Below are 144179 nucleotides of genomic sequence, written 5' to 3' on the forward strand. Positions count from 1 at the left end.
AGATTCATCACAACTCTTTGTATTGCCTTGATTCTTAAAGGTGAACACTCATCTGTTAAACTTAGAAGCTAAAGATATTTGACTTGTGTGTTAGAATACATAAGGCTGCAAACAGAAGTATCATTTCCCTCCCCTAAAGGTACTGTAAATTGGTTAATGGTGAAAGGATTAAAACGCACCTTGGTTGTTGAGGAGCTTTATTTGGGGTCCAAACTGGAGGACCTCTGGGTGTAGCAAGATATTCCATTTGTGGATCAGTATGGATTTCAACTTCTGTGTTTTGGCCAGTCTTGGTGGAAATACATATTGTCTTTTCTGGTGGTCCAATTCAGAAGGGTTAAGGCCATTATTAAAATCAAATGACAATATCAACAACTGGGTCCAAAATTGTATTTCACCAAGAATGGAGTACAAACTATGCCACTGCTGACTGGCCTGGTAAATGCTGCTACTGTTCCATTAATACTGATATATGTAAAATAAACTATCAACTTGCCTCAGACTTACAAATATAACAAGAAATATCATTATAACACACTGTGGTCTCAATGAACGCAAGAAATGCTGGAAATACTCAGGAGGTCTGGCAGCATCTGTGGAGAGAGAAGCAGAGTTAACATTTCAGGTCAGTGACCCTTCTTCAGGTCACCTACCTGAAACGTTAACTTTGCTTCTCTCTCCACAGATTCTGCCAGACCTGCTGACTATTTCTGCGCATTTCTTGTTTTTATTTCAGATTTCCAGCATCTGCAGTGTTTTGCTTTTATTTTAGTGGTTTCAATGAAATTTTGTTCAGTGCAATAATGGAAAATACAGTTAGGGAAGCATCTCAAGAGTTTTGTAGTTACAGTTTTAACAATTGGCAAAGGTCAAGCTGTCTTAGTCAATGTTATAAGCTTCATCAGATATTGCATTGAGTTCCATTACACTTATAGCACAGAAACAGGCTATTCAACCCAACGGGTCCATGCTGGTGCTTATGCTCCACGCAAGCCTCCTCTCACACTGTTTCATCTAACCCAATCAGTCTAACCTTCTATTCCTTTCTCCAAGAGAAGGAATGAAAACTGATAAAGCTCTTTATTCTATCTCCCCAAGATCTCTCCCCTGCTGTCACTCATGTGATTGCTACAGGGTCAACATCCCATAACAAGTCATGCAATGCGAGCTGAATGAACACTACAGTAATAAAGTGAGGAAGATATGTGATAGAATACAGAGCTTTCCTCATTTTAAACCTTTTATTTTATTGCAAGACCTGTTCAGAATTTATAAAGGTCCTTTAACTCTTTTAAAAGTTGTTCATTGAGAATGTCGCTCTTACATTTTTACACTACAGCTTTAATGTGTGCCTGAACAACCAGAATCGGCCTCTCTAAAATGGTGCCTGTGGCAATTCAGTGCTTCTTGAGTACTGCACGGGTACATCAGCCTGTATTAGTGCACAGGTCCATGTGCAGGCATCATACCAGCACTGGTGAGAGTTCAGCTAACTGATCCAAGCAGACTGTTATGGATAACAATGCTGAGAAATTCTTCCCTACTATTTTGCATCCAAGAGCTCAAGCTCAATGACAAGATAAAGTAAATAAAGTTAGAACACCCCATACACTATTCCAACAACATGCTTTGACCCATCATCAGAAGTAGCTGATAGATGCTTGCTTGCCATCTAGTAATGCACTGGTAGGGGCTGGCAAGGCCTTTGCAAGAGATAACAGGAGCAGGACAACCCAAACCCCCATTTGCCTGAATTTGGCAAACGTTCAATGCCTGCAAAAGTTTTCATAATGGTTCAATTTGGGCGTAGCGGATTGGCTGACACTTCCATCAACTGCACTTATGTTTTCTCTGAATAAAGCTGAGAATGCAAACCAAATTACGGATATTGTTGACAGAATATCAATGAAGATGGCAAAAGAAAAGGATCTTATTTGGCAATGTGAGAATTGAGAACCCACTTGACCAGAAGAAAACTTGAGTTGGTCCACTGTAGTGTTAGAAATTATGTCACGTGCGATACTTGTTGGATTTAGTTATATTTGTATTAGTAGCGTTGTAGGGCGTTCTAGAGAAAGTCTTAGACTCTAGAAAATGTTAACTAACAACTTTATTATTTACAGTTACTATATATGCTTTCTGCAAGCCACCTAAGCTACCATCTTTCTTCTCAAGCCTATATCATGTGGCTGTTACCTCATCACTCATACAGTCGAAGGGTTCTCTCTCGAAGACTTGGGTATTAACCCTTTACATCCTTATACTACATCTCCCCCCAAGACTTTATCCAACATTTTTCCAAACATATATACATTTATGACCTTTCTTCTACCCTCTTCCCCCCAGGTCTCTGACTTTACAGATTCAGTCTCATCGGAGGTTTGACAAGTCTCCCCGATCTGGTTGTAATCTGTCTGGGACAATCAGCAGTCTTAGCAGGAAGTCTGGGTTGCTGACTTGGCTTTTTGTTTCTATGGGCTGCAGTATTCCATTCGGTTTGGGTTTGTTCCTCTTTATTGCTTGAGTAAAGATTGTATGGTCCTCACACCTCGTTCTGCCTCACCATTGGACTGTGGATCATAAGATGCTGAAAGCCCATCTTCACAGCAAACTGGGTAAAACATTCAATCGCAAACTGTGGTCTGTTGCCTGATAATATTTCATCCAGAATCCCATGTGTCGCGAAGATGTCCGTAAGGATTCTGATAAGTACCTTGGAGGTTGTAGATTGTAATCATCAGACTTCTAACCACCTGGAAAAGTAGTCAATTCTGATAATATATGGTTTCCCACAAAACATGAAGAAATCTATGCCTAGCCTTTGCCAAGGTCTAGTTGGAAATTGGGTAGTCAACAGCGGTTCGTGCTGTCCTGACCTCTGTATCGTGCATGTCTGTCAGTTGTTGATCATGTTCTCGATATCTTTAGATATCCCAGGCCACCGTACTGAAGATCGTGCCCTCACTCTGCACTTGGTTATATGCAAATTGCCCTGGTGTAATCAATCTAAGATATTGTATCTCATTGACGTACGAAAAACAATTCTGTCATTGTAAACTAATAAGTTGTCAATTATGGTAAAGTATTTCCTATACTCATGGAACATCTTCATTGCTCTCCCTCCTGGACTTTCTGGTGGCTGCTCATGTGTACAATATTGTCTAATGTGAATGCACACTTTGTCATTCTTCTGTGCTTATCGTATTTCTCGCAACTGCTTGTAGGCTAGGATTATGCTGTGTGTTGCAAGTATGACTCTATGTCGCATATGAAATTCTCGTCTTCCTGTGATGGATGATCTATGGTTGCCCTCAATAACATATCGGCTGATGATTGGAGGGAATTGTTTACCTTTTGTTTATTTGACTTTGGCTACCTTTTTTCAATCAACTGCAGTTCCAAGCACGCGTCCCTGCTCAGTAAAGAAAATTCTTGATTGTGTAAGACATATAAGGTCTCTTCTTTTGGGTTCTTTATAAGGTTGTCTTCTTATATGCTGAGGAGTTGCTTGGCGTTTACCTTTTACTCGCAGTTGTGTCCCACCTGGACCATGAAACTGTATATCTGTCGGTTGCAGGTAATGTCTCTTCACCCAAGACTTTTGTTCAGACAATACCGTGACGCTAGCCCCTGTGTCAAGCTTAAAATTTGTGAGGTGTCCATTCATGTAGATGTCTGCTGTACACCAATTCTGGTCTGGATTACTGATTTCTTCCAAGAACTCTCCTGGTTCTTTCTCTTGTGGGTATTGATGTACTTGGTTCATTGCTGTTTGCGTGAAGGTCTGCTTTGCATCTTTAAACAAAGACATTTTGCTGTGTCACATCTTCCCATAGTGTCCACTTTTTCCACAATTAAGGCACTTAGCTTTACTTGCTGGGCACTGCTCTCGTCTATGGGTCTTCCTGGCTCCACAACGTTGGCAAGGTTTTCCTATGTCATGCGCCTTCTCACCTGTATGTTTTTTCTGTTCCTCAAAGTGTTTCCCTGGCTTTGGCTTAACCAGTTGGATGGGCATTAGACTCCTTCTCATCTACGGCTTGTCTTCAGCTCGTAGGACGTCCCTATTCTGTTTGCGATCTTTAGCCTGTCTTACAATTTGAATGGCCTTTTCCAGTGTAAGGTCTTCCTTGGATTGCAACAGGTCTGACAAGGATTCATCCACCATGCTGATGACTATCTTGTCTCTGATTATTTCTGTCTTTAATTTGCCATATTTGCAACCTTCTGCCAATCTATACAGGTCATTAATATAGGAGTCTACAAATTCACCAATCATCTGTGCCCATTTATTAAATTTGGCACTTACAAAGTTTTATTGGTACAGTGGTTCAAATATTTATCAAAGACTTATCAAAGGCTTGGAGTACCTCTTCAAATTTATCGGTAGCCTCGTTGATCCCTTGTTGGACAATTACATCATCTGCAACCGCACTTATTGAATATAGGAGGGTGTTCACTTGTTCCACTTTAGATTTTATATGGAGTTGAGAAGTGATTCTGAACCTTAGGAACCTTTTTCTCCATAATAACCAGTTTTGAATGTGACAGTTTCCAGAATAATGAGACACCCAATCAGGCTTTCCCAATTTTAGGTCATATTGCCTTCGAAATAGACTTTTTAGGGTGTTCCCTTTCGTAAAGAAATTCTGCTTGTTTGTGTCTTTTTTTCAGGCTTTGTTGCTTTAATGGAGGTGTCTCAGCTGTTTTTGAGAGTTCCCCACTGCTTTAATAGGCTTTTGTTACGGTTTTCCCCTTTCTTTAATAAATTCACTTTGGTTTTTTTCGGGCTTGCTTGCCTTAATGGAGGTGTCCCTGCTGCTTTCAGGGGTTTCCTGCACTTTTTGGGGGTTTCCATCCTTCACTCTTGCGTTCAGACTAGTGAAGTTTTGGGTTTTTCCTGTTTTTTGTTCCCGAGCACGATGCCCAAAGAAAATTACTGCAAGCTTTTCAACAGCCTTTAACACTATCTTTGACTGTTGGTATCATAACTCACCTGATTGCTGGACTCTACTTACAGGCCACCACGTTTCTGTTCTGTTGTGTAGCCTGTATTTCTGTGCTCTGGCTCACCGCAGCCTCTTTTGTAGGTAAGTAGTTTTCTTGCTGTACCAGGCCAGTATTTATCTTTAAACTTCTCTGTTGTTCACCAGTGTTTCTTCCAAAGGTAGGGAAATCTTCAAATTCTCCTGGTCACTTTCCCCACAATTTTACCATTGTTTTACTGGTTGCTACCTTATTGGATTTAGTTGTATTTGTATTAGTAGCATTTTAGGGCATTCTAGAGAATGTCTTAGAGTCCGGTAAAGGTTAGCTAACAACTCTATTATTTACAATTACTATATACACTCTCCGCAAGCCACATAAGCTAGCATCCTTCGTGCTGCTATACCTTCGTCTTCTCAAGCCTATCTCACGTGACTGTTATAGCTTCGCTCGTACAGTGGGAGGGGTCTCTTTCGCTGTCTTTGGTATTAACCCTTTACATCCTTATGCTACAATATTAGATTGTTCATAGGCTCAACATCAGTTATACTCTGAGTTGCCCAGTGGAGCTGACTGAATTTGTTAATGCTCTGTGGGAACTCTGCTGGGACTTTTAAAAGCTTTTTCAGTCCAAAGCGTTTCATTACCTTCAGCATTACTACTTAACTCAGATCCACAATGCGACAGCAAAGGCAATTAGACTAGAAGTACTTTTCATTGCCATGATCTTAAAAAGCAAGCGCTATAATATAGGTGATCAATTAAGGACTCTGGATCCATATTGGCAGCTTAATAGATGTGTTTTTTTGTTGACAGACATTTGGGCCTGCATGGGTACACATCACTGCATGCTTTAAGCACACCAGTATGAGTCCTTTGCAATGCATGTCCATTGGAGCCACTGAACTAAATTGATAGCCTTTTGGTCTGGGGACCCTTAGACTCCCCCTTCCAAAATGAATGGGTGCTTGGGATACCCCTCCCCCAATTTTCATTAACCTCTTCACTCCCAGGGGCACAGTCTGACCATATGAAGTCTATACATGCTGAGTTTCAGAAATGGTGCAGATAAAAAGACATGCAGCTTTCATACAGACAAGTTAGAAAGAGACTCTTGTAATTGGAAATGAAAATGGAAATTGCTGGAAATAGTTAGCAAGTCTGCAAGCCTCTGTGGAGAGAGATTAAAAATAAAAGGTCTCCCATTTAAGATGGAGATGAGAATTTTTTTCTCTAAGGGTCATTAGTCAGTGGAATTCTCTTCCCCAGAGAGCGGTGGAAACAGGGTCTTTGTATATCTTTAAGGCTGAGGTAGATAGATCCTTGATTGACAAGGGAGTCAAAGAGTATGGGGGTAGAAAGGAAAGTAGAGTTGAGGCCACAATCAGATCAGCCATGATCTTATCAAACGGTGGAGCAGGTTTAAGGGGCCAAATGGCCTACTCCTGCTTCTAATTCATATGTGTATGTATGTATGGGAGACACAGAGTTAACGTTCAGGTCGATGACCTTTCATCAGAACTTAATTAACGAAAGATCTGATGAGAGGTCATTAACCTGAAACATTAACTCTGGTTCTCTCTCCACTGATGCTGCCGGACCAGCTGAGTGTTTCCAGCATTTTCTGTTTTTATTTCAAATTTCCAGCAAGTGCAGTATTTTCCTTTTATTCTACTGTTGCAATGGGGTTTGGTATCCATAGAAAACCAGGGAAAATACAATTGCTACAGTAATTAAGTTATCATTCGGAAATGAATGAGGATGATATTTGATTATCAGCATTATAGGATGCTATCAGTTTAAATTAAATCTTATTTCTGGATGGGAGTAATTAATGGACTCTTTGAGACATCTCTGCAAAAGATGGGAAAGGGGATTGTGTATTAGATCATTTGATTAGACTGTGCAGGACCCTCGAGCTCCAACACCCTGGGCTGAATTTTATTAGCATGCCGCACATGCGCGGATATGCCGTCGCTGAGCCCCCACGAGATTTCGTGTGGGGGCTCATTTTAATGGCGGGCGTCCGGCACCACCGTGCAGGCACTGGCGCCATTTTTAAAGGGCTTCAAGCTCTTCAGTGCAATTTAAATGTTTAAAGAGACAGGGTTGTGAAAAAGTGAAATAAAATTTTATTAATATTTTCAATCGCCACTCCCACCTCTCCAATGAATAATCAGTTGATTTTTTTTGTCCTGTCCCCCTCCCCCAAAAGAATTGAGTTTTCATTTACGACCTCTCCCCCCCCACCCCAGAATTTTATTCTCTTTGACCCTAAATCCCTTCCCACCATCCCTCCAACCAATTGGAGCAGTTTTCACCGCTCCCCCTCCCCACCCACCACCCTAAAATGCAGCCGGACCTTTTCAGCTTCGGGGTGGGGCGTGGCGGGCCTCTCCCAGAAGAATGTTCTGGGCCCCCCTGCCACGACCCCCGATGCCAGAGGCCTTGTAAAATTCAGCCCCCTGTGCCGTTGAGCAGCAGAAAGTAAGTTTGTGCCAATGGTCTGAGCCATGCTCCATAAGGAATCCCCAAGCAGAAACCAGCTATTTCTCCACACAATGTCGGAAGGTTTGGAGGAGGGAGTAATACCCCCTCCTGTCTTTCGAGCATCTCTCATCCACCATTAATAAAGGTTAGTCTTTCAGTCTTGAGTGATGTCTGGCATTAGGGAGAGAAATAATAATCTAGTGGCTCAAATGGGCAAGTGCGAATTACTTGAAGAGTACCAGAATTTTTATAGATTAATTCTGGTTTTGATTAACCCTTTTGTGCATATCTGTAACCATTTTGGTAACCTGCTATAATGGTATTTGACAAGCATTGCAGTCGACAGTTGAGAATAGTGTGAGGAGGGAAGACTGTAAATTATCCATTATGTGATAGCTGATAGCCCAGGGGGTAGTGCCTAGTCTCTGCCAGGGTTGGACCCCGTTGTCAATGTTATGAGCCACCACTCATTGGGCAGTTCTGTTAGATGCCTCAGTATATTTGACACGATGCCACATAAAAGGGTCTTGCGTAAAGTAGGAGCTCGTGGGGTAGGCGGTAACATATTAGCACGGATAGAAGATTGGCTGGCTGGCAGAAAACAGAGAGTATGCATAAATGGGTCTTTTTCTGATTGGCAGGATGTGACGAATGGAGTCCCGCAGGGGTCTGTGCTGGATCCTCAACATTTTACACTTCATATCAATGACTTAGATGAGGGGAGCGATGGCGTGGTAGCTAAATTTGCAGATAACACAAAGATAGGTAGGAAAGTATGTTGTGAAGAGGACGTAAGGAGGTTGCTAATCGATATATGTAGGTTGAGTGAGTGGGCAAAAATTTGGCAGATGGATTATAATGTGGGAAACTGTGAAGCTGTTCACTTTGGCAGAAAGAGAAAAAAGGAGAGCATTACTTAAACGAAGAACAACAGCAGAATTCCGAGGTGCAGAGGGACCTAGGTGTTCTAGTGCATAAGTCTGAAAAAGTTAGTACGTAGGTACAGCAAGCTGTAAAGAAGGCTAATGGAATGCTATCCTTTATTATGAGCGGAATTGAAGATAAAAGTAAGGATGTTATGCTTCAGTTATACCGGGCATTGGTGAGACCACATCTTGAATACTGCGCGCAGTTTTGGGCTCCTTATTTAAGAAAGGATGTTAATGCATTGGGGGCTATTCAGAGGAGGTTTACTAGATTGATACCTGGAATGAGTGGGTTGTCTTATGAGGAAAGGTTGGCCAGTCTGGGCCTGTTTTCACTGGAGTTTAGAAAAGTGAGGGGAGACTTGATTGAAGTATATAAGATCCTGAATGGTCTTGACGAGGTGGATCTGGAAAAGATGTTTCCTCTTATGGGTAGGTCCAGAACTAGGGGGCACTGTTTTAAAGTTAGGGGTTGCCCTTTTAGGACAGAGATGAGGAGAATTTTTTTTCTCTCAGAGGGTTGTGCGACTTTGGAACTCTCTGTCTCAGAAGGTGTTGGAGGCAGAGACATTAAATATTTTTAAGGCAGAGGTAGATAGATTCTTGTTAGGCAAGGGAATCAAAGGTTATTGGGGGTAGATGGGAGTGTGGAATTCGAGACACAAACAGATCAGCCATGATCTTATTGAATGGCGGAGCAGGCTCCGAGGCCGAATGGCCTACTTCTGCTCCTAATTTACCTGTTCGCATATAGTCAGTGTATGGTGGATACATTGAGGGGAGACAAAAAGGAAAAGAGAGAAACATAGTGTAATATAAACAATCAATAAGTTAGAGCTACACAGCAACACCATAATGTTTTCCCATCTTCCCGCCATTTTCCACTTCAGATGAATGGATGGGAAATTGCTGGTTGAGTACAGAACCAAAATCACAAGCCAGCCAGCATGTCCATGTAGAACAATTTCCTGTCTAGTGCATGCCTTTCAAGTTGGTAAAAGCGTAGAAAAAAGGGAAAGGCTATCAGTCATTTTGCATTAGTTTCTTCTGGCCTGCAGCCAGAAATTTACAAGCACCCGTCAATCTGCAGATTTTCCTCACCAATTGTAATTAGCCTCTAATTGACCCCAGGATCAATAGCACTTAATGGACTCCTGTGGGTGTAAAGGATGGACCATATTAAATATCGTTGCAACTTAGCAGCAGAGTAATAACTGATGGGAGAAGTGCTAATGTGGCCTCACAATAACAAGGCATCTACCCATCTCTAAGTAGCCTAAAGCAGAGAGTGGTACCTGCTTCCACCCAACTAGGCCATTGCAACAAAAACAAGAAATGCTGGAATCACTCAGCAGGTCTGGCAGCATCTGTGGAAAGAGAAGCAGAGTTAACGTTTCGGGTCAGTGACCCTTCTTCGGAACTGACAAATATTAGAAAAGTCACAGATTATAAACAAGTGAGGTGGGGGTTGGGCAAGAGATAACAAAGGAGAAGGTGCAGATTGGACCAGGCCACATAGCTGACCAAAAGGTCACGGAGCAAAGGCAAACAATATGTTAATGGTGTTTTGAAAGACAAAGCATTAGTACAGATTAGGTGTGAATATACTGAATATAGAACATCAGCAAGTGCAAACCTGAAGAAAAACAACCTGAAAAAAACAGTGGGTAAGCAAACTGAACAAACTAAGATGAAATGAAATAAATGCAAAAAATTTAAAAAGGAATGCAAAAAAAAAGGAAGAAAAAATAACTAAAAATGACTAAAAATGAAAGTAAAGTGGGGGGCTGTCATGCTCTGAAATTATTGAACTCAATGTTCAGTCCGGCAGGCTGTCGTGTGCCTAATCGGTAGATGAGATGCTGTTCCTCGAGCTTGCGTTGATGTTCACTGGAACACTGCAGCAATCCCAGGACAGAGATGTGAGCATGAGAGCAGGGGGGAGTGTTGAAATGGCAAGCAACCGGAAGCTCAGGGTCCTGCTTGCGGACTGAGCGGAGATGTTCCGCAAAGCGGTCACCCAGTCTGCGCTTGGTCTCCCCAATGTAGAGGAGACCACACTGTGAGCAGCGAATACAGTATACTACATTGAAAGAAGTACAAGTAAATCGCTGCTTCACCTGAAAGGAGTGTTTGGGGCCTGGGATAGTGAGGAGAGAGGAGGTAAATGGGCAGGTATTACACCTCCTGCGATTGCAAGGGAAGGTGCCCTGGGATGGGGACGAGGTGGTGGGGGTAATGGAGGAGTGGACCAGGGTGTTGCAGAGGGAACGATCCCTTCGGAATGCTGACAGGGGAAGGGAGGGGAAGATGCGACTGGTAGTGGCATCACGCTGGAGGTGGCGAAAATGGCGGAGGATGATCCTTTGGATATGGAGGCTGGTGGGATGAAAAGTGAGGACAAGGGGAACCCTGTCACGGTTCTGGGAGGGAGGGGAAGGGGTGAGGGTAGAGGTGCGGGGAATGGGTCGGACACGGTTGAGGGCCCTGTCAACCACAGTGGGGGGAAATCCTCGGTTGAGGAAAAAGGTCATATCAGAAGCACCGTCATGGAAGGTAGCATCATCAGAGCAGATGCGTCGGAGACGGAGAAACTGGGAGAATGGAATGGAGTCCTTACAGGAGGTAGGGTGTGAAGAAGTGTAGTCGAGGTAGCTGTGGGAGTCAGTGGGCTTATAATGGATATTGGTAGACAACCTATCCCCAGAGATGGAGACAGAGAAGTCGAGGAAGGGAAGGGAAGTGTCAGAGATGGACCATGTAAAGGTGAGAGAAGGGTGGAAATTGGAAGCAAAGTTGATAAAGTTTTCGAGTTCGGGGTGGGAGCAGGAAACGGCACCGATACAGTCATCAATGTACCGGAAAAAGAGTTGGGGGAGGGGGCCTGAGTAGGACTGGAACAAAGAATGCTCGACATATCCCACAAAAAGACAGGCATAACTAGGACCCATGCGGGTACCCATAGCGACACCTTTTACTTGAAGGAAGTGCGTGGAGTTGAAGGAGAAGTTGTTCAATGTGAGAACAAGTTCAGCCAGGCGGAGGAGGGTGGTGGTGGATGGGGACTGGTTGGGCCTCTGTTCCAGGAAGAAGCGGAGAGCCCTCAAACCATCCTGGTGGGGGATGGAGGTGTAGAGCGATTGGACGTCCATAGTGAAGAGGAGGCGGTTGGGACCAGGAAACTGGAAATTGTCAAAATGACGTAGGGCGTCAGAAGAGTCACGGATGTAGGTGGGAAGAGACTGGACCAGCGGAGAAAAAATAGAGTCTAGATAGGAAGAAATAAGTTCAGTTGGGCAGGAGCAGGCTGACACAATGGGTCTGCCGGGACAGTCCCGTTTGTGGATTTTGGGAAGGAGATAGAAGCGGGCTGTCCGGGGTTGCGGGACTATGAGGTTGGAAGCTGTAGAGGGAAGATCTCCAGAGGAGATGAGGTCAGTGACAGTCCTTTGGACGGTGGCTTGATGTTCGGTGGTGGGGTCATGGTCCAGAGGGAGGTAGGAAGAGGTGTCTGTGAGTTGGCGTTGAGCTTCTGCAAGGTAGAGGTCGGTACGCCATACAACAACAGCACCACCCTTGTCTGCAGGTTTGATGACCATGTCGGGGTTAGACCTGATAGAACGGAGTGCCTCAAGTTCAGAGGGGGACAGGTTAGAGTGAGTGAGGGGGGCAGAGAAATTGAGACGACCAATGTCTCGCCGACAGTTTTCAATGAAGAGATCAAGAGCGGGTAAGAGGCCAGGGTGAGGGGTCCAGGTAGAGGGAGAATGCTGGAGGCGGGTGAATGGGTCTGCTGGTCGGGGGGAGGACTCCTGGTCAAAGAAGTGAGCCCGGAGGCGGAGGCGACGGAAGAAGAGCTCAACGTCATGCCGAGCGCGAAATTCATTGAGGTGGGGGCGTAAGGGGATAAAACTGAGTCCTTTGCTGAGTACAGAACGCTCAGCATCAGAGAGGGGGAGGTCAGAGGGTATAGTGAATACACGGCAAGGGGTCAGATCAGAAGGGGTGGGGTCAGAGGGAAGTGAAGCGGAAGGAGGATCTGGAGGGGCATTAGTCCCCATCAGCTGCTGGAGCTTGCGTTCCTTAACACCTGAAAGGAAGAAAAAAAGTTTTTTGTTAATGCGTCGGATGAGACGTAAGATGAGATGAAACTGCGGAGTAGAACAGATTTGAGATAAGGTGAGACGGTGCTGCTGGAGAGAGAGGTCCAGTGTGTGCATATGGCGGCGCATAGCACTGAGTGTAGATCTCAGGATGCGGCGAGAGTAGCAGTCCGAGGAACGTTGTATTTCTCGGAGATACCTGTGATCCTGGGTGGTTTCAAAGCATGATGGGTGAAACTGCAGTTGGAATCCACGTGGAATCAGTCGGAGCCGGAGACAGTCACTGAGGAAGGAGATGTGGCTGTGAAAACGAGTTTTGGTAGATACCTTATCAAACACCAGGAGGGAAATAGAAAGCAATGAAGGTGAACAAGGTAAAAGAGACAAACGAAAATCCCGTCGGAGAGAAGAGCAGAACTTCTTCAAGGTAGGCATTCCTGGAAGAGAAGTGGCAGTGAATTAGGCCATTGCAAAACTCATGTTCAGCAACATTGCTGCAAGTTCCTAAATGGCAAACCACAGACAGAAGTAGCATCCAACCAGAGAATGGAGAAAATCCTACTCTGCAAATGTATGGTGCTTTATTAAAAAATAAAAACTGAATAATTCAAAGCCATAACTGTGCCAAATTTAGATTTTGACACACTTCAACTTTGACCCAGTTTGGAGGTTGAATTTGCAATGCTGCTCATTCCCGTGCTGTGCTTGCCACTGAATGGTATTCGATCCTCCATTTAAAGGAAGTGACGCTTGGAAGCTTCCAGAAATGTCCGCCGTTGTGTCTTTATAGATGTCTAGGGAATGGTTTATGTCGGTGCACCTCACTGCATGTGGTGTGGACAATAACCAAAACATTAAGTTCCCCCACAATGATTTCCACTTACCATCTTCTGAAGTGCTTTGAAGTTTACAAAATCTTCTTCTTTCTTCATGCACACGTGAACTTAGCTTTTGTGAAAACTGCACACAAGATAGATCCACACGTTTAGCAACAGCAGCATGTTTTAGTGGCAGCAAGCAGAATATGTCCACTGCACTATCACAAGAAACCTAATTTTGGATGAGCTCAGCAGTGGAATCATACTGTTACAAGGTAGTGCTAATCAACCAAAGTGATAGGAAGTAGATCTACTGCCTTGAGATTCCCCATGTCCTAAGTTCCAGATCTCACTTGCACATCTGTGGGGGTACCGTATGGAGATTAGGGGTGCATATTTGAAGGGCAAATCAGTACATCAATGTTATGAGCCACCACTCATTGGGCAGTTCTGATAGATTCCTCAGTATATAGTCAGTGTACGATGGATACATTCAGGGGAGACAGAAAGGAAAAGAAACACAATGTAATATAAATAATCAATAAGTTGGAGCTACATAGCAACACCATAATGTTCCTCACCTTCTCAGGATTTTCCACTTTGGGTGAATGGATGGGAAATTGCTGGTTGAGTACAGAACCAAAATCATAAGCCAGCCAGTGACTACATGTCGATCAGTTTCCTGTCCAGTGCATGCCCTTCAAGTTGGAAAAAGCGTAGGAAAAAAAAGAGAAAGACGATCAGACATTTAGCACTAGTCACTTCTGACCTGCAGCCAGAAATTTACAAGCACCTGTCAACTTACAGATTTCCCTCACCTCTAATTAACCTCTAACTGATCCCAGAATCTACAGCATTTCATGGACTCTGTGGGTGTAAAGGGTTGGACCATATTAAATATCGCTGCAACTTAGCAGCAGAATAATACTGTGTTACATGCTATGACTCTCCTGTTATAAGATAGCATATTGTCTGACTTATCATGAGTAATGCCATGGGAGATTTACTAGGTTCATTTCCCACTTCCCACATAGGATAATAGAGAGTAAGGAGCTCATTTAATAATAGAGTAGATGTGTATATTCATCAGGAGAGATAAAATGTCAGAATCTCTTTGGGATAATGTTATTGTCTGTTAATGAGAAGAAATACATTGCCCATTCTCCCTTGTAAATCCCCCCCTTCCCCCCCACAATACACATTGATGATTTGTTACAAAAGTGCTGGACCGATATTGCTCAAAAATAATATAATGCTTCATTTCCAATAGATACATGAGATGGCCCAGTCAGAAATATCAACCCAACAGGTAGGACATCCTTTGAACAGATCACAGTAAAGCTTTCTGATAGTGAGAACATTCAAAATTTTGTTTGTTGTAAAACTGCTGTTGACTGACTTTGTTACGTTCGAATCCTATTAAAATTCAGTGTTCATTTACCAGGGAACAGTTGAGCTGAACCTAAGACTTGCTCTTAAATATACTGTGGTTAATGTTTGGCAAAAGGAAGCAATTGCAATAACAAACTGCAGTAAGATGTGGTGACTGAGCGTGCAGAAGTGACTTGGTCCAGAACTGAACCTCTTTAGGATTTTCCAGCCCCTTCAATGGATTGCAATAGGATTTGATGTATGAACTTGTAATATTGTTTAATTAAAATTTAAATTTAGCTCCATATTCTGTTTAATTCACACAGCCTGGGAAATGTTATGGGTTGTTCCTGATGATGTATTTTTCACCGCGGGACTGAATACAGAATTGGGTTTAAATAATGTGTAAAAAGATATTTTTGAATACTGTTGCAATGAAGAATATTTCTGAATCTCAGGCAGAGTCTCTGTTTTAATTTAACTTGAATTGTCACAGAGATCCCCAATGGACTGTTAATCTTATTGTGTTTAATTGACTTTGCTACAGTATGAAGAATTTACAATATACCAAAATGTGTAGTTGGAGCAAAAACATGTCATGTAAACTTTATCTGAGTCACTTAAGAAGGAGGTGTTGAACAGATTACTGCAGAAGCAGCAGCAAATTTATTTTAAAGGAGCGACAAGATGCAAGAGTGACTCAAGTACAAACTTTTAAACAGCAATTTGATAAATTGATTATACCTCTATTAAAAACCTTACATGCACATATACACCCCAGCTACAAAACCTTGTGTCCTGTTATGGTCTTATCATATTTTCCTTGTCAACTTTTTCCACTGTAAATTCCTATGTCCACATTTATAATGGAAACTGCCTATGTAAACACATCTCCCTGTAATACAAACTGCAATACTGTGGCACTGTAGCACCTCAGTTTAGTCCTCAAACTATACAGAAAATCATAGCCTTCAACCAACTCTACTACTCCTCTTCCAGAATGGCTGTAAGTTTTACTTTATAGCAATAAATAACACAAAACAAAAATATTATAGAAAAGTAAAGACAGAGTGCATAATGTTACAAAATTATGTCTGTTTGGCCTGGTCCAATTATCCCCTGCCTTCTCATCCCACTTCCCTGGAAGGCTACACTTGCTCTTAACTTCCTGTGTGCAATTCCACAGATGATTGACTATTAATAGAGTAAAACTATTAAGTTTAGCCTGCACTTCCAGCAAATTATACAATTAATTTCTGTAATACTTTTACCACCATGATCAATCCATTATATTCTTCTGACTCTCCACGGAAAATGCCACAGGAGATTTGCTCATATTTTACTAAAATTATATACATTATTGAGGTGTTTTACCAAATGCATGACAGGATAGTCTGGTTGCTCAGAGGCTAAAATGACAGTGCTGTCAGGTTAAAAAATAATATTTATCTTAAAAAATAGTGAGCAGAATTTATTTTTAACATATCGTTCAGGCAAGAGCTTGATACTGTTATGGCCAGGTGAGAAAGAGGTCTAGGGTTCCCTTTAGCCTTCATCTGGTCTTACTGTAACAGGGTTTAATTTTAAACACACTGTTTTTAGCTCCCCTTTGGTGAATCCTCGTTCCCCACTTTCCAATTATAAGGCAAAGAAACCAGCACAACAGGTTTTCTCAGGTTTAAAGAAGAAAAGTTGAACTTTATTAAACTTAAACTCTAATTCAGTTAACACCTACGGATACACAATGCGCCCACTGTAGCATGCATATGTGATACACACATGCAGATAGAGACAGAAAGAGCAGAAGAAAAATAAAGTGGAAAGGTTTGAGGCAATCTCTGAAGAAGGCTTTTTGTTACTGTGCTTCGAGCTCACTGTAGAGTCCTTGATTGTAGGTAGATCTTGTTTTTCGTTGGGGCCCAGTATTCTTCTTAAACCTTTTTCACTGTAGGAGTCTTTTGTCTCTTGGGGTTCATGTGTCTTCAGTGGGTTTTGGAGTTCCGTGAGAAAGAGATGGGAGCAGACAGGAAAGGCTGTGGTGAGCCAGCCTGGAGAGGTCTTATCAGTCCAGGAGCAAACAGCTTTCTGTAGGTTCTCAGTTCAAACTGTACAATTCAGAAACCCCAGGTTGCCAAACAGGTTAGTCATATGACTAACTGGTCTGACCATGTTTTGGCTCTGTGTATTGTATGTCAGGGAATGGTCCTTTGTCCTTTCCAAGTACTTTCTGTGAATATGCAAATGTCTTTTTTCCAGCCAAGGTCTGGCAGTCCTTCTAACAGGCCCACTGCTCTTCCCAGCAACAATTTGAAATTTAATGTCCATGTAGCAAAATTAATATTGCATGCCAATACCAAATCACTTAAAGAAAGACTTACATTTATATAGAGCTTTTCAGGGTCACAAAATATCTTAAAGCGCTTTACAGCCAATGAAGTACTTTTTGAAGTGTAGTCACTGTTGTAATGGTGGAAATGCGGCAGCCAATTTGCGCACAGCAAGCTCCCACAAATAGAAATTCGATAATACCAGATAATCAGTTTTTGTGATGTTGGTTGAGGGATAAATATTGGCCAGGGCACCAGGGAGAACTCCCTGCTCTTCTTCAAAATAGCACCATGAGATCTTTTACGTCTGCCTGAGAGGACAGATGGGGCCTCGGTTTAACATCTCATCCAAAAGATGGCACCTCTACTGATACAGCACTCCCTCAGTACTGCACTGGGAATGTCAGCCTTGATTTTTGTGCTCAAATCCTGGAGTGGGACTTGAACCCAGAACCTTGCGACTCAGAGATGAGCGTGCTACCAACTGAGTCATGGCTGACAGAGAAAGAAATGAACAAAACAACTTAAATTTTTAAAAAAATTGCACCCCATGATGCATTTTCACAAAATATTGTTTATTGCTGAAACAAATAATACCATTTGTATTTCAACTAGTGTTTTTTAAAAAAAAAAAATCAAGACCAAAGCCAGCAACTCTCCATAGATCTGTCCATGGGGGTGAGTAAATGTCCCATGGAATAAACTGACAGAGAATTAACTGCAGCATTTAATGCCCTGGAGATCTTTTTACTTTAAAAAAAAACAGTTTTCTGTTTTTCTATTTTCTTTTCACTGTATGTGCTAACCCAGCCTTAATCTTTTGTTTAAAAAATCAGTTCCTGGCCTTTCATTTTTTTTTCTCCCTCTCTGTATAACACATTAATTAAAAAAGTATTTTACAATAATTCAAGGCAACCCTGTGATTATGTCATCTATTAAACATGTCATAAAACCCATGGGGAGGTGAGGAGAAGTCACTTTTCGGGTCAACGTCATTTCTCACCTTTTAAAACAAAATGTTCCAATCTCTGGTGCATGAGACCTTTGCTCGCTCCTGCTCGCAGGGGCCCCCCCTCTGCCAGAACCAGAAGGATTGTGCTCCATCGCTGGACGACTGGCTGGGGCTCCCTCCAACCTTCTGCCAACGTTGCCTATTGCTGGTTGGCAGCAGGTGCTCAGGAACAGCGGGGGCCTCCTCTCCTCCTGAGCCCCTCTCTCACTCCGACATCCCAGCAGGGACAATTAGGTGAAGGTAGGTGGGGGGAGCTGGGGGAGGGGGTTGGTTGGCGGGGGGAAATAGGGAGATTAAAAACAAAATTTTAAATGCAGTGAAGGCTCCCCCAGGTCCTCCCACTGCTCCCCTTCCCCCAACAATCCCAACGTGCAAGTTTGCCCTTCCCAGTAAACAGTGATATGATTGGGCTCTACTGCTCATGCACAGGAAACTCCTCTTCTCGTGCCTACAACTGGGAAGGTATCAGTTTCCACATGACGTAACACCCGGGGAGTAAGGTCAGTTAAGATGCACATTGCTACGGAATTGGAAGTGCGGGCTGCTTAAAAGAGTTTCAAATAAACAAAAATAGATTAAGCATGTCGGAGTACTAAGGATACTGATTAAAAACTGGGAGAGTTGACATCTTTGTGCAAGTGACTGGCTGAGGTAAAACAGTGGTAGCTACAGCAACAACCATTCTTTCTCAAAAATGGAGATCAGGCCCAGCCTATACACCCTTTAGAGATATGGAGGGAGGAATTTTATGCTCTCCTCTGTGCTGGGTTTGGAGGCGGGGGGAGCATATAACCGGGCGGGATGGAGGCAGGGGGGATCATGTCAGCTTCTCGCTTCCACCCAAATGAAGTCCGGCGCGGGAAGGCCTGTGAACAGCCAATTGAGACCCTTAAGTGGGCAATTAATGCCCAATTAAGAGCCTCATCACGCTGCCGCTGGAATTAGGCAGCAGCGGGCAGGCCTGTCGCCACATGGGAAGCACGGCAAGCAAACCCGTGTGGGTTGCTTACAGGCTTTGGGGGTGGTCCCTTGTTAAAAGGCACTTAGTGCCTGTTTGAAGGACCTGGCCCGCTGAGAGCCAGCCCCCCTGTCCTTTCTGCTGACTCTTCCCTCCCAGCACCACCCCCACCAACCACCACCCTGACCCCCACCCCTTGAAACCCATCAACCCATCACACGCTGACGTACCTGTGGTCTGGTTCCAGGGCCTCGGGTGTCATAAAGTCATAGAGACATAGAATCATACAGCACAGAGACAGGCCCTTCGGCCCATTGTGTCTGTGCCGGCCATCAAGCACCTACCTATTGTAATCCCATTTTCCAGCACTTGGCCCGTAGCCTTGTACGCTATGGCGTTTTAAGTGCTCATCTAAATACTTCTTAAATGTTGTGAGGGTTCCTGCCTCTACCACCTCTTCAGGCAGTGCGTTCCAGATTCCAACCACCCTCTGGGTGAAAATTTTTTTCCTCAAATCCCCTCTAAACCTCCTACCCCTTACCTTAAATCTATGCTCCCTGGTTATTGACACCTCCGCTAAGGGAAAAAGTTTCTTCCTATCTACCCCCCTCATAATTTGTATACCTCAATCAGGTCCCCCCTCAGCTTTCTCTGCTCTAAGGAAAACAACCCTAGCCTTTTCAGTCTCTCTTCATAGCTGAAATGCTCCAGCCCAGGAAACATCCTGGTGAATCTCCTCTGCACCCTCTCCAGTGCAATCACATCCTTCCTATAGTGTGATGCCCAGAACTGTACACAGTACTCCACAGCTGGCGTTTTGTACAGCTCCATCTTAACCTCCCTGCTTTTATATGCTATGCCTTGACTAATAAAGGCAAGTATCCCATATGCCTTCCTAACCACCTTATCTACCTGTGCTGCTACCTTCAGTGATCTATGGACAAGTACACCAAGGTCCCTCTGACCCTCTGTACTTCCTAGGGTCCTACCATCCATTGTATATTCCCTTGCCTTGTTAGTCCTCCCAAAATGCATCACCTCTCACTTCTCAGGATTAAATTCCATTTGCCACAGCTCCGCCCATTTTACCAGCCCATCTATATCGTCCTGTAATCTAAGGCTTTCCTCCTCACTATTTACGACACCACCATTTTTCGTGTCATCTGCAAACTTACTGATCATACCTACATTCACGTCTAAATCATTAATGTGAGTGCTCTACTGACAGCAGCCACTGCCTCTGATTGGCCGGCAGCCCCCAGCAGGTGGGACTTCCTCTGACGGGGTCCTTGATCCCGGGGAAGACCTGCTGGTGTCCACTTTGGTGCCTAATTGGCACTCGATCTGGCAGGCCTTCCCCAGAGGAGGCAATGTGGGGCTCTCGCTGGTGCTTTTGCCGGTGGTCAAGACCCTCATTGCTCGGATAAAATCCTAGCCATAGTGTGTGGATTATCTTTTACGTCTAGCAGCTTTATGGCCTCTTGAAGTGCCATTCATTTCTAACCAATGTCCTTCATTTAAACGATAAGCCAAAAAACACAATTCTATGATGTCAACTAGAGTCTCCTGGGATGTCAAAGGTCAACTACAGCATTGCTAAGTCTCAAGCTGTGGTCGGGACCTCGGGCATACCCTTTTCTCAAAAAATACTACTGTACACAAAAAAAGAACCTTTTGTGCAGAAGGCAAATACAAATCCAGCTTGTTCTATTTACATATTTTACATGGGAACATACGAATTAGGAACAGAAGTAGGCCATTCGGCCCCTCAAGCCTGCTCCGCCATTCAATAAGATCATGGCTGATCTGATTGTGTCTCACATTCCACACTCCCATCTACCCCCAATAACCTTTGATTCCCTTGCCTAACCAGAATCTATCTACCTCCGCCTTAAAAATATTCAATGACCCCGCCTCCACCACCTTCTGAGACAGAGAGTTCCAAAGTTGCACAACCCTCTGAGAGAAAAGATTTCTCCTCATCTCTGTCCTAAAAGGGCGACTCCTAATTTTAAAACTGTGCCCCCTAGTTCTGGACTCACCCACAAGAGGAAACATCCTTTCCACAGTCACCTTGTCAAGATCATTCAGGATCTTATATACTTCAATCAAGTCTCCCTTCACTCTTCTATACTCCAGTGAAAGCATCCAATCTGTCGAACCTTTCCTCATAAAACAACCCGCTCATACCAGGTATCAATCTCATAAACCTCCTCTGAACTGCCTCCAATGTATTTACATACTTCCTTAAATAAGGAGACCAAAACTGCACACAGTATTTGAGATGTGGGCCGGAATTTTTCGCTTACCGGTGGCCCCGGGGCCGATGCGCCCGAAGCGGATCAGGGCCCCGATCCCGCTCCGCGTCACCTGACCACCAGCATCACGCACTGATCACCTAATCAGCGGGCCCACTGATGGCGGACATGGGCGGGAACTTCAGCATCATTGGGCGCGGGACCACATACGCAGAAGGCTGATTGTAAGCCCTACATAAAGGATTACTGATTTTGAACAGAGCACTGAGTTCCCCATTTGATATAAAGGAAGATACAACTGTCATAAAGTCTGAAGATTTCAAAGGCTCCATACCTTGAAACACAGAAAGACTGGGAGACAACAATATTGCTGTTAGAGGTGATGGAGGGCAGAAGCAATCGCGGTGGCCCCCGATTCTCTGATGATTCACTGCAGGTCCTCCTCCAGGCCGTTGAGGAGAGGAGAGGAGAGGAGAGACATTCTATTCAGCTCAGATGGGAGAAGGAGACCCTCTGAAGTGACCAAGGGGGCCTGGCTGGAGGTTGCAGAGGAGGTCAGCAGCCGAGGCGTTGTGAGGCGTACATGGACGCAGTGCCGCAAGCGCCTCAATGACCTGCTTCGCTCTGCCCGGGTAAGGAGCATTCTTCATTCATCTAATCGGTTATGTGCCAAGGGAGGTTTTTGTGTACCCATGATGCAATGTGGAAGCCCTGTATGATCAATGCCTGGCTGCTGCCTTGAAATGGGACACATGATGGGCAAGTCTGAGATGAACGCTGATGCTGTGGTGTTGAAGTTGTGCCCAACACTGTCACAGCAGTGAAATGCAACACCAACCCTTTGGGTGACAGCCTCATATGCCATTGACTATGTATAAAATAAGTATCTTTGTTTATTCAGGAAAAGAGGGCACACAATGCCTGGGAGAGGTCACGTACTGGTGGTCGCGTAGCCACCCAGGCATTCCTCACCAGAATGGAGGAGGAGGCCTTAATTATAGCAGGGGAGGAAGGAGGACGCGCCATAGCAGATGGTGAGGCCGGTGTACCTGGCCATGAGAATGAGTGTTCCAGAATGTGGTGTAACACTTCATTATGGTGGGAGGTGGTGAGGCTGCGCTACTGTGCCAATGATTTGGTGAATGTCAACTGCACTGAATGTTGCCCTCAATTGTAACATCACCCAGATGTAACCATGCTGGAGGCACAAACATGTGCTTAACTCTGTATTGATGATGAAACTGATCACAATGCTTTTCCCAACAGGTGAAACCCAGCATGTGCCAGGAAGCGTTACCGTTGCCCGACCATCCACCTCTGAGGTGGAGGACGGCGCCTCAGAGGGTGCACCGTCACATCATCGCAACGCACCAAGTACCAGAGCAGATACTGACACTTCGGTTGGGATGACTGTGTCCGGGGAATCAATGTCACATACTGGTGTGAGCACAGCACAGTTGCCGAGCCAGCCACCAGAGGCAGAATCGGCCGATGGGGGCATCACACACTCGGAGGAGAGTGGGATGCCAGGCCAGTGCAGAGCCGCAAGCTGATGATGTGCCTCTGAGATCATCCTTTCGTCGGGCAATGTTGCAGGTGCAGAATATGGTCCATGGAAATCTGGTGGAGTTGCCTGAAATGTTGCGCGCATCCATCCAGAGTATGAGTTCAGCAAACTCACAGGCATTTGAACATCTGGCTTCCTCCGTTGATAGACTGGCGGCTGCAGTGGAGGGACCAGTTCTTCATACAACTCGGGACCTCAGAGCGACTGTGGCCTCCCTGGACCAGAGCATCAGAGAGCATAATCTGATGAGACTGCGCCAGATTGAGGACACTCAGCGCTCTGATGCCACCATTGAGGACCACCAGAGCCTCATGGGGGCACAGGGGCAGCAGATCGCATATGGGAGCTCCTCTCACGGTGCCTCTGATGCATCCTGCAGCTCCTTGCTCCCTCCGCCAGGAACATGTGAACCGCTAAATCCTGGGGTGATAGAGGGTGCTCATGATATTTGTCATGAGAACCCTGGGATGCCAGGGCCCTCACGGCCGCGAGCATGCAGAGGACGTCCGCCCATGTCATCAAAAGCAGGGCGGCAACAAGATCGCAAGGGATCATGCACACGAATGAGCACGCGTAACCGGATTAAGAAAACACTTTAATTTCACTACTGGTGCACTGGGTGACTTGAAGTACATTTATTTGATTTGTAAAACAATAATGTTTGATTAAATTGGAGATTTTACCATTGGACATGTCATTCCTGAAGTCAGATATTACATAGTTCGTCAACTCAAGTTGTCTCATTAGTGAGGCCACACACTTGGGTCGCGTCCCTCATGATGTGATGGATTGGTTATTTGCTTTGTCTCACCCCCTAAAGGTTAGAGATTTTGCACTGTCAGATCCTCACAATGATTAATGTCATAAAGCAGATTGAAATGTGTGAAGATTTATATCATTTCAACTGAAAAGCATCCCTATTAGAGATTCCCTTGTTTCTCTAGCAGTTAGAGCCAAGTTACATTCAGCTTCCTCTCCATCTTCCTCATCAGAAACATTGTCATCATCTGATGACACATCGCGCTGACATTGATCATCCTCTAGGGCATCTCCATGTTCAATCGCCAGGTTATGCAAGGCACAGCAGACGACAATGATTCTGGAAACCCTCGACGGTACATACTGCAGTGATCCACCAGAACGGTCAAGACACCTAAATCTCATCTTTTGGAAGCCTATAGTTTGCTCGATTGTCACTCTGGTGGCCGCATGGCTCCCGTTGTATCGTTCCTCCGCCTCACCCCTTGGGTTCCTCACTGGTGTCATGAGCCATGTCTTCAGAGAATAACCCCTGTCGCCAAGTATCCATCCCTCCATTCTGTGTGGAGGACTGAAAATTGCAGGCACCTGTGAGTTGTGAAGAATGAAAGAATCATGACAACTACAAGGGTAACATGCACACACCTGCATGATTCGCTTCCGATGATCACAGACGAGCTGAACGTTCGTTGAATGGAATCCCTTGCGGTTCATGAATGCCCCCGACTGTCCAGCTGGTTCTCTAAGGGCCACATGAGTACTGTCACTCCCTGTACCACTGGGAAGCCAGATATAGTGCTGAAGCCTCTGGCTCTCTCAGCCTGACTGGTGTTGTCCGTCTTGAACGTGATGAAATGGTCAGCACATTGAAACAACGCATCAGTCACAACCTTTATACAATGGTGCGCTACTGATTGCGAGACACCGCACAAGTCTGCAGCTGAGGCTTGGAAGGGGCCAGACGCATAGAAGTTAAGAGCTACTGTGACCCTTAGAGCGACTGGCATTGGATGGCCACCGAGACAGTTTGATGCAACGTCCACTACCAACATCTCACAAAGAGATGTGGCAGTCGCCGGTGACAGCCGCAGTCTTCTTCTGCACTGGCGTTCTGACAGCTGCAGGTAGTTCAGACGCGTTCGGTATGCCCTTACTACTGGGTAGGCACGTCTCCTGACATTTGGTCACTCCCGGGCAACTCTGCAAACTACTGTCCCTCCAACAGCACGAGGATGCACTGGTGCAGCTTGCTGTACGTTCCCCTGACTATTTGTACTTCTGTCACTCATTGAATCATTGTTCTCTTCATCTGATGATCCACCTCCAGAGTGAACAATTCCCATTGTTGAACAGCAGAACAAATGCTTTGACCACAGGTAATAGCTTCCAGCTTTTTTGACTGGCTCACTTCAGGTACTTCCTGCAGGCAATAACTAATATTACATGGGTCCCTATCAGCAGTGCATAACATTCAGATTAAACCTTCTGCACAACCTGCAAATTACACCCCATGTTAGGACACAGAAATAACATCAGCATTAATAAAGTTCAATAAATTCATCTTTACCTCCATCTCCCTCATGAATCAATGCCTGCCGCCCTTTTGAACCTGCCGGGTTTCCGACACGCCCCACGACCCGATTAACTGCCATAAAATCAGATACATAGCGTAAATTCTCTGTCAATTGGATTCTGAATTACCTTAAGTACTTCTTAATTGATGTTAGTCGGGCGGCGAGCGCAAACTCGATTGCGTCCGACTTCCCACGCTGGTTAAATTGCATCAGCGCGTAATGACGCCAGGGACCCGGCCCGACGTCTTCGTGCGCCATTTTTCCCTCCGCATGACCCCGATGGGACCCGATTCTTAACGGTAAAATTCCGGCCGTGGTCTCACCAGTGCCCTGTATCACTGAAGCATAACATCCTTACTTTTATTTTCAATTCCTCTTGTAATAATGGATAGCATTCCATGAGCCATCTTTATAACTTGCTGTACCTGCATACTAACATTTTGTGACTCATGTACTGGAACACCTAGATCCCGCTGCACCTCAGAATTCTGCAGTCGTTCTCTGTTTAAGTAATACTCTGCTTTTTTATTCTTCCTGCCAAAGTGAACAACTTCACATTTTATCCAATTTCAGAAAAGAAAACTTTTATGATTCATAGCGTTTTTTAAAACCAAAATATACTGTTTTGTCTTTTCTTTGTTCCATGATAACTAACCTCTTAATAATATGAATCCTGAAATCTGCTCTTTTAAATGATTCAGATTGCATTCCGTCATTCACTTGTGTTACAATTCCATTCAGCTTGGAGACAATGATATTTCTGCTTTTGCCATCATGTCTCTGGTCTTGTTGGGGTTTGTATCAATGGCAGCCACTCCTTAAGTGATCTGCTCCCAGGCCTCCTCTGATAGTGATGAGTGGCAAACATCCGAGCGTGTAAGAGACACTTATCTTGTTGTCCCTGAAGCTAAAACTTGCTGCTAACATCAGGAACATAATGGTGGAGCATCAAGCCTGCTTCCCACCTATAGTGGAAATGCTCTTAAGAAACCAAACCACAGCAACACCCTCCAAATGCACGGCTTTTGAATTTACAGCCCTCTCTCCTGCTGACTCTTGCTAGGAGATGATTCCTTTGGAGCTATTCGTCTTTCAGTATTTAATTTGAGTGGCAGCTCTTCGCATTTGAGATGTAGCAACTTATTAGTCATGGGTCCCCTCACAGCTATCTCCTAACCTTGCCCAATATCCTCATACATGCACTTTCTACTAGGGGCTCAATGAATAATGATCTGGAATACAAATTTACTGATTTATTTTATTTTCCCAATGCAGTTGCAAGGAGCATCAGCTGTCCAGCATATATCAGGGCTGGAGCCTGAGGCCTTCCTGCTCTGTTTGGCTCAGTAGCACAGCAGCCAGTGTTCATTTACCCTCAGAACCATCAAATGAACATAGCAATAGGCCATTCAGCCCCTCGAGCCTGTTCTGTCATTCAATTAGAGCAAGAATTGAATCTTAATTCAATCTACCTTCCTTGGTTGCAATAGCCTTAATACCCTTACCGAACAAAAATCTATCAGTCTCAGTTTTCCATTGAGATGCAGCCTCAACAGATTTTTGGGGGGAAGAGTTCCAGATTTCCGCTGTGTGAAGAAATGCTTTCTTACATCAACCCTGAAAGTCGCAGCTACAATTTTAATGATTTGCTCCCTTGTTCTGGATTTTCCCACCAGAGATAATAGATTCTCTCTCTCTCTCCCCTGTAAAATCCTTTAATCATCTTAAACACCTCAGTTAGATCACCCCTTAATCTTTTATATTCAGGGGAATACAAGACTAGTCAATGCAATGTGTCCTTGTAATTTAACCCTTTTAGCCTCAGTAACCTTCTGGAGAATGATGGTGTATTGATGATTTTAAAGTAGTACTGGCAAGGCAACATGCGAGAAATTGTAGCAGATTTGCAAAGAGAGTAGGATTCAACTGCATTGTTGGTGACAGCATGGCAGCAGATATCCCCAGAAAAGAGAAGGCTGAGAGATGGTCTAATGGAGGCCTTTAAAATTGTGAAGTGGTTTAATAGGGTAAGTTTAGAGACGATTCTTTCATTTGTGGGGGACTCCAAAACTAGGAGGTCATAAATATAAGATAGTGACTAATAAATCCAATAAGGAATTCAGGAGAAACTTCTTTACCCAGAGAATACCACATGGAGTAGTTGAGGCAAATAGCATGAACGCATTTAAGGGAAAGCTAGATAAGTACATGAGGGAGAAAGGAACGAAAGTGTGTGATGAATTGGAATGGGAGGTGGCTCTTGTGGAGCATAGGGGAGTGTAGTGGCAATGTCACTGGACTACTAGGCTAGTGCTCTGGGTACATGGTTTTGAATTGCACAATGGTGAAATTTGAATTCCATGAATAAATCTGGAATTAAAAAGCTAGTCTAATGGTGACCATGAAGCCATTGTCAATTGTTGTAAAAACCCATCTGGTTCACTGATGTCCTCTAGGGAAGGAAATCTGCTGTCCTTACCTGGTCTGGCCTACATGTGACTCCAGGCCCACAGCAATGTGGCCTAACAAGCCACTCAGTTGTCAGCAATTGGGGATGGGTGGTAAATGCTGGCCTAGCCAGAGACACCCACATCCCATGAACGAATAAAAAAAAACCCGAGCGTAGACCATTTGGACCGAATAGCCTCTTTCAATGCTGTAAATTCTATGTAGATCTAAGTAACATGTAAAGGCAAAACCATGCATTTGAAAACTTTGTGACTCTCCAGGCAGTTATTGTATATGTTGTGTTGTGAAATTATTCCAGTTTCTCAAGTTAAACTAACTTTTTCAAAGAGCCACCTGGGGAGGTTCACATTGCAGCAGATTCAGCTTCTGATGCAACTTAATCTGTCCTGTACAGTGATTCATGGTGCTTCTGTAGAAGAAGCTGTTGCATGATACTGCTCCACCCACAAAACCTCCCAGCACGACGAGATGGGCCCTGTAAAAATTCACGAGAATGGACTTTCCCCTTTAAAGCTGAATCCAAACATCACTCATTGAAGCACATACAGGAGAAGAAGTGAGCGGGACAGACGAAAAGAGCAAGAGACAGACAGACAGACAGAGAGAGAGAGAGAGAGACAGACAGACAAAAAGAGCGAGAATGAGACTGAGAGAAAGAAAGAGACTGAGCTAGCCTGAATCCGAGGAAGGCCAAAACATCAGCAGTGCCTGTAGTGACAGCTCTTTCTCAGGCAAGCCCGGCAATATATTATAGTGTGTGTCTGTTTTTATAGGGTAGCTGTGCAGCTGATCTATACCGACACCCACAGCTCGATGCAGACATTGAAGCGGTGAAGGAAATTTATGGAGAAAATTCTGTCTCTGTCAGGTAAGTATTTAACATTACGATTTTCAAGTGTTGCAGAACTGATGGTAATTTTTATTCTACTCTTTTTCAGTGTGGCATTTTGGTTATAATTTTCAGAGATTCTTCAGGGAATAAGAGCTAACGATTCTTTAAAAAATATTCCTACTTAGATCTTATTAGTTCCATTTTTCCTCACTCTTTGCTTCTAAGCTTCATTCCATCTGCTGGAAGGATAGAATAGTCCTAGATGTAGATTCTGTCACTGCTCTATCATTGTTGCTTTCTGATTAGCACTGCAGCATGGGACTGGGCCTATTAGCTTTACCATCCCCTCTGTCCAAAGATGGAGTACTCCAAACCTACAAAGGGTTTAGCCTGACAGATAACAGAGTCTGAATGGCTATCAAGACTTGGATTCAAACTTCGACCCCGAGTCGAATCTCAAATCCACACCTTCCAGATATGTAAGATCACTCAATTCAAAGTTGTTTATTCCTTGCAAGTTACTAACGTTCTATGTAATTTGCTTTTCGACTCGCATCCTCTTTTGTGATATGGAAAGCATGCAATTTATCATTGTGATCTGCGAACATATTTTTAAAACGTATCATACAAATCCATCAAATGCATTTTGCGCTTGACTAGTTGGGGCCCTTTTTAAAGACGATGTTGAGCAGGTACAATGGGGTAGGCTGTAAGCTACTGGTATTCATTCATCGCCAAAGAAAAACTGTGCATTTAGAACCTTGTGGTTCACCATTTCTGTCCTTGAGTTGCTCCTCCTTTTTACAGCTTCCTTAAAACCCACTTCCCCTACCTCATCTCATATATCCTGCTCACAGTCTGAGGACCTTTGTCAAGCAACTGTGGACGACTTGCTGTGCTAAAGGTGTCATGCAGTGTAAGCTGGTGTTCCTTCGCGGTCCTCTAAATACTATGGAAAATTATTTTGCAGATTTCTTCAAACCTCAATAGTCTTGTTTATAAGCATATTTGTCTATAAGTAGTCTGGCCCATAAGTAGCCTTCTTTGTAAGTATCTTTGTCTGTAGTGACTGTCTAGGTGTAGCATTGTCTATATGTAATGAAAACAGAAAATGCTGGAAATACTCAGCAGGTCAGGCAGCATCTCCAGTTAATGTTTCAGGTCAGTGCCCTTTCATCAGTGGGTGGGCCAGCCTTATGACAATTAAAACTAGCTCAAGTAGTTTGTGCCAGTAGGCAGCGATTCTTAACAGGAAAAATATTGTACAGTCCATAAAAATATACAAGAATAAATGCTCGCGTTTTGTCCCATGGCCACAATTTTACCCTAAGGCCCTCAATCCAGTTAGTTTCACCCCCTGAGCTATCAACACTCACTGTTGCCAGATTTACTATTTAATTTTTTCTCAGAATTTGAGGCTGCTGACAAGGCTGGCGCTCATTGCCTGTTGCTAGTTGCAATAGGTGGTGGTAGACTTCCTTCTTGAACCACTGCAGCAGTTTGATACAACTAAATGAGTCACTAGGCCACTTCAGAGAGCAGAGAGGAGTCAAACATGTTGGTGTGAGACTAGAATTACATATAGGCTAGACCAGGGTTGCCCGACATACGGCCCGTGGGGGTGGGGGAGGGGAACAGGGAGAAAGGGGGACAGAGTGAGAGAGAGAGTGATCAAGATTACTCCTGACAAAGTGACATCTATCCAGAATACTCTGCATTGCTACAAGAAGTGTGCTGGCAAACATCGACAACTTGTGCAAACAAAGAAATGCCAGGTATCTCACTAAATCAGTGTCCAACATAGTGACCAGAAAGTAAGTCAATAAATTAGTCTTCACATTTAAAGCTTCCTCACAAAAATGCACCTTTGTTGTTGTTTTGATTAATAGTAAGATAAATTTTAATGCCATTATCTTTCCAAAATTGTCTCACCAGCACCCCACGTACGATATAAATTGTAACTTGGCCCCCCTCACATGAAAAGGTTGGACAACCCTAGGCTAGACTGAGTCAGGACAGCAGGTTTTCTTCCCTAAAGGGCATTAATGAACTACCTGGGGTTTTATGATACTCTGTTGGCTTCATGGTCACTTTTACTGAAATCACCTTTTTATATTCTGACTTTTAACAACATTTTTAAACATACTCTAAACTCAAATTTCTCAATCTGCTATCATGGGATTTGAACTCATTTTCTCTAAACCATTCATCCAAATCCTCTGCGATACTAGCCCAGTAACACATACCCCTTTTGGCATCTGTAATAAATGACTCGCATTGAATCATCCATCCAAATTTTAAATGACAATTTTCAAGAGTTCCAAATTGGAAGTCTTCAATTAAACAACAATTCCCTCCAGAATTCCAGCCATTTCTCCAGAGTTTCGATCAATCTTCTGCTGAAGTTATAACAGGAGATTGGGAGAATCCTCCCAGTGGTGGAGCCTCTGACAGGCGGGGCATAACCTTACAATCAGAGACATCCCATTGAGAGAGAAGTTAAGAAACATCTTTAGCAAAGGGTGATCAAAATGTGGAATTCTCTCCTACAAAAAGCAATAGTTGCTAGCTCAATTAATAATTTTAAATCTGAGATTTTTGCTGAATGGGGTCTCAAAGGATACGGAGCCAAGGTAGGCGGATGGCAGTAAGACACAGATCACAGATACAGACTGAACAGCGGAACAGGCTTGAGGGGCTGAATGGCATACTCCTGTCCCTGTGTTTCAAGTGCATATTTTGAACAAGAGGCCTAAAGCCTTGAACAGGCTGTGATTTACTGATATTAAAAATATTTCTTTCTGCAGAGAATATGGGACGATTGATGATGTGGATGTGGATCTGCACATTAATATGAGCTTTCTTGATGTAAGTACTGACTCCAGCGACAATTAATACAAGTTCCTCCTTTTGCTTTCAATTGTCCTGATTTACAGTTGTCAAGATTAATATGTAAAAGCCCAACACACCTCAGGAGAAATATCAGTGAAAATGAATATATTCCCACTGCCCTATAATGTCATAACGGTTTAACATATCACAATGTAGGTTAAATAAGATTTTCTTTTCTGTAAGTGCAGATGAAAATAAATGAGAAGAATTTTATATCTAAATCTGTAATATATTGAAACTCTTGCATTTAGGGGTCACTTCTTGCAGGTGTTACAATTACTTTCTGTAACACTTGCCTGTCACACTTTGTTGCCAACACACCTACTGTAATAAAACAGTGCATCCATTGATTTGCCACGAGCGGTGCCATGGGGGAGTTGCAGTTTAAATAATATAAGTTCTGCATTTAACCTGTTTCTGCCGCATAAATGAGATGAAAGAACTGAAATCCAATCCTTAATTGCCATAATCTTAATAACCTAGCCTCTTCTAAATGACAGGAGCCATGAATTTAAAAGCAGCTGCCAACCCACAGAAACCCGATATCAATCAATTCCCAAATGATGGTACATGGAACAGTGAGGTTAAAGGGAATGTCTAGCTTGGGCACAGCTAAACTGTAGCTGTTAAACATTAGAATTATGATCTAGATTCCAGGCTGTATGAGAGTAAGGCCATTGGACGTAAGATAATAAATGATGGGCCTTTATTACAAGAGGATTTGAGGACAGGAGTAAAGATGTCTTACCACAATTATATAAAGGCTTGGTGAGACTGCACCTGGAGTATTGTGTGCAGTTTTGGTCTCCTTACCTAAGGAAAGATATACTTGTCAAAGAGGGAGTGCAATGAAAGTTCACCAAACGAATTCCTGGGATGGAGGGTTAGTCCGAGGAGAAAAGAGTAAATAGGCTTGGCCTTTATTCTCTGGAGTTTAGAAGAATCTCATTCAAACATACACAATTCTTACAGGGCTGGACAGAGTAGATGCAGGAAGGATGTTTCCCCTGGCTGGGGAGTCTAGAACCAGGGGGACACAGTCTCAGAATAAGGGGCAGGCCATTTAGGACTGAGATGAGGAGGAATTTCTTCACTCAGAGGGTGGTGAATCTTTGAAATTCTCTGCCTCAGAGGGCTGTGGAGGCTCAGTCGTTGAGTATGTTCAAGACTGAGATCGGTAGATTTCTACATGTTAAAAACATCAAGGGATACGGGGATAGTGCAGGAAAATGGCATTGAAGTAGAAGATCGGCCATGATCGCATTGAATGGCGGAATGGGCTCAAAGGGCTGATTGGGCTATTCCAGTTCCTAGTTCTTATGGGCAGCAAGCGGAGAGATATAGTAAATTTCTCCCATTTGTGAGTGATTTTTTTTAAAGAAAAAAGATACATTGAATTCATTAGATGTTACAGGCTTTCTTGGGTTGTGACACATTACATGTTATGTTGCATGGTACATGCACATTGTTATGACCAGGTGAGAAAGAGGTCTAGGGGTTCCCGTTTAGCCCTCACCTGGTCTTAACGTAACAGGGTTTAATTTTTAAACACACTGTGTTTCTAGCTCCCCCTTGGTGAATCCTTGTTCACCACTTTCCAGTAATAAGGCAAAGAAACCAACACAAACAGTCTTTTTTAGGTTTAAAGAAGAAGTTGAAATTTGTTAAACTTAAACTCTAATTCAGTTAATGCTTACGGATTCACGACGCACCCACGCTAGCATGCATACGCGATACACACATGCAAAAAGAGACGGAAAAGAGCAGAAGAAAAATAAAGTAGAAAGGCTTGAGGCAATATCTGAAGAGTTGTTGTTACAATTCTTCGAACTCACGGTAGAGTCCTTGATTGTAGGTAGATCTTGATTGTCATTGGGGCCCAGTATTCTTCTTAAACATTATTCGCTGTAAGTGACATTTCTGTCTTGGGGCTCATGTGTCTTCAGTGGATTCAGAGGCTTGTAAAAAAAGAGATGGGAGCAGACAGGAGAGAGATCTTCTCAGTCCAGGAGCAAAGCTTTCTGCCCCATACTGTTTGCACAAATTCAAAAAACTCAGATTGCCCAGCAGGTTAGTCATGTGACTAGCTGGTTTGACCATGTCCATTGGTGTATTCGGCCATCTTAGCAGTCGACCTGGAATGCGAGCTCCCCCACCTTCAACATCTGGTGATCAAAAGTCCATTGTGGGTTGAATGTGTCAGGGAATGGCTGCTTTGTCCTTCCAAACACAGGCTGAAAATATGCAAATGTCTTTTCTGTGCACTGTGCACACGTTCACCTTTGTGGAGGCCAACTGGAGTGAAGAGGGCTAGGTGATCATCACTGAAATGAATTAATTGGAATGAATACACTCACAGCAGCGAAATAAACAATTAGTCCAACTCCATATGATCTTCAGATTGCTTAGGGGTGGCTGAGATTTTTTTCCCCTTTTGTTGCAAGATTTCACCCTGAATTGGTTTGAGGTGCTCAGGTAGAGAGGTGTTCAAATGACACGTCATTCCCTGGTACAGGGTTTGCATAGATTTTAATGATTCAGGTAGAAGTTAGCACTGCATGGCAGTTTTTCCACGTGTCAGTTGCTAACTAGTCCTGGTGAAGCAGTGGAAGGAGGTACAGAGAGAAAAGATTGTGAGTGCTGGCTGGAACATGAATTGTACCATATGCTGTATTTATTTAAACTGCTCCAGGTCTTACAACAGATGCCATAGCTCCAACCATGTCATACACTCAACCAGGACCAACTAGCCCCAGCCCAGGGGAAGGAAATATATTCTTGTAATAAAATTGTTGAACTAAAATGAATTAAAGAAATGCATTTTTGAATGAAACTCAGAGGCAGATTCCCAAGGGTATTTTTTCACATCTAATAATTGGACATGTCTCACCTAACTAGTGGTCATACTGGTTTGTGGGGGATCACTGTCCATGTCTTCATTCAGGCAGATCACTGTTTCGATTAAAGTAATTCTGCCTTGGGGGCTTTTCTTGGCTCATCTTCAATTCACCTGTGGTCCTGTGATGACTTTTGATCCAAGTACTGTTGGAACTCTGCCCAGCCATTGGTTATGTCTAGGTTGGATTTAGTGGAGTTTCCTCTCATTCTTGTGCTGTCTAGCAAAAGAACCCAACTAAATTAAGGAAGGATGGTGTGTCATTTCTTCAGTAGAGTAAGTGAAGAAGCTACAATGAGACAGAACAATTTCGTAGAACTCATATATGCTAAACGCCCAGTAGTACACTGACTGCCACCTCTCACACCTGCAGTCCACACACCTCAGATTGCGGGTAAACGTCAGTGGGGATTTAAACTTCCTATGCAGCACTAAAGTTGCCCGATGAGTCACTGCGACTCAGTTGTAATCATCTCGCTCTGCTCCCAGTGTCTTAACTTTTCCTTTTGATGCCGGAGGTCATCTCCTTGTGGAAGGAAACTAAGATGGACACCGGAAGTGGTGTCAATGGAAAGTGACCCTTCTGCCAACATTTACTTTGTGATTCCCAGAGACCAGACTGAAATAAATCACTTCAACGCATCAAATGTCCATTGATCCAAGCAACGACACAGCTAGGCTTACAGATTGTATATAAATGTAGTCCCTCCCATCAGTAATTAATATGTACAGTGGATCGTAAAACATGTAATGGTGCATATTCTTGAAAATACAACTTTTTTAAAAAACTGAATAATCATATTAGATAAGACTCCTTTATATTGTAGCCCCAACTGAAGACAGAATTTCAAGTTCTCAAATCAGAGTTAATTGTAGTTGTATAAAAGCCCCCCATTAGTATAATTTTAAAAAACTGCACATTAGCGGCAACAGTGACCCGTTGCTATGAAGGAGGCACAGGATGAAGGTAAAGGTAGAGCTGGAGTGAGTTTAACAATGCCATTCATTGCAGCAGGTCTCAGGCAGTGCAAGTTGCATATTCGGCATTCAATGCGAAAACAACCTTTTCTCCAAGCTCAAATGGAGCTTACAGCGCAACTAATAGAGCCCAAAAAAAGCTTATTAAAAACAGGCACCTGACCCACCAGGTCATCTGCTCTTACTTAATCCAAATTCTTCATCATAATGGTAGGCCCAAGGCTTCTCTATATATATTGAACAATATGGGAGCTGCTTCTAAGGAACAGAGTAGAAAGACCAAACAGTTTGATACCTTTCCCACAATAAACATTGGCACCAGCAAGATTTTCTTCCAACTGCTCCAGGTCACTTATAAATTAAATACATTGAGCAGAGCCCGTGATAGTATTCATTCTCTGCATCCTGATGGATGGAGCTGGTTTCTTAGGCCTAATGACCTTTATGTGCTCAGTGCTTCATGCTTTTCGGCTGAAGCAACAGCATTCATTAAAGCCCATATACGCGCAGGCATTTTCTAAGTTTCAGTCATAAAATGTAAGCTGACGCGTTATAGTTCTTGGCAGTTTCAGGATCAGACGTTACACTGGAACCAACTGACTACAATTAAGTCCACTGACCGGGGCTTGCTGTATGTAACCAATATAATTTGTTAACAGGAGGAGATTGCGACAGCCTGGAAAGTGGCGAGGATAGAGCCCATTGTACTCAGACTGAGGTTTTCTCTGTCTCAGTACCTGGATGGACCTGGTAAGTGAGAAGCATGAATTTCATTGATGTCCTTTGTCAAGAATTGCCTGAGCTGATTGTATAGCAGACTCATCAATTTCTGTCCAAGCAAAACTCAGTAACGGGGTACATGCATGGGACAGAGCGTATTTACTTAATAACTTGCAATGATACAAATAAGCAACAATGCCAGCCTCTGCCCTACTTCTGTCCACGGAACGACTGGATTTTGCTGTATATGCCTAGCGTCCCCCACCACACAAGTGGATGAAACCACACCTCCACCTCCTGACAGGTCAACCTCTCAGGATCATTACACTACCCTGGACAAAGCTGTAAAAATGACAATCAAAGCAGATGAGACATAAATGTCCGAATGTGACGCTGAGGAGACATTCGGCTGTTTACAGTGAGGAAGAACACTTGCATCCCCAGGAGGTGAGTATCTGCGTCCTACCCATCTGATTAATTATAGGTCTCTCCGTCTGATAGCAGGGGAGATTCTAAGTGAAATAAATCTGGGGAAGCCCAACTCACCTGCTGGCAAGTGAGACCCCACAGCAACAATTGTTTCTTATTTGAATTTATTTAGCAATAATGTGGGCGGTTACAGTGGCTCTTCTAAAGTTAAGGATAAGCTTTTCAGGGCTGTTCCTCTGTTGCCTTCAGTTTGCTGCCATATTACCCCCTTTTGGTCAACATAATGTGATATTCAATTTAACGAAAAGGTTGATCATTGTGATATAATAAGTGATTAAAGAAACCCAACTGAATATTATAAGTAACTTGATGCATGCAAAACTATCCTTTGTTGAAAAATAAGACATTAATTAAGTCAGACAGCTAACTTACAAGAACTGGTTTATGGGTTATCTACTATTTTGCCAAGTGTTTATCCATTTTTAGGTAAAAGATCATTTTCTATAGCTGCATAAATGCATTACAGCAGCTTAGATTTATACAGCACATTTAACACAAAAAGTCCCAAAATGGTTCACAGGTGTGCCATTCATTGTGGAGTTATTCAACATTTTGCACATAGGTCAGGTTATGTGGGGGAAATGCAGTTATGCCCATCGCTCTCCAGCCCTAATTTCCATCTGTGTAATTGGATGGAGCCAAACAGTTGATCATGTGATAGAAGCATTCCTGGTCTCTGTGATGGTCTCAGGACTGGAGTGAGGTTTAGCCAAGCTTCATAAGAAATATGAGGTCGAGACTGAGACAGCATGATGTTGAACATAATGGAGTCTTCTTTATTCTGTTTTACTTTCATTTTCTCTTTCAGCTCCCTCTACTGGCTCATGTGTGCATGGTAGCCTCAAGTGAACAATATATACAGCGCAATTCTCAAAACACTAGAGGTTACTGCAAAAATAGTTAATATGCAGCTTCTTGTACTACCAACTGTAGTAATAATACAGTGGGAGATCTTCTAAGCATGATTATTTTACAAACTTTAACTCAGATTAATTTTATCTGATTTAAATATTCAACTCAACAGAGCAGGACACTATCTCAAATGGTCACCGACTTAAAACATCAACTTTATTTCTGTCCTGCCGATGCTGCCTGACCTGCTGAATAATTCCAGCATTTTCTGTTTTTCTTTCTAAACTGGGAGCATTTGTCTATGCTTTTACTACCAGATTGACTGAGCCAAAAATCTATGGGTTCCAGTCCCACTTGAGAACCCATTATCTATGTTGATTCTCCAGTGCAGTACTAATGGAGGCTTCATCTCTTGGATGGGTTTTTACCTTGAGAGCTTCTCACCAGTCTAATGATTCTGAACATTATTAAAATTCTTAAGGCTTTATTAGAAGAGGTGAAGAGAGTTCTCCTGGTACCTTGGCCAATATTTCTTCCTCAAGCATCACCAAAGGTCATAACTGGTTATGGGATCTTGACATGCACAAAAAGGCTGTCACATTCCCTGCATTTCAAAATAATTCACTTCTGTGGCGTTCTTTGAAGTGATTCAGCAAGGTGATAATGCTCTACCTAAAAGACAATCTTGCTTATTTACGTCTTTGAGTTGTTCAAAATCAAATTAGGGTGGATTTAAAGACAGCTGGCGCACAGTAGACATCGCCTGTTCACCTATTTGACCCAGTAGACTATTTGTTTTGAAAGTACCATGAGCCCTCACAAATGCCGCTATTTTAATCACCCAACAGAGCCATCAGTAGATGTTTTCCAGCCATCCAACAAAGAGGGATTTGGACTGGGACTTCAACTGAAGAAGTAAGTACAATAGTCCCCATCAAACAAGGTCACTAAAAGAGTGTCACATTGCTGTTGTGGGAGCTTGCTGTGTGCAAATATTGGCTGCTGCATTCTCTATATTACAGCAGTGATTACACTTCAAAAAGTACATCATTGGTTGTAAAGTGCTTTGGGATGTCTTGAGGTTGTGAAAGACATCATTTAAATGTAAGTCTTTTTTATATAAGAGAATGTTATACTTTAAAACAGATCATATTTACATGTAATTATGTGTATAGTGTAGAATAAAATAATAATAATAAAAGTCTTGCATATCACATGCCTTTTCTCTGAGTGGCTAGTCGACTTCCTGCAAAAGCTTTCAGGTGAAGCAGCGATTTACTTGTACTTCTTTCAATGTGGGACACTGTAGTCGCTGCTCACAATGTGGTCTCCTCTACATTGGGAAGACCAAATGCAGACTGGGTGACCGCTTTGCGGAACACCTCCGCTCAGTCCGCAAGCGGGACCCTGAGCTTCCGGTTGCTTGCCATTTCAACACTCCCCCCTGCTCTCATGCTCACATCTCTATCCTGGGCTTGCTGCAGTGTTCCAGTGAACATCAACGCAAGCTCGAGGAACAGCATCTCATTTTCCGATTAGGCACGCTACAGCCTGCTGGACTGAACATTGAGTTCAATAATTTCAGAGCATGACGGGCCCCCCATTTTACTTTTATTTTTAGTTATTTTTTCTTTTTTCTTTTTTACATTTTTTACAATTTTTTTTCTTTTGTTTATTTCATTTCATTGTAGTTTGTTCAGTTTGCTTACCCACTGTTTTTTTTTTCATGTTTGTACTTGCTGCTGTTCAATCTTCAGTTCGTTAGCACCCTATCTGTACTAATGCTTTGTCTTTCAACACACCATTAACATATTGTTTGCCTTTGTTCCATGACCTCTTGGTCAGCTATGTGGCCTTGTCCAATCTACACCTTCTCCTTTGTTATCTCTTGCCCCACCCCCGGCTCACTTGCTTATAACCTTTGACATTTCTAAAGAAGGGTCACTGACCCGAAATGTTAACTCTGCTTCTCTTTCCACAGATGCTGCCAGACCTGCTGAGTGGTTCCAGCATTTCTTGTTTTTATTCCTGTAAAAGCTTTCCCATCACACTGTCGTTGATAACAGACCTATCTTTATAAAACAGCATACCTTTCATCTCACCAGGCAATGCAATGGGATGTTTGGTAGTATATGGAAATGATACACATACAGTACAAGGAGTACAACATTGTGTGCCTTGGTAGAAATCTGGATCTCTGGATTTTTTTGGATCTCAAAGCTTTTGAGGTCTCAGCTGTGGCTCAACTGGTAACTCATCTCTGAGTAAGAAGGTTGTGGGTTCGAGTCCACTCTGCAGACTTGGGTACAAAATCTAGGCTGACACTCTATTGAGGGAGTGCTGCACTGTCGGCGATACCAGCTTTTTGGATGTAACATTAAACCGAGGACTTGTCTGCTCTCTGACGTGGATGTAAAAGATCCCATGACACTAATTCAAAGAAAAAGTAGGGTTAGTATAAATGGGTGGTTCTTGGTTGGCACAGACTCGGTGGGCTGAAGGGCCTGTTTCAGTGCTGTATCTCTAAATAAAAAATAAAAAGCAGGGGAGCTCTCCTGTCCAATATTTAACCCTTAAACACTATTCACTAGAACAGATTATCTGGTCATCATCACATTGGGTGTCGCATGTGATGGTGATACTGAGTACCATGTTTCAATCCCCATCATGAACAGCCCTCACCTTCTTCAAAACAAAATGCACGAAAGGAACTGTGAATAATTTCAAATTTAGTCATAAATACTCAAATATGTAGCAAATAAACCTTTATTAAAAAATAATGGTCCCGAATTTCCTCGGACTTTCGAGTGGTGTGCTGCCAAACTTCACCTGGGGCAAGGCGGAAAGCCCATTTAGTAGTGTAAACAGTGTTCCCATCACACCTCCAATCAAGTTATGGTAGTGGAGTGGGTCCAGCTTCAAGGAAATTCCAGGCCAATGTTCCTATGATTCCGGAGACAGAGATGACTCGAGATGTTTAGGGTGTGCAAGGGGGAATGCAATGGTAAATGCCTTGTGTTTCTTGGTTTGCAGAATTCTGGGAATGTTTACTTCTCAGCAGTGGAAGCACCTAAGCAATGATTTCCTGAAACGTCAGCAGGAGAAGAGGCAGAGCTGGTTCAAATCAAGCGGTACAGTGAAGAAATTCCGGTCGGGGCTCAGCATCTTCTCGCCAATCCCAAAGTAAAGAATGTCTTGGGTTTTATTCAGTGTTTGTTTCAGAAATGGTAGCACTAAGGGGGGGAAAAAAAAACACATTTGGTCTTAATAGAGTTGCCAACTCAAACGTGCTCCTGGAGGTTTCATCACATGACTGCCTGCCTCCAATGGCCCCAGACGGTCAAACAGCTTTTCTTCCAACCAATCTCCAAATATTTTTACAACTAAGGAAGGAAAGTGTTTGAAGAAAATGAAAAAAACAAAAGTGACATTATGATTTTTCTCACAACAGTGTCCAGGAGATTAATCTTTTAATTCCTAGAGACTCTGGGACAATCTTAGAGGGTTGGCCACCCTGCAACAGAGTCTTCTCCAATCTGGCCAATATTAGGAACATAGGAACATAGCAGCAGGAGTGGGCCATTCAGCCCTTCAAGCCTGCTCTGCCATTCTAGATCATGGCTGATCGTCTCCCTCAACGCCACATTCCCGCGCTATTCCCACATCCCTTGATGTCATTAGCAACTAGAAATCTATCGATCTCTGTCCTGAACTTACTCAGTGACTGAGCTTCCACCACCCTCAGAGCAGAGAATTCCAAAGATTCACCACCCTCTGAATGAGGAGGAACTTCTTCATCTCAGTCTTAAATGGCCTGCCCTTTATTCTGTGATTGTGTCCCTTAGTTCTCGACCCCACAGCCAGAGGAAACATCCTTTCTGTATCTATCCTGTCTATTCCATTAAGAATTTTTAAAGTTTCTATGAGATCGCCTGTCATTCTTCTGAACTTCAGAGAATACAGGCCCAGTCTCCTCAATCTCTCCTCATTGGACAATCCCACCATCCCAGGCATCAGTCTGGTGAACCTCCGCTGCACTCCCACTATGGCAAGTATATCCGTCCTCAGGCAAGGGGACCAGAACTGCACACAATATTCCAGGTGTGGCCTCACCTATGCTCTATACAATTGAAGCATGACTTCTTTGATCCTGTACTCAAATCCTCTTGCGATAAAGACTAACATGCAGTTTGCCTTCCTAATTGCTTGCTGCACCTGCATACTAGCTTTCAGTGACTGATGAACAAAGACACCTAAATCCGTTTGGACATCAATACTTTCCAATCTCTCACCATTTAAGAAATACTCTGCACCTCCGTTCCTCCTACCAAAGTGAATAACCTCACACTTATCCACATTATATTCCATCTGCCATGTTCTTTCTCACTCACTCAGCCTGTCCAAATCCCCTCGAAGCCTCTTTGCAACCTCCTCGCAACTTACATTCCCACCAAGTTTTGTATTATCCGTAAACTTGGAAATAATACAATTAGTCCCCACATGCAAATCATTGATATAAATTGTGAACAGCTGGGGCCCAAGCATTGATCCTTATGGTACCCCACTGGTCACAGCCTGCCAACCTGAGAATGACCCATTTATTCCTACTCTCTGTTTTCTTCCTGTTTCCCAATCTTCAATCCCATGTGCTTTAATTTTGCTTTGTAACCTCTTATGTGGGACTTTATCAAAAGCCTTCTGAAAGTCAAAATACACCACATCCACTGGTTGCCCCTTATCCGCTCTGCTAGTAACATCCTCAAAAGAACTCTAACAAATTTGATGAATATGATTTCACCTTTATAAATCCACTTTGACTCTGCCCAATCAGACCATTATTTTCTAAATGGCCAGTAATCATATCCTTTATAACAGATTCTAGTATTTTCCTTACTACCAATGTCAGGCTATCAGGTTGATTAATAAATGAGAGTGGCATTCCTCAGAAGCAATTTGGACCAACTTGCTCCTCATAAATGGTCAGATGCACATCTGTGCCTGCCATCTTCTTTATCTCGCCAGGCCCATTGCTGTAGGGTGGAAGGCAAGCAGTAGGGTTGCAAGGACATCCTTCAAAAGGGTGAGGGAAAGAAAGGGTACGTCACTCTCCAAACCAAACGCCTTTATGCACCTCTAGTTGTGGAATAACATTGGCCTCTGTTTGGAATGATGTTACCTTGCTGCTTTCTCAGACTGGTGGATGAGAAACCTAAGGAAGAAAGGGAGGAAAAGGCAATACTTCAAGCAATGATTCAAATTTCAAGCCCATGTTTAGGTTTATGGACGCAGCCATTTTTGCACCCCTCATACATTGGCTGGAATTTTACACCCCCCCCCCCCCCACAAAGAGCGGGCTGGTGATGGGGGAGGGGGGGTTGTGTGGGGGGTGGGGGAGGTGGCGTAAAATGGAGTGGGAGGCTCGGGGGGATGGGGAAGGGCCCTTCCTGACCCACTCCCACCTCCGCCACCATTTTACGTGGGGCAGCGGGAAACGACCTGCCCCATCCCAGGCCAGTCAAGGCCCTTAAGTGGCTAATTAACTGCCACTTAAGGGTCTCCGCCTGCCGCCACACGGACTTTACCACAAAAGTAGGTGGCCTTCTGACGGCCTGGGGGGCCCTCCTCATTGGGCACCTTGTGCCTGATGGAGGGCCGTCCCCAATGCCCCAACCACCCCCAATGCCCAACACGCCTGCCCCCCCGCTACCCCAATCGAACCCCCCCTCCTTGCCTCGCCGGAGCCCAACCAATCACCCCCAATGAGGCCCCAAAAATCTACCTCTTTTCTGGGCCATCATTCCTCTTCATCTTGAGGCTGGGTCTGGTCCCAGCAGTGGCCACAGCCCCTGGTGGCGCTGCTGGGACTAAGAACTGCCGGCCCGCTGATTGGCCGGCATCTCCATTAGGCGGGACTTCCTGCCTCAATGAGGTGAAAGTGCGCCTAAGACCAATTAAGGGCCTGGAGGCTGTAAAATCTGATCTGGATCCCCAGGTCCAGCAGAGGGGGGAATCCAGACCAGATTTTCCAGTCAGCGGACACTCCTGTGCCACAAGCGAAAAATTCTGGCCGTTGTAGTGACAGAAAAAGTAATAGATGCAAAGGACAGCCAGACTGACAGAGTGCAGGTTTAACCTTCTATACTCAAATACCATGGCTGGGCTTCTATTCTATTTAGGCCAAGGCTTCAGTGTGAAAAAAAGAAACATTAGTTAGCAAGGAAGTTAGCAGTGTAGTTGCGATGGATAGAGTCATTTCCATGCTGAGTATCAGTGAGGTGAGAATTCTACTGACGCTTTACTGATGACCATAAGCCACCTGTAGCATTAGTAAGTTATTACCAACATTGGTAAGATGGGTGATTAAAATCATTGAATAATTAAGCAGTCGGTGTCCACCAAATGTAAAATATAGGCCTTTACCTTCTGGTAAATTGTGAACAATTGTAACAGTTCTGCCAGCCGCTGAAATGATCTCTCCACCTCTCATTGTAGATCGCCAAGTTTTCCCCTCATTCAGGATTCCATGCTGAAAAGCAAACTCGGGGTGCCAGATCTCCGGGTCAATCGGATCATTAATCGTTCCATCTCCTGCACTATGAAAACCCCCAAACCAGAGCTCTTTGGATATCCCTCCGCTAATCAGGCAAGCTTCACCCTGTGCAATGTCAATGATCTGCAATTGCTGGAGTATGAAAAGGAATATGTAAGACCTATTTGCGTAGCATGAATCTTTAAACCAACGATTTACACAGTTACTGAAGAATGACGTTCATCTGCGTTGCTTTAACTTCAAGCGGAAGTGCACTTTCCACTCACGATGATGCTTCCGCACAAATTACCATTGTCCAGATTGACCATGATCAACAATACCAAATCATTATACAATAAATTCTTCACAATGACATACTGTTGTTCGTGATATCCTCCCTCCTTCTTCCTGATATCTTGGGCTAGATTTTCAAAATGGGGTCAGGAACCTGACGCCCGGATAATTTCTGGGTCCCGACCCCGTGCCTCAGCTGTGTCGAGGTGAGCTCAGGGTCCAGTTACTGGCACCGAGCATCTCCAGGTGGTGGGAACTGCCTGCGGAGCATGAGCGGCAAAGGCAGACTGCAGCCATGATGGGGCCTGCTGCTGCCTTGCCCAAGAGAGAGCAGGCAGTTCCTTCAAGGGCCAGCAGCATAAAAGAATAAGACAGTGTTCAAACATCCAAAACTGAGGAATGCAGGTGATCCGGCCCAAGACCCCAAGGGCCCTATAATTACCAACCTCAAAAAAAAACAAGTTTCCCTTTGCCTCGCTGTGAACCAACAAAGAAGAGCACCAGACTGTTCGGGTTTGCTGGAATCCCATTTGAAAATTGTAGAGCAAACCTCCCCAGCCCCTGAACGAGCTCCCCTAGGAGCCATTAATTGGAGGTGATCGGGTTCCCCACTCCCTGCCCACCGCCCTCACTTTAAAAATTGTAGTCTGTCCCGGAGGCGTCAGGATGATGAAACGCCCTCTGGCACTGCGATTTTTAAATCGTGCCCACACCCGGTCCTGACCCCGCCAGCCATTGAAAATCCAGCCCCTGCTTGCTCTCTGCTCCATACAATGGTTGGCATTGAGAATATGTCAGTGGAGAGCTGCTGATGGAAGACTTGTACGCAAACTGCACCAACACATTCCTGTATGTCTGAACTTTTAAGTTATTTTACAGTTTAGGAAGAACATGATTTAGATGATCACATTGGGCGAGAATTTGCTGGAGTGGGGCATCTTATACACAAATCAGAGCCGTATTGCTTATCTAATTGAGACCAGTATTAATTTATCATGAAGTAATTCTCCATTTGCTCAATGTCTTACCAGTATTATCTATTTATCCACAGGCTGGGAGTCACTGTAAGAACATTCCAACATTAGAATATGGCTTTCTTGTACAGGTAAACTCTGAGAAAGTTGTGTTAATTGTTAGCTGGATACAAAGGGTCCTCCTGTTCCTTTCAGCACTGTCTTCCAAATTCTGCTGCCTCTACAGCCATCTTCCTATGTCCTTCTCCTTTGTGTATTTTTAATATACTTTCTCGACGTCTTTTTAAGCCATCTGTGAATGAATGCTAAGAAGCTATAATTCTGGAGATACTGGAGATTCAAATAATAGTTCTAATTGCAAAGTCAGCGTCGACACCACTTTGTCAGCCAATAAGATCGAGGCGGGGAAGCACTTAGGGCAGGACTTACAACAAACAGTCTATTTTCTCAGCAAACAGCATCTATTTAAACAGAGTCTCTAGAAAGCACAGCAAACAGAGCTCATGACCAAAACTACAGCAAAGTCTACTGATAAAAGCAGGATTATTTTTCCAGCAAAATGCAGTGAGTGGAGGATAGTTACCTCATACAAATTATGCAAGGAGGTTTCAAGGGGACCCGGACAGGCTAAGTGAATGGGCAAGGGCATAGCAGATGGAATATAATGTGAATAAGTGTGAAGTTATCCACTTTGGTAGAAAAAACAGAAAGGCAGAGTATTTCTTAAATGGTGAGAGGTTGGGAGGTGTTGATGTCCGAAGGGGACCTGGGTGTCCTTGTTCATGAGTCACTAAAAACTAGCATGCAGGTGCAGCAAGCGATTAGGAAGGCAAATGGTAGGCCTTCATCGTAAGAGGATTTGAGTACAGGAGTAAAGAAGTCTTGCTGCAATTGTATAGAACCTTGGTGAGACTGCACCTGGAGTATTGTTCTCCTCATCTAAGGAAGGATATACTTGCCATAGAGGGAGTGCCAAGGAGGTTCACCAGACCAATTCCTGGGATGGTGGGATTGTCTTATGAGGAAAGATTAAGGAAGCTGGGCCTGTATTCTCGAGAGTTTCAACAAATGACAAGTAAGCTTATTGAAATTTTACAAAATTCTTAAAGGGCGTGACAGGGTAGATGTAGCTAGGATGTTTCCTCTGGGTGTGGGGTCTAGAACCAGGGGACATAGTCTCAGAATAAAGGCTAAGCTATTTAAGACTGAGATGAGGAGGAATTTCTTCACTTAGAAGGTGGTGAATCTTTAGAATTCTCTACCCCAGAGGGCTGTGGAAGCTCAATCATTGAGCATGTTGAAGACAGAAATCGATAGAGATCTGGATACTAATGACATCATGGAATATGGGGATAGTGACGTTGAGGTAAATGATCAGCCATATTCTAATTGAATGGTGGAGCAGGCTCGATGGGCTGAATGGCCTACTCCTGCTCTATGTTCCTATGTGAGTAATATAAATCCCAGTTCTTTACAGCAGTGTGAGCTCCAGGTGTGATTGACAGGGGAATTACCCAATCATCTCCATTCTGTCTGGGTCTTGTGGTGTCACTAGACACAACCTTCTAGTTGGGACATCTGACCTTTGGCATCTCCTGTAGAGCAGTGTCCTCATTTTGAGACTGTTATGGGGAAAGAAAAGAATCCTTAATGCACGGAAAACAATTACTAAAATAAAGTTTTAAAAATCTAAAAGAATACGGAAAGTTCAAGTTGGGGGCTGCAATGTGGCAATTGTGGGATTTACCGATTTATTGTTGGGTAAATAAACATGTTGCATCGAGCGTGAGTTTTTCCTGTCACACTCCACATGACACACTTTGTTTTATATGCAAATGGTTGGCATCCTTCCATTTATGAAAGATGATGGACACGCAGCAAACAATCCATTTCGGTGGGGTGTCTTCACTTGGTTCACCTTTGCTGATGGCTGTGATGGCCAATCCTTAAGACGCAGGTTCTGCCACAAGTGCTGCACGTGAAGCTGCCAAGTGACACTGTGAGTTGTTTTTGACATTGGCATCAGTTGCCAAGCTGCTGTAACAACTGGTCATCGTGGTAGTTCACCCCAGTCCACACATGTGTAGCCATTTCCCTCTTTCGCCAGCTAGTGACTCTCAGGTGCGATAGACGACTTTTAGGTCCTTCATGTCACTTTTGCAAGCATCCTTGAAGAGGAGCTTTGGGCGACCCACTGGTCGTTCTGTCCCGGCTACCTCGCCATACAGAAGGTCCCCGTGTATACAACTGTCTTCCATCCTGTGGACGTGTCCGATCCACCGAAGCCACCTCTGTTTGATTACTGCCAACACACTTGGGAGCTCTGCCTTTGAGAGGACTGTCGTATTTGTGATTTTGTCCTGCCAGGATATACCCATAATGTGCCGCAGACAGCAAAGATGGAAATTATTGAGCTTCTTTTCCTGGTAGCTGTAAGTCACCCATGTTTCACAGCCATACAGCAAGGTGCTGAGAACACAGGCCTTATAAACTATCAGCTTGGTTCTAAGGGTCAGCTTGGTGTTATCCCATGCACATTTTGCGAGTTGGCCAAAGGTTTCCCTACCCATGTATCGAGCTCTGCATCAAGGGACAGATTGTCTGTCATTGTGGATCCAAGAATGTGCTAACCACTTCCAGTGGGCTGTTACTTAGTGTGATCAGGGGCGGAGATGGAAAACAATCTCAAAAACAAGATAAAAACTTTCATTTGACCTGGAGCTTGAAATTAACAACTGCTCTCAGACTTCAATAGGTCTGTAGGTACTTACATGTTAACTACAGTTATCTGGATCCACCTAGTGAAAGTACAAGCCAGTTACCAAACTAAACATCACAATCATTCTTCAGCTAAGCTATATCCTCTGGCTTTTTTTCCCATTTGGAAGTTGGGAACTCCCCCCCAGCTCTATCGAGTGCGTATCTGGAGATACTGTACTACAGATAATGCTTATATCGTAGTCTATTAGGGAAAAGAATCATTCTCATTCCTGTGTGTAGTGACTACTTTAGTGTATTTAAAGAGAAAATGTCTTTAATATGTTGCAACATGTAGAGATCAAAGCAGTCCTTCCATTTTAAAAATTATCTCTGTTAAACTGCAACTGCTAGATATTTCTGTCGTTTTTGCCCCAAGTTCTTCTCCTCTCATGGGTTGCCTCGTCAGCTCCCATCTCCTCCCTGCAAATGAAGTGAGTAACAAGGTCAGACAATGGCTCCCCCTGTGTAACTGTTGCCCATGAAACTCTGTGATCTTCCAAAAGCAAGTCTGATTTAATTGGGACTAATTTGACATCTCTATTGTACTTGGTGCAGCCAACTGGTCAAACCCTGAGAGTGATAGATGGCCCAAGACCATGTCCGAACTCAGCTTTCAAATCGCTTGAGCTATGAAGTCCGTTGTTTAGTTTTCTAGCTCCATCGAAGCTGGAATGTAATTGTTTTTTGGCAGCGAGCACCATTATTTCAGCACTGTATGAAATATCAGATTGTGTAGAACGTTTACAAAAGGGAATTGGTAAATACTTGAGAAGGCAAAATTTGCAGGGCGATAGGGAAAGAGTGTGGGAGTGGGATTAATTGGCTATCTCTTTCAAAGAGTCAGCAAAGGCACGATGGATTGCATGGTATCCTTTTGTGCCATCAGAGTCTATTATTCTATTCATCCTATTCAACTTCTTCCTCACTTGCATGTCTCCAAACGCACAAAAGAGCCTGCAGCCATGAAACGCTGACATGGAGCCGGGACAGATTTCCCTTTTGATAGCATGGAAAACTCACACATCCCAAAACGCACTCAGCTACAGGCATATTGCCATTAATTTCTATCTCCCTGTTTGTGTTCAGACCATGAAATACGCAGAGCAAAGGATTCCCACTCTGAATGAATACTGTGTTGTGTGTGATGAGCAGCACGTCTTTCAGAATGGATCAATGTTGAAGGTAAGCACAATTTAATTGATTTTGTTGTATGGTAGACATAGAGTGGAAAATAACATGGTTTGATGGACACGGACCAGGATTGTGGAGCAGTCGGACAGTAATTAACATTACTGGGTTCCCACACAGCACATTTGCTATCTTGGCTGGATTACCAAGTCAAGGAATGGTGTTGGAAGGTTGGTCATTGTCTTGTAGCAGGGGAGGGAGTATTGGAGGGCAAGACATCTCTTAACAGATAGTTCCACAAAAACATTGGCTAAAACTCAGGAGTCTGATGCAGGAAATGTTGATAGCTTCAGGCTTATATTTACCTCCTTCAAATATAGAGAAATGATTTGGAAACAGAGGAAATTTGTAAGGGTTTTATTGAGAGTATAACTCATATGGGCACAACTTAGATACTATGGCAATTTTGTGGTATATTTTCCATCCAGAAGTAAATGACAAACAAGGGAGAGAACAAGAAAAAGCAAGGAAATCTCTTGCATGTCTATACAAATACACACACATACCTACAGACACACCCTCTCCTAAAGTGCCCCATTAAAGGAACAGTTAATTTTCAGGTGTTGTAACTCATTCCATACCCGGTTCTTAGCATTAGTCGTATAAAGCACCTTAATTTTCTCATATTTACTACTTCCTTTTAGTAGACATATTGGTCCCTGATTGCTTCCTAACTGCAATATAATTCCATGTTCATAAGCCCCTTTGAAATCTGTAACAATTTATTCTGCGCTGAAGCATCTCACAGTCAACACTTAATATCATTTTGGTAGTTTTAAAAAAAAATGCCCTCCTTAGTTCTATAAATGCTCAGTCCCAAGCCGAAGGGGTTAGCTTCTTGATTATGGTTCCCTAATAGATGGGTAACTTCTAGTATCTTGCCCATTTAGCCATTTGAGGCTGTTAGGGTCGGTAGATTATTTGACTGGCACAGATGGGCTTAATCATATCCTCACTGTAGATCTGGACACTTACTGCCAACAGGGGTTACTCAACAGCTCTTTCCAATCCCAGGGCCAGTTGAAGGCCCTTCCCTGCTACCCTGGCTGAGGTAAGGGAGGTAAGAACAGAAGGAGGCCATTCAGCCCCTCAAGCCAGATCTCCCATTCAATTAGATCGTGGCTAATCTGTATCTTAACTGATTTACCTGTCTTCGTTCCATATCCTTAACTATCCTTACCGAACAAAAATCTATCCATCTTAGTTTTGAAATTTTCAATTGAACCCCAGCCTCAACAGCTTGAGGATCAACGAACTCAGCACATGCCCTTCTCGGTCAGTGCGTCTCAGCACTCACTGCAGTAACCAGCTAAGCCACTAGGGGAGCTGATGCTACAACTTTTATGTTTCTCATTTCATTGAAATTATTACAACAACATAGAAAAGTGTTTATTCCAGCCATCCATACCTTCATATGTTCGAGCAGATAAGTTTGGGATACACAAACATTATGAGGTTTAGTGATGGTTGATCCAGAATTATTGTTTAAAAAGGAAGACTTGCATTTATATAGCGCCTTTCACCACCTCCGTTGTAGTGTAGGGAACATTGCAGTCAATTTGCACACAGCAAGCTCCAACAAACATCACTGAAATAATGACCAAATAATCCATTTTAGTGATGCTGGCTCAGGGATAATATTGGCTGCGACACTTGGCTAACATCCTTGCTGTTCTTGGAAATAGTCTTTTAAGTCCATCTGAGAGTACAGGTGGGGCAGTACTCCCTCAGTATTACATTGGAGTGTCAGCCTAGATTGTGCTCAAGTTTCTGGAGTATGAGTTGAACCCATGACCTTCTGACTCAGAGTGCTAACATTGAGTCATGGCTGACATACTTACATGAGAAGGCCTGCTGCTTGTATTACTGGTGTTTGGTGCTTGAACGTCAGTAGACTGATAGTTTTCTTTCTTTACTCAACGACACAGCCCGCTGTATGCACACGGGAGCTCTGCGTTTTCTCATTCTACACACTGGGGGTGATGTCAGGAGCAGCAGAAGAGGTAGCCACTGGAGCAGAGGTAGGTAAACTTGCTTTATCTGTTCTAGAAATGGAAGCTGTTAGACTCCTCCAATGGCTCAATGAAAAAAAAATCACTATTCCGACCCATACAACTCAGGTTTGTATTCCCCAGTCTGTGGTGAATTTATCCAGACATCCGCATCTTGGGAAGGCAACTGACTATGTCTGACTGCTATCCAGTGAGCCCTGCTGGAAATCCATGTGGGCTTTGGTGTAGGATCCTTTACACAGCCACATAGCCTGCCAACAGAGACTAGTCATTGAGCAAGACAATTGGCCCCTGTGCTACCAGATCCCAGTAAGAGACTCAACATATTCAAGAGAAAGGGTGAAAAGTTGGCGAGAAAGTACAAGTGTTGCAGATATAACCAATTGTTCTGTGAAAATTAAAACAGCCCGCATTTTCCAATTGCTCTTAATCCATTTGGATTACCTGGCAGTGACAAAACAACACCAAGCAGAAAATCTAAACAAAAGTAGCTTCCTTTCAACTTGACTTTGACGGAGTTGGGGTTGGGGTCAGCGGAGGTGGGGGGGGGTGGGGGATGGTGGTGGAGGGGGATTTTTTATGCGGCACAACAACAGAGTTCTGAAGGTGCTGTGAGGTATGAGTGCAGCAATGCTGAGAGATTTCACTTACAAAGGAAATAGAAGCAGAGTTGACCAGTCAGCCCCTCGAGCCTGCTCCGCCATTCAACTGGATCATGGCTGGTCTTCTACCTCAGCACCATTGGATGAATGGGATTTAGTGTGGGATAGGAGTTTTGGGTGAAGTTTGGAAGGCTAGCAAGGACTATATTGGAGAAATTGAGGTAACAAAAACATGCATTCACTGTATTTTACAATTATGCATTCAGCTATGAGGACAGATAGGATAGTTTGGTGTTGTTTTCTTTGGAACAGAGGAGGCTGAGAGGAGATATTTAATTGAGGTGTGTAAAATTATAAGGGGCTTGGATAGAGTGGATAGGAAGGACCTATTTCCTTTAACAAAGAGGTCTATAACCAGGGCGCTTGGATTTAAGATAATTGGTAGAAGGATTAGAAGGGAGTTGAGATATAGCTCCACAGCCACAGGTTGCTCTCTAGTACTTTACTGAAATGACCATTGAGAAAGTGATAGGGTTCTGGAACTCACTGCCTGAAAGGGCAGTAGACGTAGAAATCTTCATCACATTTAAAAAGTACGTGGAATTGCCCGTGAAGTGTTGTAACCTACAGAGTTACAGTCCAAGAGCTAGAATGTGGTATTAGACAAGATAGCTCTTGTTCAGCCAGCACAGACACGATGGGCCGAATGACTTCCTTCCATGCCATATATTTTCTACGTTTCTATGATGCTTGGACAATGGATCGACTGGTTAAGACATGAGCAGTTGAATCATTACAGCCAGACGGTTCCCAGGCTTGATCGCCAGACGGTTATAAGCTAGCTGCTCTGAGCCAGGGCAATGGCAGAAGTGGTACAATTGGTCTCTACGTCAATGGACAGGGGGGCAATGCTTATCTAGACATTCTGCTCCTGATCACTACCCTACTGATACTTACAATCTAATGGTCATTTCGGTCAAGTACTAGAGGGCAACCTGTGGGTGTGGAGCTATATCTCAACTAGGTGGGGAAGGATGATTAGGGATAGAAGAAAATGGGCATAAAATGAAAGAGGAAAAAAGATATTTCTGAATGCAATTTAGGAACACATAAGTGACAGGGAACAGAAATGTCTGGAATAAAAACAAGAAATGCTGGAAACACTCAGCAGGTCTGGCAGCATCTGTGGAGGGAGAAGCAGAGTTAACGTTTCAGGTCAGTGACCCTTCTTCAGAACTAGCAAATATTAGAAATGTGAAAGGTTATAAGCAAATAAAGCGGGGGTGGGGCAAGAGATATCAAAGGAGAAGGTGTAAATAGGACAAGGTCACAGAATAGCTGACCAGAAGGTCGCGGAGCAAAGGCAAAGAATATGTTAATGGTGTGCTGAAAGACAAAGCGTTAGTACAGATAGGGTGTTAATGGACAGAAAACTAAACAGCTGCAAGTACTGGGTAAGCAAACTGAACAAACTAAGATGAAATAAAATAAAATAAACACAATAAAATATATTAAAAAAAGGAAAAAGAAAAAAAATAACGAAAAATAAAAGTAAAATGGGGGGCCCATCATGCTCTGAAATTATTGAACTCAATGTTCAGTCCGGCAGGCTGTAGTGTGCCTAATCGGTAAATGAGATGCTGTTCCTCGAGCTTGCGTTGATGTTCACTGGAACACTGCAGCAATCCCAGGACAGAGATGTGAGCATGAGAGCAGGGGGGGAGTGTTGAAATGGTAAGCAACCGGAAGCTCGGGGTCCTGCTTGCATACTGAGAGATGTTTGGGATGTTTTTATGATATGAAGTATTCTGTCATAGCCTGTTAGCCTATTGAATACTGTTTTGGGCTGCATAATGCCACAAATTCTAAAGTACTCCAAAGCCAACAATGTTTGGTCATTTATGGTCCCTGTACAATCCCATTGCTGCTCACCTCTCAACCCTTTCCTGTTTGTCCAGTGTGATAGATAGAATGTCCCTTCTACAACACTCCTAACTGTTCCGCCATTGTTGCCGCCATTTTCTCTCTGCCTTTCTGTAATGGCCACAAAAGAATGACAAGGAGGAAGGGCTATCATCCCATTCAGAGAACCACACAAAAGCGATGAACCTTCGTACTGTCACATATACTGAAAAGAATGCAGTCCATCACTGCAAATAACAGAAACTCTGACTTCCTAATCCTTAGCATGTGTGAAACGGAATGCCCTGAGCAGAAGAATGAGACACAATCGTATGACGAATTACATAGAATTAACAGCATAGAAACAGGTCATTTGGCACAACAGGATCTCCTCCCACTTTACTTCATCTCATCCTATCGTTTTGTTCCTTTCTACCTAATGTTCTAATCTAACCTCCCCTTAAATGCCTCTATTCTATTCACCTCAACTACTCCATGTGGAAGCAAATTTTACATTCTAACCAGAACATGCTGGAAATACTCAGCAGGTCAGGCAGCATCTGTGGAGAAAGAAGCAGAGTTAACGTTTCGGGTCATTGACCTATTGCCAAAACTCTTGACAAAAGGCCATTGACCTGAAACTTTAACTCTGCTCCGAAACGTTAACTCTGGTTCTCTCTCCACTGATGCTGCCTGACCTACTGAGCATTTCCAGCACTTTCTGTTGTTAATTTCAGAATTCCAGCATCTGCAGTACTTGGCTTTTCTCTAATCTTAACTCCCCTCTGGGTAAAGAAGATTCTCTTGAATTCCTTTTTGGATTTATTAGTGACTATCTTATATTTAAGACCCGTAAATTTAGACTCCCCACAGTGGAAACATCTTCTCTACGTCTACCCTATTAACCCCTTCATTATTTTAAAGGCTTCAGTTAAGTCAATGATGATGTTAACAATCAATAGATTCTAAAATAACTTAAGCTTTTCTTCTTTTGACTAATCCTGAGTTTGAACTAAATGTAGGGAATGCTGGTTGCCTCAAAGAGTGATGATGAGGAATTTTTTCTTCAGGTGGTGGACCTGTTGGTGGCAATGTGCCGAGCTGCTCTGGAGTCTCCAAGGAAAAGCATTATATTTGAGCCTTACCCTTCTGTTGTGGACCCGAATGATCCCAAAACTCTTGCCTTCAACCCTAAGGTGAGCCGTTATTAAAAAAAAACTTCACATCAAACTCCAAAGGTCAAACAGTTATAGCTAATCTTATATGATTGAAATGAAGTCACCTCATCGAATTCACTTCTGTTTATCCTTGTGTTGCTACAGATTGGAGATTTTGGATTAGCTCCCAATTCCTGATGAATCTCTTTTATCCCTCACTGCATTCCATTTGTCTTGTTGTGTTCGCCCCCTATTCTGCCATCCCATATTATGTAAATGCAAAAAGACCAATGCTAAAGTGTTCCTCTTTCATGAAACACAAAATGTTAGTATATAGGTACAGCAAGTAATTAGGAAGGCAAATGGAACGTTGCAAGGGGGTGGAGTATAAAACTAGTGTTATCTTGCCACAACTGTATAGAGCATTGGTGAGACCACACCTAGAGTACTGTGTATAGCTTTGGTCTCCTTATTTAAGGAGGGATATACTTGCATTGGAGGCAGTTCAGAGAAGGTTGGTTCCTGGGATGAGGGTGTTGTCTTATAAGGATATGTTAAGCAGGTGGAGCCCATACTCATTGGAGTTTAAAAGAATGAAGGATGATATTATTGAAACATGTAAAATTCTGAGCGGGCTGGACAGGGTAGATGCTGAGAAGATGTTTCCCCTATGAGAGAATCTAGAACTAGGGAGCATGGGACTGGATTTTAACAGCCCTCTGGAGACGGGCTGGGAGGCAGGAGGCCTCGTACAATGGCGGCAGAAAGCATCAGGAGGAGAGCCTAACCTTTTCCCACTGCCATGGCATATTCCCAGTAGTGGGAACCTCAGCATTACAGCTGCTCAATGACCAGACAACTATACCAATTAAGGGCCCAATTAAGGGCCAATTCCCGCCCCCACCCAACATTTCAACAGTGTCAGGAGGTAAACTCCAGCAGCCTGTCAGTGGGTTGCTGGGGGTGATGGGGGGGTGGGGGGGTGGCGGTTGGTGTGTGAAGGGTGCCCTCCTTTACGGCTGCTCCATGGCCCAAGAAGGAGCCCCCACAGTGGCAATGCCCCCCACCATGGCTATGGCGCTGCTGCTGGACGGTAACCCCCCACGTGATCATCCGGGCCTACCTGCCCGGCCCAGGTAATGTACATAAACAAACCTACTTTGCTTTGAAGGCACCTCAGCATGGAGGTGCCCTCTCCTGCCACCTCTGTGGGTGGCACAGTCGAGCCTGCCAAGCTGTCGGCCCTCTGCTTAGGCTGGTCTCTGTGGGAGGCAGGCTGCCATCCTCAATTGAATGGTGGTTCCAGCAGCGGCCTCTTAATTGGCTGCCAGCAGTACAATGTGTTTGAGGGTCCTGCCGCTGGCCCATGTGGTGTCGGGTCCCAGTGACGGGACTTCTTGACTCCTGAGAAAATCCAGCCCATAGTTTCATAAAGGGTTGCCCATATAAGACAAAGATGAGGAGGAATTTCTTCTCTCAGATGATTGTGAATTTTTGGAATTCTCAACCCCTGAGAGCTGTGGAGGCGGGTCATTGAATATATTTAGGACTGAGATAGACAGGTTTGTGATCTGTAGAGGAGCCAAGGGTTATGGGGAACAGGCAGGAAGCTGGAGTTGATCAGATCATTCATGATCTTATTGAATGGAGGAGCAGGGTTTTCAATATATGGGCAAAGCTCCAGTGCATTCATGACTTTGTGAGATAAGTTGGAAGAATTTCTATCTCAGACTGACTGGAATTTTTGGAAAGATCACTGAGGAGTTCCACTGGATATTGTGTCCATCGAAACTTTAATGTCTACCCTTTATTTCCTATTATCTCACCAATTCATTGTTCAATTTAGAACTCCCATCAGCTAGGACTTTCACTGCAAGTCTCTGATGAGGGGATTTCTGCCTCATCTTTGACAATATTGGCAGCTTAGGCTGTTGTGAACTGCAATCACAATTGTGCTGTCGCTCACAGGATGACCTGCGTCTTACCGTTTTCCTGTTGCTCATTTGCAGAAAAAGAACTACGAGCGGTTACAGAAAGCCCTGGATAGTGTAATGTCCATCAGAGAAATGACACAGGTATGTCAACAGTGCTCACTCTACATGAATACCCTTTGTATCATCTCAGTTTCTTCACTAGAAATATTACTGACAGAAATTGACCGGGATTAAAGACAATGAACAAGGACATTTTAACATTAATGGGGTAGTCATTCAACTTGGCATCTACGTCTGAAACTAATGTAGCAGATCAGCTGTCTATTTAGAAACCACCTGATTCCCATTACCATTGGTTTCAATCAAAATTTAAATTGAGCGGTTTCTATGACGAGGGAAAATTCTGAAACATCTATCAAAATAACCAATATTATTTATTCTCTTCTTAGTAAAATCTCAACTTGTCTTCAAAACATTTTAACTCCCTTCGTCTTCTCCACCTACTACAATCTATATCTCATGCCGAGGCTTCCCAATTGGTTTAGTGTTCCTGCCACGAAAGAAACAATTTGGGGGGAAAGAAATTGCACCTTTTCTTTGTGATTGGTTGTTTTCTTACAATAGAACCAATCAGATACACTAGCAAATAAAATAAGCTGCCATTACGGTTTGCTGCTTAACTTTGCATCACTGCCCCATTCGAATTATGGAAAAGCAAAGAATTAAGTTGTAATTTATCTTGGTCATACTTGCTGATATGTTTCTGGCCCTGCGACGGCCATCATCATGTGCCATTCATTTCCTGGACCTCCCACTGGCAAACATCACATTCCCAACTGCTTACGAGCCAGACCACCCAATGGACATAACTAAGGCCCATGCCCAATTCCTCTTGCCTGGACTGAAACTTTCTTTCCAACTTGCTTGGCTCCTTCTGGTAGCTTAGCTCAGTGGCAGCACTGTTGTTTGAGCCACAAGGTCATGGGTCAATTTGTCCTGGGGTTTGACTACATTAATTAAGCCTACTCTTTAAACTAGTTCTGAGAGAGTTCTGCATTGTTGGAGGTCTTGCTTTTCGGTTCAGATGTTGAACTGAGGCCCTCGCTACTAGATCAGGGAGATGCAAAAAACAAATCCTATGGGTCAATCAAAGAAGAGCAGGAGAATCATCCTGGTGACCTGATCTTTCAACCCACACCATCATAATAGTTTAAATAATCATTTATTCCATTGCTGTTTATGGGACATTGCCGTACATAAATTCCTACCAAGTTTTCCAATATAGCAACAATAAGCATACTTCAAAATAATTCATTGGTTGTGAAATACTTTAGGACATCCTGAGAATGTGAAAGGCACTTTATAAATGCAAATCTTTTCTTTTTTTACTCATGAGGGACATTGAAGGAAATGAGCTGGTCTATTGCGAAGATTGGTGCAAGTGACCTTCATGATACACTTTTGAGTTTCAGATTCATATTTGTAGAGCATTTGATTCTATGGGTGGGTGAGGGGATGAAATTGGACTTGGCCAGGGACACAAAACCAGTGGAATTGCTTCTTCTGCCCATGTACCACAAGCCCGATATTCAGCTCTGCTGAAGTTAACTGAACCAAGCAGAGTGCAGACTACAAGCTGAGTGTGGAGATTCGAGTTCGGTGAAGGGGGGAGGAAGTGCTCCATTTTTCTACTTTTTTCATACCTTTTTAACCCTCCAGTATTTGGTTCCTGCTTCAGTGCAGTGGAAGGAGCTGTTTGGTTAGTACTTGGTAAGCTATTCTACATATAATAAATAGTCTGTAAAGTTAAGGTATGGCAGGGCAGCTCTGCTGAGTGGAATGTACATCCTGCGGTATGTGGGAAGTCATGGACGCACCACGTGTCCTGGGCGAACACATCTGCAGGAAGTGTCATTGGCTGTAGAAGCTTGAGCTCCAGGTTTCGGAACACGAGCAGCAGCTGGAGTCGCTGCGAGGCAGAGGACTATGTGGACAGCACATTTAGGGAGGTGGTCACACCGCAGGTTAGAAGTGTGCAGGCATTTAGGGAATGGGTGACCGCCAGGCAGTCTAAGAGAACCAGGCAGGTAGTGCTGGAGTGTCCTGATATGATCTCACTCGCTAATCAGTTTTCCATTTTGGATACTGGTGAGGGTGATGGTTCCTCAGAGGAGTGCAGTCAGAGCCAGGTTTGTGGCACCACAGGTGGCTCAGCTGCACAGGAAGGGAGGAAGAGGAGTGGAAGAGCAGTAGTGATAGGGGATTTTTTAGTTTGGGGAACAGACGGGCATTTCTGCGGCCATAAACATGACTCCAGGATGGTGTGTTGCCTCCCTGGTGCCAGGGTCAAGGATGTCACAGAGAGGCTGCAGGACATTCTTCTGGGGGAGGGTGAACAGCCAGAGGTCATGGTCCACATTGGTACCAATGACAAAGGTAAGAAGGGGGATGAGGTCCTGAAAGCAGATTTTAGGGAGCTAGGAAAGAGATTTAAAAAGTAGGACCTCAAAAGCAATAATCTCAGGATTACTCCCGGTCCCACGTACAAGTGAGCATAAGAATAGGAGAAATGAGCGATTGAACATGTGGCTGGAGAACTGGTGTAGGGGGGGGGGGGCATCAGATTTCTGAGGAATTGGGATCAGTTCTGGGGCAGGTGGGACCTGTGCAAGATGGACGGGTTGCATCTTAGCAGGACTGGAACAGCTAGTGCTGTTGGGGAGGGTTTAAACTAAACTATAGGGGATGGGAACCTGAAAGGGAGCTCAGATTGGAGGGAAGCAAAACTGGTAACTTGTCTGGGCTGTGGGAAACAGGAGCAAGTATTAGAGAGGAATACCAAGATGCACAGAATACTGGGGGAGATAGATAGCACAAGAGTAGGGAGTAGTACATTATTAGGTGGGGTCAGAGTAAGGGAGAAAGTAGTAAAGTCTGAATCAGGGTTAATGCGCATGTATGTGAATGCACAGAGTGTGGTTAATAAGACTGGTGAGGCACAGGCACAGATTGCCATGTGGAAATATGATGTTTTGGCTATAACAGAAACCTGGCTCAAAGAAGGGCAGGGCTGGGTGTTAAATATTCCTGGATACAAGGTGTTCAGGAAAGATAGGAAAAGGAAAAAATGGGGAGGGGTGACAGTATTGATTAAGGAGAGCATTGCAGTACTGGAGAAAAAGGATGTCCCGGAGAGGTTGAGGATAGAATCAATTTGGCTAGAGTTAAGGAACAAAAAAGGTGCTCAGTGATGTCTATAGGCCACTAGCTAGTGGGAAGGATGTGGAGGAACAAATTTGCAAGGAAATTACAGAAGGGTTCAAAAATTATAGGGTAGTTATAACTGGGGACTTTAATTATCCAAACATAGACTGGGATAATAGTTGATAATAGATAAAGGGCAGTGAGGGGCAAGAGTGTGCTCAGGAAAATTTTCGACAGCAGGCAATGAGAAAGGAGGCACTGCTAGACCTGGTTCTTGGGAATGAGGTGGGCCAAGTGGATCAAGTATCAATAGGAGAGCATTTAGGGGACAGTGATCATTGTATCATAAGGTTTAGGCTGACTTTGGAAAAGGAAAAAGAGCAATCCAGCGTAAGAATAATTAACTGGGGGAAGGCCAACTTCAATGGGGTAAGAATGGAGCTGGGCAAATAAATTGGAGTCAAAAGCTGGCAGGTAAACTGGTAGATGAACAATGGGCTATCTTCGAAGAAGAGATAGTTCGGGCAAAGTCAAGGTATGTTCCCTCGAAAGGGAAAAGTAAGGCAAACAAATTCAGAGCTCCCTGGATGACAAAAGAGGTAGAGATTAAGATAAAGAAGAAAAAGTGTGCTTATGACAGATGCCAGGTAGAAAATACGATTGAGAACCAGTCTGAATACAGAAGGTCCAGAGAGGAAGTGAAAAAGCAAATAAGAGAAGCAAAGAGAGAGCATGAAAAGAGACTGGCAGCTAGCGTTAAAGGAAATCCCAAAGTTTTCTATAGGTATATAAATATTAAAAGGGTGGTAAAAGTAGGAGTTGGGCCAATTAGGGACCAGAAAGGGGATTTACCCATGGAGGCAGAGGGCATAGCTGAGGTATTAAATGAATACTTTGCATCTGTCTTTACCAAGGAAGAAGATGCAACCCAGGCAATGTTGAAAGAGGAGGTAAGTCAGACACTAGAGGGGTTTAAAATTGATAAAGAGGAAGTATTAGATAGGTTGTCTGTACGTAAAGTGGATAAAGCACCAGGGCCTGATGAGATGCATCCAATAATACTGAGGGAAGTGAGGGTAAAAATCGCTGAGGCACTGACCATAATTTTTCAGTCTTCCTTAGACTCAGGGGTGGTGCCAGGGGACTGGAGAATTGCAGATATTACACCCTTGTTCAAAAAAGGGTGTAAAGATAAGCCCAGCAACTACAGGCCAGTCAGTTTAACTTCGGTGGTGGGAAAACTTCTAGAAAAAATAATTAGGGACAAAATCAATAGTCACATGAACAAATGTAAGTTAATTAAGGAAAGCCAGTATGGATTTCTTAAGGGAAAATCATGTTTAACTAACTTGCTGGAGTTTTTTAAGGAGGTAACAGCGAGGGTTGATGAAGGCAATGCTGTTGATGTGTTGTAAATGGACATTCAAAAGGCGTTTGATACAGTGCCACACAACAGACTTGTGAGCAAACTTATAGCTCTGGGATAAAAGGGATGGTATCAACATGGATACGAAATTGGCTGAGTGACAGGAAACAAAGTGTAATGGTTAATGGATGTTTTTCGGGCTGGAGGAAGATTTGTAGTGGAGTTCCCCAGGGATCAGTATTGGGACCCTTGCTTTTCCCGATCTATATTAATGACCTAGACCTTGGTTTACAGGGCACAATTTCAAAGTTTTCAGATGATATGAAACTTGGAAGCATTGTGAACTGTGAGGAGGATAAAGCAGAACTTCAAAAGGACATAGACAAGTTGGTGGAATGGGCAGACAGGTGGCAGATGAAGTTCAATGCTGAGAAATGTGAAGTGATTCATTTTGGTAAGAAGAACATGGAGAGGCAATATAGAATAAAGGGTACAATTCTAAAGGGAGTGCAGGAGCAGAGGGTCCTGGGAGTATATGTGCATAAGTCATTGAAGGTGGCAGGACAGGTTGGGAGAGTGGTTAATAAAGCATACAGTATCCTACAGTTCTGATGAAGGGTCACTGACCTGAAACGTTAACTCTGCTTCTCGCTCCACAGATGCTGCCAGACCTGCTGAGTATTTCCAGCATTTCTTGCTTTAATACAGTATCTTGGGATTTATTAATACGGGCATAGACTATAAGAGCAAGGAAGTTATGTTGAACTTGTATAACACACTAGTTCGGCCTCAGCTGGAGCATTGCGTCCAATTCTGGGTGCCGCACTTTAGGAAAGACATGAGGGCATTGGAGAGTGCACAGAAAAGATTCACAAGAGTGGTTCCAGGGATGAGGAATTTCAGTTATGAAGATAGATTGGAGAAGTTAGGACTGTTTTCCTTGGAGAAGAGAAGGTTGAGAGGTGATTTGATAGAGGTATTCAAAATCCTGAGGAGTCTGGAGTAGATAGAGAGAAACTCTTCCCACTCGTGAAAGGATCGAGAATGAGAGGGCACAGATTTTTGAGTTTTGGTCCTCTTACTTGAGAAAGGATGTAGTTGCATTGGAGGCAGTTCAGAGGAGGTTCACTAGATTGATTCCAGAGATGGGGGGCTTGTCTTATGAAGAGAGATTGAGCAGTTTAGGCCTTTACTCTCTAGAGTTTAGAAGAATGAGAGGAGATCTAATTGAGGTATATAAGATGATTAAGGGGATTGACAAAGTAGACGTAGAGAGGATGTCTCCTCTTGTGGGGCAATCTAGAACGAGAGGTCATAGTTTTAGGATAAGGAGTAGCAGATTTAAAACAGAGATGAGGAGAAATTACTTCTCTCAAAGGGTCGTGAATCTGTGGAATTCACTACCCCAGAGTGCGGTGGATGCCGGGACATTGGGGAAATTTAAGGAGGAGATAGACAGATTTTTAATTAGAAATGGGTTGAAGGGTTATGGGGAGAATGGGTAGGAAAGTGGAGTTGAGGCCAAGATGAGATCAGCCATGATCGTATTGAAAGGCAGAGTAGACTCGAGGGGCTGAATTGCCTACTCCTGCTCCTAGTTCTTATGTTCTTATTTAAAGTATTTGGTAAGGGAAGCAAAAGTGACATGAGGAAAAACTTTTTCACGCAGCGAGCGGTTAAGGTCTGGAATGCGCTGCCTGAGAGTGTGGTGGAGGCAGGTTCAATTGAAGCATTCAAAAGGGAATTAGACTGTTACATGAAAAGGAAGAATGTGTAGGGTTATGGTGAGAAGGCAGGGGAATGGAACTGAGGGAGTTGCTCTTTCAGAGAACCAGTGTGGTCATGATGGGCCGAATGGCCTCCTTCTGCACTGTAACGATTCTGTGAACTGAAAATGGGGTGAGCTTATAACAGGCGATGAATGAAATATTGTCTGTTATGCATTCCTGCCCAGGTCCTGTTTTACCTCCTATGTGTTTATGATGCTGTTGGAACTCCAGGAGAATGTTGCAATCTTGTAAGTAATGTGCAGGCATTTCTTTTTGGTGGAAAAAAACTACCTTCTTGAGAAGGTTTCCAGAATCATCAGAACTCCTGGCCCCAGCAGCAAGTTCTCAGAACTAAAGAGACCTTTATCTGGTTGCTGACAAATACAATCAAAATTCCCTGGGCCTATTGCCCTTATGCCTTAAAGATTTATATTATGGAGTACCCAATTGCTTGTCCTTTTAGTAATTTAAAACAGTAACCAGATTTTACCTCCTTCCCCAACCCCCACTTCATGAAGAATTTCCACTTATTGATCATCAGATTCATAGAAAAGTGCAGCACAGAAACAGGCCATTTAGCCCATCGAGCCTGGGCCAGCTCATTCAAAGAGCACAGCTAATGTTTCAAGTCGATGACTTGTGAAAGGTTAACTGTTTTTCTCTCCACAGATGCTGAGTATTTCCAGCATTTTCTATTTTTGTTTTCAGATGTCCAGCATCTGCAGTATTTTTCTTTTGTGTTCTTTCAGTTCGTCTCACACCTCTTCACTGTCTCCACATCCTTGCAATTTTTCTCCTTCAATTACTTACCCAGTTCCCTGTTGAATGCTGCTATTAAATCTGTGTCCAACACCCTATCAGGCAGTGCATTCCAAATCCTAACCACTCCTTGCGTAAAAATATTTCTCTTCGTGTCGCCTCTGGTTCTTTTGCCAACAACCACTGAATCTGTGCCCTCTGGTTATCAGCCCTTTGACCATTGGAAATGGTTTCTGTTTATTTACATTATTTAAGCTCTTCATGATTTTTTAAAACATCTCTACCAAAACTCCACTTAGTCTTCTCTGTTCAAAAGAGAACTACAGCTTCCCTAGTTTATCCATATAACGGTAATCCCTCATCTCCAGACCATTCTAGAAAACCTGTACTCCAATGCCTTCATGTCCTTCCTAAATGGTGGTGCCCAGAATTAGACACAATCTTTTTTTTTTATTCATTCATGGGATGTGGGCGTCGCTGGCATTTATTGCCCATCCCTAATTGCCCTTGAGAAGGTGGTGGTGAGCTGCCTTCTTGAACCGCTGTAGTCCATTTGGGGTAGGTACACCAACAGTGCTGTTAGGAAGGGAGTTCCAGGATTTTGACCCAGCAACAGTGAAGGAACGGCGATATAGTTCCAAGTCAGGATGGTGTGTGACTTGGAGGGGAACTTGCAGGTGGTGGTGTTCCCATGTATTTACTGCCCTTGTCCTTCTAGTTGGTAGAGGTCGCGGGTTTGGAAGGTGCTGTCTAAGGAGCCTTGGTGCATTGCTGCAGTGCATCTTGTAGATGGTACACACTGCTGCCACTGTGCGTCGGTGGTGGAGGGAGTGAATGTTTGTAGATGGGGTGCCAATCAAGCGGGCGGCTTTGTCCTGGATGGTGTCGAGCTTCTTGAGTGTTATTGGAGCTGCACCCATCCAGGCAAGTGGACAGTATTCCATCACACTCCTGACTTGTGCCTTGTAGATGGTGGACAGGCTTTGGGGAGTCAGGAGGTGAGTTACTCGCCTCAGGATTCCTAGCCTCCAACCTGCTCTTGTAGCCACGGTATTTATATGGCTACTCCAGTTCAGTTTCTGGTCAATGGTAGCCCCTAAGATGTTGATAGTGGGGGATTCAGCGATGGTAATGTCATTGAATGTCAAGGGGAGATGGTTAGATTCTCTCGTGTTGGAGATGGTCATTGCCTGGCACTTGTGTGACGCGAATGTTACTTGCCACTTATCAGCCCAAGCCTGGATATTGTCCAGGTTTTGCTGCATTTCTACACGGACTGCTTCAGTATCTGAGGAGTCACGAATGGTGCTGAACATTGTGCAATCATCAGCGAATATCCCCACTTCTAACCCTATGATTGAAGGAAGGAATCTTCAATGCATTGGTTTGTGAATGTGATCACCAAAAATACTGGTTAAAATTCTTTAATTCCCATGTAATAAAAGCACAATTTTAATTCTGTAGCCACCCTAAACCATTGGCTCAGCCTATGGTCTCCCAAACAAATAAAAGAACATCTTATTGTCTGTTTGCTAAGTGACCTCCAATTGCCAAATTCTGGGTTCTTTTTGGAAACAAAACTTGGAAGCAAAGGAATAGTTAATTCTGCGCCTGTGAATGGGCTGTCATTAAAGAATGATTTATCAACTCAGTAACTGAAAACATTTGATTCGCATTTTGTTGGATTTGACCAAGCGACTTGCCGTTCAATCTTGATGCAGCAAAAAAATAAGCACGCTTCAAAACTGCATTGACATACATCACTCATCACTGACAATATCTGAAAATGCTTGATTAGATTTTGAATGAGCTTTGTAAATGGATTCCTTTTGAAACTGAACATATAGGAAGCTTTCCCCTTGTCTAAAAGACACAGTAGGAACTGTTACTGACATGAGCGCCTATGCATCTGAGTTCTAAATATATCTTGAAATCCGTGATTTTGGTTAAAGGTCCACAAGAGCAATTGTGATTGACAGCAATTTAACGCAGATGTCTGCAGCTTCTAATGGCTCAGCAGAAGAGGCAGACAGTCTGTCAAATTAAGTAAGTGAAGGAGGAAGAAAAACTGTGAAGGAAATAGTAGACAATAAAGATTAAATTATTGCCGTGAGCCATGAAATGTGCAGAAGCCAACTTACATGCTTTTCTGTCCATCTTTGTTGGTCAAAACGCTGATGAGAGAGTCACAGGGAAACCTCCAATTCGGGTACCCTGACCTTCTGACTGAAAAAGATAGGGAAAATATGCGACATTGGAGAAATAACTTATTCCTTATCTGTAAAACACTGAAGAATCCCAAAGCCAAATTATGTTATACATGGGGAATTGGATTCCCACCTGATTCCTGTCTTCGCTAATGCCTGGATGTTCTTCCAGAGTGGTTTACTTTTTCAAAAAAAAAGTCTTTCTCCCCTCTTAAAACCTTGAAGTCACTTTGGGACATTTTTCCTCTTGTGCCACGAGCTATCTGCTACAACATCCAATTAACAATCAATTGTGCCCAGACTTGACAGTGAGCATCGTAGGTTTCTCACAACCAAGACTGGTAATGTTACCTTAGGTCTTCACATAAATATATCAGGGATCGTTGGATAGTGATCAGGGATCACTATTGTAGCATCCCATACCAACATCCCAACTGAGATGAGCTAATCGCATAAAACTGAGGATCAAACCTCTCTGCTTACTGAGCTAAGTATTTTTATTTACAAGTGGGGCCATCAGAGGAGCTTTCAATTCTTCTTTGAATAATGTGTTTCAAACAGGTGAGAAAGGTGTCTAGGGACCTGGTCTTTTTGTAACAGAGTTTTATTTTTAAATACACTGTGTTTTGAACTCCCCCTTTGTGAATCCTTGTTCACAGTTTTCCAATTATAAGGCAAAGAAATGAGCATAAACAGGCTCTCTGAGGTTTAAAGAAAAAAGATTAAATTTATTCAAGCTTAGACTTTAACTCTAACGCGGTTCACGTCTACGGATATACAATGCGCCCACGCTAGCATGCACAAGTGATATACACATGAAAATAGGGACAGAAAAGAGGAGAGGAAAATATAGTAGAGAGGGGTTTGAGGCAATATCAGAAGAATTTCTTGTTTGCTGCGCTTCGAGCTCACTTGATTGTAGGTTGTCTTGCTTTTTGTTGGGGCCCAGTGTTCTTCTTAAACCTTGTTCATGTAGGAGACTTTTCTCTCTTTGAGGTTCATGGGTTTTCACAAGATTCAATTTCGTGGGAAAGAGATGGAGGCAAGCAGCACTGGAGATGTTCTCAGTCCAGGAGAAGAGTGCATTCAGATTTCAAATTCCTTGTTGGAAGTTCAAATCTCAACAGCCCGCTAGTCATGTGACTAAAACTGGTTTGACCACTTCTGTGTTTGTGGATTCTACTATCTTAGCAGTCAACCTGGAATGCTAGCTCCCCCGCACCCCCCGCTTCAACGTCTGGTAATCAAAAGTCCATTGTTGGTTGAATGAGTCAGAGCATGGCCCTTTGTCTCTTGTTCCAACACTGTCTGTTACCACGCAAATGTCTTTCCAGTCAGGGGCTTGCAAATTTACGTTTTAGTATTCATGTGGCGAAATAATGTGTCTCTCAGTCTTGGTAGGTGGGGGGGTTTGCCTGACAAATGTTTGCCTCAGCAATTCCAGTGAGAGCATTTGAAGACTTATTAGGCACAATATGATTAGTCAGGTTTTATGAAAGGGAAATTGTGTTTGACAAATCTATTAGAGCATTTTTTTTTAGAGTTTGAGGGTGTAACTAGCAGGTAGGAGGTGTTTGAAATTATACCTAGCACAAAGGAAATTACTGGTCATTGTTGGAGGCCAATCATCTCAGCCTCAGGACATTGCTGCAGGAGCTCCTCTGGGTAGTGTCCTAGGCCCAACCATCTTCAGCTGCTTCATCAATGTCCTTCCCTCCAACATAAGAAGTGGGGATAGTTGCTGATGATTGTACAGTGCTCAGTACCAATCATAACTCCTCAGATACTGAAGCAGTCACTGCCTGCATGCAGCAAGACCTGGACAACATTCAGGCTTGTGTTGATAATTGGTAAGTAACATTCGTGCCACACAAGTGCCAGGCAATGACCATCTAAAACAAGAGAGAATATAAACATTTCCCTTTGACTTTCAACAGCATTATCATTGCTGAATCCCCCATGATCAGCATCCTAGGGGTTATCATTGAAGAGAAACTTAACTGGACCAGCCACATAAATGCGGTGGCTACAAGAGCAGGTCAGAGGTTGGGAATTCTGTGGCAAGTAACTCACCTCCTGACTCCCCAAAGCCTGTCCACCATCTACAAGGCACAAGCCAGGACTGTGATGGAATACTCTCGACTTGCCTAGATGAGTGTAGCTCCAACAGCACGCAAGAAGCTCAACACCATCCAAGACAATGCAGCTACTTGATTGTCACCTTAAGCATTCATTCCCTTCACCATTGGTGCATTGTAGCAGCAGTGTGTACCATGCATTGCAGCAACTCACCAAGCCTCTTTTGAATGCATCTCCCAAACTTGTGACTTCTGCCACCAAGAAGAACAGGACAGTAGATGCATGGAACACCACCACCTGCAAATTTGCTTCCAAGTCACACACCATCCTGACTTGGAACTGTATCGCCGTTCCTTCACTGCCGCTGGGTCAAAATCCTGGAACTCCCTCCCTAACAGCACTGTGGGTGTACCTACACCACAAGCACTGCAGTGGTTCTCAAGGGCAATTAGGGATGGGCAATAAATGTTGACCTTGCCAGCGATACTCACATCCCAAGAAGGATTAGAAAATAGCAAGGAGTGCCAATAGACAGTGGACCCCACCTTCAGATCAGAGGGTTTGCAAAAGGAGCCTTTCCAAATCTCCAATAAGATAAAATTTACTTGGGCCAGCATAAAAGTAACTGACGTGGCTGTAATTAGAACACGCATATATGCAGAGGAGATAAGAAAGAAGTTGTATTTATGTAGCATGTCACACATCCTCAGAACATCCCAAAATACTTCACAGCCAATGACTTACCATTGAAGTGCAGTCATTTCTGTTATATGAGCAAACATTAACTTGAGCTCACAGCCAGGTCCTACAGACAGTAATGAGATGAATTTTTTTGGCGATGTTGGTTGAGGAGTCAAAGGACCTCCCCCTGTTCCCCTCTCACATCTAACTGAGCAGGTAATCAGTATCTCCAACCATGCAGCACTCTCTCAGTACTGCACTGAAATCCAGATTATGCGTTCACTTCCCTGGAGTGGGACTTGTAGCCATTTACTTCTGACTCAGAGGTGAGAGTGGTACCAATCAAGTCAAGCTGAAATATGCAGAAAACATGTTTATATTGAAAGCATGTATGATATGAATGGGTATTGTAACCATGTAAAAATGTGCATTAAAAAATGCCTACTCACAATTGCCAGGTCCCTTGTTTAGTGGGGATGCAAAAACTGCACCCGTAGAAATTGAGACTTGCACAAATCACACATAACCAGCTGTGTCTGGCTTTCTATCTTTTACCCAGAGCTGTTTTATTAATCTGTACAGATGCAAATGCATTATTTTGAATTTGTATCTAACTAGCCACACTGTGTAGGTCCTAAAATCAAATAGTGTCCACACTCTGGCCAGACTACACCTTGATCGTTGTGACCAGTTTAGGTTATTGAAGCACAAAGGGAATATTCACACACTGGAGATTGTGTGAAAGGAGAGACAAGACCAATCCCTAGCATTAGAGCACTAAATTATGAGAAACCACTGGAGAAACTCAGGCTTTCCAACATTGAAAGGTTACAACTAATGGGCAGCCTCAGAGATTCCTAAGATGATAACTGTTACAGAGAGGTAAAGCTGGACCATAACTTCAAGGTAAACCATGGACAGAGGACAATGGGACAGATTCAAACTGTTGAAAGGCAAATTTAAGTCTAATTATGAGGTAGTTCTTCATTTAAGGAGAGTGGAGGCAAAAGCGTATGGAGTCATTTAAGAAACTAGGTGCTATGATGTAGGTTAGAGTTGGACGGATGTGGTAGGGTGGGTTGAGTGGGATCATTCTCATTTGATCTCTTGAATTGATATAGTTTTTAAACCAAGGCTAAAGTGCAAAGTTTTCTAAAGAGGTTAATTACTTGTTATGTCTCTTATAGGGATCATACCTGGAAATCAAGAAACAAATGGACAAGTTAGACCCTCTGGCTCACCCTTTGCTGCAATGGTATCTCAGCTTAGTGTGTGTGTTTGCATAGTGCCTTTTAATACTGCTCACACAGTACCATTATACTTCACATTTTTTCCACCCATACAATACATACTATCTATTAGTGTATTGAGGGATATTTTGAAGACAGGATTGAATCGATGCCAGCTACTCGCAATACCTGTAATATAATGGAAAAAGAAATGTACTTAGTTGTATTGCCAATTCAAGTATAGATTAGTTGGAGTTGAATATCTTGGTGAGACTTAAAGGATGATTCACCAGAACATGTTTGCAGGCTGCTTTTAACTAACTGTTTGAAAGCTTAAAACATGGCAATAGGGAAGACTGATAAAGACCAGCAAGAATAAAGATATCACATCGTTAACAACATTTATTTATCTAGTACTTTAATGCTACCATAGCATACAAGGCTATGGGCCAAGTGCTGGAAAATGGGATTAGAATAGATAGGTCCTTGATGGCCGGCACGGACACAATGGGCCAAAGGGCCTGTTTCTGTGCTATATGACTATGACTCCAGCAAAATGTCCCAAGGTGCTCCATGGGGTGTGATAAAACAAAATTTGACACTGAGCCACATAAGGAGATTTTGGGGCAAATGACCAAAAGCTCAGTAAAAAGAGTTAGGTTTTAATGAGTATCTTAAAGAAGGAAAGAGAGGGAGAGAGGCATAGAGGTTTAGGGAGGGAATTCCAGAGCTTGGGGCTTAGGCAGCTGAAGCTATAGTGTTTAGTGGTGGAGCCATTAAAATTGGGGATACTCAAGTGGCCAGAATTAGGGGAGCACAGATATCTCAGAGGGCTGTACCACTGGAGGAGATTACAGAGGTAGGGGTAAGGCGGTGGATGGATTTGAACATGAGAATGGTAATTTTAAAATTGAAGCATTGCTTAATTGGGCGCCAGTGTAGGTCAGCGAGCACAAGGGTGATGGGTGAGCAGAGCTTGGTGCGAGTTAGGACACAGGCAGCAGAGGTTTGGATAACCTCAAGTTTACAGAGGGTAGAACATGGGAGACTAGCCAGGAGTGCAGTGGAATAGTCACGTCTGGAGGTAACAAAGGCATGGATGAGGGTTTCAGCAGGGGTGGAGTCTGACAATGTTAAGGAGGTGGAAGCAGGCAATCTTACTGATGGCACAGATATATGGTCAGAAGCTTGAAGTCAGTTTAGAACTAAAAAAAAATGGAAAATATTGTCATTAATTTTTCCTTCCTGTGTCTCAGTTAAATTAGCTTCATAGCATCACCATTGATCTGGAAGTAATTAAAAACCAATATATTGGCTGGAGAGATGAAAGTCTACTCTCTGAAGGGACAAATTATCCTTAAATTACAAATGCCTTGCTTATTTAATGTATCACCTGTTTGTTTTTATCTGGTTATATGTGAGGAATGGGGATGGAATATCGTAGTAGGCCATACGCACATAAATCTTTGTATTCCATTGGTTCAAAGAGTCAGAGCGTTCCTTGTGTTTTATCCCAAATTCTGTAAGGGCATTTTCAAAGGATCTCTTTGGATTGGTTTGTCCATTTGCCCCTTTGTGAATTGGTTCCAGAATACTGAATCTGATTTACTCACCACTTTCCTTATATTACTCTGCCATAAATAAATCTGAACAAACCTGTTTAGTAATTTAGTTTGGCACAAACGTCTCTGCCGAGGCTGATATCCATTTTCTGAAGTGATGTGAATTGTTGTGGAATTTCTGCATGCCATCCAGTAACTGCAGTAGGGCTCATGGTTCATCCAGGGCATGCTATCTCAGATTCTTTTATTCACAATGTCCTATTTCAGTTTGTTGGGAGGGTGAGCTTGTCTATGGAAGTGGATTTTATCAATTGCTTCAAGCCCTTCAGCACTTGAGAAACCAACCTTCCAACTGTGACTACACTTACCAGTGTTTCATAGGGACATAGGAGCAGGTGTAGGCCATTCGGCCCTTCGAGCCTGCTCCACCATTCGATAAGATCATGGCAGATCTGGTTGTGGTCTCAATTCTACTTTCCTGTCTGCCCCCATAACCCTTGACTCTCTTATCTATCATTTCATTTGTTGTTGAAGCACCTTGGGACATCCCGAGGTAGTAAAAGGCGCTATTTAAATGCAAGTCTTTTATGTCTATAAAAGATTGAGGTCAGTTGCAGAGAAAAACTATCAATGGGCATTTGGAAACCTGGGGCTGGATTTGATGGTGGGCAGACAGGAGCTGGCCACCGACGTAAAAGCCAGTGGCGAACCCGCTTCCACCTAGCCTGGGGATCCGTCCTACATTTTACGAGTCCCCAAGTTTTAATTGTTCTGAGTCGGGACTTCCACCTGCTTGAGGGAGGAAGACCCGCCTCATTGAGCTGCCGGCCAATCAGCGGGCCCGCAGCTCTTCGTCCCATCAGCGCCACAGGGAGTGGTGGCCACTGCTGGGACGGCAGCCCAGCCGAGGACGTGGAGCCAGGAGTTCAGGTAAGTTTGGGTTGCCTCGCCGGGGGTCATCGGTCAGGCCCTGGCGAGGCAAGGGTGGTTGTTTGGGAGGAAGGGGGGGCTCCTGGTAGTGATTGGGGAAGCAGAGGCAGCCCTCAATCGGGTACCCTGTGCCTGATAGTCAGGGCCCACCCCCGGGGCACGTATAGCCTGACAGCTTTTCACGGGCAGCCTTTCTCGGCTACAGGACGCCCACTCGCCATGCGTAAAATCAGCGTGGAGGTGGGCGAAGGCTCTTAAGTGGCCGTTAATTGGCAACTTAAGGGCCTTGATTGGTCTGGGGCGGGCGGACCATTTTTTGCCCCCTCACCCTACGTAAAGTGGGGCAGAGGCGGCGGCGGATCAGGAAGGCCTCCCAAGGCCTCCCGCTCTATTTTATGCCGCACCCCCCGCCACCATCCGGCTTGTTGGGGTAGTGTAAAATTTCGGCCCTACTCTTCCCAATTTTAGTGCGGTTTTCAGCAAAACGGTTCCAATAACAGATCATTAATCTTAATACTTTATCAGGTGGGTGGGAGGGATAGGGAAGGGGTTGGGGGAGAAAATCAGTTGGGGAAGAAATATGAAAATTTAGTAACGCATTGTTCTGTGTTTGTTTTCTAGGATTATCTCAAGCAACAGGTCACATATCGTGAAACTACCACTCAGCAGAGTAAGTGGTTTCATTCCGCTAAGTAATGGCTGCCAAGTTTGACTAATGTGCTGCTCCGCATTCAGCAATCTTTAAAGGGGAAGTAGTATTTTGGGCTGAAGCAAGATGTTGCAAATGTGGGAAATTTGAAATAGAGACAATGCTGGAAACACTCAGCAGGTCAGGCAGCATCTGTGGAGAGAGAAACAGCGTTAATGTTTCATGCCATTGACCTTTCGTCAGAACTACTATTCTGCACATGTGGCTGCATGACCATTGGCGAGAGTATGGGCATTTGGAGAAGTTAAGTGGAACCCCTTCATTCAAACAGCCGGCTATCTAACTGCTGTTGAATAGGGCACTGCTCTCATGAGAGGTGACTGGCAAAGCTTTTATTGCAATGAGCACTCGCCTGATGACCTAGGTGGCAATTAGAAGGTGTGAAACTCAGTTAAACAAACCATGAAGGTCCCTGGTTGGATGCCTGGCCCACAGTGAATATCTTTCAGATACTCAGGTCTAGATTTTCCTCTGTGGTGAGGTTTCTGCTGGAAGGACTTCAAGACAGGACTCCTGTTCATCAGTGCAACCCCAGCAAAATTTTAGGGTTGCAGCTGTCCGAATGATTCAAATATTCCCAGTGGGCTGATTTGGGATCTCAACGCCAGGTGTTGGAGTATGGTACCAATATAGCTTTGACACCTCCTGAGCCAGTGATTGCTGAACCAAAAAAAAATGACATCTCCTCTGTTTCTACATGCAGTCAACTGCTTTGTGATCCATTGTACCAGGCCAGGTGTCCCTTTTTTAAACTCCATCCACCACCTCGTTAAAAGAGCTGGAGGTTGGAAACACAATGGGGTCACTAATGGCCAGCATTGTGAAGGAGCGAACGGCCCAGCATATACAACATCTCTTGTCAATTCTGGCAGGAAAAACACTGGAAGTGGTGGCAGATACAAGAGCCATTCCCACTTCTAACCACTCCCAAAACAGGCAGAAATTCAGACGAACATCTGAGCCTCACTCACTGTCTTACTTATGCATGGAGAATGTCCACTTAGGTGGTTGGCAGCACTGGGATTGTAGTGAGTGTCAGCAATGAAGCAAATCATCTCAAAACAAGTCAATGAGCCATTAATGCCTGAAGTTTTTGAGATGAGAAGGTCTGGTCCTTTCATTTGGCTCCTCTGCCAATCTGAGCAGAACTACAGGGAGATAATATCCCAGTAAGATGAAAGGCAGCTTGAAGCAGCCTTCACATTGGCATGCGTTCCCATTACGATTTAGTGTAGAACTTAGCAGTTCATTTGGCAGCCTTACCGAATGAAGCTCAAGTTAAACTGTGTGGTTAAAGCACATCATCACAGTAGCATCTGGGACCTTCATATTGTTCCTGCTTCAGAGTCACTGGCACAGTGGCACAGTGGTTAGCACCGCAGCCTCACAGCTCCAGCGACCTGGTTTCAGCGCAGGGTACTGCCTGTGCGGAGTTTGCAAGTTCTCCCTGTGACCGCGTGGGTTTCTGCCGGGTGCTCTGGTTTCTACCCACAGCCAAAGACTTGCAGGTTGATAGGTAAATTGCCCCTAGTGCAAGTAGGTGGTAGGAGAATGGTAGGGAATATGGGATTAATGTAGGAATAGTATAAGTGGGTGGTTGTTGGTCGGCATAGACTTGCTGGGCTGAAGGGCCTGTTTCAGTGCTGTATCTCTAAAATAAAATTTTAAAAAATGCAGAATAAATTGGGCAGATATTGCTGCCAATGTTAAACATCGCTTGCAGCATCAAGTTCATTAAAAATTCATTATATTTTGTGGCAAGACATGCATGTGCCATTGATTCAATATGTACTGCCCCTGCTGTTGGTGAATCAGTCATAAGGAAAGTTGACAGTCCCAAAATGGTAGATAGTGCCAGAAGAAGTCCCAAAGGCTTGCACTTTGTGAGCCACAAGCTGGTGCTGTTTCCTCATTTATCTAAGATTGATGGCATTATGCTATCCTTATGCCACCATCCCACTGGACCACAGTGCAGGTTCGCAGAAAGATTTCAAGGCTCCTGGTTTGTGTTTGTGACATTGTGTTGTGAAGTTCCCTAGGCACATCTTCATCCCACTCCCAGTACCCCAAGGCAGAAGCCTGCATCTTTGCCAATGGTGTAAATGTTGTTAAATTTTGGCCATCTTGTAATATTTGTAGTGCCAGGAGTGTGGTGGGGGAAATTTAGCTCCTAGTGAAACTTTAAACTGGACTGAAAAATATCTGTTTTAAATTTTGGGGTATCAAATCCAGAAAAAATGGAAGGAAGGAAAACCACTGACTTCCCCAGTGAAGAAATCAATGTTAAAGAGCTCAATATCACCATCTTTACTACATTAATTGCAAGGGGATTTGGTCTGTGAGTGAAAGACTGAAACATACTTTACTTTTCATCTTAAAAACTGTACATTTGGCCTGGCCAGTCGAGGTATTGCCTGCCATAGTACAAAGCAATACAGACCCGAAGGTCCCAGGTTTGATCCTCAGTCTGCGGTGAGCTAGCTGACCCCAGTAGAGCAGTAGTTGGGTTGCACTGCCCCTGGGCCGGGGGGGAGAAAAATCAGCAAGGGTCCCTGCTCTCGGTTGCCACCCAGCGATCTCTTCTGGAAGGTGCCCATGACTGAACATTGTCTAGCCCGTCTTGGGATGTTGCCACTTAGGATGGTCTCTAAGGTGACGTGCCAGAGAGTTGCTGTAGACCCATACTCCAGCATGGAGACAGCACCTTCAGGAGAATGGAGGGGTTGCAATTATGTAGCTCCTTTTGCAGTGGAAGAGGTCAATGTGTAATGACTTTGCACTAGTCGACGTCATTGAGGGAGGGGAGGGGGGGGGGGGGGAGAGAGTTCAGGTAACTGTCCGCAATACCGTGACTTCGTGAATCTGCCATGTCTTTTTCTTCACAGCAGTTGAAATTCATGCACACGTCGCATCAGTTCCTCCTGCTGAGCAGCCCGCCAGCCAAGGAAGCGCGTTTCCGCACTGCCAAAAAGCTGTATGGCAGCACTTTCGCTTTCCAGTGAGTTTCAGAACTTTGCCTTACTGAGTGTTAGCAAACAAGAACAAAAAAAAAATTCGCAAAGAGCTGGCCTTCGCCAGCCATTCCAAGATGTCTTGTCGACTTTTTATTTTCACATTCCCCTGAGTGCAGTACTTTTTTCAATAATGTAAATGTTGTGATCTGGAGTGCACTGCCTGAAAGGGTGGTAGAGGCAGTTTAATAAATAGTAACTTCCAAAAGGCAATTGGTAAATACTTGGAAAAGAAACCAGTTGCAGGGCTATGGGGCAAGAGCAGAGGAATGGCACTAATTGGATAGTTTTTACAAAGAGCTAGCACAGACATGATGGGCCAAATGGCCTCCTTTGGTGCTGAATGATTTTAGGAAAGTGTACTGCACAATGGGAAAATCATGAAAAAAGGCTCAAAATAAATAATTACAGCATTTTATGAGAAAATAACACTCAGAAATACTTCCATGCACTTCAATTGAGTATCCATAAGTGGCGATCTGATTTACTGGCAGTAACCAGAGAGGTTAATGTTTGCTGGATGAGGTGACCAGAGTTGCCTGTGTGAGTTTTACAAGTTCCGTTATCACTCTTAGAAAAATCAGAGAAAGCGACTGCCAGACAGTTACAAGCCCCAGAGACTTTTAAGAAGTATTTAGATGAGCACTTGAAAAGCCATAGCATACAAGGCTACTGGCCAAGTGCTGGAAAATGGGATTAGAATAGTTAGGTGTTTGATGGCCGGCACACACACGATGGGCCGAAGGGCCTGTTTCTGTGCTGTATAACTCTATGACTGTATGACTAATTCCGGCTATACCCTCATGATGACAGCTATGTGTTATGTTGTACAATGACTTGCAGCACCTCAGCAAAATCCTGCAATTACATAGCGCCAGATCATAATCACAGCATATCCAGATTGTTTTATGTAACGCTCAACACTGGCACAGCCACTGGTGTTATGTGAGTAAAGGCACATTTGTGCACTGATTCCAACAACAACAATGAGATAAATTATCATCTAATTTACCTAGAATGTGGAACTCACTACTACATTGAGCAGTTGAGGTAAATAACGCAGATGCATTTAAGGGGAAGCTAGATAAACACATGAGAGAGATAGGACTAGGATATGTTGATAAAATTAGACAAATAAGGTGGGAGGAGGCTCGTGTGGCATGTACAAGTTGGGTCAATGGCCTGTTTCTGTACGCTCGATGTAATTCGTTTTTGCTGGTGGTATTTGAGGGAAGAATGTTGGCCAGGACTCCCACCGAGCTTCCTGCTCTTCTTCAGGTAGTACCATGGGATCTTTTACATCCAGGTGGATAGGGAGATAAGGCCTTGCTTTATCATTATGCCAGCCAATTTATGACAACTCTGCCAATACAGCAACTATTTAAGAACTGCACTGATTGGGACTTGAACCTATAATCTGCTGACACAGAGAGAAGACTGCTACCTAAGGGGTCTCAAAAAGCCTTTTGACATTTTGCCTCTCAGTATTACTGCCCCAGAGCAAGTCCTGCATTTGCATACTTGAAGATCGAGAAAAGTACACATTAATGCTATTAATTTCTAGTCATGTTGGGGATTGAAGTATTTTACTATCCAATGAATTTGTGATAAAGGTTCTCTCTCTCTTCCTTTCTTTAACAGTGGCTCACACATTGAGAACTGGCATTCTATTCTGAGAAATGGCCTGGTCAATGCTTCTTATACAAAATTACAAGTAAGTATTCCCTTACGAATGGGATTACAGAATATCAATTGCATTCCTAGTGTCTTGAGAATATACGGAGCATTTTCTCAGTTAGAATATTGCTATCAGTTTTTGCCACCTTACTCAGGAAGGATGTTAAAACCATGGAGAGGTTGCAGAAGAGATCCATTAAGGTAATACCAGGGATGAAAGAATTTAGTTATAAATGAGAAATTGGGGTACCTTTCATTGGAGAAAAAAGGTCGAGGAGATCTGATCAAGATGTTCAAAATTATCAAGGATATTGACAAGGTAATTTTATTTCCACTGGTTAATAAATTAACAAGACAGATAAAATTTGGGATTAGCAGGAGAGGCCAGGAGAATTTTATTTTTAATGTAGAGAGCAATTAGGATATGGGATGTCCTTCCAGCTGAAGCAGAATCCATAGTGGATTTTAAAAAGGGTATTGATAAATATTTGAAAAACAAAAAATTAAAATGATAAGAACAGGTAAATGACTAGGACTAAGCGGATAGCTCTTTCAGAGAGCTAGCACAGGTTCAATGGATTGAACGACCTCCTTTGTCTATGATTCTAACATGACTATCTTAAAATGACAGGCTGTCAGAATGGCTAATCTTAGGGTGCAAATAGACAGTGAACTGGTCTAACACCAAGTGCTGAAGTATAGTTCCAGCCGACCCTGTTGATCCCATCTTGCTCCGCTTGGCCAAGTGGGGGTTCTATACGGGTGGTTCTTGAATGTTAAATCTCTTGAGAGAGAATTGGATTATTCGCACTCTCAGTACATTTCAATAACTCCTGGGTATTTTTTAATGCCAGATTTCTTACCACTTTGGAGTTATACTCTATATGTTTTCAATTCAAGCAATGTAATATTGTCTGCTCCATGTTTGCAGGTATAAACACTATTTAGAAAAGAGCTTTACAGTGTAACATAATTGTGAGAAGGCTCTGAGGAGCATCGTGGTGGCCAGTCGTCAAGTTGAAGTTTACCCTGAGGCCAGATTACCTTTCCGTTTGATAAATTTGATTTTGAATAAATGCCACTTTCCTTTTGATTCTTTTCCCTATTTTTGGCTTTACCGAAGCCTCCTCTTTCTCCCCCTTTTATTTCTCACAACCACATGGGTGGGAGAGGGGTGAAGCAGACTGGACTATAGGCTGGACAACAGCTGTTGTAATCTTGCATCGAAGCCAGTTGACAGGAAGTGCACTTGTATCAGGGTGGGATGACTGTATCCCTTGCTAAATGACTCTTCATTTGTCCCAACACCCCCGCTCCACTCAAAGAAAGCTGATAATAGATACTGGATGTGGAGCAGGAGTTGAGAACAGTTTTGTTGGCAGTGACTAAATGAAGGGACTTGAAGTGAGGTTTTAAGGATTCTATTGAAGATGGGAAGAACCATGGTAAGTCAGAGGGGTGTAGGAATAGAACTCCAGTATACACAGTGAGATGTACAAGTAATGGCACACCAGAGGGCGGGAAGGGTGAAGGGAGAAAATGGAGCCCAGGGACTCCAAATTATAACACCTGGTTGGGTGATCTGCACCCTGATATACCAGCTGGTGGTGAGATCAAATACATTCAATACATTTTCCAAATAATGATAAAGGAGAGATCATGAAAGCAAAGGAGAAGCCATGGCAGAGAACAGTGGACAATGCCCCTTCGTAAATAATAGGAAATAATTAATGTGAACAATTCTCCCCTCGAGAATTTCTTTTTTGGTCACAGCTCCATATGGGTTTTTCTAGTTTTACAGAGTACCAGGTGTAATGTTCGTACTCCATGCAGCTTGCTGTCCATGCAAATATCGTGATATACTTAAGCCTTTGATTACAGTCCAAGTATTTGCTCATATATAGTCATAACGATCACACTGCTGTCTCTTACAAGCTGCACGGTGCAGCCTATGGCAAAGGAATCTATCTCAGCCCAATCTCCAGCATTTCTTTTGGATACTCAGGTAAGTGACTTTTCTGTGCACCTCACTTCAGCTGCTTCAAAGGAAGTTTAAAAATCTGTCATCAGCTCTTATATAACCCTTTCTATTTTTCAAATAGTCAAACATTTCAATTCACTCTGTTGCAGAAACAATTGCAGGGCTGATTACAATAACTCCTAGCTGCACAGTTCTGGAATCAGGCACATACACTATTAAGGATTTGAGTGGTGAATTCCATTTCAGATCACGGTACCACAGTGAGAACATTCACTCGTCTGTTATGCGGTTGATCATTGCCCAAAAACAGTTTGCAAACAGTACAAAATATTGAAACTTTTTGGTCATTTAACAGGTGAAATTATGCTTTGTAACCAACACCTTTGTTTTAATCTATTCATTAACCAATGAAGGCAGTTTTTAAAAATGTGTTCATGGGATGTGGGCATCACTGACCAGGCCAGCATTTATTGCCCATCCCTAATTGCCCTTGAACTGAGTAGCTTGCTAGGCTATTTCAGAGGGCTTTTTTTTTAAAGAGTCAACCACATTGCTTTGGTTCTGGAGTCACGTGTAGGTCAGGCCAGCAGATTTCCTTCCCAACAGAACATGAATGAAGGCTTCTACAACAATTGACATGATTACCATTAGACTAACTTTTTAAAAAAAAATTCCAGATTTACTAAATTCAAATTTCACCATCTGCCATGGTGAGATTCAAATCCATATCCCCAGAGCACTAGCCTGGGCTCTGAATTACTAGCCCAGTGACATTACCACTGTGCCATCATCACAGAGCACAGAAGAACATCATAGAAGTGTGCCAGTCTGTTCATTACAAAAGAACGGCTGAGAGCAATTTCAACCCCTTCAACTTCAACTGACTCTTCTATTTTTAACCTCTCGAAACACTGTGGCTCATTGTCTCACTCACTGGGAATCTCAGTTGGTGCTGATCAGTCCAGGGGACCAACTTGTGACAAAATATACATAGAAAGTAATGAACTGGGTGACAGACACTGCTGGTGCATTTAAAGGAATACCACAGGAGAAGGCTCTGTACTAGTCTTGTCCTTGTAAGATACCTTCCAATGATTGGATCTTCTTTTAAAGAATGAAATGTACACATGAAAACTCAACACATTGCAGTGCAATCAAGAAGCTAAGCTCCATCTTTTGCTCATCAGATCAGTACTGGACACACTTTGCTATTGGCTTTGCTGGGATTTCTACAAAACTTGCCTAAAATGTGATGGGGAACTTTCAATAAATATAGAGGAACTTAGTATGGTCTGAAACAGGGCATCTCTGCCATTACCCATCCCAGTGTGAGGCATCTTATTAGCTTCATCAGCCTTGGCGCAATTCCTAACTTAACCCAAAACCTTTGCTTGGCCACGCTGTTAGTAGATATGAACTGATCTGAAGAGCAATGCATTCTGAGTGAGTAAGAGCAGGTGACTGCACTGCTAATAAAATATGTAGTTTATAGAAATTATTGTATTAGCATATGACATCTTAAAATATTCACATGGCATTCCTCCATCTTGTTATTTTAATGGAAGCATTAACCCATTCAATATAAATGAATCTACATCTCTTAAAATAATGGGGATAGCATTGTCAGTGTTTGCACACTAGTGTTACAGTCATTTCTAGCCTTAAAATATTTTTCACAGTAGACACCACCTCTATCATAATTTTAACAGGAGCTCAAATTCTTTGTAAAAACAATGGGAGCCTTAACCAATAGCTTCTTTTCTATGATTCTTGCCTCCGGTCTAATTTTCCACAGAGGCCACTGTTTGCGAAGCTTAAATACTTTATCTCATACTGAATACTGAAAACCTGTCTACCTCCATATTACACGAAAACATGGGGAAGGCTTTCCCTCTTTGTGTGCAGCAAAATCAGAAACTTGTTCTTTTGGAACGTGCTTATGATTTTGAAACACAGCTCAAGAGACAATCAGCTCCATAATGGTTTGACAACACACAAAACAGATTTTATTACCTCTCCAACTCAGTTCTGTCACTTGATGTTTCTGAACTTCGTGTTGGCTTGTTTGGTCATGTGTTTGTAAGGTGAGTGTGGCCTGTCTCAAACGTCTAAAAAGATCACCCACCCACGGTGACCATCAAAGTCTAGTCCTAACAATTACATAATGGTTGAGAATTGGACAGAATATATTTTAGAAGACCATCTGCCTAAGTAATGACCACCTATGGAAAAGAATCCTCCTGGGTGCTGTATATAGGGATTCTGTAAATACGTTCATGAAAGTTTCCTTTGTTTGGTATTTCTGGTGAAATTATAAACATTCCAGAAGAAAGCATTCGCAATGTGAGGAAATCTTAACAGACACAGTTCTTGCTACAAATGGCAATTTTTGCTCCCTGAAAATCTTCCCGGGGACGGCCAATTGGACTGATTACACCTGTCGATTTTGAAAGGAGCCCTTTTCATCTTAATATTGGCCTAATTCTTGCTTTACTTTGATCACTGTAACTGGCAGATTTCCTTAGGTGCTTCATTCGATGTTTCTTGCAAAATCTCCCATCTTACACTTTTTACACAGACCCGACCCGACATGGAGTTATCAATCAATAAATAATGGCTATCTTGTTTTAACATATTCATTGCATAACATGATGCAGGGCTAGAGGTTGGTTTATCAACTATATCTATTAAGATCAGGGCATTTACCAACTTCTGAACAACTAGTTAAGATGTTTTTCCTCATTCTTATTTCTTCTCTTGCTAGAGTACAATTTCACGTGACCATTCTTCACATGTGAGACTAGACATTGATTGACCATGGCATTGGGAGAGGAGAGGAGCAGGGCTATTGAGAGACAACCCCAATCCTGTCTTCTCCTGACATCTGCACAGCCACACTTTTCAACGAGAGTCACTGGATAATGATTAGGAGTGGGAACCATGCTTGATCTTTCACCGCTTTCCATCCATGCTGAGATTAACTGCAGTGTTATCACTGCCACTCTGGTTGAGGCCAACCATCTCAGCAGAGACTGGGGAATGAACCCCAATCTTCCCTGATCTATATTCCACTTGGTGAGGGACACGCCTGCTGAGCCATCATTAAATTGACCGAAAATATCAACAAAAGCATGGAAACAAAGACGCAGACTAGTTGACAAAGTTAGTGTGTAGCAGTCATCAAACGCTAAGCTTTTCTGGCTTTGCATGTATATCAGATGCCAGAATGTTATTGTTGTTGTGATTTATTAACCCACCCTAACCCAATTAGGTAAGTGTGTCAAGCAATGTTCCCGCTACGCTCTACGGCCACGCTAAAAAATTTAAAGGAGCCGTGTACTTAAAGAAATTGCCCACGTGCTCAATAAAAATTACAGGGAACATTGGCGTTGAAGGGTATAGATCAAAGGTAGGTAAATACAATTTAGCTACAGATCAGCCATGATCTCATTGAAAGGCAGAACAGGCTGAAGAGGCTGAATGCTCAGCCTACTTTTCAAGGTCCCACTCCTGTTCCTATGTAACCTCTGATGCCCAAAAAAATTCACAAAAGATCAGTTACTTGTAAATGACATGGAATAATAAGAGTTAATAGATTCAAAATGCACTGACGTGAACTAACGCGCACATAGGGACATTGGGGTGTATTTTCCAACCAGTGGTGTTCCAAACACAAGCACTGAACATACCCGGTGCCTTTTTTTTAAAAAAAGCAGCATTAAAAAGCTCAGAGATTTTTACATTAAGCATGTGTACACGAACAGTTCCAGTCAGTCAGAAAACAGACCCCAGTCAGAACGTACACCCCTTTGCATTCTTGCTGGTGTTTCCTATATCCGTTTGGTGAAATTGTTATAAAGAAATAGCACTGTGATCATTCTGCCTTTTGTGAAGAGGGACAGTAAACAAGAGTTTCCTTTGTAGGAATGGGCAAAGGGCAGCATCGCATGCCATCAAAGGATGAACTGGTACTCCGTTACAACCGAATGAACACGATTCCCCAGGTATTAGTACCACACTTCCTTCTTCGTCTCTGTAAAAATAGCCCCTGACTGCAAAACTTTGTAACTATTCATTAACCTAAATATTTCATAAGTCTTGTTAAGGTGGATGATTGAGTAGAAATAATGGGCGATTGGTTTGGGATTTAAACAGCGCAATTTCACCTGTCTGATCGTACAATACAGATGGAAGGCGAATCACCTTTTACAACATTTTAGCTTTCGCGTGCTGCTGTTTTTCTGCTGACTTAAGTACAAGGACATCACAGGTAATTCAGTTCAAAGTGACTGCCAGCCTGGTGCATATTACAATGACATTCTTACGGGCATGCTCACTGGGCAGTCTGGGGTCTGGAGCACAGATGTAATTCTTAGGTGTCCATTTGCTTTGCATCTTTAAGGCCACCGCTCGAGTATTGCCTCAGTTGATCCTCGGGTCAGTTACAGGATGAAAGTTTCTTTAGACCGACGTCTATGGGGCATTTCAACCTGTTATAAGCAACGTAACGATTCTATTCTGCACTTGATTCAGGGTGTTTGCAAAGAGCTTCCTCAGCCCGTCCTCCTGTTTGTAATGTTTGACCCTTGTTTGTTGCAGGAGTTTTGCTCCTCCTGATTACACCACAATGAGGCTTGTATCAAAGCTTACTTTTTCACCTCCAATCAACGTCTTTTATGGCAAATTCTTCTATCCGTCCTTCCAGTTTTTTTTATTTGGTTTATAAGGCTCTGCATCTTTTGGCAGACAAGAATGCAATTATGTTGCATTTATGGGCTGCTTTAAAGGTTTTCTAGATGAGCACTGGGGAGATAATGGGCTTGATTTTCAATCCAGGGTTGGGAACCTGATGCTGGTCCCGACCCTGTGCCACGTCCAAGTCACTGACACAATGCTATTTTGTGATGGAAAGCCACGAACTGGGCCAAAGGTGAGCTTGGTACCCAATTAGCAGCACTGGGCCCTGCACGGAGGTGGGAGCTGGTTCTACATTGCAATGCTCAGAGGCAGACAGCAGCCATGACAGGGCTTGCCATTGCCTTACAGAATGGAGCAGGCAAGTGATCAGAGGGTCAGCAATGTCACTGTGCCTACAAGCGACCAAACAGAAGGTACCTGATCCACTCTTTTTGAATCACTCTTTTTTCACTCACTTTTACTCATCAGACACAGCACTTTATGGCTCCCAGCAGCGCTCCTGACAGCTGACCACTAACGTGCCCCAAACACAACCTTCTTTCAATTGGCCATTTCAGACTGCTCCTTGGAAGCCTTTTAATGAGCTCAGCAATGAGCTCAACTATCACTTAATTTGAGGCGTGCGAGTTTTCCTGCTCCACACACTCCCTCCCACCTTGAAAATCACTTCATATTCCAGAGGTGTTGGCATCAAGTGGCATCTTCTGGTTACGTGACTTTTGATGCATGGCCCACACCCATGTTTGCCCCCAAGGCCAATTGAAAATTCAGCGCAATGGTTCCCAACTTCAGATAACACAGTGGGTGAGCTGTACTTAGTAGGAGGACATAAACTCTGGGTCACCAAGGACTGTAGGATTTATGTACCAGGCTATCCCACATTTCACTTCTGAAGATAGAGATTAAGAAAAACACAATAAAATGCCCCACCTCACAAGCTCAGAGGGAGCAATTTTAAACCCATTTGCCCCTCCCTCTGCCAGCGGTCTCCCAATTTTTTTATTTATTTAGAGACACAGCACTGAAACAGGCCCTTCAGCCCACCGAGTCTGTGCCAACCAACAACCACCCATTTATACTAATCCTACAGTAACCCCATATTCTCTACCACATCCCCACCATTCTCCTACCACCTACCTACACTCGGGGCAATTTACAATGACCAATTTACCCATCAACCTGCAAGTCTTTGGCTGTGGGAGGAAACCAGAGCACCCGGTGGAAACCCACGCAGACACAGGGAGAACTTGCAAACTCCGCACAGGCAGTACCTAGAACTGAACCCGGGTCGCTGGAGCTGTGAGGCTACGGTGCTAACCACTGCGCCACTGTGCCACCCAGTCAAGTTTGTCAGAGACAAATCACAATATCCCTTCTGCTACAGCTGGTCTGAACCAATGAAACAACTCCATTGCCCTGAACTGGGACATTTTGTCCAGAGCTTATTTTATAGGAGAATTTACTGACAGTGGCACTTCCTGTTTCATGGCTTTCATTGTACAATGTTCAGAAACATTACGCAGGAGAATATGGTCTCGAGCACGTTTATGCTGGAGCTGTTACTCGTGTAATGTTGCAAATGTGGTATTAATAAAACTTGCAAGTAGTTAGTGGACAGGGTCCTAGTGCCTCCACAATATCCCACCTGTATTTTCCAGCACTCAGTGTTTCAGGTGCAGTGCAGACCCCAGGTTTTCATGCCTGACTTCCAAGACACTGTAGGGGGTCAGAATGTTGGCCCCATTGTTTCAAAACAAACCTAAAGTAACACTGTTGCAGTTGTACCACCCCTATTGCTATAAAATGAATATAATGTGCTCCTAAAACTGTAAGCAAAAGAATTACAAATAAAAGATCAGTAGGCATTAAGCATTAACCCAGCCATAGTGGGAATGGATGGTTTAGGTCTCCTTCCATAATCATTGTGCCTTCCATCTGGGGGTGAATGAGAAGGTCGCTGCTTTGAGGCATATTGGAGAGTCCACCTTCAAGAGATGTATGTTGAGCCCTGTGATCAGCCTCCTGCTGCATGACTCCTTATCAGAATGAAGCAGATGCCCTCTCCAGGAGTTGTCATACCCAAGATGGGTAAATAGTAAACCACTATGACCACTCCTCCACTCATGGATGTCATTGTTTGACCATCCCTCATGAATTTGGCATCTTCTGAGGTGATGTGGTAGGTTCCTTGCAGAAGTAGTATATTCCCTTTTGAGGTACATCAGGATTATCTTCTATTTGATTGGGTGGTCAAGTCATTTGACATTGAAGGAGATAATTTTGAGCCATGGTAGCAGTCAGGGTGGTTAGTTATGTGTCCCTGTGCTTGGTCATGCCCAACACTGCCTCCTGTTATGAATGATCTCAACAGATAGAAGGCAGCCCTATCCATTACAGGAGTACATTCCCACAGCAGGCTCCCCCCACCCCCCTCTCTAAGTGATTCCTTCATTAATTTCCCACTCTGTTGTTCCTCCCCTTCTGCCTTTTGGGAATGTTTTATCTGAGATTTAAGCGGTGTTCCCATGTATGCATTAACATGTTTTCATTTTCCCTCATACTGCTTCCAATCCAGCTCTCATCACCATCTCCTTTGATATTCCAGTTCGCACTTGGAACTTAACTTTCTATCTGTCGTTTGGCTGTTGGACAATGTTAGCCTTCAGGTGCCCATAAACCTTTGCTCAGTGTTGTACAACTTTCTAGTCACATAAGTTCGGTGGGTGAAACTTGTCTATCGAGTCCTAACCTGTTTCACGTTGTATTGCCTTTAATATTTCATTGCACAGTAATCAGGCAGGAGTGGGCCTTGGATGAGGAGATGGGGGTAGAGGAATGATATTGCCTGGCTCCCAACTGATCACGTGGGTTGACATCCTGCCATCTACGAAAGATGATGGGCACGCAGTAAATGATCTATTTAGGCAGGGTGTCTTCTCTTGGTGTAACTTTGCTGATGGCTGTGAAGGCCAATCCTTGAGAGGCAGGTTCTGCCACAAGTGCTGCACGTGAAGCTGCCAAGTGACGCTGTGAGTTGTTGTTTTTGAAGTTGGCGCCTGTTGCCAGGCTGATGTAGCAACCGGTCATCGTGGTAGTGCACACCAGTCCACAGAATGTATCACCATTTCCCTCTTTTGCCAGCTAGTAACTCCCAGGTGCGACAGTCGACATTTAGAGCCTTCATGACACACATACAAGCATCCTTGAAGCGGAGCTTTGGGGGGCCCACTGGTCGTCTGGCCCTGGTTACCTCACCATACAGAAGGTCCTTGGGCATGTTACCATTTTCCATCCTGTGGATGTGTCCGATCCACGAAAGCCATCTCTGTTTGATTAGTGCCAACACACTTGGGAGCTCTGCCTTTGAGAGGACTGCTGCATTTGCGATTTTGTCCTGCCAGGATATATCCATAATGCACCGCAGACAACGAAGATGGAAATTATTGAGCTTCTTTTCCTGGTAACTGTAAGCCGCTCATGTTTCACAGCCATATAGCAAGGTGCTGAGAACACAGGCCTTATAAACTATTATGTTGCTCCTAAGGGTCAGCTTGGTGTTATCCCACATGTGTATCGCAAGTTGCCAAAGGTGGTAGCTGCTTTCCCTACACGTGTATTGAGCTTTACATTAAGCTTTACATCAGATTGTTTGTCACCATGGACCCAAGGTAACAGAATTTGCTGACCACTTCCAGGGATGTTATTTAGTGTGATCAGGGGAGGAAATGCAACACCTTGTCCCATGACTACAGTTTTCTTGACGCTTATAGTCAAGGAGAACAAGTTACAGGCATGGGAGAGACAGTCCATGAGTCTTTGTAGCTGAATTTCCGTGGGAGCGACAAGCACACATCATCAACATAGAGGAGGTCTCTGATCAGGGCGCGATTTTTTTTTTGTCTTTTCTATCAGCCTTGATAGATTTTAGAGCTTGCCGTCTGACCTAGTGTGCAAGTAGTCTACCTGATCAGCTGCAGTTGGGAATTTAATGGCTTTCTAACCACCTTCCTTGTGGCCATATAGCATCTTAATTTGTTACTTTAGCTGCTTTCAGGCTCTGTGGAGAGTTGGGATCCAGAGCTGTCACCTACCTGATTGTGCAACCACTGCAAATTGAAGGTGTTTGAAGAGTGATGTTTCATGGGTGATTTCTGGACGTGATAGAATGACAAAAGATTTACAGCTCCGCAGTCTCCTTGTTTCAGTCACCTGAGAGAGTTGGAGAGGAATTCTCCACAGTATTTTCTTCCCTTATAGGCCCTGGGTTTTTCTTGTCTCTCCTGGGAAATTACATGGCTGTTGGAGAGGAGTAGGAAATGTCCAGTCACAATTCTCCAGCCATCATAAGTGTAGGGTAGCTTGTCATTTCCAGTCCGTCATTGTTTGCTTTTAGTCGTTCGGGGGATGTGGGTATCGCAGACAAGGCCAGCACTTATTGCCCATCCCTAATTGCCCTTGAGAAGGTGGTGGTGAGCTGCCTTCTTGAACCACTGCAGTCCTTGGGGTGTTAGAAAGGGAGTTCCAGGATTTTGTCACAGCAACAGTGAAGGAACAGCGATATAGTTCCAAGACAGGATGGTGTGTGGCTTGGAGGGGAACTTGCAGGTGGTGGTGTTCCCATGCATCTACTGCCCTTATCCTTCTAGGTGGTAGAGGTCATGGGTTTGGAAGGTGCTGTCAAAGGAGCCTTGGCGAATTGCTGCAGTGCATCTTGTAGATGGTACACACTGCTGCCACTGTGCGTCGGTGGTGGAGGGAGTGAATGTTTGTAGGTGGGGTGCCAATCAAGCGGGCGGCTTTGTCCTTGATGCTATCGAGCTTCTTGAGTGTTGTCGGAGCTGCACCCATCCAGGCAAGTGGAGAGTATTCCATCACACTCCTGACTTGTGCCTTGTACTGCTGGACAGGCATTGGGGAGACAAGTGTTGAGTTACTCGCCACAGAATTCCCAGCCTCTGACATGCTCTTGTAGCCACAGCATTTATGTGGCTGGTCCAGTTCAGTTTCTGGTCAATGGTAGCCCCCAGGATGTTGATAGTGGGGGATTCATGGTGATGCCATTGAACATCTAGGGAAGATGGTTCGATTCTCTCTTGTTTGAGATGGCCATTGCCTGGCACTTGTGTGGCACAAATATAGCTTGCCACTTATCAGCCCAAGCCTGGATGTTGTTCAGGTCTTGTTGTTTGTTCGCAAGTCCCATCTTCAATTAGAAGGAAACCTGGATGTGTATGTGAGCAATTTCAAGGCTAATACCATCCCCATAGCAGTGACATTACAGGATACATCCTACTTTAAAAATCCATTCATCCTCCCTGCACCAAATAACAATGGACCTGAAAGCAAAAGATCAGTGTCTGTTTGCAATCTCCCCGAGCACGTAGTTCAGTTATTTCGTGTGTTATCACCTGACTAATATTTATATATATTTCTTCTACAGACGAGACCCATTCAGTCCAGATTCCTACAGAGTCGAAATCTGAACTGTATAGCACTTTGTGAAGGTAGGAATCTTCTTTGCTTCCTCCATGGTATATGTGTATCATGTTGCTATCCAGGGGGGTTACCAACACTATTTCCTTGTTTCAGTAATCCCCCCACCCCCTAAATTAAACTCCTCACAAGTGATCTCTTATGGATAATGAACAAGGGACTTATTTTCCAAGGTTGTTTTGTTTTCTGGTATTCATTCACTCAGAGGAAGTTCCTCGTCCTTGTTCACTGTTTTGTGGCGGGAATGACAGCCAGTTACCATGGCAGAGCTGCCCCATTCCTCCAACCCAACTTAATCAAGGAGAAAGTAATTGGGCTGTTTGGGACAGCCCATTCTCAAATATTTACATAGTTGTTAGAAAGAGCTATTACTGAATGACCTTATTATCAATGATAGCACTGGCTCGGTTGAATCTAGCCCAAATAAACGATCCAGGAAACCCTAACATGTTTTCATCAAATGGTTCAGTGTTGACTTGATTTTATCATTATGCAATTTGTTGAGAAGTCACACAATAATGCCGCTTCCTGTAATTTCCAGATTTCTGGTGTGTCCATGAATACAACTATTCTCACAATCAGCAGTTGCATTTCACAAAGCTACATAAGCTAAAGGGCCAAATAACAGCACAACTTTCACTTATATAGGGTCTGTGGTTTAGCGAAACATCCCATGGTGCTTCACACCAGACAAGGAGGTGGGAGGAGAATGGATATCATACAGAAGTTAGCACAGTTATGGGGCAAGTGACTGAAGGTACATTTGAAGAGACAGATTTTGAAGAGGCTTTACAAGATGGGGTTCGATGCAAGAAGGCTGAGGCTGTTTATGAAGGGAAGTCAAGAGTGCAGAATTGTGATGTCTAAAGGCTCAGGCTACTAATGATACAATGGGGCGGGGGATGGTGGTGGGGTGGGGGGAGGGGGGGTTGGCGGCGCTGAGGCTGTGCACAGTAGGGCCACATTGAAGAGTGAAAGATGCAAAATGAACTGTAGAAGGTTCCAGAGATCGAGTCGGACAAGGCCATGGAGGAACTTATGAACGAGGATGAGGATTTTGAAGTCAATGCTTTCGGAGATGAGCCAGTGGAGGTCAGCAATGATAGGTGAGCAAGCTCGTACAGTTTAGGAAGTGAGCAGTTGGAGCATTCCGTCCCACTCTAAGCACTATTTAAAAACTAATCATTCCATAAATATAACCATCAATTTAATGATTGGTCTCTGGAAGTACATGTGTATTTGTAAGAAATTCATGGAAGTGCGTCATTTTTGCAGTGAGGGCTCTACACAGTTTAAAACCCTCTGGATTAAGGCATTTATGCCAACTCCTGACATTTTACTAACAATATTAATCATTAAGAATAAAACTGCTTGAAAAATGGTTGTCATTTAGTCGTCTCCCAGCAACATTCATTGTCCTGAACTCAGCATGACCTTAGCTGAGGTTGCCAAAGAGCTTGTCATGAAATGAATTGTCAATGAGACTGAATACGATCTTACTTTTTTTTAACCAGTCTCTTCGTCATTTTATTTATTTTTTCTTTCTCTTAGTTATAACTTCAAAAGATCTCCAGAAACATGGGAACATCTGGGTCTGCCCTGTGTCTGATCATGTCTGCACTCGCTTCTTTTTCGTGTGAGTAGCATGAACAATATGTGACTGCGTCCAATCTTGATCATCACATCGAGTTTGCCAAGATAAATTGGTCTGATTTCAGGATTATACTTAAATCTGGATTCCTACTAGGGACTGAATATGTTGTCAATTGGTCCATTGTTCTTTAACCACCTAAAGGTCTTGGTTTGAATGTGGACCAGATAGGGGGGCGAATACAGCATGCCACATGGTTTCTGATGTAATATAACAATGTAATTAAGCAATGGGTCTTCACTGCCATCTGAAACTATTGATGCCATATTTTCAGCATGTCTGCATGTCTAATGGGGACAGTAGCTGAGCCGTTACAGTTTTTGACAAGCAATCTCGAGGCTATGAGTTCAAATTGATTTTAAATAGTCTGGTAATTTGTAGGCTGGCGTCTGACTATTATTATGAAAGTTGCAGATTTGTTGCAAAAACCCAACTGGTTCACAAAGGTCCCTCAGGGAAGGAACTGTCTCCCATTACCTGGTCTGGCCTACCTGTAACTTTAGTCCCACACTGCATGGTTGATTCTTAAATGCCTTGCTCACAATCTAATAGACAAAGTGTTCCAGAGTAATCATATTCAGTATTGGAGAGGTCAATAGGCACGAGATTCAGGATCACAGTATCAGTCTCGTTTACAATAAATGGGTTAACAGCTTTGTATAGTATGGGGAGGTGATGGCGTACTGGTATTGTCACTGGACTAGTAACCCAGAGACCCAGGTATTGCTCTGGGGACATGGGTTCGAATCCCACCACAGCAGAAGGTGGAATTTGAATTCAATTAATAAATCTGGAATTTAAAGCTAGTCTGAAACCATTGTCGATTGTTGTAAAAACCCATCTGGATCACTAATGTCCTTACCTGGTCTGGCCTACATGTGACTCCAGATCCACAGGTTGTCTCTTACATACCCTCGAAATGGCCAAGCAAGCCACTCAGTTCAAGGGCAATTAGGGATGGGCAATAAATGCTGGCCTGGCCTGCGATGCCCACATCCCATGAAAGAATAATAAAAAAAGGTTAGAAGCATTAGCTTCATCCACTGCAGTCCAGAGCTTGTACTTTCCAAACTTTCCTCCAGCATAAGTCAGCTCTTAGAATTAACATCATATTTCTCGAGAACAGTTCTGAAGCTCATAACATTGTCCTTTACAGGTATGAAGACGGGCAAGTTGGAGATGCTAACATTAATACTCAGGATCCCAAAATCCAGAAGGAAATTATGCGTGTGATTGGAACTCAGGTTTACACGAGCTGAGTCCCGGAGCGATGCTTAAGAAAAATTCCAAAGGATTCCCCACAGGCTTGAGACCTGTCCCAATCTTCCTATCCTGGCTTTTGCAAGGAGTCTTTATAAATATTTTCAGCAGAAAAGCTTTTTTTTTTAAAGCCGGGATAAGAGAGAAGTCAGACTTAGTCAGTTTGTCCTCCATGATGCATCAGTGCTGTAATGGTGTTATATATATTTAAATATATATATAATTGTGCTTTTTGTATTACTGTATTGTGTATGTTTGACAAGAAAAAAGTCATCAGTTTCATTAAATTATGTGTATGAAAAAAATAAATATTTTGCACAATTTTGACTATTTTGTGATATTTTTAATTGCTTTTTTTTACCTTTAAAGTACAACATTGAGGACCCTGTCACATAATTCTTGCCTGTTACTTATAGGGACAGTGATCTGCATTATCAGTTGTCTGAAAAAAATAGTCAGTGCTTCCTTTCACTCAGATGTTTCTTGTGTTTATTTTCAAAATTAGCATCCAGTTGGTGGTGACCATCTACTGCCTCTTGATGTCAGCCAGCCTCACTAACTTCAAATGTTTACCTAACATGGGTTTTAAATGTGATGGCTCAGTCTCTTGCCTGTGATTCAGAAAGCTGTGAATTCAGATCCCATGCCAGAGACTTGAGCTGGAATTTTACGTTGGACCGGAGAATCTGCCCACTGGCCAAAAGGTCAGTGGCGAGCCCACCTCTGCTGTGCCCGGGGAGCCAGGCCAGGACTTTTTCACTCCCCATGCCTTTAATTGGTCTTAGATGTACTGCCACCTCCTTGAGGCAGGAAGTCCCGCCTAACGGAGCTGTTGGCCAATCAATGGGCCGGCAGCTCTCAGTCTCAGCAGCACCACCAGGAGCAGTGGCCACTGCTGGAACTACACCCAGCCATCAGAGGGAACAGGAGAGAGAGTTCCGGAAAAAAGGTATGTTTTTAGGGCCGGGGACAATCGGCTGGGCCCTGGTGAACCGAGTGGGAGAGGAGTCGGCTTGGGGAAGTGTGCATTGGGGGTGGTTGGGACTTCGGGGACGGCCCTACCTGGGGCACAGGGTGCCCAATAAGGAGGGCCCGACCCCCCCACCCCCCGTCCCACAAGGAGGCCGCCTTTGCTGTCCGTCAGCCGAGAGTAAAATAGCCACAGCGGTGGGAGGAGGTCCTTAAGTGGCAGTTAATTGGCCTGGGGTGGGTGGGCCGTTTCTCGCTGCCGCTGCCATGCGTAAAATTGCAGCAGGGGGTGGGGGGGTCCCCGGGGTGGGGGGATCCCCCCCCTCACCTCCCACTCAATTTTATGCCACTAGCCCGCTCATTGGGGGGGGGCCATAAAATTTCTGCCTTGCACACCAAACCTCTCCTGACACTCCACTGAGGGAGTGCTGGCATTGTCAAGAGGTGCTGTCTCTCAGGTGAGAGGTTAAACTGAGGCCCTATCTGCTGCCTCAGGTGGCTGTAAAAGATCCCGTGGCAACATTTTAAAGAAGAGCAGGGGAGTTATCCCTGGGATAATAAAAGCAAAATACTGCGGATGCTGGAAATACACAGCAGGTCTGGCAGTATCTGTGGAGAAATAAACAGAGCTAACATTTCAGTTCTGTGATATTTCATCTTGAGCACTTTCTGTTTTTATCGGCGCTATCCCTGGTGTCCTGGCCATGAACCAGCCTCACCAAAACAGATTATTCGGTCATTATTACATTGTCGTTCCTGGGAACATGGGCTGGAATATTACGCTCTCCCACAGGAGTGGGCTGATGGTTGGGGGGGCGGGGGTGGGGTAGGGCAATAAAATTGAGTGGGAGGTGGGCTGGGGTGTTCCTGATACCTTCCCACACCCCCCCTGCAATTTTACGAGGGGCGGCGGTGGTGACAAACAGCCCGCCTGCCCCAGGCCAATCAAGGCCCTTAAGAAGCCAATTAACTGCCACTTAAGGGCCTCCTCCCACAGCTGCTGATATTTTACCAGCAGCAAGCAGGCGGCTCAGGCCTTCCAGGAGGTCGCCAAATAAAACCTGGTGGCCCACCCCCCCCCAACTGATCCCCCTTGCCACGCTGGGGCCCGGCTTATTGTCCCCAGCGAGTCCCCAGACATTTACCGTGTTTCGTGGGCCAGCGTCCCTCTTGCTGCTGAAGCTGGCTGCAGTCCCAGCAGTGGTCAATGCACTCGGCGCTGCTGGAACTGAGAGCTGCCGGCCAATCAGTGGCCAATCTTTTGGAGGCGGTACTGCCTGCCTTGGAGGGGCGGAAGTCCGGTCTAGGCCAATTAAGGGTCTGGGAAGAGTAAAATCCTGGCATGGCTCCCCTGGCCTTGCAGAGGCAGGCTCGCCCCCAACATTTTGGCCTCCTGTCCAACATAAAATTCCGGCCTTGCTGTTTTGGCTGCTGCATTTCCTACATTACAATTACAACAATACATAAAAGTACTTCATTAGCTGTAAAACACTTGGGGATATCCTGAGATAGCGAAAGGTGCTATATAAATGCAAGTCTTTCTTCATCGTGATAGCCAAATCCAGTACACAATACTTGTTGACCATCTATTCTAGGTTGTTTCCTTATTTATCCTTTAATTATTTTATTGCTCAAAAGATTCCCACTCTGCTGAAGAGCATATTGCACCATGGAGTGTTTGAGCATGGCTGAGCTCCTGATTTGAACCATGCCACTGTGGGCCATTGCCATGTGGAAACAAGGCCTGTCCCCAGTAAGAGAAGAACACAACCTTCAGGACCAATAGCATTATTTTAGTAGGGTCCTTTCACCTGGTATTTGGAAGGCGAGATTGCACTACCTCTTACCATCAGTCCCTTACCAGATTTTCTGGAGAATAAGAAAAATGGAAAAGCATTGAACTTAGCTCCATCTCTATCCCCACTTTACGTGTAGGCTGCAAATAAGGCCTGAGGTACATTGAGCAGCAGGATATGTTCAGTGAAGAGGAAAGGGTCATAAATAACAACAACTTGCATTTATATAGCATTTTTAAAATAGTAAGATCTCCCAAAGTACTTCACAGGAGCATTATCAGATAATTTTGACACCAAGCCACATTAGTAGATATTAGGACAAATGACCAAAAGCTTGGTAAAAGAGGTAGTTTTTTAAGGAATGTCTTAAAGGAGGATGTGATCTCTCTCGGGACCTGAGTGACGTTTAGTTGGGTTGATGTGAGACAGAGACTGTAGGCTGTTGAACATAAAGGTTTCTTCTTTATTCTGTCTTACTTTCACTTTCCTTTTGCTAGCATGTGTGTTCTACAGCAGCCTCTAGAGTACACAATGCACAATGTAATTGCAATTTCAAAACACGACATTATATCCCTCCCCCTCTTAGTAAATGAGAGACACAGCATGTTTCAATGGTTTGTTTCCAAAATGTAAACAATAAACTTAAATGCAAATAGTTCACTTTGTGACTTAAATATGGTGGGTGTTTTGTCTAACGAGTAGGACCTCGTCTGACATCAGATGTGGTTTCATTTGACTCCCGGTCTTCATCTGAGATGTCGATGTCGGAATTGGATTCAATGCTCACAGGTGGCGTTTTCAGTGCTTTGAAGAATGACGCGTTTCTTGTAATGATTTGTGAACTGTGTTTAGCAGTGATCATTGATCCTTTTGTGTTGGTCACAACAAATGGTTGGATGTCATAAAGGGTTAATTGCTTCCCAACATGACCATCATGTTTCACAAATAGTTTTTTGGTGTAGCTCTAAACTTCATGTTTCGCTGTGCATTTGCTTTCCATTGATCCTTCTGTTCTCGATGGTGTATGCGTACATGTTGATCATTAGCTCTGCAGGGTAGACGTGTGCGTGTAGGATATGCAAAGATGAGTGTAGCTGGAGGTTTTCCAGTAGTGAGGTGTTGCTCTGTAATTGCAAAGAAAGTGATGTATCTCTTGCTTCCATGACCTGTTCTCAGCCGTAGCTGTACTTTGCACTTTTTTCAAGGTTTGCACAAATCTTTTGACTTCACCATTAGCTCTTGGCCATCGGGGTGGAATTTTCTGTTGAGTGAACACAAGGTAGTTTGCGAATTTGCTGAACTCATTGCTTTTGAATAGGGGTCCTCTGGCAGTTCTTACCGTTTGAGGGATTGCAAACAAGGCAAAGATCTATGTTACGAGCTCACAGGACACCAGTCTGGTGTGGACTTTGTCTTTAATGAAACTGACTGTGATGACTGCCCGCAGTCAGAGTTCCTCATGGTAGAGGTCACATGACTATGGCAAGCCAGGAGACCCATTGGTACAGTATTGCATTTCTATCCCAAACAATCTGATCGAGCTTTGGGATGATTGCTTTTGTTAAAGTTGACACAACAATTTCCACGATTAGCAATCTGCTGTAATGCTGTGATGACAGGTGTTCAGCTATGGGCAAATCTCTGAAGTTAATGATAACCTCAATCCATGGTCCTGGAGGCAGCTCGAACATCTTGAGAGGATCGTGAAGATTTGACATTGGGGTTGCTTGGCATGGCAAACGCTGATTGATTTTATGCTACTGTACGGTCAATTGCCGGGAACCATACCTTTTCCCTAAGGAGTTGTTTGGTTTTGACTATTCCCTGGTGTGCTTCATGTGCTATATCAACAACACATTCCCTCAACGAGTGCGGAATGACAATCAATACAGCTGTTGCGTAACAAAAGATCATATGTGGTTGTAACGGTGAGCTCATCTTGAACAACTTGGAACGCTACTCTTGTAGTTTTAGTATCCAACTTTCTTTTTGAGTGGGTGGTTTGCAATGTAGATTGTTGAACAAGCTCACTAGTGGTCTATGATCAGTTATTATGTTAAATTCTCTTCCAACTAAGTCGAGATGAAAGTGTAAGATACCCCATGTGATTGAGAGTGCTTCTCTCTCTGTTTGCGAATAACATTGCTCGACAGGTGTTAACAATCTGCTTGCCATTGCAACGATTGATGGGTTACCTGGCTTGTCTTTCTGCACCTAAGTCAACTGAGCTTGCATCCACGACCAGCTGGGCGATTTTCTCGAGGTCGAAATAGGCATTTGTGCAACTTGCTGACAATCGTCGTTTGATCTGGTGTACCGCCTGTTTGTATGATTTAGTACATTCCCATATGGTGGTCTGTTGTGTCGATCATGTAGGGTAGATAACGTAGTGAGGTCAGGAATGAAGCGACTGCAGTACGTGACCAGTCCTAGCAGACTCCAGACTTCTTGCACGTTTGTAGGATCTGCAGCGTTTGCAATGGCTTCAACTTTCCATGGATCAGGTGATACTCCTTCACCACTGAACACATGACCGAAGAATTCAGCTCTGCTTTCATTAAATAAGCATTTGTCTTTGTTCAAGGTGAGGCTACATTCTCTGAGACGTTGTAGGCAGGTATGTAGGCATGTCTCGAGTTCCCTTTCTGTGCGACCTTATATGAAAAGGTCATCACTGATGTTGAGACTTTCATGTCCTTGAAGTGCAGATTGAATCATGCGCTGAAATATCTCAGCTGCTGAACTGACTCCAAATTTGAGCCGCTTGTGCCATAAGAGTCTAATGTGAGTAGAGAATACAGAGAATATATCTTGATTCTTCTGCAAGCTTCATTTGATGGCAGCCTGCATTAAGCTCAAGTTTAACAAAGTCTTTCGCACCATTCACTTTCATTATGATATCATCGATTATCAGTGTCAAGTGTCTTTCTCGTTGTATTGCTTGGTTTGGTGATCGCATATCAATGTAGATTCTAATCTGGTTCTCGCTCTTGGGTTTCTTGGTGACTTGTCTGGGTGAGACCCAAGGGGTTAGCTCATCCCCAACTTTCTCAATAATGTCAAGGTCAGGTAGGCGTTGAAGTTCCTTCTCTGTCTGTTTCCTGACATGAAATGGTATTCGTCACCATTGATGCACAACTCGGGCACATTAGGATCTACATGGAGCTTGCACGTAACACCTTTCAGTTTGCTGATACCAGTGAAGTGATCAGCATACAGTTTGTGAATGTTTTTGTTGTGTGAAGGAATCGCATATGTGACTGCAATCTGTTTATGGAAACTGATAAGCGTGTCACATTCTCCTGATATGACATAGAATACAGCATTCGTTCTAGTGCCTTTGAATGAGACTGGCGTTTCAAACGTTCTGAGGATTTTCAATGGTTTGCCACTGTTGAAGGGGAAAATTTTCATATTCCCCGGTTTGCAGAGAATGGAGCAATCTTGAAGTTGGCTGAATGATTTGTCTTCCATGACATTGACAGATGCTCCTATGTCTACAAGAGCATCTATGTCTGAGCAGCCAACGGTCACTGTCAAATGTGGCCACTTGCTGTGTCTGAGAGAGAGAACTAAAGTATATTTAAGCTCGTCTGCCTCTACATTAGTTACATTCTCTCACTTTTTTTGCTGTGATACGCATACATGACACCCTTCCGTTGGTATTGGTCTTAGTAGATGATTTTGCTGATAAGCGACAAAATGAGCAAAGTGGTTGGGTTTTCCACAGGCTTTACATTGTTTACCAGTGGCAGGCACTCTGTCCAATGTGAGTAAGCACTGCCACAGTGGAAGCATTCTTCGGATAAGTTACAACTCTGTGAAGTAGGTTTTGTCGCTTTGCAGGTGGTTTCCTGACACATGAACGATGAATATTGTTCACAGGAGTTGAACTTGGAGTGTGGTAGTTACCGTTAGCAGCTTCAACTTCAGCATCTCTGGATTCTGAGAGCGATAGTGATCTTGCTAACTCCGACAGCTTTCTGCCTTTCTTGAGTGCTTTTGGCCACAGTTGACTGGAGAGACAGCCTTCGATTATTTGTGTTTTTATTTCCCGTTCGACATGTTCAACATCACAGAAGTCACAATTTCAAAACACTACAACACCACAGAGGAGAAAGAAGTAGAGAGGCGGAGAGGTTTAAGGAGGAAAGTTCCAGGCAACTGAAGGCACAGCAGTCAGTGGTGGTGGAGTTAAAATAGGGGATGTGCAAAAGGCCAGAATTGGAGGAGCACAGAGATCTGGGAAAGTAGTAACACTTCAATGCCGTACATCAATGGTGTACTACCAAACTTAACAGTAACAGGTTGAGTGACCCATGTGAAGAATATAATAAACTTTAGTGTTGTCAATGGCATACACTGACAAACCAAGAACTTTAATAATATCTTTGAATAATAAAACAAGAGGCAGATTTGAAGCTTTCCACTGGACTGTGCTTTATTTCAGTCGAAGCAGAATAGCATTAACTACAGAACTACTGCATTTTTACACTACATTAAATTGTCAGAATTACAGGGCATGTTCTGCTTGTGTATACACCCTCTAATTTAAATTACATCTCTGGCAGGAAAGAAAACACGGGTGGGGGGTCGGGGGGAGGGGGTCTGAGAAAATCTCCCCCAAAAATAAATAAGAGCAGTTGTGATAATTAAATTATTAAAATTCAAGAAGCAACAATGATAACCAATTACACCCAGAATACTTTAAACCTGATCATAAATAGCAAATAATAAATTATTTAAATATTGGATCTTAAATAGACAGACCATACAAATATCCGCTGTGGCCTGGATTTTTTTTTCTTTTAATTTAATATTATTCCTCATGGTAAAACACTGAAAATCTTAAATTCTTTTTTTTTTTCTTCTGTGAATTATAAAGAAAACCATTGATAAAGAAAGAAAAATATGCTTTCGTATATACACAAGTGCAGCAAGATCTCAGTAGCTAGTTTGCAGTACCTGTAATTAGAGGAATTCATTAATTAAAAGCTCTTATCTGTTATGCATTTTTCTGCTGGCTTAATGCAAGTGTGATCACCTTTTATCCTGGCTGACTTTCATGAATGTAAAGTCTATGCAGAGCACAAGCAAAGGCATTTACAATTATCTGTGGTAATGTAAGATATGTTATTCCTCTTTAATTGTTGACTTTTTACATGTTACTGCTGTTTACTGCCTCTCTTCATAGTAGAAAACGACTAAAATAAGGTCCCATAATGTAAATCATTTGTTTCTCAGGCATTGTAGAATCGATTTCTTACTGTTAAGTCAGAGAAGCTTCTATTGATGACATGACCAATCCAGTCCTATATTTTGTATATATTATTAGGAGGCAAATAATCTGGTTAGTGTGCTTTGGCATATTATATCATCTAGGGTGCGTAGTGGTTGCATTACTGGATTAGCAACCCAGAGAATAAGAGTTCAAATCCCACCATGGCAGTTTGAGAATTTGGGGATTTGAAGGAGGGTGCGTGGAAAGTGTCTGCTCATGATGCTCTGGCTATCATAATTGTGGAGCTAGTTTGATAGACCAGCTGGTGTTTTCCTGCTTGTTATTTTCGTAAACTCATAAAAGTGTAAGGAAAGAGAGAATGATCTTCAACGAGGCCTGGGTCATCCTGTGCAATGTCACAACGGGAAAGCAAATAAGGGCCCCATGTGCGAAAATATTTCACTGTGAAGAGATCTGTTGGCTTAAATCGATGGCAGGGCAGTGCTGTTGACTTGCAGTATAAATAGAGGAAACTCACAGCCTGCTTAGACATCCAGTTTTAATTTCAAGAGGGATTGGAAAATGAAGGAGAAAGAGATATGTGGATCAGAAATTGCCTCATCTATGGCAATAATAATTGTATCGCACAGGCAGGCATTGCATATTCTTTTCACTCTATAGGTTTGAAAAGGTTTTTTTTTTAAGTCAGGCATCTGGTTCTTTTTCTTTTTAAAGCCAGGGAAGTTGAATCAGACTCTCCACTAAACCCCAATTGTGACACTGCAACAGTAAGTAAAGGAATTGTTTTCATCACTTTTGGCTAGGTTTGGTAGGTGCACCGGCTTGGAATCTCTACTGAGGTTTTCCATCGAGAGACTAATGGAACGCGCTCCACAAGAACACAAGAAATAGGAGCAGGAGTAGACAATTCACAACTCACTCATCTTGGAGAAATGTTTAAACAAGGCCTTCTGTACTGTTTTTTCTGGAGATTCTGCCAAAATTTCAGCAGGAGATCCCTGCGGAAATTCTCCTTATGCACTTAAGTGCAATGTCAAATCACAGGACATCTTAAAGGTGCTTCGCTCTGGGAGCTTCCCACTGGTATCTACTATCACCAGTAAGATACCAAGAATAGCAAAGATGATATATAAGTCCAGTTGATTTTTTTTTTGCAATAGAACTGCTGTTAGGTTATTTCATAGGTGCACTTCTCATAAAGGACAAACGGTAACCTTAGGGACTTTTCTACAGTAACTTTATAACACCGATAGCTGTGAACATTTTCAGTGCTTTTGAACCAGAAGGGATGAACTAAATTCCCTTTCTTCCCCTTGGTGCAAGAAAATATTACAAAATGGCACAGAAAGCAAACGCCTCGAGACACAACATAATAATACAATTGGACTCTTTGCTGTTTGTATACAAGAATATTTAACTTGCAATCCATAAATTCCTTGCCAGAGTTCAACACTGGATCGCACATCTTTTCTCAGACATCAGAAGAAAACAAATGCAAGATAAAAGATTTAAAAATTAATGTTCCTTCTTAGATAGCATCAATCTGTACCTTGCACTACATGAGGGACAGTGGAATTCTTTATGTGTATTGTATTATACTAGTCCATCTGTCTCGTCTTTGCACATATTGAGCCAAGCTCAAGTGTAGTCTTCAGGTGAAGTAGGGTTAGAGTTCGGGGGAATTGAACCAGGACTCTCAGATGTAAACTTATGGCAATTCAGGAAGCAGAAGAGTTGGTTGGAGCACTGGAGTTTGCCTACAGAACAGGCTGAGGAGATGGGAGATGCAAGATTGAGGTTCTACAGCACCACCACTGTTGAGAAGATGTGACTGCAATGTGACACGTTTACATAGCCAGCTTTCATTATTAACGTGGATATAGGAATCTACATTAACAAGTGTAGCAAAAATTGACATCAGGAAGTAAAATTTTGTAAATACGAAATGTGTCCAGATGGAAGATTTTAATCAGATATAAAGAGATGTGCAATGATATGAAATGGATTCAATTTAATATACTGATATAAAATGCCCTAAAGAATGAAACTAGGTTGTGGTTTCAAAAGTGTCAGCTTTGATTTGAAAATCTATAATCCTTAGGTCTCTAAAACACAAATTTAGTGTTACTTATTATCTGAGTTAGGTCAAAGTCTCTTTTACTCTTCTCAAACCTTAAGCCTTCAACTTGGTTGCTCAATTTTTTCCTCAATCAATTAAGTGAGATGGAAAGAAAAGTTCTGGGTCAAATGAGCTGGGAGTCTCAATAGATGTGATTTAACATCGTGTTGGCGTCTTTTGCTGCAATCTATTTTAGGTCAGTGCTGTTGTTGTAAACAACAAGAACATTCCATTTCAAGACTACATGAAGGGCCAGAACTCATGATGCATTCAAAATGTCCAAAAAGAGTATCTTTAAAGATGGTATTGGACCAGATTCCACACATTTTTGTTTTCACAGGGAAATATACTAAAGAATAGACTTTGAATTTAGAAGTTCCTTTCAATAGTCAGCAGGGCTCCACAATGGACATATGTCATCAGATTGTTTGATATGTAAATATAAAGAGGTGATCTTCAAGGAAATGTGAGCCACATCAGTAGAAGAATTGGGGAAGAGACGATTGCTTACTGCATCATATACACAATACCATTCTAATAGTTTGAAATTGTACTGTGTGACATTAGTAATGAACCTATTGTTGCAATGCCTGTGAAATGGCTTTGACAAATATATTACTCTTTATTCTAATTGAGCGAAATCCTTCACTTAGTTGTGAACAGAGGAATTTTATGTGAATGGGCTCATTTATAAAATTGCACAGTTTGACTTCAACTCATGTCACCCTAATTTCTACCTTCTGATGTTGGACCATTTTGGCTTTGTTAGTGTTGCTATTAAAATATGTTAAGTGATTAACTTTAACCTTGTCTCAATCTATAGCTATATATAATCTACATTCTCTGCACAGTATGACAACTGAACTCTGATTTCTTTCATTTTTTTTGGGAGGGGGGATATTCATTTCTGTGCTAATCAAAGTGAGGGAAGTTAATTCTGGGAAATGAAAGATTTGCACATTTCTGGTACCTGGTGTTATCACAAGCACTCTCTGGCCATGTGAAGTCCTTCATCCTCCATTTCAAGAACATGTTTGAACCATCAACCTCAGAAGAGCACTGAGAGGCAGTTCAATTTCCCACACAGAAGAAAGAAACATAGAAAAATAGGAGCAGGAGTAGGCCATTCGGGTCTGCTCCGCCATTCAAAAAAGATCACGGCTGATCGTCTAATTCAGTACCCTGCTCCCCCTTTCTCCCCATATCCCTTTAGCATTAAGAAATATATCTGTCTCCTTCTTGAACATATTTAATGACATCACCTGTCTCGATCAGAATGCCAACTTAAGGGCGGTTTTGTGCCCAAATTAATTTCATACAGCAATCAGATGGAGGTGATTAATTACACTTCTCCATCTCATCAATCTGGCCTGGATATGAACTCGTGTCCCTGCAGACTTGCAGTCCACGAACACAAACATGCTTCTAAGGAAAGGACTTTTTTTTAAATCTCAAAGTACACATCGAATTTTAATTGCTAATTAGATTGTATAACAAGAAAGCGCAGAAAGGCAACTGTAATCAGGACAGAAATCACATATGGTTGAAAAGTACAGCAAGACTTTGAGAAGTTGGAAGGGGATGTGATCAGGCGTCTGATTCAGTATTTTCCTTTGGTGTCAACGGTAGGCCTAACTTTGAGGGAAGGGCTGTAAAGTAAAAGAGGCACCATCATTGCCTGCTGAAATGCCGAAAGCTACCTAATGCAGGGACTTCTCCAGGTACATCTGGAGGCAGCAGGTTTTTGATGCAAGACCCTTTTCTGGTCAAAGTCAGCTGACCCTAAACATGGATTCTTCTTCACTGGTAGATACAACTTTCCTCCAGCCATTGGAAAAGATATGGCAATCAGAAAACAAAGTATTGAACAGTGACATTAAGGCAACTGTACATGCCCAAACTTGCAAATGCGTAAAGAATTTTACAGCATCAACAAGGAGTATATTACATATCAAGCTTTGAGGCAATGCTTCAATACAGAGAAAGGCAATAGACCACTCATCACCTCATGAATGCTTTTCAACCCATATCCATGAAGTCATGGTTAGCTCAGCATTAAACATGCAAAGTACCAGACAAAATCATTGGCTGGATGTGCAATAGGCAGAAGAAATGCTATCTGAAACTTTGTTACTGATATTCTGTGCTGATATTTTGATCTGGGCATAAGGAGTCTTAAGCCAACACAAACTGTATGGGACAAACTAAATGGACCAGAGGGTCTTTTTTCGCCTGATGTTCTCGCATGTTTCTAAGCTTATACAAAATATTAAGCTGCAACAGCAGCAATTTTTATTTTCCAGACATAAATAGGGAGGTCTGCCAGCAACTCTTGGGATGCTACTCCAGTTACAATCTTGTACAGGGCTGACAAATAGGACACACCTCACTGATTTTGCACCATGCTGATTCTAATATGACAAGGTAATAACACAGCTTTTTACTTTGGCAAGTCTAGGAACAAAAAAAATGGGTGTTTAAGCAGCATCATTGGATTTTGTAGAGGACACTGATAGTGGGAAGTCAGGCCAAGACTTTTGAGGATTCCCATTCTTCTATGAACTATTCCGGCCATCTTCTCTCCTTGATTTTGCAGTATATTTCTGAGGTAATTGTCAAGCCAATTCATAGAATCTTTGTAACACAAGAGTTGTTCATAACATCACAGAGTATAGGTAGGAGGGTAACGTCACAATCAATGTTTGTCAACAAAATTTCTGTCTTTGTTTTTTGGTGCATTTTTCTGCTCACTGCCTGATTTTATTTGCAGTGATTTGTCACTGTACATCTTACCAAAGGCGTGCGTATCCATTCTGGTGAGGCTGGAGCAGTGAACAATGAGAACATTACTAATAACATCCAACAGGCAACTGATGTGGATAAAAATACCCAGCAGTGAGTTTGGGGGGGGGGGGGGGGCGCGGGGGCTCGGCACACTTCCCTGAGGCACCCCTACATTAGTGTTGCAATGAGACAAGAAATATCCATTTATCACAACACAATGTTTGATTCTCTAAGGATGTTGTGCATGCAATTGAAAAGCTCAACAGACATACCAAATGAATTTCTCAGTGTGCGTTGGGATATCATACCTCAAATGCTTTTGAAATGCTGAGGGTTTCTGCTTTGGATTTGTACTAGTGATTGGGAATCAGTAATTTATCAGTCGTAACTTTAAGAGTGCCTAACTTTGACTGATTTCAATTCCATCGGTGACCGGGTGCCAGTTTTCTGTATTTGAAGTCTTGCAACGGTTTCATAATAACTAGTTTTAATGAATTCTGATATAAGTGGGTGTTGATACACTAGCATGTAGCAATTGGGATATGGCTTTGATCACTTCATGTAAATAACCATGACTACCACCATCCACTTAGTTCACACAATTCCATTTGCTGAGGACAGTTGAGAAAAAGATAAGCTCGGAGCAGATGGTACTTCTTTAGAGTTTTAAGAATACGTGTATCTTTGTTATTAACACCAGAAATTCTCCCAAGATCAAGCTTTCGGAGTAGATATTTGATGTTCTTTGCTTGACTGCCATTTGATTGATTGGGTTGCTTGCGGGAGTAGGCCATTCAGCCCATCAAGCCTGCTCTGCTATTCAATGAGATCCTGGCTGATCTTTACCTTAACCCTGTTTACCTGACTTTGCTCCACATTGCCTGCTAATACCAGCTAATCCACAGAGCTGTCAGATGTGACTGTCTTTCTCAAGGGAAGGGATTGTGTCGTTGAATCTGTTATCAGAAACAGACTTGACTATCTTTCAACAGACCTTAGAGCCTCTTGGAGAATCATTTGGATTGGAATAGTTAGACTTGCACTTCGAAAGGTCCAATGGGTGAGAATTATGAATTTGAAGCCACTGTAGGCCAGCAATGCAGGGGTGATGGGCAAGGGTGACTTGTGAAGATAATTTTATGCATTCGCAGAAGTGGTGGAGCATCTTGCTCACTAGCTCTGCATATGGGAAACTTCTGTCCATTAATTTTAATGGGTGAAAAATTGTAGGCCGTGAGCCCACACTTTCCTAAGGCACGTAGCCAGTGGGCACAACCACACTGTGGTAGGATTTTGACCCCTTGAGTTTATTTCTTGCATGGTAATATAGTCCTTTTAAAACAAATTTCAGCCAAATACTCTTCAGCATTAAGAAAGGAACTCAAGATCATTTTGATCACTGTTCACCTGAGGTGGTTTATAATATTAAGAGAATTCCCCTACCGTCTCGAGGTTGAAGGTTGGATTTGTTACATAAATGAAGAGTTGAGTGGCAGGGCCATGAAATGTGCGTGCAAGGAATGTTAGTGCGAAGTGTAACTGGAACATGGGTGCAAAGTTTGATGGTCTCTGCATCACAACGTTAGGTGTATACTTACACAAGGCTAGGGTTGAAGTGCACTGTAAGGCAATGTTTGGAGAACGGCAGCAAAATGGCAGGATTCATTGGTACTAACAATGCACGCAAAGCACAGAAATGTTCCATTCATTGGTGCCCGTCAACTATTCTCTTAAGCACAGACAAAACAAATGAGCAGTACAGGGAGTATTGCTTACTTAACCATGTGCGCTCATTGGACAAATCATTGTCGCTTTTGTCCGCTAAAGCCAGCAGTTCCAGTTTCGTTATTCTTTCGCTATTAGTCAGTGCACCTTACCTATGAGTGGTGTTGTAAACAAGAGCTCGCTCGCCCACATTCTCGTGTGCACGAGCGTCCCCTCAGGTTTGGTCGTGTTGACAGTGGTAACGAGCTCACAAAATGGGCAATACTCCAGAGCAACAGAATCACTACATTGCCTGAGAAACATAACGTTAGTCATCGCTGGGCTGATCTAATATGAACAGATTTAGTATTTATAGTACTAAATAAATACTTGGGAACAGCAACAACCGCATTTCTATATGTTACAAGTAACCGCTAGTGCTTTTATGGTGAAAGTTTCAGTATTTCATCAGCTACTGTACATAAGGACATAGCTCATGAGCCAGCTCTTCTGTAATATAAAATGAATATTCCGCTCCCATATATTTGCAGAATCGATTGTCTCTCCACTGTCTGAGCGCCTCCCAAATTACTTAAATGTTCCTAAAATGACTCTTAAATCCTATGAAGCCTTTTCTTGTACGCAAGTATTTTTCCCTAAATCACCATGAAATGTTATGATCTATTTTTGTTTTTACTTACAACTATAAGATAAGATTTAAAAAAGTTTGGTCCTTTGGTCCCTAATCATCTAAGGAATGATATGACTTTACAGTAGTAGAACTCTTAAATCCCTGTGCCAGCTTCCAAAATGTCCCTTTATCTGTAATATCCTTCCTGTTTCAGAGGCAAGGATGTGTCGTGTTGGTTGTAGGCACGCAATCTTATCCAGCTGGCTTTGGTTTTTTTTTTAAAGTCAGTTATTACCATTTAATCCTCTGAAAAACAGTTATTCAGTACTTGCGGATTAACTCAGTCATGGTGTGTCTCAATGTCCTCATCACAGTTCCAGTGCGAATATGAATTTTTTTGTCGTTTTTTTTTGTGTTTTTGTTTTTTTTTGTTTCCATACAACTTCCTTCTGTTTCCCCCCACAAGTTGCTCCTGAAGTGTTTTCCCCTTTGAAATCTATTCTGTCTTCTTCCACAGTGATACGCAGCAAAAAAAAAGTCATAGTTTTCAGACTGCACTTGTGACAAAGGATCACTGAATGCGGCGGTGCTTCCATCCTGAGAGAGAGAGAGAGAGAGAGAGAGAGAGAAAGAGAGCAGGACAGAAAGAAGAAAAATATGAATTAGTACAACAGGAAAACAGCAACTGGTAGTGATCATCCTGAAACAATTCAGTGGCAAAGCTAGGCCCCAGAAATATCTAAAATGGATAATATCATGTCAAATATGGCCTAACTGGACTGTGGTATATTTTCCTCAAACTATAACTCATTCTCCCCTTCCCTGTACAGTGTTAAATGCCTTATTAAGATAAAGATTTGGTGAACGTTTATCATAAACGGAAGGATTTTCTGCATAATAAGGGGGACTTTCCCTTTTTGCACCCAATGGTCACACCAAGTATCTCCAACTCAGATGCAATGTGGAGACTCCTCTCATTTACCCCGGCAATCTGACCTGACCACACGCTCAACAGCAACTGCTGTCACATTGCACATCAGTTCCATTTGCTGTACTGAGTAGTCACATGGGTTTTTTAAAAATAGAAATTGAGTTTGAATTTGTAGCAGGCACTTAAATCTATTTATAAATGACTGTAAACTAACTTCTTTCTATCAAAGGGATGTCCAAAAGAGAATGATGAGGTGCTTTAAACATCTAACTGGGAATTGGGGGGTGGGGGAGATAAAAAGAGTCCTCCGTGAATATGAGGCCAAAAGCACTCTCCGATTTAACTGTTGGCAGATGTCTACCAGAGTCCTGAGAGTGAAAACAATGCAAAGTAAAAAGAAACATGCGTTTCAAATGTAACTAAACTTCACGTGGGCTACTAAGGAGTCCTCAAGTTTCTCAGAACAATTCCAGGATTTAGTTAACACTCGAAAGTATAATGAGTGCAGGACTAGAGAACATGTGGAGATTTCACAAGGTTTCAGCAATGAGAGAGATTAGGAAACCTTCCATCTCCCCACAGGGATTTGAGGTCAATTAGCATCTTTAAAAAGGTGCAAAATTGATATTTGTTGAGAAGGGGAGTTGAGCGATTAACAGTATTTCCCGTTTCTTTAATTAGGGAAATCAAGGATGTAAATTAGTGTTCTCTGAAAGAAGGGATAACCATAGGAACATAGGAACAAAGGAACATAGGAGCAGGAGTAGGCCATTGAGCCCATCGATCCTGCTCCGCCACTCAATGTGATCATGGCTGATCATCCACTTCACTGACTTTTTCCCACACTGTCCTCATATCCCCTCACGTCATTTGTATTTAGAAATCTGTCAATCTCTGCTTTAAACATACTCAATGAGAGAGCTTCCACAGCCCTCTGGGGTAGAGAATTCCAAAGATTCACAACCCACTGAGTAAAGAAATTTCTCCTCAACTCTGTTCTATGTGGCTTCCCCCTTATTTTGAAATTGTGTCCCCTGGTTCTAGGCTCCCCAGCCAGGGAAAACATCTTAGCTGCATTTACTCTGTCTATCCCTTTAAGTGTTTTGTAGGTTTCAATGAGATCACCTCTCATTCTTTGAAACTCTAGAGAATACAGGCCCAGTTTCCCCAATCTCTCTTCATAGGACAGTCCTGCCATCCCAGGAACAAGTCTGGTGAATCTTCATTGCACTCCCTCTATGGCAATAATATCCTTCCTAAGGTAAGGGGACCAAAACTGCAAACAGTACTCCAGGTGCGATCTAACCAAGGTTCTATACTATTGAAGCAAGACTTCACTACTCCTGTATTCAAATCCTCTTATGATAAAGGCTAATATACCATTAGCCTTCTTAATTGCTTGCTACACCTGCACGTTAGCTTTCAGTGACTTATTGACGAGGACACCCAGGTCCCTTTGTACATCTACACTTTCTAATCTCCGACCGTTTAAGAAATACTCTGAACATCTGTTCTTCCTACCAAAGTGGATAACCTCACATTTTTCCACATTATATTCCATCTGCCACATTCTTGGCCACTTTGCATTTTCCTCACAACACACATTCCCCCGTAGTTTCGTGTCATCCGTGAACTTGGAAATACAACATTTGGTCCCCACATCCAAATCATTGATATATGTTGTGAACAGCTGGGACCCAAGCACTGATCCTTGCGGTACCCCACTAGTCACAGCCTGCCAACGCGAGAATGACCCGTTTATTCCTACTCTCTGTTTTCTGCCTGTTAACCAATCCTTAATTCATGCCAGTATATTACCTCCCATCCCATGTGCTTTAATTTTGCTAAGCAACCTCCTGTGGGGGACTTGATCAAAGGCCTTTTGAAAATCCAAGTATACCATGTCCATCGACTCCCCTTTATCAATTCTGTTAGTACCATCCTCAAAAAACTCCAACGGGTTCGTCAAACATGATTTCCCATTCATAAATCATGGTTGACTATGCCCAATAAGATCATTATTATCCAAGTGTCCATTTATCACATCCTTTAGAATAGAGTCTAACATTTTCCCAACAACTGATGTAAGACTAACAAGGTCTGTAATTCCGTGTTTTGTCTCTCCCTCCCTTCTTAAATAGTGGGGTGACATTTGCGACCTTCCAATCTGCAGGAACCGCTCCAGAATCTATAGAATTTTGGAAGATGGTCACCAATGCATCCACTATCTCCATAGCTACCTCTTTCAACACTCTGGGATGTAAAATATTAGCTCCTGGGGACTTATCAACCTTCCGGCCCATTAATTTCTCCAATACAACCTTCTTACTAATACTAATTTCCTTCAATTCCTCATTCCCCCTAATCCCTTGGATCTCTAATTCTGGGAGATTTCTTGTATCTTCCATAGTAAAGACAGATACAAAGTAATCATTTAGCTTCTCTTCCATTTCTCTATACCCCATTATAAATTCTCCTGACTCTGCCTGTAATGGACCCACATTTGTCTTAGCCAAAAATTTCCTTTTTACATACCTATAGAAGCTTTTACAGTCTGTTTTTATATTTTTTGCTAGCTTACATTCATATTCTATTCTCCCTTTATCAGTTTTTTGGTTCTCCTTTGCTGTATTCTAAATTCTCCCAATCCTCAGGTTTGTTACTATTTCTGGCAACTTTATAGGCCTTTTCTTTTAATCTTATACAATCCTTAACTTCCTTTGTTATCCAAGGTTGACTGCCTTTACTTTTGGGGTTTTTGTGCCTTGAAGGAATGTATAGTTGCTGTAAACTATATAATATCTCTTTAAAGACTATCCATTGCCTTTGTACTGTCATACCTTTTAATGTATTTTCCCAATTCATCTCAGCCAATTTGCCCTTCATACCTTCACAATTTCCTTTGTTCAAATTTAACAGCCTGGCTTCAGATTGAACTACCTTACTTTCAAACATAATGTAAAATTCTATCATATTATGGTCACTCATCCCTAAAGGTTCTTTTACAACAAGATTATTAATTAGCCCTTTCTCATTACATAATATTAGATCTAAATAGCCTGTTCTCTAGTCAGTTCCTCAACATACTACTCTAGAAAAGTATCCCTAACACACTCCAGAAATTCGTCCTGGTGAGCATTAGTGCTCATTAGGTTTACCCAGTCTTTATGCAGATTGAAGTCATCCATGATTACTGTATTACCCATGCTACATGCTTTTCTAATCTCCTAAATAATGCCATGCCCCACACTACCATTACTGTTTGGTGGCCTGTAAACAACTCCTACCAATGTTTGCTGTCCTTTGCTGTTTCTTAGCACCCAAACAGATTTCGCATTTTGTTCTTCCGATCTGAGATCCTCCCTTACTAATGTACTGATCCCATCCCTTATTATCAGCCTAACACCATCTTTTCCTTTTTGTCTGTCCTTCCTAAATGTCGAATATCCTTGAATATTCAGTTCCCAGTCTTGGTCACCCTGTAGCCACGTTTCTGCTATGGCAATTAGATCATACCCATTTACCTCTATTTGGGCCATTAAGTCATCTATCTTGTTGTGAATGCTGCGTGCATTCAGGTAGAGTGCCCTTAACCTTGTCCTCTTGATATTCTGCATTCTAAGCCTAGTTGATGCTCGCCTTTGTTTCGCCTGCCTTCTAATGTCACTTGCTACTTTTCTACTCCTGTTACCAGCTTTACTTCCTTCATATTTGAGCTAGCTCTCATGTTCCTATCCCCCTGACAAGCTAGTTTAAACCCTCCCCAACAGCACTAGCAAATCTCCCTGCAAGGATGTTAGTTCCGGTCCTGTTAAGGTGTAGCCCGTCCATCTTGTACAGGTCCCACCTGCCCCAGAACTGGTCCCAATGCCTCAGAAACCTGATGCCCTCCCTGCTACACCAATTCTCCAGCCACGTGTTCAATTGATCAATCCTCCTATTACTATGCATATGGACTCTGATTGAGTGGGTTTGACGGGCTGAATGGCCTTTTCTCACTGTGGGTTCCCTTACGTTCTCAAAGCCAATCTTCAGCCACTATTTTATCGCTGAGACTGTAGGGCTGATTTTACAAAACTGTGCTCCCAGTAAGACGCCTCATCCGCCGGGAGAAGATGTTAGGAATTTGAACACGTGACTCCCATGATTCTCCATCCTTGGATGGAAAAAGAAATCACAGAAAGTATACGCTTAATTTCCTGAGTTTCACTGTCAGCAGGGAGACTCTTAACAGGAGTGTGATTGTACAAAATCAACTCCTGTGACCTTTATTTGCATTGTTTAAACTTTGCTCAGCACAGTTAGACCAGATGGCAGACATCCACCTTATCACTTATTTCCTCTGGGCAATAGCAGACGTGGATAGGAGCGGGGTCCAGAAGTTTACAGGGAGGGTAAGGATATTTATGCTGATCCGAATGATTGATTAATTCATAAGTAAGTGTCGATATACTGATGAGCGGAGATTTGAACCTCAAGTTTCCATCATCATCAACCCTCTGTACAGGGAAACTTGCCCTCGTGCTGGTTTATCATTTCTGACTATCTCTCACCTGACTTGTCTTGAATAATAGTGTTTATCAATTAGCTAAAAAGACTGTTGTGTTTAATGGGTTTTCCAAACCCAACTGTATTTCCATCAAGTGAGTGCCAAAGCAATCAAAAAGCAGGGGATGGATCAGGAGAAGTAAGGACAGAGCTGCCAAATGGGTTGTCCTTTCATACATGTTTATATGAGGAATTATATTCTCATAGACCAGAGAGTTCTTAGCAGTTTTCCTAACCAGGAAGCTACATTTGCTGTGTTAATAGAGCTTTTCTCAGTAGGATGGATCGCAAAATCAGAAAGGGTGTAAGAAACCTGAATGAAATGAAATGGAATTTCAAGAAGGTGAATAGAAGGTGTTCAAATGTTGCAAAACAGTTGAAAATGGATTAAAGCATTAATGTGATGATCAGGCTGATCTGAATGTTAATGTGTTCATGCAGCTAATGATGGGATCGTTGCATAATGGTGAAGTTTAGAAGGTGACATACAAACATGGGAATGTACAGGACCAGAAATAAACATTGCTATCCAGTTTTCTGGTTCTAGTGTCCAGGAAATCTCATATTCCACGATAGCTCTAATATCCCTCTATCCAACTTTTCTCCAGCTACTTAGCCAACTCCCTCATGAATTTGCTGAGACAATCGCCACTGCCCCCACCTCTGGCACAGTCCCACACATTCATTGCTCTTAAACGGAATCTTTCTTTTCGCCTTCCCTGTTCTAAGTTCGAAACCTCTGGTAGAGTATTGCTACTGGATCGAATGTATTGACATTAAGCTTGTCCATATCCAAAATTAATTCACGTGAAGAAATCCAGTCCTTGTGAGCTTTTTGTTGCGAGTTTAGTGTTCAATCCTTCGAGCTATTCTTGCAATAGGAGGATGTGTCATGGCTAGTAGTCTGGTCTTATAAATAGCTTCATGTTTGATTATGATGGATAGATTACAAGGGACATGAGTGCATTCCATTCACCATCATGGGTGCAGATATCTATCATACTACAATGCTGGCCTGAATGTATTCCAGTAGTACATCTATCTTCTCCCACCTCTTCCTATCTTCTTCTAAAATGACCATTCTTCCTGTATGATTCGAGACAATGAGTGCCATTGGACTATTTGATTTTGGATGGCCTAACAGCTGACATCCACTTTCCAGCATGGATCTTTGTGCAGCCACCCAAAGCAGGGGCCCTTGCTGACTTTTCCTCCCACCCGCCACCCGCTCACTCATTCAGGGCTACTGAGGCCAACAGAAGGGCTAATTTTCCAGCTCGGCTGAAATTAGCTCATTCACCAAAGGCCGATGCTGGGGTCCTCCTGCCCTGTGTGGCTCAACGTACAGAAACTGGGAACCTGTGTAGCCCGAAGAAAAGTAGGTGTGGCAAAGTAGTGGCATTCCTCAAACTTTACCAGGTTGAAGTAACACAAAGCCTACATGCATCTCTGCTCCCTCTTCTAAGTATAGGATGCCCCTCTCAGGATTCAGTTTAGAATATTTCTCATTAAAGCTAAAAGCGCTGGGTAATATTTTAATATTGTAGTATATTTCATATCTGTATTGGTGCTTTACAGTGAATTCTAATGTGTGGCTGCACAGCAGGCAAGTGGAATGGTGAAACGCTTAGGAATAGAAGGTTCAAGTGTAAATTGGCCTGGCTTTGCCATTGAATAACATTGAGCTTAACAATCCATCCAGTCACTACATCTGAAAGATCCACTGCATCTGAGAGTTACAGGTACAACCAAGCTTGTAAATTAGGAATTTTCACCAAAAACAAATTTTAAAAGAAACGAACAAATTAAGTGGTTCATATGCTGGCACTGGTGCATGCTGGGATAGAAAGAACAATCATGCTCATTTTAGTTTCCATCGAACGCAAACACTGCAGCTTTTTTCTGATACCAGAAATAAAACACAATCACAACTGGCAACCCCACAGCGACACCAATATCCATCGGAGGACCCTTTTCATTTGCTTTATGATCTTCACAGAGCTACATGAGGTAACACAAAATTGCCTTGCAGTATGCAGCCCTGAGCCCATTAACTCCTGACACTGTCCTGCCATCCACTAGTTTCACGTCAGCTCTCTCGGTAAGCTGAAGCCCGCCTTAAAACAATGGACTCTTCTTGATTGAAGGGAGATAACTATCTCTTGGGAACAGCGATTGATGGCTTTGCACACACAGGCCAATCTGTAATATTGCACCAAGGGGAATTGTGAGGAGGGTCTTTGAGAGGCAATGCCTCGGGTTAAAGCATTGACGGCAAAAGTAAATTGTGATTTTTTTTCCCCCTTTGTGAAGTTTATATGGTTGTTTTCCATCATCAATGCTTAAATGCAACAGCATCATTCAGCAGGAGAAATCAGTTTAGAATGTCCACTAACTTTAATTTATTGAAGTATTTAAGAATAAGGTAGAAAACTGTAAAACATTTTGAGGATAAAAGCAGAATACTGCAGATGCTGGATATCTGAAATAAAACCAAAAAGTGCTGGAAATACTCAGCAGGTCTGGCAGCATCTGTGGACAGCGAAACAAAGTTGACGTTTCAGGTCAGTGGCCCTTCATCATTGAGTTCTGATGAAGGGTCACTGACCTGAAACGTTAACTTTGCTTCTCTCTCCACAGATGCTGCCAGACCTGCTAAGTATTTCCAGCACTTTTTTGTTGTATAACATTTTTGAGGAGTCTGAATAACATGTATTTTGGAGCCAGAGATCTTATATCAATTTAATTTCGATCTTTGCTGAATGGTAAGGAAAGGGAGCCAGAAATTACTGCCAATCTTTCTGTATTTGTGAACGAGTTCAAAGTATGGAAATGGTTTATGACTTTTAGTGTCTAATTGATTTTGTTTCTGTGTGTTTAGCTCCATTACCTTCCATTTGCAGCGGTCTTTTACATCAATAGGAGTTTTGATGGACATGAGTTCCAGGAGATGGGACTTGTGAAAGAGCAGTCCAATTCCTCATGCATCTGAACAGATTTATGAGTTTAAGTTTAAAAAAAACAATGCTTACCTGAATATAGAGCTGGGAGGAGTAGGTGTGCCCCACTGTAGTCCTGAAGACCTTTGCCAGTCCCCACTCAGCCCCCTCCCAATCGCTCCAACTCTCCCCATCGCCCCTCTCCTCCACCCAACTGTATCCTTGTGGAATTGGAAATCTGCCTCTAGACAACCATTGGCCATCAACAGCTCGCTAAGAATACGCTGATGAGGTCTGAGGCCCAATTTTGGGTGAACCTCAGGCTGAAAAAGGGGCCAAAATGAAGATCCCACCGCCAACCCCCCCCAGCCCCCCACCATGACTTGTTCACCTGAAGTTCCCCACTATGCCATCTGAGCCAGGTTAACATCTTCATGAAATACTGAGGAGAGGAATGCCAAGATAAATGGATTAAGCGAAAGTACATTACCATCGAATGCTTTAATTTCAAAGCCTGTGTTATAATTTTTTTTAAAAAGCATTAACTTATATTGCTAACTTAATAGCATCACTTTTTTTTTGAAATGGAGTAAGCACAAATGACTCCAGAAATCAAATGAGGTTGTGTTGAGATTTTGCAACAGAGAAGCATACAGGCAATTTTGGGTCACATCTTTGCAAAAGAATTTTGATGTCGTGGAATGGAATACAATAATACTGGAACCGCATGAACAACAGGCACTGGGTTATATATCAAGTGAAAAAGGTCCATGAATTTCTTCAATATTTTGGTAGATAGTCATTAAAATGGAGACATCAAAAAGGCATCACTTGCTCACATCAATACTCATAACCAGTGGTGAAATAGCAAGGAAATTGCAGGAATAAAGCCAACTGTATATCTAATTTTCTCAATAATATATTACACATTTAATAAGGCACCACAACACGTAACTCACACTACAACAGCAAAGGTCAAAGGTCACGATCTGGTCAAGGTAGACCAATCAGCACTCCAGGTTTACTTACAACGACCACTAACGGTACCATGGGCAATACTAATAACGCACGTCACAACCGCAAAAAAAAAACGTGACCTCACGTCATGCAACGCAGCGACAGTCTGTCACATGACGTCATCAAATGACACCTTCACTGCAAACGGGCAACTTACGGGTCGGGAAATGTCTCCCCCGTGACTGCTAGAGTCGCTAGGTAACATCACAGAGTTTGAGAATGACTTGTGGTCATCTGGAGCTATGATTAGGCCCTGCCTGGTTTGGTTGTGGTTAGTTGTAAAAGAAGAAAAGATGTTTGGAGATGTAGAGTAATCCTGTTATCTTGACTTTCTTTTTTCTTTTCTCTCTAGTTTGACTTTCTTTCCATTCTTACAAAGCATTTTACCTCAGTTGTACACAACCGTTTTGACAACAAAAAGACATTTAACAAGGTGCAACAACATAACTTACACAACAGAACAGGATAATGTGTTCAAAGGGCATTATTACACCCTTGGGCTCAATGCTTGACTGACTCTGTGAGTATTAGGACTGTACCAGAGCTTCACTTCATTGCAGTGACTGGGCATCATCTCTGCTACATTTTACTTCTCAAAGAATTAGTCGACCTCAGCTGGAGTATTGTGTCCAGTTCCGGGCACCACACATTAGGAAGGATGCTGAGGCTTTGCAGAGGGTGCAGAGGAGATTTACTAGAATGGTACCAAGGATCAGACACTTCAGTTATATGGAGAGAGAAGCTGGGATTGTTTGATTCCAACAGAGGAGGCTGAGGGGAAACTTAAGAGGTGTTCAAAATTATGAGAGGCTTTGATTGAGTGGGTCGGGAGAAACCATTTCTGCTGGCAGGAGGAGACAGATTTAGGATAAGTAGCAAAAGAAGCAGAGGGGAGATGAGGAGAATCATTTTTACGCAGCAGTTTGCTTTGATCTGAATGGGCGACGAAAACAGATTCAATAGTTACTTTCAAAAGGGAATTGGATATATACTTGAAAAGAAACCATTTGCTGAACTCTGGGCAAAGAGCAGAGGAGTGGGACTAATTGGGTGGCTCTTTCAAAGAGATGGCATAGATACAATGGGCCGACTGTGCTATAAGATACCATGATAAACAAGGTTCTATTTTCAAGATAATATCACTTGCTTTGCACCTAATCTATTGACTGATTCATAAATTAGATTTTTGGCATAAAAATTGAAGACATTTTCGGAATGGAAAATGGTCATTCGATCTAATGAATCCATTCCTTTTTAACAGAGTTCAACCCTATCAACCTGCCTTGGAACTATCCCACCCCGAATTCTCCTTCTCCGCAGAAAAGCTCATAATTGAATCTTCATCCTATCCTCTTCTCTGGACTTTATTGAAACTCATACTGACTATTGCACTTCATCTAAAAAATATTGCGCCTGACCTCTTACTGCTAAGTAACTCCTGCATGAATAAACGCACCGCATGGCTTGGTACTGGCTTATTTAGGCCGGGGACGTCCCAGGTTTGGTTCATGGCCGAGACAGGTTAACTGGTTATGCCAGGATGAAGTGGAAGCCATGTCTTCAGGCTTGGAAAGCAAAGAAATCTCACACTATTGCAACAAATTGAAGCTTCACGTTAACATATCTCTTGGCGTTCTTATACCATCCTATCAGATCATGAAATAAATAAATTAGCATTTGAATGAATTAAATTTATAATTTCTGCTTTCAAGAAACTTTATCTATCCAATTTTATTTAACAGTAGGTTACATGCAGTTAGAAATTAGACTGAAATTTGCAGCCTGGTGCCACACAGATTACATTTAAGTTACAGAAACCAGTGTGAAATGCAAACTGACACAATGTAGCAGATATTGAGGAAACTGAATGGGAGAAAGTTTGGCCACTGTTTAACTTGTTCCGCAAAACTGATCACTTTGGAGTACAATTTTTCCCAATATTGGAAACTATGGAAAAGAAGGGATATTGATCGCAACAGGGAAGGTTAAAGGGGGAATCTAATAAAAAAAACGATGAGTGGATAAATCATGAAAATTGCTTCTACTGGTTGATAAAGAAATAACAAGAGGGCATGAATTTAGGATTAGCACTAAAAGCATAATGGCTGAAAGATTTTTTTTTCATGCAGAAGTTTATAATTTGGAATACATGTGTTTGTTAAAGCTAAGTCAATCACATTTTTGGGCGACACAGTGCTGCAGTGGTTAGCCTCACAGCTCCAGCGACCCGGGTTCAGTTCTGGGTACTACCTGTGTGGAGTTTGCAAGTTCTCCCTGTGTCTGCATGGGTTTCCGCTGGGTGCTCCGGTTTCCTCCCACCGCCAAACACTTGCAGGTTGAGAGGTAAATTGGCCATTGTAAATTGCCCCTAGTGTAGGTCGGTGGTACGAGAATGGTGGGGATGTGGTAGAGAATATGGGGTTAATGTAAGATTAGTATAAATGGGTGGTTGTTGGTTGGCACAGACTTGGTGGGCCGAAGGGCCTGTTTCAGTGCTGTATCTCAAAATACATTTATGAAGAAATTAGATAAACACATTGAGAAGGAAAAGGGTGTGGGGAAAATGAGACAGCTCTGATGTGGCAGCAGAACCAGCAGATACATGATGGGCCGAATGGTTTCCTTCTGTGCTGAAATTTCCATGGTTTTATGAAAAGGCAAAGAACCCACAATGCTGCATAAATCTGCAACTCAGTGATTTTACGAAAGGCTTCGGGAAGCTTTGTTACAGTGCTAATAGGCAGCTGATCCTAGGGCGTGGCTGAGAGTTCAAAGGAGGTCCACGACTTCCACATCCTCCTCCAGTCAGTGGAATGGAAGGTACTGAGCTTCAGGCATTAATGGCCCTGCTGCAGTCGGTAGTTAACAGCCAGGTGGCTTGCAATAAGCAATGTAAGCCAGATGTCGTCAGTCTGTAGCTTCTCCACTATTTAAATGGCAGCTGAGAACTAGCAAACCTGGCCCAACTGTAGCAAAAACCCAGGATGCCAATTTGTGGCATTGTAGTCAAGCACCAAAGCAGTCAGCTCCCTTGGGCTACCACAGAGGGCTGACATATAATTGAATTCGATCTTGTTTTCAAAATTCAAACACCAATGTCAATAGAAGAGATCACCCGTGTACAATATAGAAACTTCCACACCCTCTTTGTTTCTTGAGTTATTTGAAAATCAGGCACAAGAAGGACGCCCAAAGGTATAATAAGACAAACAATGTTGATGGTTTCTCAGCAACAATGCTAAGGTGTTTGCTCTTGGGCCCTGCAAGAGCAGTAGCTCATCGCCCATTCTGGACAAGATACAGCGTCTCATTTTAGTTCCGTCGCCATGAGAACCCATTGCTGTTTGTGTGGCACCAACTCTCTGAGAATGACGATTTTGATTTTGGTTTTTGTTTTGGTTAACCGATTGACAAAACCGAAACCATTTATTCCCACCTGCTTTGTTCGTTACCAGGTAGACTTTGCCCTCTACGTAAAAATACAAACAAACGTATGGAACAGAGAAAAATCATCAATCGGAATGTTGCCTCATTTAAAAGCAAAACGAAAACAGCGAATGGCACAATCAAGCACAGACTCAGATCTGAGTGGACCAGATCCCAAGGGTTCACATGAATTAAACCATTTAGTGGTACTTTCACTTACCACAGCGAGGAATTAGTATTTAAAACAGATTCGCTGATTATTGAATCCCGAGCTGAGCTGCTTGATCCATAACTGTACCCCATTTCCCAGACCACCAATGCACCCAACACTGGAGCACTTTCATAACTTTTCCGTCCCTCTCCAATTAAAAATGAGCCAAGTGTACTCATCAGCACTCTTGCCTCTGAGTCAGAAGGTTGCGGTTTCAAATCCCACTCCAGAGACTTGAGCACAAAGATCCAAGCTAATACAGTACTCGAAGAGTGCTGCACTGCTGGAGGTGTGTGTTGCCCTGATGGAATATCCTCTTGCGTAGATGTTAAAAAAAATTCCACGGCACTATTTCGAAAAAGCACAGGGGAGTTCTCCCCAGTGTCCTGGCCAATATTTATCCCTCAACCAACATCACAAAGAAAAACTTATCTGGTCATCATCCCATTGCTGTTTGTGGGTGGGAGCTTGCTGTGCACCAATTGACTGCCATGTTTTCTGCATTACAGCAGTGACTACACTTCAAAAGCAAACTTCACTGGATGTCCTGAGGTTGTGAAAGGTGCTGTAGAAATGTTTTGTTGATGCTGCTCCGACGGATCCAGAACGGGAGGGGCCAATGGGGATCATGGCTCGAATTTGAGGTCTTTTTTGGCCACTAATTATAGCTCACTGAAACTGTAAACAAGCTTATTAGGTGGTGATTTTTCAAAGCTGTGCTTCTGTTGGAGAGTCTGTTAAAATACTACATGAGCTGCTGGCTGTAAATCACACCGCACAGCTCCTGGTCTCAGCATGGTACTGTCCACAAATCTCAGACTGATCAGCCAGACTGAATCAAATAACAGTGCTTCCTTGAAAGAGGACTTTGCACTCGCCTGTATTAAGTATGGAAGGGACATCAGACCAGGGCAAGGCCATTCAGCCCCTCTCGCCCGCTCTGCCTTTTAATCAGATCACGGCTCTGAGAGTGTGAGCAGTAGTGCCCACATTCCCAAATACCTGTTAAACTCACTGGCACCATATTGTATTTCCACTGCGTGTCTACTCTTTGCAGTAATGAGCTGGTATAACTGAACTCTAATTCTGCTGTGATAAAAAAAGTCCATGACCTGACTCGAGCACATATTTTGCTTAATAACAGAAATTTCTATCACACCGCCCCCACTCCCCCTCCCCCCCCCCATCATAGTTTTGTACACCCTGTAAAACACAATAGACAGCACAGAGCCTGTGAATATTACGTTAATTGCAATACACTGTTACTAAACAGACATTTTCACACTTAAAACTGGGAGATGCAAAATATCATCTTATTGAGGCAAAGGGATTTGCAGTGTTATTGTAACATTATAACAAAAAAGAGTTTAGTAATCTTTTTTCGAGAACAGATAAAGGCACCATCATGGTTACAACGATCCCAAGCATAATGTCACGACTGAATTTCAATGCGGTTTCTGCAGCTGAGATACAAAATAGGACAGTATCCCTTTAAGATTGGAAGTGGAGTCTAAGTTTTAATTTTAAGTGTCTTGGGCACACTGTAAATCATCTCTTTACAGGCTCCCTGTCGCTTCAAGTGAGTATTTAATTATAGAACTGTTACCCATTTGGCTTTTGGAATGAGCAGCACAATTCCAGAGTACAAGGCAATCATTCACTCTTCAAAGTAATTCATTGGGTGGGAAGTATTGTTTGTACACAGCAAGATCCCGCAGGCAGCCACGAGATGAATGAACAGTTCAAATTAGTTTAGTGGAAACCTGACAACAGGGACTGGACTTATCCCTCCAGGGCAGGAAACAGGAGTCAGGACTGTTTCCAGGTCCTGAACCTGCCTCCAGGGTGGAGGTGGGGGGGGAGGAACAGTCACTCTTTGGAATTTTCAGGAGGCACCCCTTAATTGGCATGGAGATGGGTTCTCAAAGCTGGAGGCCAATCAAAGGCCTTCCAGATTGAGAGGAGCAGCAGGCTGCAGCAGAGGGTAAGTAACTGAGAGGGCGCTTCAACATGGAGGTGGCCTCTCACCAGATTTTTTAATGCTTTAAATAAATTTTTTTTTAAAAAGGTGAAACAGCCAGCTGGGGGGCACGGGGTGGACGGGAGGCTGGAATCCCTCTACAGGGCGGCCTTCGGCTGCACCCACCACCCAGGCAGGCAGGGAGGGCCCCCTGCCCCACATGTTGAGTCGGGAAACTGGAGGCCGACTGTAAAATCCCATTGAGCTTTCTTTAGCTGCCCTTAACAAGGCTCTTAATGAGCTGAATAGGCTGCCGTGTGGGGGCGCGTAGCCCTCGTGGCCCTGAACCCACCTCGGCAGAAATGGCCGCTGGCGGGAATGGGGTCAGGAAACTGGCATGCCGGCCGGCACTGACATTTTCGGGCACCCACCCACCTCCAATCCCAACCTCGGTGAAGCCTGAAAATTCAACCTGAGAAATTGCAAATTATTTCGTCCATTTACTCCTATGCTTTGCTACGTGAAGACATTAATCCGGATTAATAAGGATTTTAATGAACTAACACCTGATTTTTGATTCGGCAAATGTGGTGATCAGAATATCCATTGTGAAAGACCTGAAGAAATTTGATATTTAACCCTCAAAACTGAATCAGTTCTCCAGTTTGATCAAATGAGTGTTATTTTTCAGTACACTACAGTAGATTAAATAATAATAATACATTAATCTCTACAGTCTACCAGCATTTTCCAGGTTATGTGACTTCATTGGAACAACTGCACCCTCTTGTGGCAAAGGCAAGGCTCACACCTCTGTTCAGGCTCCAGTCTATACCCCTTCGGAACAAAACACACTCAAAATGAGGAGTTATCCCTGATGACATTTCTGCCCCACTTATATCTCAAACCATTTTCCCTCCTTCGACATCATCCTTGACAGACTACCCCATCCCCCCCCAAGAAAGCCGGTACCCAGTTACAACAATAATGAGATTAATAACAATAACATGCATTTATATAGTGCTTTTAACATAGTAAAACGTCTCAAGGTGCTTCACAGGAGCAATAATCAAACAAAATGTGACACCGAGCCACATAGATATCAGCAGGCGACCCAAAGCTTGGTCAAAGAGATTTTAAGGAGTGTCTTAAAGGAGGATAGAGAGAGAAAGAGAGAGGGAGAGAGAGACGGAGGGGTTCAGGGAGGGAACTCCGGAGCCTCAGTGCCGAGGCAGCTGAAGGCAAGGCCGCCAGTGGTGGAGCGATTAAAATCGAGGATGTGAAAGAGGCAGCAATTGGAGCTATGCAGAGATTTCGGAGAATCGTAAAGCTGGAGGAAGGTACAGAGAATAAGGAGGGGCGAAGCCATTGAGGGATCTGAAAACAAGGATGAGAATTTGAAAATCGAGGTGCCGCTGGACAAGGAGCCAATGTAGGTCAGCGGTCAGTATGGCGATGGGTGAACGGGGCACAGTGCAAGTTAGGATAAGAGCAGCCTTTTGTAAAAGTAGTTGATTTTAAATGTGCTGGCATAAAGTTGACCTCTCCCCAGACTCCCCACTGCCAATTTATGTAACTTTTCTCCTGTTCATCATCTTGATGATCGGTTATAATAGTTGGATTTGTTTTATTTCTCAATGAATCCATACTGTCTGATATTGTAAGTGAAAGTACCTCAGATATGTTAACATAAAACACACACATGCATGTATAAACTAGGCTCCACTACCCTGATGTCTGGTGCTCGAAAATAATGAGGACAAGTACTCAAGAGAAACAGGGTTATGCATAAATTAGAAATCAAACTTACCTATTGACGTGATATTAAATGAGCAAACATTTTAAATATAACACAAAACAAACAGTTTGCATTTAAAGACAGACATTATTCCCTGTGTCGCACATTCTTGCTTAATCTCTAGTCAGGAACTGTTCTATTGTAATTTGGTTGGGTTGACAGTGCAGCATTTTTCCTTAAGAACATTGACCTTCGCACCATCTAGTGGGGGAACTTCAGCATTTCATGGGAAATACAATCGGTTATTTTTATCAATAGTCTAGGTTAAAAGGGGAATTATTGCCTCAACAGGGAAATCTTTAGGCAGGCTCAGCTCCCCTGTCCTGCTGCCACATTTACGCTGCATGGATGTCAACACACACTCTTTAAGAGCATTTTCTTCGATGAAGTTGAAGTCTCATGGCAGAGGTTTCTGTTCCTTCCATTTTAAAGAAGAAAATAATGGCCTAAGCTTTGGAGGTTGCGAGGGGGAAAAAAGGAAAGGCTTCCTGCTGACTTCAGTTTAGGTCTTGCTTCTCTGTCGAGGTAACATCTCTGACAGGCAGCGACCCTGGGGGTGCAGGGGCTTGACAGTGGCCGTCAGGGGAGGGCAAGAGAGCCACTCCCCAGTATATCGCATTAAACGCTGGGAGTTAGAAGCAGCCTCTCTGGCCCCATCGGACGTCACAGCTCCTGCTGTTTGCTGCGGAGTCTCTCTGGGAAGATGTGAAACCACTTCTTGCAAGTGGTAATCCTGGAGTGACCTAACTAAGAGGGCAAGTGGGGTGGGGTGGGGGGGGGGGGCAATGAATCTGCACCAGTGAGATACTTAATAGGATCATAGGAACAGTAGGAGGCCATTCAGCCCCTCAAGCCTGTTCTGCTATTCAATTAGAACACGGCTAATCTGCATCTTAACTCCATGTTAATACCCTTGCCGAACAAAACTCTTATCAATCTCAGTTTTGAAGTTTCCAATTGACCCCAGCCTTAACAGTTTTTTAGTGGAGAGAGTTCCAGATTTCCAATCGCCTTTGTTTGATGGTCCCAATAAATTGAGGAGGGGGAAGGAATTACAACAAAAGAATGTCTTACACTTTCCTGCCCCTTTTAGGTTTTTCTTAATACAGAAGTAAGATATTTTAAAAATAAGACTAAAAGAATAATGATTAACAGATCAGATGGTCAGTGTAATTATATTATTGACATCATATTCTAGTTACGGTAAAATGCCTCGATACTGCCCCTTTAATTGCTGACAGAGAGGAAACCAGAGCTTGGATTTTTTTTGACTGCCTATCCTGTCAATACTATTACCAAAAAAGACAACTTGAGGGCAAAAGGGGATTTCCAGCTTTGTACACCCACTAACCTTTTGGATAAAAGTTCATAAAGTAGACAAAGATCAAGAAAGCTAAATCAGCCCATTTTTTACCTGCGCATTCAATTGTTTCTTAGTGATTCCAGGGTTAATACCCGCACCACTCTATTGAAATATCTGCTCTGCATGCCGATCGTACTTTATATGACTAACTTCCTTCCAACAGTCCTAAAGTTGCCCTTCGCCAGTTTGAACGCACGCTCCCTTGTCCTAACATGCACCAGACTGGTCGGGATCGCCGAAACCAAATTTTAAAATTGCCTTCCTGAACGCCCTGGATTCTTAACAAGCTGCTAAAGGAGCTTAATTGGTGGTGTGGATGTTCCCCGTTCCCTCTCCCGCACCAGCAGTTTGAAAATTCAAAACTGTCCTGTAGGCGTCAAGATCCTGAGACGACCTCCGGGACCGCGATTTTCAAATGGCACACGCACTAGCTCCCGACCTCGCGGCACTTTGAAAATCCAGCCCCACATCTCATTTATGTCAAAGTCATTCATTCTGTATGGTTTACCACTAAACATCGAGGGCATGGAGAAAAGATTATTATATTAACTATCTTATCTATCTTTAGTTTCTTCACTGCAACGTTCTGCACGTTTCACATCTTTTCCATGACTAACATCTAATAATTCTACTGACACGATTTCTCACCGTCACGTTTTCCTTCTGCAACTTTCCTCATTTCCGAGTTACTCTTTGCCCCTTCTAACATGCTCCTATTTCATTTATGTTAGTAGTTTCCCTCCTCTTTCGATGGAATGTGTTTTCCTGCTCATTTACTTCCCACTATCAATCTCAGTTTAATAATCTTGGGTGTTGATTTATCCTGCATGCTCTGAGCTATGTCTTTAAAGGCTTTCCACGCGTCTTTGAATTATATGTTGTTAGGCAATGTCAGCCACTGGAGTTTGGCTCTGACAAGGAAAGGTTAAATTTATCTATGTCTTTCGAAGATTTCTGATCTGAAAACTAAAAGTCTAATTTACATAAAATTGAGATGGTCTGATGCTGATGAGGTTATAATCACTATTTGCAATAATAAGGATTACATTTCTTGATGTTAAAGGCAGCTACAATTATGATGGGAGGCTTAATAGGGATGCTATAATATCATTTATTAAATATAAAAACAAATAGAATATTGTCCAGTAATTTATAATGACATTGATGTCAGGCTTATTATCCTTAATGTAATCAATTTCACAATCTGGAATATCCTTTCACTGTTTCACAAGAATTCCACCCTCCCAGTGCATCAGATCTGCAATATCTGGGCAATACTTGTGAGTTGAACACACAATCTAGGCTGACACTCCAGTGCAGTGCTGAGGGAGCCTGAGGTGCTGTCCTTTGAAGACACATTAACTGAGTCCCTTGGTGCTCATTCAGATGACCTTTAGTAATGGGGAAAGTGGCAGGGTTTAGTATTCTGGAAGACGATCTCAAACGGGATAAAGGTCTTCTTCGTCTTGTAATCTTCACTGGCTACAGTACTTGGTGTATGAGGTCATACTATGGGGAGAATCTCCCCTGTGGTGGGTTTGGAGGCAGGACAGCATAAAATTGGGTGGGATGGTGGCAGGGGTCCCACCCCGCTGACAATTGAGGCCAATAACTGGGCAATTAACCCCCAATTAACGGCCTCATCTCGCCACTGCCGCTATTAGCCACGGGGCAGGCTACCCTGTCGCTGCATGGGAAGCACGGCACGAAAAAACACATAGGCTGCTTCCTGGCTCCAAGGACGGTGTATTTAGTGCCTGAACAAGGGACCCAGCATTGCGAAGGGGGAGCCCACTGACAGCCGTCACCCCCCTGCCCTTGCTAGCGACCACCCCCCCCCCCCACTACACCCCCATCCCCATGATCCCCAACCCGCAAGAGCCCTCCCGCCCTGACCTACCAGCACCACTCCCGAGCCTCAGGTAGTTGCTCTACTGGCAGCAGCCACTGCCTTTGCGGTGGCACTGCTCAGTGGAAGAGCTGCCAGCCTCCGATTGGCCAGCAGCTCTCTGAGGGTGGTCCTTGACACTGTGGAAGTCGCCCCAATCTCCACTTAAATGCCTGATTGGCACTGGATTCACTGGATTTGTCTGGAGAAGAGGCGATGTGCGGTTCTCGGCATCGCTTTTTCTGCATGCTGAGACCCCCATCGCCAGCATAAAATCTCGGCCTATCTCTCTTAGCTGTTAAGTAATAGGCTTATTTTCAAATTTTACTGATAAAGATGTCTTCTGACCAGTCCAAAAATACGAATCATCATTTGAAATCCTGTATGTTTCTGACAGTCAGAAAATATCTTTATAACACATCCATGCGCAGAAGTGAAAAAGGCACCTAAACTATATCCCAAACACGGAAGTGTTGAAACCATGCTGTGTGATATTAGTAATGTTTGCAGTACTGCATTCATATGAACTTCCAACATCCAAGACCTATGTATTATCAAATTTACAGCTGCATGTATTTCCTTCTCCATTATAAAGTCCAATGTCCATATTTATAATGGAATTTCCTACGTAAACACGTCAAGCTTCCTGCCAGCAGTGGCACTGTAGCACTTCAGTTTTGTGATGTCCCCCTCCTCAACCTGTATTTAAGAGAAACTCCGACACTCCAACAAACTCTACTTCTCTGCTTCCCAAATAGTCCTAAAATTTGCCATTAAACTGTAAATGGTGCCAAAATTTTATGTAAAAATAAGAACAGAATGTATCATTTTGAAATGTGGAATGAATTACATCTGTGCTTCCTGGTCCAATTATTTCCTTCACCCTCAAATCCTAACGCACCTGAACACAACACCAGGCCTTGACTCCCCGTGTGCAGCACCAAGAAGCAGTACTATTTTAATAGAAATGACAATCTCAAATGGGGTTTAAATATCCCACAACTGGAATTTCACATGCTCATGTAAATTCATTGCTAATATTACACAGCATGTTTCAACGCCAAAGGCCATTCAGGACAGTCCTTGATGTCAGACACGAGTGAACAATTTTGGAGGAAGCTCTTCCTGTTGCTGTCACCAACGCTGCACAGAAACCACACACACACACTCCTCCTAACCCACAAATACAAAAACACACTCCTCCTAACCTACAAATACACACACACACTCCCACTAACCCACAAATACACACACACACTCCCACTAACCCACAAATACACACACACACTCCCACTAACCCACAAATACAAACACACACTCCTCCAAACCCACAAATACAAACACACACTCCTCCAAACCCACAAATACACACACACACTCCCACTAACCCACAAATACAAACACACACTCCTCCAAACCCACAAATACAAACACACACTCCTCCAAACCCACAAATACACACACACACTCCCAGTAACCCACAAATACAAACACACACTCCTCCAAACCCACAAATACAAACACACACTCCTCCAAACCCACAAATACAAACACACACTCCTCCAAACCCACAAATACAAACACACAATCCTACTAACCCACAAATACACACACACACTCTCCTTCTAACCCACAAATACAAACACACACTCCTCCTAACCCACAAATACGCACACACACTCCTCCTAACCCACAAATACACACACACACACCCTAACTCACAAATACACAAACACACACTTCTCCTAACTCACAAATACACACACACACACTCCTACTAACCCACAAATACACACACACTCTCCTCCTAACCCACAAATACACACACACACACCCTAACTCACAAATACACAAACACACTCCTACTAACCCACAAATACACACACACACTCCTCCTAACCCACAAATACACACACACACACCCTAACTCACAAATACACAAACACACTCCTACTAACCCACAAATACACACACACACACCCTAACTCACAAATACGCACACACACTCCTCCTAACCCACAAATACACACACACACACCCTAACTCACAAATACACAAACACACACTCCTCCTAACTCACAAATACACACACACTCTCCTCCTAACCCACAAATACAAACACACACTCCTACTAACCCACAAACACACACTCCTCCTAACCCACAAATACAAACACACACTCCTCCTAACCCACAAATACACACACACACACCCTAACTCACAAATACACAAACACACACTCCTACTAACCCACAAATACGCACACACACTCCTCCTAACCCACAAATACAAACACACTCTCCTCCTAACCCACAAATACAAACACACACTCCTACTAACCCACAAATACACACTCCTCCTAACCCACAAATACAAACACACACTCCTACTAACTCACAAATACACAAACACACACTCCTCCTAACTCACAAATACAAACACACACTCCTACTAACCCACAAATACAAACACACACTCCTACTAACTCACAAATACACAAACACACACTCCTCCTAACTCACAAATACAAACACACACTCCTACTAACCCACAAATACAAACACACACTCCTACTAACTCACAAATACAAACACACACTCCTACTAACCCACAAATACAAACACAAACTCCTCCTAACCCACAAATACACAAACACACACTCCTACTAACCCACAAATACGCACACACACTCCTCCTAACCCACAAATACAAACACACTCTCCTCCTAACCCACAAATACAAACACACACTCCTACTAACCCACAAATACACACTCCTCCTAACCCACAAATACAAACACACACTCCTACTAACTCACAAATACACAAACACACACTCCTCCTAACTCACAAATACAAACACACACTCCTACTAACCCACAAATACACAAACACACACTCCTCCTAACTCACAAATACAAACACACACTCCTACTAACCCACAAATACAAACACACACTCCTACTAACTCACAAATACAAACACACACTCCTACTAACCCACAAATACAAACACAAACTCCTCCTAACCCACAAATACACACACACACTCCATCTAACCCACAAATACACACACACACAATCCTCCTTACCCACAAATACACACACACACTCCTCCTAACCCACAAATACACACACACACTCCTACTAACTCACAAATACAAACACACACTCCTACTAACCCACAAATACAAACACAAACTCCTCCTAACCCACAAATACACACACACACTCCATCTAACCCACAAATACACACACACACAATCCTCCTTACCCACAAATACAGACACACACTCCACCTAACCCACAAATACACACTCCTCCGAACCCACAAATACACACAAACACACACTCCTCCGAACCCACAAACACACACACAGACACTCCTCCAAACCCACAAATACACACACACAAACAGACTCCTCCGAACCCAAAAATACACACACACACTCCTCCGAACCCACAAATACACACACATGCACTCCTCCTAACACACACACACACACTCCTCCTAACCCACAAATACACACACACACATTCCTACTAACTCACAAATACACACAAACTCCTACTTACCCACAAACACACACCCACACACCACTACCAACCCGCAAATACAGACACACACACTCCTATTAACCCACAAATACACACACTCCTGCTAACCCACAAATACACACCCACACACTCCTACTAACCCACAAATACAGACACACAAACTCCTACTAACCCACAAATACAGACACACACACAAACTCCTACTAACCCACAAATACACACTCACACACTCCGACTAACCCACAAATACAGACACACAAACTCCTACTAACCCACAGATACACACACTCCCACTAGCCCACAAATACACACCCACACACTCCGACTAACCCACAAATAAAGACACACAAACTCCTACTAACCCACAAATACAGACACACACACAAACTCCTACTAACCCACAGATACAGACACACACACAAACTCCTACTAACCCACAGATACAGACACACACACAAACTCCTACTAACCCACAAATACAGACACACAAACTCCTACTAACGCACAAATACAGACACACAAATTCCTACTAACCCACAAATACAGACACACACACAAACTCCTACTAACCCACAAATACAGACACACACTCCTCCGAACCCACAAACACACACACAGACTCCTCCTAACCCACAAATACACACACACACTCCTCCTAACCCACAAATACACACACACACTCCTCCGAACCCACAAACACACACACAGACACTCCTCCCAACCCACAAATACACACACACACACACAGACTCCTCCTAACCCACAAATACACACACACACTCCACCTAACCCACTAATACACACACAGACTCCTCCTAACCCACAAATACACACACACACTCCTCCTAACCCACAAATACACACACACACTCCTCCGAACCCACAAACACACACACAGACACTCCTCCCAACCCACAAATACACACACACACACACAGACTCCTCCTAACCCACAAATACACACACACACTCCACCTAACCCACTAATACACACACACACTCCACCTAACCCACAAATACACAAGACACTCCTCCTAACCCACAAATACACACACACACTCCTCCTAACCCACAGATACACACACACAGACTCCTCCTAACCCCCCTCACACACACAGACTCTTCCTAACCCACAAATGCACACAGACTCCTCTTAACCCACATACACAGACACTCCTCCTAACCCACAAATACACACACACACTCCTCCTAACCCACAGATACACACACACACTCCTCCTAACCCACAAATACACACACACACTCCTCCTAACCCACAGATACACACACACAGACTCCTCCTAACCCCCCTCACACACACAGACTCTTCCTAACCCACAAATGCACACAGACTCCTCTTAACCCACATACACAGACACTCCTCCTAACCCACAAATACACACACACACTCCTCCTAACCCACAGATACACACACACACTCCTCCTAACCCACAAATACACACACACAGACTCCTCCTAACCCCCCTCACACACACAGACTCCTCCTAACCCACAAATACACACACACGCACTCCTAACACACACAGCACACTCCTCCTAACCCATAAATATATACACAAACACACACACTCCTACCAACCCACAAATAAACACACACACACTCCTACTAACGCACAAATAAACACACACACACTCCTACTAACCCAAACACACACACACACTACTAACTCACAAATAAACACACATCACACCTACTAACCCACAAATACACACAAACACACACTCCTCCTAACCCACAAATACACACCCTCCTCCGAACCCACAAATACACACACACACACACACACAAACTCCTAACCCACAAATACACACAAACAGACTCCTCCTAACCCACAAATACACACACACACAGACTCCTCTTAATGCACAAATACACACACACACACACAGACTCCTCCTAACCCACAAATACACACACACAGACTCCTCTTAACCCACAAATAAACACACACACAGACTCCTCTTAACCCACAAACAAACACACACACAGACTCCTCTTAACCCACAAATACACACACACACAGACTCCTCCCAACCCACAAATAAACACACACATAGACTCCTCCTAATCCACAAATACACACAGACCCCTCCTAACCCACAGATACACACAGACTCCTCCGAACCCACAAATCCACACAGACTCCTCCTAACCCACAAATGCACACACACAAACTCCTCCTCACACACACTCACACACTCTTCCTAACCCACAAATACACAGACACAGACTCCTCCTAACCCACAAATGCACACACACAAACTCCTCCTCACACACACTCACACACTCCTCCTAACCCACAAATACACACACACACACTCCTGCTAGTCCACAAATATGCACAGACACTCCTACTAACCCACAAATACACACACAATCTCCTCCTCACCCACAAATACACACACATGCACTCCTCCTAACACACACACACACTCCTCCTAACCCACAAATACACACACACACTCCTCCAAACCCACAAATACACACACGCACTTCTCCAAACCCACAAATACACACACACGCACTAACACACACACACATTCCTACTAACTCACAAATACACACAAACTCCTACTTACCCACAAACACACACCCACACACTCCTACCAACCCGCAAATACAGACACACACACTCCTATTAACCCACAAATACACACACTCCTGCTAATCCACAAATACACAAACATAAACACTCCCACTAGCCCACAAATACACACCCACACACTCCTACTAACCCACAAATACAGACACACACACAAACTCCTACTAACCCACAAATACACACTCACACACTCCTACTAACCCACAAATACAGACACACACACAAACTCCTATTAACCCACAAATACAGACACACACACTCCTACTAACCCACAAATACACACACTCCTGCTAATCCACAAATACACAAACATAAACACTCCCACTAGCCCACAAATACACACCCACACACAAACTCCTATTAACCCACAAATACAGACACACACACTCCTATTAACCCACAAATACACACACTCCTGCTAATCCACAAATACACAAACATAAGCACTCCCACTAGCCCACAAATACACACCCACACACTCCTACTAACCCACAAATACAGACTCACACACAAACTCCTACTAACCCACAAATACACATGCACACACTCCTACTAACCCACAAATACACACACACACAGACTCCTCCTAACCCACAAATACACACACACACTCTCCTACTAACTCACAAATACACACAAACTCCTACTTACCCACAAACACACACCCACACACTCCTACCAACCCGCAAATACACACACACACAGACTCCTCCTAACTCACAAATACACACACACAGACTCCTCTTAACGCACAAATAAACACACACACAGACTCCTCTTAACCCACAAATACATACACACACAGACTCCTCTTAACCCACAAATACACACACACACTCCTCCTAACCCACAAATACACACACACACTCCTCCGAACCCACAAACACACACACAGACACTCCTCCCAACCCACAAATACACACACACACACACAGACTCCTCCTAACCCACAAATACACACACACACTCCACCTAACCCACTAGTACACACACACACTCCACCTAACCCACAAATACACAGACACTCCTCCTAACCCACAAATACACACACACACTCCTCCTAACCCACAGATACACACACACAGACTCCTCCTAACCCCCCTCACACACACAGACTCTTCCTAACCCACAAATGCACACAGACTCCTCTTAACCCACATACACAGACACTCCTCCTAACCCACAAATACACACACACACTCCTCCTAACCCACAGATACACACACACACTCCTCCTAACCCACAAATACACACACACAGACTCCTCCTAACCCCCCTCACACACACAGACTCCTCCTAACCCACAAATACACACACACGCACTCCTAACACACACACACATTCCTACTAACCCACAAATGCACACTAACTTCCGACTAACCCACAAATACACACACACAGACTCCTCCCAACCCCCCTCACACACACAGACTCCTCCTAACCCACAAATACACACACACGCACTCCTAACACACACAGCACACTCCTCCTAACCCATAAATATATACACAAACACACACACTCCTACCAACCCACAAATAAACACACACACACTCCTACTAACGCACAAATAAACACACACACACTCCTACTAACCCAAACACACACACACACTACTAACTCACAAATAAACACACATCACACCTACTAACCCACAAATACACACAAACACACACTCCTCCTAACCCACAAATACACACACTCCTCCGAACCCACAAATACACACACACAAACTCCTAACCCACAAATACACACACACACAGACTCCTCTTAACGCACAAATACACACACACACACACACAGACTCCTCCTAACCCACAAATACACACACACAGACTCCTCTTAACCCACAAATAAACACACACACAGACTCCTCTTAACCCACAAACAAACACACACACAGACTCCTCTTAACCCACAAATACACACACACACAGACTCCTCCCAACCCACAAATAAACACACACATAGACTCCTCCTAATCCACAAATACACACAGACCCCTCCTAACCCACAGATACACACAGACTCCTCCTAACCCACAAATCCACACAGACTCCTCCTAACCCACAAATGCACACACACAAACTCCTCCTCACACACACTCACACACTCTTCCTAACCCACAAATACACAGACACAGACTCCTCCTAACCCACAAATGCACACACACAAACTCCTCCTCACACACACTCACACACTCCTCCTAACCCACAAATACACACACACACACTCCTGCTAGTCCACAAATATGCACAGACACTCCTACTAACCCACAAATACACACACAATCTCCTCCTCACCCACAAATACACACACATGCACTCCTCCTAACACACACACACACTCCTCCTAACCCACAAATACACACACACACTCCTCCAAACCCACAAATACACACACACGCACTAACACACACACACATTCCTACTAACTCACAAATACACACAAACTCCTGCTTACCCACAAACACACACCCACACACTCCTACCAACCCGCAAATACAGACACACACACTCCTATTAACCCACAAATACACACACTCCTGCTAATCCACAAATACACAAACATAAACACTCCCACTAGCCCACAAATACACACCCACACACTCCGACTAACCCACAAATACAGACACACACACAAACTCCTACTAACCCACAAATACACACTCACACACTCCTACTAACCCACAAATACAGACACACACACTCCTACCAACCCACAAATACAGACACACACACTCCTACTAACCCACAAATACACACACTCCTGCTAATCCACAAATACACAAACATAAACACTCCCACTAGCCCACAAATACACACCCACACACTCCTACTAACCCACAAATACAGACACACACACAAACTCCTATTAACCCACAAATACAGACACACACACTCCTATTAACCCACAAATACACACACTCCTGCTAATCCACAAATACACAAACATAAACACTCCCACTAGCCCACAAATACACACCCACACACTCCTACCAACCCACAAATACAGACACACACACAAACTCCTACTAACCCACAAATACACATGCACACACTCCTACTAACCCACAAATACACACACACACAGACTCCTCCTAACCCACAAATACACACACACACTCTCCTACTAACTCACAAATACACACAAACTCCTACTTACCCACAAACACACACCCACACACTCCTACCAACCCGCAAATACACACACACACAGACTCCTCCTAACTCACAAATACACACACACAGACTCCTCTTAACGCACAAATAAACACACACACAGACTCCTCTTAACCCACAAATACACACACACACAGACTCCTCTTAACCCACAAATAAACACACACACAGACTCCTCCTAACCCACAAATAAACACACACACAGACTCCTCCTAACCCACAAATGCACAAAGACTCCACCTAACCCACAAATGCACACACACAAACTCCTCCTCACACACACTCACACACTCTTCCTAACCCACAAATACACAGACACACTCTCCTCCTAACCCACAAATACACAAACACACAGACTCCTCCGAACCCACAAATACACACACACACACTCCTGCTAGTCCACAAATATGCACAGACACTCCTACTAACCCACAAATACACACACAATCTCCTCCTCACCCACAAATACACATACACACACTCCTCCTAACCCACAAATACACACACACAGACTCCTCCTAACCCACAAATACACACACACACTCCTCCAAACCCACAAACACACACACACACTCCTCCAAACCCACAAATACACACACACACTCCTCCAAACCCACAAATACACACACACACTCCTCCAAACCCACAAATACACACACACGCACTAACACACACACATTCCTACTAACTCACAAATACACACAAACTCCTACTTACCCACAAACACACACCCACACACTCCTACAAACCCACAAATACAGACACACACACTCCTATTAACCCACAAATACACACACTCCTGCTAACCCACAAATACACAAACATAAACACTCCCACTAGCCCACAAATACACACCCACACACTCCTACTAACCCACAAATACAGACACACAAACTCCTACTAACCCACAAATACAGACACACAAACTCCTACTAATCCACAAATACAGACACACACACAAACTCCTACTAACCCACAAATACACACTCACACACTCCTACTAACGCACAAATACAGACACACAAACTCCTACTAACCCACAAATACAGACACACACACTCCTACTAACCCACAAACACACACACTCCTACAAACCCACAAATACAGACACACACACTCCTATTAACCCACAAATACACACACTCCTGCTAACCCACAAATACACAAACATAAACACTCCCACTAGCCCACAAATACACACCCACACACTCCTACTAACCCACAAATACAGACACACAAACTCCTACTAACCCACAAATACAGACACACAAACTCCTACTAATCCACAAATACAGACACACACACAAACTCCTACTAACCCACAAATACACACTCACACACTCCTACTAACGCACAAATACAGACACACAAACTCCTACTAACCCACAAATACAGACACACACACTCCTACTAACCCACAAACACACACACTCCTACAAACCCACAAATACAGACACACACACTCCTATTAACCCACAAATACACACGCTCCTGCTAACCCACAAATACACAATCATAAACACTCCCACTAGCCCACAAATACACACCCACACACTCCTACTAACCCACAAATACACACACACACTCTCCTACTAACTCACAAATACACACAAACTCCTACTTACCCACAAACACACACCCACACACTCCTACCAACCCGCAAATACACACACACACAGACTCGTCCTAACCCACAAACTCCTACTAACCCACAAATACACACACACTCCTAAAAACTCACAAATACAAGCACTCCTACTAACCCATAAATGCGCACACACACACAAACTCCTACTAACCCACAAATACACACCCACACACAAACTCCTACTAACCCACAAATACAGACACACAAACTCCTACTAACGCATAAATACACAGCCACACACAAACTCCTACTAACCCACAAATACACACACACACAGACTCCTCCTAACCCACAAATACACACACACACTCCTCCTAACCCACAAATACACACACACACACACTCCTCCTAACCCACAAATACACATACACACACACACTCCTACTAACCCACAAATACACACACACACACTCCTCCTAACCCACAAATACACATACACACACAAACTCCTACAAACCCACAAATACACACACACACACAAACTCCGAACCCACAAATACACACACACACACAAACAGACTCCTCCTAACCCACAAATATACAAACACACAGACTCCTCCTAACCCACAAATACACACACAGACTCCTCCTAACCCACAAATACACACAAACACACACTCCTCCTAACACACAAATACACACACACAAACTCCTAACCCACAAATACACACACACCCACAAACAGACTCCTCCTAACCCACAAATACACACACACAGAATCCTCCTAACCCACAAATAAACACACACACAGACTCCTCTTAACCCACAAATACACACACACACAGACTCCTCTTAACCCACAATTACACACACACACAGACTCCTCTTAACCCATAAATAAACACACACACAAACTCCTCCTAACCCACAAATACACACACACAGACTCCTCCTAACCCACAAATACACAGACTCCTCCTTACCCACAAATGCACACAGACTCCTCCTAACCCACAAATACACAGACACACACTCCTGCTAGTCCACAAATATGCACAGACACTCCTACTAACCCACAAATACACACACAATCTCCTCCTCACCCACAAATACACATACACACACTCCTCCTAACCCACAAATACACACACATGCACTCCTCCTAACACACACACACACACTCCTCCTAACCCACAAATACACACACACACAGACTCCTCCTAACCCACAAATACACACACACACTCCTCCAAACCCACAAATACACACACACACACTCCTCCAAACCCACAAATACACACACACGCACGAACACACACACACATTCCTACTAACCCACAAATACACACTAACTTCCGACTAACCCAGAAATACACACACCACACTCCTCCTAACCCATAAATATATACACAAGCAAACACACTCCTACTAACTCACAAATAAACACACACACACACTGCCACTAACCCACAAATAAACACACACACACACACTCCTAACAACCCACAAATAAACACACACACACACTCCTACTAACCCAACAAAGACACACACACACACACTACTAACTCACAAATAAACACACACACACTACTAACTCACAAATAAACACACAACACACCTACTAACCCACAAGTACACACACACATACACCCTCCTACTAACCCACAAATACACACTCCTACTAACCCACAAATACACAAACACAAACTCCTACTAACCCACAAATACAGACACACAAACACCTACTAACCCACAAATACAGACACACACTCCTACTAACCCACAAATACAGACACACACAGTCCTACTAAACCACAAATACAGACACACACACTCCTACTAACCCACAAACACACACACTCCTGCTAACCCACAAATATACAAACATAAACACTCCCACTAGCCCACAAATACACACACACACACACTCCTACTAACCCACAAATACACACACACACAGTCTCCTACTAACCCACAAATACACACACACACAGTCTCCTACTAACCCACAAATACAGACACACACACTCTTACTAACCCACAAGTACACACTCACACACTCCTACTAACCCACAAATACACACACACACACACTCCTACTAACCCACAAATACACACACACACACTCTCCTACTAACCCACAAATACACACACACACACTCTCCTACTAACCCACAAATACAGACACACACACACACAATCTCCTACTAACTCACAAATACACGCACTCCTACTAACCCATAAATGCACACACACACTCTCCTACTAACCCACACATACACACACAAACATACACACTCCTGCTAACCCATAAATACACACGCACACACTCTTACTAACCCAAAAATACACACCCACACACTCCTAACCCACAAATACACACCCCTACTAACTCACAAATACACACACGCACACTCTCCTACTAATTCACAAATACACGCACTCCTACTAACCCATAAATGCACACACACACAAACTCCTACTAACTCACAAATACACACACAATCCTACTAATCCACAAATACACACACACTCCTACTAACCCACAAATACACACCCACACACTCTTACTAACCCACAAATACACACCCACTCCTACTAACCCACAAATACACACCCACTCCTACTAACCCACAAATACACACCCACTCCTACTAACCCACAAATACACACCCACACACTCTTACTAACCCACAAATACACACCCACTCCTACTAACCCACAAATACACACCCACTCCTACTAACCCACAAATACACACCCACACACTCTTACTAACCCACAAATACACACCCCTACTAACCTACAAATACACACACACTCTCCTACTAACTCATAAATACATGCACTCCTACTAACCCATAAATGCACACACACACTCTCCTACTAACCCACAAATACACACAATCACACACACACTCCTACTAACCCACAAATACACACAAATACACAGACTCCTACTAACCCACCAATACACACAAATACACAGACTCCTACTAACCCACCAATACACACAAATACACAGACTCCTACTAACCCACAAATACACACCCACACACTCCTACTAATCCACAAATACAGACACACGCACACTCCTCGTAACCCACAAACACTCCTACTAATCCATAAATAAACACACACAGACTTCTCCTAACCCAGAAATACACACACATACCCCTACCAACCCACAAATACACGCACACACTCCTACTAACCCACAAATACACACACACACTCCTATTAACCCACAAATAAACACACACACACTCCAACTAACCCACAAATACAGACACACACCCTCACACAAACTCCGACTAACGCACAAATACAGACACACAAACTCCTACTAACCCACACATACACACACAAACATACACACTCCTGCTAACCCATAAATACACACCCACACACTCTTACTAACCCAAAAATACACACCCACACACTCCTAACCCACAAATACACACCCCTACTAACTCACAAATACACACACGCACACTCTCCTACTAATTCACAAATACACGCACTCCTACTAACCCATAAATGCACACACACACAAACTCCTACTAACTCACAAATACACACACAATCCTACTAATCCACAAATACACACACACTCCTACTAACCCACAAATACACACCCACACACTCTTACTAACCCACAAATACACACCCACTCCTACTAACCCACAAATACACACCCACTCCTACTAACCCACAAATACACACCCACACACTCTTACTAACCCACAAATACACACCCACTCCTACTAACCCACAAATACACACCCACTCCTACTAACCCACAAATACACACCCACACACTCTTACTAACCCACAAATACACACCCCTACTAACCTACAAATACACACACACTCTCCTACTAACTCATAAATACATGCACTCCTACTAACCCATAAATGCACACACACACTCTCCTACTAACCCACAAATACACACAATCACACACACACTCCTACTAACCCACAAATACACAGACTCCTACTAACCCACCAATACACACAAATACACAGACTCCTACTAACCCACCAATACACACAAATACACAGACTCCTACTAACCCACAAATACACACCCACACACTCCTACTAATCCACAAATACAGACACACGCACACTCCTCGTAACCCACAAACACTCCTACTAATCCATAAATAAACACACACAGACTTCTCCTAACCCAGAAATACACACACATACCCCTACCAACCCACAAATACACGCACACACTCCTACCAACCCACAAATACACACACACACTCCTATTAACCCACAAATAAACACACACACACTCCTACTAACCTAAATAAACACACACACTGCTACTAACCTAAATAAACACACACACTGCTACTAACCCACAAATACACAAACACACACTTCTACTAACCTACAAATAAACACACACACACTCCTACTAACCCACAAATAAACACACACACACACTCCTACTAACCTACAAATAAACACACACACACACTCCTACTAACCCACAGATAAACACACACACTCTTACTAACCCACAAACACACACACACTGCTACTAACCCACAAACATACACACCCACTCCTACTAACCTACAAATAAACACACACACACACACACTGCTACTAACCCACAAATACACACACACACACACTCCTACTAACCTACAAATAAACACACACACTCTTACTAACCCACAAACACACACACACTGCTACTAACCCACAAATAAACACACACACACTCCTACTAACCTACAATTAACACACACTCCTACTAACCTACAAATAAACACACACACACTGCTACTAACCCACAAATAAACACACACACACTCCTACTAACCTACAAATAAACACACACACACACTCCTACTAACCTACAATTAACACACACTCCTACTAACCTGCAAATAAACACACACACACACTCCTACTAACCTACAATTAACACACACTCCTACTAACCCACAGATAAACACACACACTCTTACTAACCCAC

At 43.2% G+C, this 144179-nt stretch overlaps 2 protein-coding genes across 8 annotated transcripts in view; one reads left to right on the forward strand and one right to left on the reverse strand.

Moving 5' to 3' along the window:
* The first annotated feature begins 22836 nt into the window (after positions 1-22836).
* On the forward strand, positions 22837-93068 carry LOC137350537 (protein mono-ADP-ribosyltransferase PARP6). The gene is made up of 21 exons (XM_068015196.1): positions 22837-23241; positions 28392-28486; positions 31258-31318; positions 35876-35966; positions 38126-38192; positions 40311-40460; positions 43770-43920; positions 45152-45205; positions 48921-49016; positions 50951-51043; positions 54609-54734; positions 56705-56770; positions 69882-69949; positions 73037-73085; positions 76010-76122; positions 77777-77849; positions 79748-79817; positions 83718-83797; positions 89932-89995; positions 91536-91620; positions 92792-93068. Exons 1-21 carry the CDS (start codon positions 22837-22839, stop codon positions 92892-92894), a joined length of 2160 nt encoding a protein of 719 aa, XP_067871297.1. The 3' UTR covers positions 92895-93068.
* A 15616-nt stretch (positions 93069-108684) lies between these two features.
* LOC137350649 (CUGBP Elav-like family member 4) overlaps positions 108685-144179 on the reverse strand; it is an 856190-nt gene continuing 820695 nt past the window's right edge. For all 7 annotated transcript variants that reach the window (XM_068015445.1, XM_068015439.1, XM_068015443.1 and 4 more), the window contains one exon: positions 108685-108737. The gene's annotated coding sequence lies outside the window, so the exon portion shown is untranslated. The remainder of the gene's footprint in view (positions 108738-144179) is intronic.

Source organism: Heterodontus francisci, chromosome 35, assembly GCF_036365525.1.
Source record: "Heterodontus francisci isolate sHetFra1 chromosome 35, sHetFra1.hap1, whole genome shotgun sequence".
Lineage (NCBI taxonomy): Eukaryota > Metazoa > Chordata > Chondrichthyes > Heterodontiformes > Heterodontidae > Heterodontus > Heterodontus francisci.

Bases quoted from the DNA above. Each gene is read 5' to 3' on its own strand.
- LOC137350537 (XM_068015196.1), top strand. From the start codon at position 22,837: ATGTTGCAGGTGCAGAATATGGTCCATGGAAATCTGGTGGAGTTGCCT. The intron at 69,950-73,036 runs GTATCTCAGCTT...TTTGTTTTCTAG, and splicing joins GCTCACCCTTTGCTGCAATG to GATTATCTCAAGCAACAGGT. The intron at 79,818-83,717 runs GTAAGTGACTTT...TTTCCTTTGTAG, and splicing joins CATTTCTTTTGGATACTCAG to GAATGGGCAAAGGGCAGCAT.